This window comes from Magallana gigas, chromosome 4 (genome assembly GCF_963853765.1).
Source record: "Magallana gigas chromosome 4, xbMagGiga1.1, whole genome shotgun sequence".
Taxonomy (NCBI): Eukaryota; Metazoa; Mollusca; class Bivalvia; order Ostreida; family Ostreidae; genus Magallana; species Magallana gigas.
In genome coordinates, this window is record NC_088856.1 from 38,971,031 (window position 1) to 39,115,209 (window position 144,179).

Sequence of the window (144,179 nt, forward strand, 5' to 3'; positions counted from 1 at the left end):
TCCCAATATTATCGTTAAATACAATCTAAAATATCCAATGCAAACACATTCGACCACTTTGAGTAAAGCAATTCGACATTGTACTCACTTGAACAACCTTTGCAAAATCACATACTTCCTTAGAACAGTTACACATTTGTTGGCAACCATAACCAAACATAGGATATATATAGGTTATGTTACAATTTATTCCATAAAACCCCGGCTTACATCCTGAAATAGAAAACAATAAGAAAGTAGGTTAAAACTTTGTTTAATGCTCTTATACAATCATCTGCATGGCTTTATACCGTCCTGTTGTTTGTTTTTTTTATAGTACGAACGTGTCAAAGATATTTAAAAATTGTAAATGGAATATGTATGTTTTACTTAATAAAGAAACTGCACCCTGTGTTTTAAAAAATAAGCTTACTTGTACAGTGTCCTTGAATTTTGTCCCATTCATAGTTTGCACAACAGTTATTGAATCTGAAAAATGTTTTTACTTATTTACAAAGATACACTACATGTACCAAAGTTAAAATGTACATTGAAATATCTCTGTTGATCTGATTAATGTATCTGAAAGATCTCAAAGTTCAAAACTGTATAGTCGTTGTTTATTCATCGTTTGTCAAAGGTAGATGATCGAAATTGACAATCAACTTCTCAGCTATTATAACAGATGTATATTTCAAAATGCAAAGCCTTAAAGTCAATATGAGACAATAATACGTATTACAGTAAGGATGACGATGATCATAGCACAAAACGAAAAATCTTATCCTTTTTCTTGGCACAGAGTGGCGTAGGTTTCAGCAACAAAAATCATGAAAATCAACATGACCATGTCAGGAGAAAGAAAATACCATATAAACTCTTCGTTACTTTTCCAAAATAAAAACAGTTTGTGTCGACATAACAATGAGAATTCAACACATTTCAAAGTGAAACTATTTCCCTAAACTTGTTTCATAGCGAAACACTGTACATTTATAATAATGGTTTTTATTTTATGATATATTAATTTCAAGTTCTCTGATTGGCTCATATTTAACGTTGTAGTAAAAACAGAACTTAATACTCGTCTGCACGTGACCTGGGAGGTCAATATAACATTTGATGATTCTCTACATTGGACTGAAAATAGATCGTCCGATTTTTCGGTTATGGTTTTAAAGTAAAATCTTCGCTTTATAACACCCAGTTTTATATGAAAATATCAATTCGTCGCAAAATCATATGATAATATAATAATTGCTTGTTTTTTTTCGATCAATACGATTATTAAGTTACCTTCGAAGTAAGATATTAACCTCGCCCCCGGCATGGTGAATATTGTACTTCTCAGGTATCTAAACCATCGTATTGACCTTAAAAATAAGCAATAATTGTATAATATTGCGATTATTCCAGGGAGTGAATAATATAAATTAACCTATGCATATTAACCCATCAAATATAATTAGTTACATATACTATCCCTGTATGCATTATTAATAGACACTGTATTGTAAGTTACACAAATAAACTTGTTAGGTTTTCTATACAAGTTTATACCTTAAAATACAACATGTGTTATATGTTCATATAAAGTATTACCGGAAAACATTTAATGTTTTGACGTTCACTCTCGGAACATTTGACATTATCTCGCGATTGTGAAATTAACCTTGAAATCAAAGACAAATACAGCTTTAGTATGTGTAGAATTGAACACTTAATTTACAATGTATTCGAACTTTACAATGGTTACTACAAATTCTAAGAAGTCTTGGTCATCTCGTGTAAGCCCAGGAATTTGTGCTCACTTTAACGCTAAAGTTTCAATCGATCAAGAAATAACATCAATCACATTTCAAGCATATTTCATTTAAAGAATAAAGGAATGCAATTATCATACACCGACATTGTGTTACTGGATTGCGTAGATTACATTCTAGTCAAGGCACGTGGCACCCTTTTTGAAAAGAAGAGATGTCCTAAGGTTTATTTTGTCAATTTCAAAACAATTGCGTGGGGGGGGGGGGGGGGACTCCTCATCAATTTAATTTTTTATATGTAAGTTTATAGTGTACTGAAAACTTTACCATGAGTTAGGCGACTTTCTATACTGGAATATCCAAAAGGGCAAACATGTCTATATTTAATTTCCGTCTTGTCGAAGATCTAATGTATTTTATTTCACTACTAAATTTAATAACATATTTTATTAAAATTAAACCAATTAGAATGCAATTGATCATAAGAGACATTTTCCATATGTTAAATAAAGCTGTAAATTATTCCATTAAAGGATTTAAATCAACAGGTTAAAGTCTGTAAATTTCATGTCTTATCATTTTACAGAAGTAATAATAGCAATAATTTTATGCTATAATAGAAAAGTCTCAATTACTAGGAGAAAAGATTAAATTATGTCACGATTCAAGAATTCCGGGTACGTCAACGAATTAGTTTTTTGTGCCTCCCTAAACAAAAGGAATGAATGTAATATATAAATTTTCAAATGCCCTGACCATTAAAATGTGTTAATTCAAGTTGATAGGCCAGAATTTACGCGTCCATTCAAAGTGTTTCAGTTTTCTTCAGATGAATGGCAACTATTTTTATTCATTTTAAAGAATTTAAATTGAAATATCTTCTTAATTGGGACTCTGAACCATTTGAATAAAATAATTGACATAATTCTTAAGTGAACTAAGGTTATTGGTAAAAGTAAAAAAAAACCAAAAAACAAAATACAAATTATTTAAGGTCTGTCCATAGATGTGAAAAAAACTACAAAAACACTAAATGCACATCAACTGAGAACTTTGAGTTGTTTTTATAATAAAAATGATAAAATTGATCAGGTATTCGATTTGTATTTCAAGGAAATGTCTTCTATGTATTAAAATACCTTTCCATCTTCGAAGTTGAAATAGTAAATGTTAATTTCTCCTCGAAATTTTGAAATATTCCTCAAAATTCTTGGATGCATACATATTGTCTTTATATAAATTATTTCTATACTTTATTGATCTGTATCGCTGAACATATATTCAATATTTGATAAATAACTAAAACTATATATTGAATATTGGAGATAATTCTATGTTTTAACATATGCACCTGATAAACTCTTCTTTAATATCATTTTTGCAACACTCATTTGTAAATGCAAATCGCACAGAACATTAGTTCCTCAAATATAAAACACTTTTCATTTACATGATGCACAAATCAGTGCTCAATTGTGACTGATTACCTTTATTTTTAACCCATTTTGTGGAAAAACATGTACTTGTTCCCATAAAACTATCCTCACAATTTATTTGTAGTGTTTTTGCTTTACTAGCCAACACAATTCTCTTGAATACACAAACCGACCTTGGAAAGTGACAAATGATATTTCTGTGCATATCAAGAGTTAAAAGTTATCATATGTACCTTTAAACAATCCGCCACTCACTTTACGCTGCCGATAATGGTGTTCAAAAGAACTCTGGGGACAAATTATTTGACGCCAATTGTAGTACATTAATTTTTCAAGGGAATGTTTTGCAAATTGTTTCTACGCATTGTATCTGTACATGTTTTATCCCGAATTTTTTCGCAAAGCTTTTAATCTGCAGATATATAAAAATGAACTTATTGACTTCGAACAATACAACGTCGTCAAATTAGTATCAAAGCTATCACATGAAAGAACACAAAAATATACACTTGCAGTGTATCTTTCCCTAATTCTGACTGCTTTAATTTGCCGGAGTTTGAAGCCCAAAATTATGTTTTTATTATCAATATTGGTAATTTTTCATTTCTACTCAATTGAACTCTATCAAAGAAGTGTCAATAAGCAACGAATGATGTTTCGATCTGTAATAACTTGAAGAGTTTTTTTAACCTTACAATACTTCCCATGGTGATGGTGCAATTAGACACTAAACAAGAACATATTAGGGAAATTAATTAAATCAACAGAGAACATTTTAGAGTATATACCAGGTGTATAATCAATTGTACTTAATTAATTTTGTGAGAGCATGTTCCATGTTTTTAACACTCTTCTAGTTAATGTTTAACATTAATAGTCCAAAGTATTCAAAACCCCAATTTCGAAAACGTTTGGAAAGAGATTACAAAGTGATACATGTGTCATGACAAATATTCTTTATTTTTAGCGGTCGTAAAACTTTCAATATTGGCTCAATTCACAGCAAATTGATTACTGAAACACAATGACCAATGTAGAAATATTAAGTGTGAAAAAACATATGTGTAAGTCATCCAATACTTATTATCTAGCACACACCAGTAGCAATATATAGCGATTAAATAGGGCCCTCAGCAAAATTTTACATAACTTCTTATTCAAATGTCATTACATACAAACATTGCGACTCTAAATCGTACAAAAACAGATTCTGACATTGTAATGGAATAAGATCTCATCCTGGTTGTTAAAGAATTATATCTTTAAGGTTAAATATATGTTCCAATACACATATTGCATATGGGGCCTCCAATTTGATAAAGACAGGTGCAAGAAAGATTCAATTTATGAGCAAACACTTAAGTATGTAAATTACTGTCGTATGACATATCACATTTTCATTAAAAGTCAACCAGAAGAATTATGCATTTTTGTTATACTAAGTTGTATTTTTTACTATTATATAGTTGTTGACTGGGTTATATGGCAACTGCAGGCGACTGTTGGACCGGGTCGCCAACTGTTGCCCAAGGCCAAAGTCCGCGGGAAGAGTTTGTGAGCCGGTATGACAGATCAAATGTTGCCCTTGACCCCAGTCAAGAACTCTTTTGTTATATCGCTACTTATTTAGTGACTTTTTGAACAGTCGAATTTAACAGTTACAATCAAACAATCAATATATTGGACTTTTTGTATATGGAAGGATATACCAAGGGTATAGGAAAGGTATAACAAATTCATTTATTGAGAAACATTTATTCAAATTTTTACCTGGCCAGCGTATATTAACCAGTCAATATATTTGTTTAGTATTGACCAGATAGGAATAGTATCCTATGGATGTCTCCACTATTTCAGTAATTTTATTCTTATATGTAGGTCCGTTGACTGTAACAAAGAAAACCGTCGCGAATCGAAAAAATTGACGTTTTTTAGGGAAACAGTAAAGCTGGTAAGAAAGGAAAAAAGTTAATTTTGTTTAACATGTGTATCAAGGGAAAGGAATTCTGTAATTACATAAAACTTCACAGGGTACTGTGCTTTCATCAGTATTCGCTGATTACCAATTTTCGTGGACCTAGTTGTTAAGTTTATCCATGAAATTAAATGTTCATTGAAGTGCAGTATTAATTTGTTCTGATGGGGTCATTGGCCACGAATTTACGTATCCTTGAAACTGTGATTTTCACTTTATCCACGAAAATTGATACCCTTGAATATTAATGATACCACAGTATTAAATCCAATTTGAAAACAGGTATTGAATGTTTTATTTATAGTTGATTATAATGTTTAGTTTATACAAGTTGTTCAGTTATTGTATAATAACTGAACAACTTGTATAAATTGAAATAGTGGATAAATAATTAAAAAAAAAAAGCTTTGTTGTTTTTTGGAGGCACATGCTCAGCATTACAGTGCTGCTTCTCCATTTTATGACTGTCCTACTAAAAGGCAGGTTTATTTAAAGTAATTAAAAAATAATGGAATATTTTACAAAACGATAATAAAACATATCACATCATTTTCAGAGATTTCATTAAAGTTGCCATCAACATTTTCATTCTGAAACGTTGAACTGATCAGTAAATCAAGCTAATTATTTAACATTATTGCAAATACTATATTGAATTACATTTATTTTCTTCTTTAGCTGTTCTATAAGCTGAAAAGGTAACAAGCAGGTTTAAACATTTATTTGTTTTAGCTATGTACATAAAATACTTACTTACATTCCATATGTTTCAACATGGTCACATTCAAAAAGCAAGTGTATTACATTTTCCTTTTGTTCAATGTACATCCTGACATCCTTTTTTCAATTTTTCTGACACACATACATTTTTACATAACGCATTATTTAAAAGCTTGTAACTGCTACTTGTTTATATTCGATATTTCAAATCATGCATTCATAAACATGGTTTTTTTTCTAATGTTTCCCACCGTAAATTCCAAATCATTTACAGTCATGATTTAAAACAGAGTGAAAGGACAACATTTATATATCATTTAAAGCATTTAAAACTAACTAATATGTTTAATTGATGCAAAATGGGTTTTTTTAATTTCTGTGTTACAGTTCTGCATTCACAATAACCAGGAATAACAGCTAAATAGTCATTACTGCTAACAACTTAACCCGAAAACCGTGTCATATAGATATTAGTTCATGTTTTCATTGATGCTTGTACTAAATCTCTAGTTAAATAATTTAAAAGCTATTATCACCAAGAAATTCTTTGCCATATTCCACTGGATATGCATTCAATTAGGTTTTATAAAACTCGCCAAAATACACACTTGCACCATGTTATGTAAATAATTTCTTTTGAAGCTTTCTGTTTAAGCTGATGGCTTTTAAATTTATTCAAACATGTTCGTTTTATTAGTCATTGTCAGATTGATTAACTGATTCATGACCTTCTACCGTAGATAAAACTGTTATATTCAAAATTTCTTCATAATGTACTGGTTCTTGCATGCTGTTATCTGAAAGATTTTCTTTAGTATGACAATTCAATATACGCCTTTGTGAACATTTCTTTTGTATCAGTTTATACGCGAAAACAAACATCAGTGTTATCAAAATCAAGCTAACTACAGAAACAACCATTATTGACATGTTATTTGTATTAAACAGTGTACCTAATGTGTCCTGGAACAAGGTTTCTTTAGATTGGCTTATCTCAACAGTCTTATTATCCATTTCAACAGTCTTATTATCCATCTCAGCAGTTTTATTATCCATTTCAACAGTCTTTTTATCCATCTCAACAGTCTTATTAACCATTTCACTAGTTTTGTTATCCATCTTAACAGTCTTATTATCCATTGCTGAAATGAGAACGGAAGTTATGACGTACATGGTCGTTGTCTTGTCTAAAAATGATTGAAGCTGTTTAAAGTATGTATACCGTATTACACAATGTTTTGCTTTTGTGGTGTTGTGCACTAGACTAAAAGGTTATCAGTATAATAGGCTATGTAAAAAAAACCTTAAAACAGACAAAAAGTAAACGGTTACCTTTTGTTTACTTGCATATGACGTATTATGAGTATTTTGTTTTTTGCTTTGTTTTTTTTTTTTTGGGGGGGGGGGGGGCGGGGGGGTTATCTGCATCACCTTACAGAAATCATTTTCTAATAATTATTTCTATACTATCTAAAAACAAAAGACCATATCTGCAGTATTTGTATATAGGTGATAATCTATAACTATCCAATAACTATCGAACTTAATTTGTATGGAATTTTATCTGATCTTGTAATAACAAGAGATTCGAAGTGTATACTCTTAATTTATGAATACAATATCTTTCCTTTTACGTTGACATCAGACACACCCACTTACTTGAACATCCAATTGAAAAATCACATTCTTCCTCAAGACAGATGCACATATGCTGACAACCAGCTCCAAAATAAGGATATTTACAAGGTTGACTGCAATTATTACCGTAAAACCCAGGCAAACAACCTAAAAAAAAAAACAAAAACAAGATAAAAACATATAATTTATGATATTTATACATGTTGGTAGAATGATACAGTTGTTCCATATCATAGAATCATTGGGTCAATTTTAAAATGACAATCGGTAATGTAAAACGTATTTTTATGAAGAGATATATTGGGGATTCCAACCGATTGCAGAATTTCTTTCATGTTATTCACAATTCGTTCCAATTAATTAACCGTTTCTTGTATAAAAACAACATAAAGTTTTGAAAGATATGTAAAGTTACTTTTAAATGATTTTAACAGTGATCATAATAAAAACGATACGAATATTCTATGTATTTGTATATCAAAATTTTATAGAAAACTTTCATCCAATGATTGTTTTTCAAGAACATATCTACAACAACGAGCAAATAGTCAATATATAGTTTTCCACATGTCATGATTTTGTGCTCAGTTAAACTTCTTAACTAAAAAATATTCAAATTTTGTCCAAGACAAGGTTAACATGTAAATCTTCGTTTAAGATAATATGTTTGGATTTCATACATCATGTGCCTGTTTTAGAAAATAGCATTATAATTTTATGTAATGGATTAATGCCATGTTAAATAAAAACTTTAAGGTAAAATAAACACAAATATACCCGTACCTATAGCTGTAACGGACTCATCAGTGCTTGTTCCATTCATTAACAATTATTGAAAAGTTAAGTATAGCAGGCAAGCAGTTATTGTTGTTGTTATAACATACAATAACACCTACAGACCCATTATTTTCCGTGATCTCAGCCCTGGGACCTAAACAGTCTCTTATTTAACTTGATTAAATAACAGCTTCGAAATTTAAAACTCAAAATTGAAATGAAATTGCGTTTAAATAATTATCATTTTCATTTTATCCGAGTAACCAATTACTATTTTTGTAACCGGCTACCAACGATCTGATCGAGTAACCGATTAGAAATTGCCATCTCTAACATATATACAATATTTTTTTATTAAGAAACTTACCTGCACAGTTTTTAGAGGTTTCGTTCCAAACGGATTCCTGATGACATTTATGTGGCGTTTTTCTGTGGATTAATGAAATGAAGTTTCAAGCAAAATGAGCTTCAATTTTTATGCTGAAACCTTTTTTAGAATTTTTACTAAAATGACAAAACATGTCATGGTTTTTTAATTTCCGATAGCATTTTGGGGGAAAAGGCGTTCAGAAGCCTTAATTGAAGCAAGATTGAATTAATGTCGTCCTGTACAAAAATTAAATTGATATATATTACTTAGAAGAGAAATCTTTCTTCTGACAAAAATTAATGAATTTTTTAAAGGGGCATGGTCACGATTTTGATCGAAAATTATTTTTTCGATTTTAATGTTTACAATGCTTCAGTAAGGCATTTTTAATAGGCAACCAAAATTTGATTGTCATTTGTTGCGTTATAAGCGAGTTACAGAGCTTACAATTCTTCGCTATGTAAACAAAGCTTTTGTTTACATTTTGAATGTTGAAGTGAAAATTCAAGTTTTAGACCCCAAATGAATGTGTTAATCGTTAGTAACTGTTTATTTATGCTAAAAATGAATAAAAAGATAGACAAATCAGCTTGAAAAAGATTTTTTACTGGTATATTGTACCTATGTAAACAAAAACAGGGCACGAGCCTTGTTTACATGACGAAGAATTGTGAGCCCTGTATCTTGCTTAAAACTCATTGACTGGCACCCAAATTTCATTTGATCATTACAAATGCATTCCTAAAGCATTGTAAATAATAAAAACAGAAAAATAAAATTTGACCAAAATCGTGACCATGCCCCTTTAAAACTTTTTAATTATAAAAGTTGCAGTTATATGCAAACTTAGCATATTAGCAGGTTTTTACAAAAGAGTTATATATAAGTACAAGTTGCTGTCCTTTAAAAAAGGACTACAATACGTGGATCATTTACATGTGTTTCCAACGAAAACGTGATTTCAAGCCTTAAGATTATCAGAGATTCCACCGACTCTAGCCCTCAGCTTTTAACCACTAAATTTGTACGTTGTATTACGTATACATGTATGTATAGCCCTGACTTTTTATCTCAGAATTTAAAAGATTCATACTTCTAAAATAATTATGATCTATCTATGAGTGAAGTTTGCATGTATAGTATCAGGCATTCGGTGAATTCTACTATTTGCGCACATGCACATAACGATTCGCACTACTTAGTTACAGCTTTGTGTAAATTAAAAATTTCATAATTTGTTGCATTTTTTTAGATTTAAACTTTTATAGTGACATAATTATTCAATCATACTTAAATGCTTTAAAAAATTTAATCGGGAAGTTCTCTAGCCTCGCCTACTATAAATGTAAAGTTAAGTTACATGTGTATTCGGAAAACAACAGAACATTGCAAATTGTGCTATTTGATGCATAAAATTGACTTATTTCAAAATACTGATAGTTCATATCACATTGCAATCATTTTTTTAAAAGGAATACTTTGTTTCTGTACTGTTTACCGACAACTTTACAATTACAGCGCCTTTGAACTTATGTGTGCATATGGCACGGAATCCCGATCCCGATTCAGATAAACGTGTGCTAGCCTGGTTCCCTGAGCTAACCATTACGCACAGGAACCAGGCTAGCACATGCGCAGGCTGAAATTTCCCCATAGCATCCGGTTTAACCTCGCTTATATATTTTCTGCGTGGACCTCAGGGTCCACGCAATAATATGATTTGAGCTTTCTGCAAACATTTCTCTAAAAAATCGAGGTAATAAAATTCATAAAAAACAACAGAAATCATAACTTTAAAGAGCGATTGTGAGACTGTCGGGTATGTATTTTGCGTAACACTGCCTTGAAAACGTTCGTTATAAGTTCCTGTGCTGTTAGTAGAATTGTCATAAAAAATACATCCTTCAATTTTATCATATTTCAAAAATCACGTTTGATATATTCTATTCAACAAACGAGGATAATAATGTTTGATGATGACAATGTATTTTCACAATTTTCTTAAATACCAGTATCTCAACCAATTTATAATTGATATTGCGTTTTTCTAAGTGAATTTTACATCCATATGTTGTTAAATTATAATCAGAAAAAGTTTACTAGATACCAAGACTTGTTTTTACGTTGAGGCTATGGTTTTTTTATGTACTCATGTAAATCCCTGTTAATGATAAGCACTAATATAGGTCATCACACTTTTCAAATACTAGTTAATGCAGTTAGATACTGATATACATTTTACGCTGATATTATTTTGTATATATATATATATATATATATATATATATATATATATATATATATATATATATATATATATATATATATATATATATATATATATATATATATATATATATCATTCTATCTATCTATCTATCTATCTATCTATCTATCTATCTATCTATCTATCTATCTATCTATCTATCTATCTATATCTTCTTTGTAATGATATACTAGTATCCATTGGTTTTTTTTCAAAAGTTCTTCTTTACATCTCCATATTTTATTTTAAATATATGAACTTAATATATATTATCCATAAAAAAAACCAAAATGTTGGTTTAATTCTTTTATATTGCCGTTATATGTTTTCATTAAGGTATAGGAGGATAACCAAAACATTTTGAGGAGACATCTTTTCAATAGTTCGCTATTAGCTCGAAACTCTCACCTTAACATATCAATTGCATTTTCTTTTAACAATGTTTAAAAAAAAAATAAAGGACAATAGTGCTTTTGAATGTGCTAAATAACAACCATTCCGTCTTAATAATTAATTGATAATAATTTTTGCAAATTCCTAACAGTGCATTTCTTTTCTTTATTCTTTGTCCTAGAAATCCACGTTTTTGCTCTTATGGATATACATTATTATAAAGACTATGGTTGAATTGACGATAAGCAAATTTCTCTTTTCAAAGTGTTTGTTGTGTAAACAAGGCATGGATTAGGGGAAAAATGTCATTTTCAGCAATTTGGATAGAAAAGAGAAGTGTGTGTAATGGAAATTTAAGCTAATTGTTATATATACAAAAATCTAACAGCTCGGGGGGGGGGGGGGGGGGAATGTCGAAGAAATTCAAGTGATACTCCACCAATGCTGATATTTTTTAAACAATTTGAATTTTGTTTTTTATCATTTTGATCAGGTTTCAATAAATATGCTATAGACATTTCGTATTTAAACACGATGGACGGTCAGCTAATTTTCATTTACTAGAAATGACCATTAAAGTCTTGAGTAAAATACCCTGTTTCAAATAACGGCTTCTGTTCTTAAATATCCCTCGTAGCTTGTGAAAATATGATTACATATATGTATCAGGCAATCAATCAACCAAGAAATTATTGAAACTTACTGCTATATGATATATGAATGAACTATCAACATGAAAAAACTTAAACAATTGTTCATGGTCATTTAACCATTTGAAGGTTGACAAATTATACATGAATGTCTACATATTTTTTTATATTGTTATATTATGATTTACATAACCTTTTAATTTAGAAACAATCAATAGCTGAACTGAATTAAATCTTACCCTATCTTGCTATCGCAGCTGGTTTCGGTCAATGCTAATGTCATAATAATAAATATTGAAACAATTATGGAAAACCAATAGTCCAAACGTACTCCCATGGTGTTACAGTCACCTTTTTCTTCAAGTCTACTGCACTAGCACTATATTTTATATTTTGTTAATTAGAAACGGGAGAAAGTTAAATACGCAATAGCATAAATACTTATCTATAAATCTACATGAATTTATTTCAGAATCGAGTCTCTTGAGGCCAAAAATACGCCCTACAAAAGTACAGGGAAATTATTTCAATCAGCAGGAAATAATTTACAATTATTGAAACTTTGCATAATATTAAAACATGTGTGTAGAGAGGAAAACACTGTTTTAATATTTTTTGACTTTCGAACATTTTGTTTGTTTGCTTTGATTTTCCTTCGGTAATTGTTGGTTGTTTTTGTTTTGTTTTGTTTTGGGTTTTTTGTGGGTTTTTTTGCAACGTCAACAAACCTTCATATAAAAACAAATTACCGTATATTATATAACAGTTGCAAATGTTCGGGCTGATATAATTATTAATAGTTTCAATAGTTTTTAAACGATCATTACTTACTCAATTCTCAAAAAATAAGTTTCTAATACACAATGATTCATGATTCACGATATCAAGTAATTTGGCATAAATGTCAATATTACTATAGTATCCAGTCCCAGTTTTAAAGTTATAAGTACATGTACCTTCAATAACAACAGTTTGACATTATATAAATATACTCTGCTTGCTCGTGCTTCCTTTTCATTCGCGTTGTAAAGAAAAGCAAAGAAATCAAAGACGTATTATAAATATAACATCAAATTGAACTCGTTATATTCCCGCGGATTAAACATTGAAATGTTCCTTCTGATAAATGCATTACACTTTAAGTTACGTGCACAAGCACCTCACCGTTAAGTATAGACCGTGATTACTACGCGATACATACTATTAGTTGTATGATTTATTTATGGTTCAGATAAGAGGATGATGAACATTTGCAATGTTAAGCTGTCATATCTATCCAATCAAACAGAGTTTCCGTTGTAATGAGGAACGGGATACAAAGTGGGGAAAATCAAATATCGGCAGGAATGAAGAATGTCCAAAAGAGACAATTTGATATGCATTGAACTATCGTTGAGTCTTATTGAAAATCGGAAGCAAATGTCCAAATGCAATTATTTCAGCTAACATAATACCAATAATGCAGCATGTTACCAGGACAGCACATTTATATATTCATATGCAATTGGGTTTTACGTTGATTATGTTTGTAAAAGGGAAGGAGGTGGTTGGAAACAAAAGTGTAACCCCTGGATTGGGTTAGAGATTAACCTTTTTAAAAAAGATATACTTCTTTTTTGGAATTTTGACAAGATTAGTTGACAATGAAAATAATCATTTATAGCTTATGCTGCGCTCAATTAAAATATCACATACATGTAGAAAAGCATTTCATTAATGAAAGTTTCCGTTTTCAACGTAATATCTAGTTGCTTTAGATTAGATTTCTCCATAACAGGAGGAAGTACGTATTGAGTGAGTATCATGTTGGTGTTTAGAATCAATAAGATCAGAAATCATAGTTGGTAAATAATTAATGAAAGTATTATAGATGTTGCAATTTTGTTTTGTTTATTTTTTTAATTCAGGATATCAGCTTAAGGTTTCTTTAATATTTCATTCAAGTTTTTTAAGATATGCATACATTTGAAAATCTATGCTTATACATACATAACGTTGGCCATCTATATAATACAGTTTTTTTAATTTAAAAAAAGTTGTTCATTTAAACAATGTAGTATGAAGTACAGTCGTTCTTTTGACGCTTTCATAAGATTGTCCTTGACTTTTTTTCTCATTGAGATTTTTTATTTAAGAGATTGCAATTGTGCTAGATAACACCTTACGTGATTTACAGCTGAGGGCACTGACGTTCATTTGTTCATATTTTAATTTATATTTATTACATTTTCGCCTTTGTGATTATGTACAGATCTTTTCTTGGTATTCTTTCAGAATCATAAGGTAAAATATCATGAAGAAATAAAAAAAAAAAGACCTAAAACCATTTGTAGGAATTGTTACGTTCGAATTCTGAAAGCCCAGTGTTTATGGAAAACGAAAAGTAATTACATGTGATCCGTGCAACATTTCGTACATAAACTAAAATTCCGCAAAATGAGATTTGAACCCCGAAAGGCTATTTGTATTGGACAACAGGTTCTATAAATGTCAGTCTTTTACGCACTTAATTAAACACCAGATGATTCAACAAAATCGAAATGTATAAATTACAGAAATACAACGACAATAGTATTATTATAATAATTCACATTAAGTGCTAATATTGAATGCGTATTCTATTATTTCTAATCTGATATATTTGTAAAATATTATTCAAACATTCAATAGATAATTTTTATGGGGACTGTGATCATGTACGTAAAACCATCACGATATGAACGATTCCTGATTCTACTAGTTTGTAATTACAAACCAAATGTTCGCTTTTTCAATAAACAGAACGTTTGATACATATTTGGAAATCTAAACTAATTTCCTGTTAATATCAATATGATCATTTTAAAGAGTGGAGCATTATTATTTCCGCAATTAATTTCAGTTGTAAACACTTTACTTTTAAAATTTTGGACAAAGTTTAACAAAACGACCATTGTTAACAAAGTTAAGATATACAAATAAATAAAATGTTGAAACAAACATCGATCTTTGTAACACAGTAAATGTGGAGCATTAAATTTATGATGCATTTACATTTCTAACATTAAAGAGGTGGTTTGCTTTATTAGAGTAAATTAAAACCACTTTTTTCTGCATTGGTACCAATGTGTTCGAATCTTCTCCTATTTCAATTTTAGATAAGTGAATTTGTTCTGTAAATTGCATTTGATTAATGATATTTTGGTTATTCTTTTTTTTCGTTTTTCTTGTGTTTGACACATGTTTGACACACTATACCTACACTGTATATCTGAGACATGGATGTAGCTTCTCGTGGGAAAGCAAATTATATATTTCCAAGTGTCTGTAAGGGACGGTGGAATAGGGAAGGAAATGTTTTTAAACACAGATAGACAAAGACTGGCGTGGCAGCTATTACTGAGCTGTTTGTCGAAGGTCACAGACGATAACATTATGTGGAAATATTTATAGAATCTGACCTATTTCTCGTTTGATTTATATATGTTGATATCAATTTCCGAAAACTTAGTGAAAATTACCGTGTCAAGAACACGGTTTTTTTTTTTGTGGGCAATAACTCTAGATCTTTTAAATAACGTCAGTTTGTTCTGCCCTCTTTCTTATCTGTTTCCCACAAGTAGGGTTCTTCCACATGTCAAATAACATATAGATATGGCAAGCTATTCCAAAGCATTCCATATATTTAATTCAAAACCCAATTTAATGTTGATGTCATAATGCACAACTCAATAACATACTAAGACAAAATCATTTTCGGAAATAAAGTTCATGCAATATTCACGCGGAAACTTTTAATCACAGTGACTGTTTGTATCAGATATAGTTAAACTTCAAGAGTTTTGTGCACTTTTGATGCTTCTTGGTTCCTCCTGGATCTTAAAATCTTAAAATAAAATCCACATACTTAGTCTAGTAATATTTTTCAGTTATAAGATGTGACAATTCGTTTTAGGAATCAATCTTTTGACTTCCTTTTTAGAGTTGAAAAGTTTTATAAGAATCAAATTCTGAACACGTTAAAAACTTTATTAATTCCATGTCTCAAACATGTTTTCGCTTAAATATATATAAAGATATATCATAGAATATTCAATTTTCAAGACTTCAAAGCCTTATTATGTTAAAAATAAAAACTTTTAACAAAGTGAAATGATAAAACGAAACACTCGGTTTGAATTTTGTGTCATTATTACTAGTAATTCATTTATGAGTCACAAAAAACATATTGTCAAATATGTTAAACATTTTATCTGTCATTTTCACTTTTGAATTAAAAGATAAAAAATAAAAATTATTTTTATTTTGTAAAAGTAAAACATATGTTGGTTACAGAGACTTACAGTCGATCTCTTCAAAATCTCATTCTCACTTTTCAAATAGTCTTTGAAAATCTATTCTGCACCTGTGTTCTTTCATTACGTCTTGTTTCATTACGTTGACTTCTAAAAGTTTTCTCCCTTTCCTACATAAAGGTTTGAGCAGATCTAGACGCTGCCATTTTCCACTGCTCCAGAAACAACAATCTAACGTCAATTCAAAATGCAACTACTCTAATTAAAAAAAAAATTAAAGAGAAACTGCTAGAATTATGTTAAGAACCTACGAAACGCGGTTTTTGTATTAAATATAAACATGAAATGTCGGGATGAGTGGGCGAAGTCTCCGCCATATTGCCGAATAGTATTCCTCACTAGATGGACAAAAAGATAAATCCGGCAGTCATATGTCATTTTTAAACCAATAAAAGTGTGACATTTCAGTTCAAAGGGAAAACAATGTATAATCTTGCATATTAACTATATAAACAATTATTCTTAATCGAACTGTCTGTCAAAGAAACTCATACTTTTGATATAGGCTTCCTTGCTAACAATAACAATATTCATACACTTACATGATGTCAAAGAATCATATTTATTATAACTGCGAGCTCTCAAAGACTGATTTTTATAAAATAACATCAGCTTTACAATAATTCTGTAAATCTCTTTTACTTCGGTGATTGTTTGTTTGTTTAGTTTTTTGTTTGTTTTTGGTTGTTTTTTGGGGGTTTTTTTTTTTTTGGTTTTTTTTTTTTAATATTCAAACAAATTATATTATTCTATTAAATTTCGCTTCCATTTCATTTCAAGAATTGAATTGACCGTAAGAAAAAATCCACCAATATTTTTAGACAAATTAAATCACCATCAAAATAAACTGCTGATTAACTGACTGCCAATTAAGCTTGAAGTAAAAAGAGAAACATGATATTGCTTCTCATAACACGGGGTATATTAACAAACAAAGGGGCGCACCGACAAAATAATAACGAAAGTTTGGCAGATAATTGAAAATGTGTTCATGTTTCTTTTTTCTTGAATGTTTCATAAGATATATCACAATAATGTATCACCTAACTAAAATATATATGTATGTATGCAGGGCTGTCGAAATGAACGAAACGCTCGCCAGTGTATTAAACTACTATAATTGAGATCACTTCATAATGAACTGGTTCTGATAGTCTGTCAGTTGGGCATTCATAAAAATTTTTCATTCGCCGTTCAGAATATATTTTGAGTATCACTTTTCGAGTAAACAGAATAGCAATCGTTATCAAAATTAAACCAACTACGGAAAATATCAATATAGAGATGTTCTTTGTTGAAAACCAGGTTCTAAAATGTTCCAGCAAAATAGAATCTTTATCTCCTTTCATATCATTTGTCAAATTACCCATAGTTTCCATGGTGAAGGACGTAGTACTAGAGTATTTCACATCATCTTGTAAATAGATAGCTTCGCTTGTTTCTTTTTCTATAAAAGCATAGCAAAAAAATTAAAAGTATTTAGGAATAGAGCTGAAAATATTTTCTATAAACACTTACTCATCTGAAATTCATGATTTTAAAGATCAGAAAATCCTAACAATTACTTTAACATGTTTATAATGTTTATCAACAGTCCAATTGATCGCTCGCTTTATGTATTACCGCGGAATACATTATTTGCTATGTCACGAGACTATTAAACTAGCTCACTTACCTGGACAACCTTTCGCAAAATCACATTTGTCATTAGGACAGTCGCATTTAGATTGACAACCAATTCCATAATAAGGCCATATACAAGTTTTATTACAATTAAAAGCAAAATAACCCGGCTTACAACCTGAAATAGGAAATATTATAAGAAAATAGGTTGGTTAGATGCGTGTTCTACATGCACATCTATGTTTGTTGACCGGTCTTGATGATTTTCTTAATTGTAATTAAGTGTCAAGTTAATTGGAGCAATTAAATACTTTTAAAAATGTACCCTTACACTTACTTATGCATTTGCCAAGAGATTCATCCCACTCTTCTTCATAACAACATTTATTTCTAAAAGGAAAAAGTAATCACAAAATACATTAAACACATTTAAATCTAATAAAGATTGTAAAAAAAGCCAAAATTAAAAACAAATTACTCTATCAGTAAATGTCTTTTTGGATACAATCTTTTCAGTTTCTGATTATAATGCAACCATAATACAATTATGTTGATGATAAATGTTATATTGTCAAGCATTTTCCCTAACGTTAATAAATGCAATATTATATATAAACACAATCGCACAATCTTAAAGTTGATATATGTATGTGCATATAAACCAAACATGACAATAATAACACTTAACGCAAATCAAAAAAAAATTCTTACCCTTCATTCTCACACTGAGCGGCACAGGTTTCAGCAAGGAAAAATATGAAAATCAAACTAACCATTTTAAACCAAAGACTCTCGGATACAATTCTGAAATAAAATAAAATGCCTGTTGATGTTGCAAGAAGAACATTAACACATGAGAATTATTTCCGTAAACTATTGTATAGGGAAACTTTTTACATTTGTTTTACACATAATATTTGTTCTATTAATTAACTGTTAGTACATGTATAATATATATTAAAACACTGTACTGAGTGTTTTTTATGTAACTTCATATTGTATGAAAATAAATTTGCTAATTTATGATACTATCCTATATTGTAAAATATTATACAGTAACTGTGCTATTTGCTTCATTGATTTATTCACAGAAAACATCATTTTTGGGAGTTGATTTTAATCAACTCTCCTATGCACTTACTCGGGCAAAGCGAAAGTGAAACAGTGTTTGGACCTAAGCACAAATCAATACCGCTGACAACACTTAGTTGAAAATAATCGATAAATTCGATGCTATGTATTCTGAAGCATAATGTTTTTTTGCGAAAACTTATATATTAATACCATGAAAATAATAAGATTTTAAATTGTACAAACAGTTTAGATATTTTTAAAAGTCGTGTATATTCCTACGCTAGAGTTCAATGTTGTCTCGTTCAACCAGACGCTTGGCTGTCTCCGTTAATATTCGACAAAACAGAGTCTCTCTTGCTTGTCGGAGATAAACGGAGAGAGCCGAGCGTTTGGTTGAACAAGACATGAGTTCAATGTTGCCTGGATCCATACAATTTCTCAGAAATATTTCGATTACTGATACTACTTGCCATGCAAATTCACATATCGTTGATTTTGAATAAATGATAATCGATTAAATCAACTCCCGTCAGTACTTCAGTACTTTGATTGGAATAGTAATTAGCTTTTTTTATGGCATTTGCGACACTAATTTTAAGTCAGCTGTAAATCTCGGCTATTTGACTTACCTAGGTTAATTAAAAAACAAGTAACATCATGAAATCATATAGATGTGCAGACGTATGAATATACCTAGTAAAGATGTACTATTACTTGTAATTGCCATGCGCAGATCCAGACAAATATGTTTAGGGGATACTTTTGTTTTCTAATGGGTTTCTTGACCCACTTATGGTACGTTGTAATTTTGGTGTTCCTGTTTGATTATTAGAATTTTCCAACGGGTGTCCGTACTCCCTACAGTCTACCTCCTTTAGATTCGTGCATCACTTTAGCAGTCCAATTCAGGTCATAAATAACAAACACATAATTACGGCAATCCACTGAGGTCGGTTGTTCTAGGATAAGGCTAACCCCGCACATACCAAAGACAATCAAGCGTATCCTACATTTACTGTAATTTACTATAATTGGATGTAGGATAGAGCACATCTATCATTGATAGAATAAAATGTTATATGTATTTGAGACCATGTCAAAGTGAGACAATCCTTACAATCTGTCATTTAAGTATTCATAACGTGTTTTTTTTTTGCCTTGACGATTTTCTAAAATATTTCATTTAACGTGTAAAATAAATACCAAGCTTTATATGTCAAGATAAAATAAACGATGCATTGCCAAGAAATCATTTTATATGTTTTTTTTGTATAAAACTAAATTATTTTCAAAAGAAAAATAAAATTTATTGATTTGTGTATATCAAAAATAAAATTACCCCTCACTGTCCATAGTTTTGGAGGACATAACTATAGCAGGAGAAGATCTGAAGTTCTACCATGTTCTTCATTTAAGTCCAGTCCCTTGATTCAAATCATAGTAGGTGAGCCATTATTCTATGCATTTTAGCAAAACATCTTCAGAACATAATCCGTTTCATTTGTTTGAACCCTGCTTTTTAAAAAGCCCAGTTTCAGAATATGTGCAGCTACTCATGCAAAAAAAGTAGATTGTTCTGAAAACTGCATTCAACAGATTGGTAGATGGTAATCTGATGCAATTCACAGATACATACGGTAACGTTGTCATAGTTTAATCCCTAGCTTCCTCTCAAAGTACGATGACCATTGCGGTGAAGTGAAATGTGGGTATTCTGAATGCTAGTCACAGGTCAGAAGTCAACTGCTGTGTTTTGTTTTGATCTCTATTGTTCATATGATAGTTTGCTTAATTTAACTAAATAATAATACGACAGTAAATATAATTTAAAGGCAGCTCTGGTGTTACCTAATCATTTAATTCCCAGAATTATTCCTGGTGCGAAATCAGTTAAGATTATTGCTTTCCCATCTTACATTTGAGATATATTGCAGATGTCAACTGCTGTGCTCTCATATATGCATGATGTACATTGGAGTTTAACATCAAAATCCAGGGGTGTTTTTCCTTTTATAGTTCCATTTAAAATTAAGGGTCACACAGGTCTGAAGTCCACTACAGTGCGATTCATTTGTAACTGTTGTTGTGCCATGCATGATACTTATCGTATAAACACAAGTTAGAAGTTAATGATTGTATTTATGTCAAATTGTGTGAAAATGAATTGTTTCTCTCTTTATTCACTGAACGTGTTTGTTCTTTAACTGTGCTTACTTGTTTCTAACCACTTTGCATGATGGTTGTAAAATGTATACAATGTATCTTTATACATGGGAATGCCTGGTTCCAGTAATTGTTTTATGTCTTTGTCGAACTGTGTTAATAATCAAAAGATATGTGATATAACTTATAGTCTCAATATTGTTTTGTATTTTTCAACAAGCACTTGTATTGCTAGTAGTACAGGTAGTCTTATATATATATATATATATATATATATATATATATATATATATATATATATATATATATATATATATATATATATATATATATATATTATGTTAGCATTAAATGTATGTAAGTTGTTTTATTTTTTTCCCATTCCTGTCAAAATCTTTATTTTGTTGACTGCCATGATCTGGCTACTCCACCTTATGTGGGACTTATGCAAACATGCTGTTTCATTTTGATGGCTGTATTTTTTTATCGATAAGGAGATCCCAATTCGAATTCGTACTGTATTTCATCTTGTATCCAATTTCGGATGATCGCATTATTGTTAGGACCTCCCGTTCAGTTTGTTTCCCTTATTATCAAAATAAATGATTTTATTCACTGTGTTATCTTCTTCATAGGCCCTAGCTAGATCTCCATTATTAAATGAAACAGCATTTTTGGTAAATAATAGCATTTATGTAATTTGTTATTTGTTTTTTCCAAACGGTTATTTGTGTATTTTGAATTTTTGAAATTTGTAACCATCAATATTGGTGTTTAGCACTACCCTTTGTTTATCATGTTTATCCGCCAGTAGGAACTTGCTAATACGTCAGGATATGTTTTTATAACGTCACTTCAAATATCTCTATAAACAGAGGATCGTCAATTTAAAAGCTGCCTACCCCTCCTTGCCTTTTATCACCTACAGTGTAGTTGGAATAGAAGCTGCTTAATTTTTGTTTTTTTTTCGATATATTCCTGTATATAAAGTATACACTTTAGTTTTGTGAAGAGAGGGTCCCATTTTATTCTTTATTTTATCTTGCATCCAATTTCTTATTATATCACGTTTGTTAAGATTTCCCCTTTAGTCTGTTTTTCCTTATTGTGAAAACAAATAACAATATTCACTCAAACGTGGTATATTCTTGATATGAACTAGCCAGATCACCAATATTACATAGATGTTGAGCATTAAATTAAGTGCTAGTATTAGTGCTTTGTTGACGCCATGGCGTAATAGTTTCAACTGTAGATATTCAGCGAAATTTGTTGAAAATAGGTCGTTCGATGCGTAAAATTGATATTATATTGTGGAATAAACATAAATGTCTCGAAGTATAAGCTATATTTGGGCTCGGGTCGAACACGTGAAGAGGGTTTAGCAGGCCTAGCCCTCTGTCGCGTTTTCTTAACCCGCCTAAATATAGCTTAATTCATATATTTCAAGACAGTAACCATGTATTTATATTAATGACCCTTAATATGTGATGTTATATATTTATTTATTATTCAAATATGTCTAAATGTTTTAATAATACTATAAAGATCACCATTTCCGTCTTTGTCAAATAAAAAATAGCCATTATCTGACAAACTGGGAAATTGGGCATACAAAATAATACTTTGATGAGACCCCTGGAACAAACCAGGAGGTAAAAAGGTTTTTTTTTTATTTTGGCCATTTGATGCCTTTTAACTTTAATATGTAGAACAGAAAAAGAAATCCCTAGGGCAGAAATTAAAAAAAAAAAAAATTAAAAATATGCAAATTGATACATTTCAAGCACAATTCCATAGGATCCTAGGTTAAAAATTAAGAAACTTTGAGATGACCCCTTAAACGAACGGTGTGGTAAATGTCTTATTTTTTTTATCTTAAAATAATAATTATATCAGTAGAAATTCATGTAAAACATTTCATTCAAAAATATAGGGCAAAACAAATTGGACCCGGCCTCGTTAAGGTTCAGCTTCATCGTTAAGTAGGGTTATTGTTCTCGATTTCTCGGAGGTTTCATCAACTTTTTTCTTTGTTTGTTTTTTGTAAGTTACTTTACGACAAATACAGGCCAATATCTGTTTAGGGTCACTGTGATATGAATTTGTACATATGAACATCCTCCAGGTGGACTGAGGACACTATAAAAGTACCGATGTATCATAGAACAAAGATAAAAAAAAAATTATTTGAATAGAAGAGATCCTTCAAGGAATGTGGAGAGACGTAATGCAACAAAACATGCATCTCAGAAGAGAAGTTTGCAATGATTTTGCAAATATCAATCATAGATTTAATTAGAAAATCACCCTTTTCCATTAACCTTGATGGTTATTAAATACACTCATCAACATTTCTAGGTGTAAGTGTTCATCACGATAAATAAAATAACTTGAAAATAAATGAATAATAATAAATGATAATTCAACGTTATATAATCGATATGTTTTTCATTCAATACATGTACCACAAATTAATAGAATCAAGTATTATTACGAGTGTAGGATAGTAAAATTTTACGTTCTAGGACGAGGCTTTGCCGGGTCTAGACCGTAAGTCTTGGCCTGGGTGTGTTCACTATCCAACACGAGTATATAATTAATGATTTTTTTTTTCATTTTTGTCCTTTAAAATGATTTCTAACAACTTTTTGTAATTACATTCAAAACATTACTTTCGGAATATCCCTCTGCGTGCTTAAAATACATGTTTACATAATTGGGTAAAAAGTTTCTATCAGTTTTATACATGGTTTTCAGCCTAGACATTTTCCTTCTACTATCAAGTGTTTCCCACCCTGTTTCGAAATAAAGAGAATCCCTAGAAGCACAAACAGGTAATCCTGTGACGATTCTTGTTGCAATCAATTGTATTTGTTCTAACCTTTCGGAATCAGTAAAATTGCACCCGCCCCATACATCAGATGCATATTCTAACTGAGGTCTTATAAATGAAGTATAACTATATAACAATGATAGTGACTTTCTATTAAGTTTGAATTTAAGTTTTTTCATTAGTCCCAATTTCTTTTGAGCATTTGCTATAAGAGAGTTGATATAAACTGTCCATGAAAGATCCTCAGAAAAAATAACACCTAAATGTTTGTGAGAAGACAGGAATTCCAAATCACGATCTTGAAATGTTAACAAGGGATTTACAGTATTTTTTTTAATATTAAGATGAACTGCTTTGGTTTTTGAAGGATTGAAGCTCATTTTTATAGTCCCAAATCTTAAAACCGAATGATAATTGTAAGATATGGCTTTTCTTTTGCTAATCAAGACTAAACCGTTAAAAAACTAATTTAGATAATATAATTCCCCGGTTTGCTCTTCTCTTTTTTACTCAAAATAGTTACGATATATTTACACTTAATGCTAGCAATATTTTTCATTTGACCCTACATGACTGTCATTACTTAGCTTGTATGTACCGTATCATACAACGTAAAAAAGTAACTCTCATATTCTTGCTAATAATCTACGTAGTTATGATGCATTGCTTCCAATCTGTATTTCAAACTTATGATTCGTACATGAAAACTAAGTATGAATACATGTAACTACTTCAATAGGTACCCCATAGATCTAAATCGGATACATTCATTATAACTCAGAGCATTTGACGTTTAAAAAAATGTGAAGCGGAAAACTTAGAGAAGTCTCCTTCATGACGTCATATAAACGCATGTGCACAAAACGGACATTCGATTTGTGTAAGTTGAGTAAATAAGTTGATGATGAAAACAAACCCGCGACATACTTTACAACAGAATGTGAAAAAAAATAGTTCTAACCTAACAGTAAACATGCAACATAAAAAGAAAACAATTTAGAAATCAGCAATGTTGATAAAGTAGCTAGTGAAGCCTACCATTCTATATTCGAATCTAACGGAGAATTGTTTGGTGATCTAAGGGAACCACCCCTACAATTGTCGTAATTAAGATAATCTCTGCCTTATTTTGCCCAATGATCTGATCGACTCGCAGTTTAAGGGTTATACATTTTCAGAAAATACACAATTCTATACAAACATATGGTTTCAACGATTTAACGTATTCTCTAGAAAGTCAATTGGTTCTAACTATTAATTACATGATTGTATAAGTATCTTGCATATATTTAGTTGTAGTTTCTTCCAAGTTGTAGATACTTCATTAATCTTTATATTTTAACTCATGTCATCCCAGTATTTGATATGCATAATTATATTGTACTGTTTAATAGCACTTAAAAGGTATACATGATCTTTATTTAATCATATAAGTTAACTGTTGAAATAAAACATTGATACTATGTTCTTTATTCTTTATCGATATTGAAATATCTTTATTTAAATAGCATACTGTATATAGAAATATATGTTCGCCTCGTTTTTTTTTAACCCATTCCGCACTTGCGGTCAGCGGGTTAATGTAAGAGTGGGCGAATAACAATGCCTCTAATTATCTCTGTTTAAAGATAGCTTGTCTAAACAAATTGAAGACTTTTTTCAATTGTAGAAAATTACAAGGGTCGAAAATAACCCCATATACGATAAATAATGTGTGACTACTTTGTCTACTGTGTACCAAAATGGCCAGTACATAAGATTGCATATCCAAATATGTAACTACTTTTCAATTTGATGACCAGGAATAAAAGCAAACAACCTGACGGGTTTTTTTTATGACGGGAGTTTTTAAAATAAATATAAGTACTTCTTACACAAGTTACCGGATGATATCAATGTTCATGTGTATCCGTTTATCCGTTTTGGATCAAGCTTTCAAGTGAAGTTAAAGCATAGTTGTTAAAATATACCTTAATTGAAGCGAAATTAAAAGGGATAATGTTTTTTTATTAAGAAAAAAAATAGGCGATAACAGGTATAAAAACAACTGTATCAAATACCATTTTCCCCTAAAATATAGATGTGGAAGGTTCTATAAAAATATTCAGATAAAATTGTATGTATAAATATTTATACAGAAATTACATTTTTTTCCACATTTTTGACTTATGTGATCCTGAATTGAATTGTTCGAACAAGTGCGAACAATATAACCTTTAGATTGGTATAAGTTACATGCTTATAATCGCCTGCAGTGCAGCAGCATGCCATAAATGAGTTCGAAAAATGGCCACCGCTTAATCAGGTTTTTTTTCTGAGGTACATTTTAAAAATAAAATAAAGCCTATTTTCTACGACAGCCAGAAGTAAAAAATTGTCCGATGATTCTTCAACTTTCTACTTTCACCGATGTTATTTTTTGAGTTTTTCCCCCTTTGGTAAACAGTTATCGTCTGTAAATCAACATGGCACCTAACTGGGAAAATATGTGAAGGCAGAAGAACAAGTCGTGATACAGATGTCAGATGTTGGATTTTAAATGTATAAAACTGGAAATATCATTGGAATAAACTAAAAAAAAGGTGAGGTTAAGTTTTGAAATACTGAAGACCGGAGTAATGCGAAAATCGTAGCGCAAAGTGGAAGTTTTTGAAAAAGGACACTGCGAGATGACTAAATACCCTTTTAGAGTCCCCAGACATAACAAATAAAACATGCTATGAAGAATCGAAAACCGTGATCTATTGCATTGTGCAATTGTGCTAAATTAACATTCATATTAAAAGTCGTCGTGTTATACCTTCAAGCTAACAATAGCAAATAGTCAGTTCTATATTTAATTCTGGTTGATGATAGGCTGGGATAATTTTTCCGCGGTTCGTGGCAGGTGGTTTTCTGGTGGGGCTATTTTTTTGTCGAGCCTAGGAAAAGTGGACATTATATATCTTAGATAAACAACTATATACGACTTCTAACATAACTTTACACTGTAATTTCTTTAACTTTTTAATTCACAGTTAAACTCTAATTAAATAGTATAATATTTTTGATTGACTATAGTTTTTACATAAACCCTATTCAGTTGGAATGCAAAGTGTGGAAGCAGATAATAAAACTATTATTTGTTGGTATTTATTAAAATTAGTGTTTTATACGCACATATTAATGTTTACATGTAAAAGGATCCTGACTTGATTAAGAGCATTTGTCATAATTAATATATGAAGTAGACCCTGATCCACAATCAGGTATAACAATATTTTGTTATCTGAATATATCTATACATTGTTGTTATTATAGAGATGCATATATATGCAATATCTCTAAATGTATAAATATATGATTTGGTAATGCTGCATATATATGTAGAAATTACATGAATGAAGTAATTGTTGATGTAAGAGCGATAATTTATATAATTATGAACATCGTGTAATTGTTGTGTATGAAATGTTAATATCATTATCATGTTATGCATATTATAAGGCATTAGTATTGTTATTATTGGTACAACGCCCAATTGTAACACTACTTCATTAGCGCCCACGTTGAGACCCATCTATCGGTTTGCACACATTTGTTCATGACTGTTTTTAAGGAGCCATTTACCATTGTTTGATATTGCATAAGAATGTAGCGGCGTACATATGACACTGAGTACTGCACACAAACTTGTTCTAATAATTTAAATGTTATCTACAGCAACTTGACATGCATGCTGTCTTAAATTGTAACTTTGCATAGATCAGTCGGTGAACTCTATAATCTGTCGCCCCTCGTCTTTAATCTCTTGATGGTTGAATTTTGATAAGAAACAGAGAACAAGGGACACTAAAATATGAATTAAAGGAGGGGCAATGTAAAGATGGGCACAATGGGTGGATAGAGTTTGTTACAAAAAGTGTTTAACACTATTTACTGGATAATCAGCAAATAATAAAGTTTCAGATTTTTACAGCGTAAAAAAACAAAAACAAAAGCACTAGGTCGTACCTTGAAAGCATATAATATTGTTTATTAACGATGACAACAACTTAAAATGTTTAGTATCATGTTTACCTCTAATGTACAAAGAAATAGATAATTTATAAGAGCAAATCGAGAGGTTTGATAACGATAACAGTAACTTTAAGCCTGATATATTCATTGTACAATTCTAGAGGTGTCTGACTTTGACAGTTTAAGTTTACTTGAATAATTCATTGTTTAGTTGTTCATAATTCATATGCATAAATTTACATGCATGTATATATATTGCAGAGGCGGATCCAGCAATATGAAAAAGGGAGGGGGGGGGGTTCCATTTGATGAAAACCAATATGTGCAAAATTCATCATTTGTCAATAAACAAGGACTTCTTGAACGTTTTCCGTGCGTATACAACTGTATTTAATAAACATGTATCTCATCGCTATCTTTTTCACATCTATTTCAACAGCAGAGTGCACTGCATTATTGAGCGATTTGCCGTGTTGGTTTAGGTAAGGACAATTTGCATAATATCTAACCTCTAGAAACTCAAGTCTCCAACAATGAGAAAGTGCGTCTATGCTTGATAGAAAAGAAACACTAAGAAACAAAAATAACTCAGACTAATTACGACAAACTATTATAAAAATGGATGTTTTGGTAATTTTTTTATGTCTTTGATGTTTTTAAATGAATTCTGAACTATTTATCAATTTTGATTTCTGAAATAAAGGTCTAAATGATAGGATATGACAAAAGAATGGGAATAATTTATTTGCTGAATACATGGTACGTGTGTAATAAGCAATAGTCGTCCCAGGGAACTTGATGTGACCTCTGTAATGGGTGTGCTACACCATCCGGCACTAGTACAAATGCGATCATATTTAGAAAAGTTTTGAAAAGTTGGGCATTTTCATAATGGTTTACATATAAACCCTTTACACGGTATTTTTGTAACAGAATTTCCAATTCTTGGAAACAAAACAAAAAAAATTCTTTTGTGTTTCATGTGGGTATAAAGGTAGCTAGCATTCCAGAAAAATAGCATAACCCGCATAAACGGGTCATGAAATTTTCTTTGTATTTTTCGTATGAAACGAAGTAAAACTCATCTATTATAATTACTTTAGTTAATTAACTAAACAATAAATTTGAAATCGGTTTTAAAGTAAAACGAATGCGTGTACTCGTACTTGAACGTCGTTTTACTCGATGGCCTGACAGTTCAAAACTGTATGAACTATAATCAATTTTTTAAAAAGAAATAGAGTAGAAAATACAGAGTATATGTTATTTTAAATCTGTGTTTTTAGCAATACTGCTTAATTCTATGTATTTTTTTCTTTAATTTTCCACATGTTTACTCAGTGTAGTAAACACCTGGGGCTCGTAACATAACGCATGCTAAGATTTTGACTTAAGCAGGTCATATGTAGGACTTAGGCGGAATCTTAGGACCTACATAAGTCCTACTTAAGTATGTCTTATACCGTAACATAAAGCAAACTTAGCAATGTCTTAGCTAAGTCATGCTTATGTTAAAAAGTAAAAACGAATTTTTCATTACCTTTGTCGAATTTGAATGCATTGGTAATAAAATCATTGTCTTAAGTTAATAGCTTGTTTATTCTTGATATCTTTGATATTAGATGAGGGTAGATGTAAATGTGCAGACACAATTCAAGTTGGCATGAATATACATACATATGTACCTTATTTTTGTTTTTTAAAATCTCAAAGCGATGGATCTTAGGCAATGTATTCAGTCTATTGTTGATACTTCTTTGTTTTGACGAATATTCACTAGTCGTTTTCGAAGACTGCCTTTGGCGTAATATGGCGATGCCGTTAGAACTTGATAGAATAATATACTCAGTAGTGAATTTCTTTACATCTTTTGTTATTCATCTTACCTCGCCAATACGGCAATTCACATACTCTGAGTATACTTTCATCGTGAAGTCGATATACATTGTAAAGAAATGAGGCAATCGTCGTTTATAATATCGCAAAGGGTTTGTCCTTTTTTTTTTAATTTCTCAAGTTTCGCGAGTTTACATAATTATATAGTTACTTTGGTTGTTTTAAAGCATACATTAAAAGCATCATTAAGACATATTTTGGCTCCATATTGAACTAACTCTGATTCCCACTTGGATATGGAAGTAGGAATTACATTACAAGAGTTTAATTGTCTATACACTACATTAATACATTTATTATGCAACAACAAAGATTTATAATATATTGGAATGTATGGAGTAATAAACCCTTGGTATGAATTTTTTGTAAGAAAAGATTTAAGATATCTTGATATGGCACTTACTACACTGTTATACTGCATAATGCAGACATTCATATTGAATCTATGTTGAAAAATATCATGTGGTAAAAGATTTCCATCCACATCAAGAAAATCACTGATTATTTTGACACCCTTTTCATACCAGCTTTTTATAAATAGTGTTTTCATTCCCACTTTAATGTTTGTGTTATACCAAACAGGAATACTAGGGAGGTTTTCTTTGACGAAACTCCCATTAAAAGATGTTATAACACAGAGAAAAGAATTGAAAACATCTTGCCAAAAAACATTATTTTTTGGAATTACACATTCTGATATGAATGCATCACCAAAATCAAGTAATTTGTTAACAATTTGTACACCATTAATAGCTTCAAAAATATCTTTATCAGCTACAATGGTTACAATTTAGATTACTTCATAGAATTCTACCTGTGAATCATTACTTAAAGAAAATTAAGGTGGTGTCCTCTGACTGTTGCTCATTTTGTAAACATGAAGTTGAGACAATTCAGCATGTCTTCATAACCTGTGAAAAAGTATCCACAATATGGAGCAACCTAAGCTTGCATATTTACCATGCAACTTCCTTAAGGCTTGGTTTTAATGTAGTTAATATTTTGTTTGGTGAACTTCCAATGTCTAAAAACAACAAAGTTATTAATTTAATTATTCTATGTTCGAAACAATATTTGTTTACTTGTTTAAAAAAAGGCAAACTGCCATGCCTTTCTGGACTTTTATCTTATTTATTCAACAAATACAAGGTTGAAAAATATAAAGCTTGTAAAAATTTTGAAATGCAAAAATTTGTCAATACCTGGCAACCCTGGTATTCTATCTTTGACACTATGATTCAATCTTGGTCATGTTATTTGGCTTAACTAACACTTTGTTTATTAATTACCAATTTATGTGCTTTCATCCGTTCTAATATTCTTACTCTTTTATATTTACCATATGATTTTTTTGTTTTTGTTTTTCTTTTGTTTTTGTTTTTTTGGTTTAATTCTTTTGTTATTTTTTCAATTTAAGCAGCCTCTACCAATTAGATTGAGTGTGAGAGAGTGAGCATGCGTGAAAGAATATTTAAAAAACTGTATTGAATTTATTTATTATGTTTCTTGAGAGTAAAATTAAAAAAAATATATATATATAGTTACCTCTTCTCAACTGACCATTACGTGTTGACAACCTGTTCAGCAGCCCAGCTGCATACCAGATGGAAAATGTTATAGCTCATTACGACCACTGTTAATAGTTATATCAATTAAATCAAAACATTTACATTGGTGAACATTAAGATATTGATTTTGTGTGAATATGTGATAAACACACTGTATTCAAATGCTGAATTGAAATAACAAACAATGAAACTTCTAAATGTATGAAAACAATACTTTAAAACATATTTAAGTCACCTCTACCGGCCGCCTAAGTTTAAGGTAAATTGTCCTAGCTAAGCACTCTTCTAGATACGGACTAAATCTAAGAATGTACACAAGTCCTACTTAAGCATTGTCTTAGACTTAAATACCCTTTATGTTACGAGCCCCAGATGCTGAAGGGGAGTACAATGTACTTTGTTTCGATAAAAAATTGGTTAGTTTTTTTCATGTAAGAACAAAATTACGGGACGCAGTACGAAATTCTTTAAATAAGCAATTTTAAAAGCATTTATTTGAGATAATAACAGTATTTCTATTATAAATGAGAAAAATTGCCCTTAAGTAGGCATTAAACGTTTTCAAAAGAATTCATATGTTCCAGAGAAAGGGGGGGGGGTTCCGACCCCCGGAACCCCCCCCCCCCTCTCTGGAATCGCCAATGTATTGACCTTGGTTATGTACTTCATCGATAGTTTAAGTACGATTTATACGTTCAGCCAAGTATATTGGCGTATAATTTTGCATAGTGCACCAGGTTTGATAACATTCAACTGTTACATGTACATTTTTATCTCATACGTGTGGTGTATATTACCCGTGTGATAAATCTTTGCTATATCAAACGGGTGATGCTTTATCAAATACTTCCGGTCCGAACTATTTTTGACACAGCCCCTCGCTTCAACGCTTCAGTGACCTATTTTCGAAGATTTACTAGTACTTTCAAAATAACTATATCTATTACATAATATGGTACAAAATTGACTTTGTCAAAGATTTAAATTACAAACATGAAGGAAAACACATAATTGGGTAGCATGGGCGTTGGAACCGGGAGGCTATTGGGGGAAGGTAGCCCCCCCCCCCCCTCCCCCACACCTCGTTTTTGCAAAGTTAATATATATATACATAACCGTATCCACAAGACTCGTTTTTCTGGTTTGTCAAGACCTTTCATAGGTATAGCCCCCTTCCAACATTCAGATTGCTTTGTGAAGTTTATAAAACTGCAAATTACGTTAACTATCAAGGAGTTCATCCTGACGACACGATGAAAACAGAGTGATCTGGTTGTGTTTAATTACAAGAACTTACCAAAATAATGTTTCATAAGACTTTTATTCCACCACCAGTGAGCATCCTTATTCACTTTTTTCAATTTCGAATCATAGGCAAGTGATTGTTTTATGAAACATCAACAGTTCCTCGTTGGAGTAAATTAAAACTAACGAGCATTCGCAACTTTGTGTATGTCCACAAACTTGATTATTCAAGTCTTCTGATCAGTATTTCCATTGAATTAAGTGAAAAAGCTCTAAGAAAAATTATTTAGAGGTAAAACAATATTTTAAGGTTTATTTCAGTGAAACTTTACATTAAATCAGTTAGATTTTTCTCAGAAATGACGTACTAAATTGTATTGCGCAAGATCACAATAACCGCATAACACAACGTTGCATCATCGTATTTAATCTTTGAAAAAAATCAACTCGGGTCATATAAGGGAGTGTCTCAAAAGCTTCATAATATAAATCAAATTGTATGAGATAAATAGAACATCTATACGAGGGTTGTTCGGAAATTATTGAGACAAATCGATTATTTTCTTTTCTAAGTGACGAATTTGGGTGAAAATTGGCATAGACACTGAAGAAACACCAACAAATAATAAAACAAAGTGATATCAAAAGAATATTTAATATTTTGTTTACGACAGTAGATAAACAAGTCGGTGGTCGGGGTACCCGGCGCAGCCATTAACTCGGAGATTAAACAACTTAAACATCTACTTTATAAGTGTCCGTAGAATTACAGTTAATGATAAAAGAAATCAAATTAAATATGTTCATTTTGCTATTCTTTGCGACTAACTGCCGATTAAGTTTCAGTGATGTTCGAGTTGAAATACGGATATGGTACACATATATTTACCAAACAATAAAAATCTGACAACGACTTTACATTGAATTTTGACGTCAAGGCGGCGCAACGAAAACCATTAAACTGGTGGAAATCTCAGAAGAAGACCTTTTAAAGCCAGGCAATTGCGTAAAAAAACTATACGATGACAAGACAAGGTATTGAACTTCAGTTCATCATATTTTTTTCACTGATTATTTAACTAGAATTAGGCCAAAGGGATTAATTAACAACTTTTGACACACAAACTGTTGTCAACAGTTCTAAAATATGTATAAAATGACTGCAGGAGACATTCACAGTAATTAGACTTTCGGGTAAAAATATCTCGATTTTTTCTCTAAAAAAAACAAGAATGAGAGAAAATGTAAATGATGACATCTTGAAATTAAAACAAAAGATGAGAAATAAAGAATAATTCTTATTTCAGTTCGTTTGTAAGGTGTTTAAAACACGGGAGCAATAAGAAGCTTTAAAATGACGTTGCGAAAAGTTTGCGGTTGCGCCGGGTTACAGGACGAAGGCACTTTGGTCAGCTTACTAGGAATGATCTATTCATGCCATGAACAAGAAACTGTTCACATTGATAAACTCTATCCTGATTTACGTTTTGGTGAAATTTCAAGAGTTTATCTTTTTTACTAAAAGAATAAGAGAAAATGTCTCAATAATTTCCGAACAACCCTCGTAATTGTGTGATTTTATATTTGCTTTTTCCAACTCGTTGAAATGGTTATATTCGCTCGGCAAGCCTTGCGAATATATACACCATTTCAACTCTTTGGATAAAGCAAATATAAAATCACACAATATAGATATCCTCTAAATATCCAGTGTTACACCATATTACATTACACTAATATGTAAACATATATGTTTGGGTTACATTATATTACATTGCACTAGCATGTGAAGGTATATATCTAGTGTTGCACCATTAACGTTGTAGTACATTACAGAAAGATAGCGGATCCGGGACTATTTATGTCACCCGTACTTTAGATAACAATCTGGTAAAGATTCACAGGATCGGGAACAGCAGATAAACGTATCACGTGCAGTAAATAGGAAGGGAAATCAAAACGCCCGATCAGCATAGAAGAAAAAGTAAGTGATTTGTGTTATATTATTTTAATTTATTAATTGTTGTGCTCATTTCATACTCTTATTTGTATCAAATTTAGCAAACATTCACACAACTTGTTGTTTATGCAAGGACATGTCGTTATATGTACAAAGGCAATATAGAATATACAAATAAGAGTCATTAAATGATACAAGGAAGCAGAGCTATTTTTTTCCACAAAGCCAATTCATGTGATATGACAGATCGACTTGTTTTGCAGTCCTTTATTTAAGAAATTTTAAGAATTGTCAACAGTTCACCTGATTATAAACTTCGATGATTTTTCTTTCTTATATATATATATATATATATATATATATATATATATATATATATATATATATATATATATATATATATATATATATATATATATATATATATATATATATATATAACTTAAAGCTGCTTGGTCCGATTTTCTTGTAATTACAGTCTCAATTTTTTTTTCATACAAATCATTTATCTTAAAAAGTTATGGACTTTCTCCTATTTACACCAGCAGAATCAGTCTCCTTTCAAAGTTAGAAATATTCAAAGTAAATAAAAATAATTTCTCTTTTGGCAAACGAAAAAACAAACCAAAATGCATCACGGGAATGTTTAGAAAGGAAACCCCTTGGTTTCGTCCCCCGAATGATTGGGGTTATTCAACCCGCATGCTATGCATCGATTGTAAAGAAAGCAGACTTTAGAAATGTTAGCGAACAAAATGTACACATGTTTATTTGTAATTTGTCTGATCATTTCGACCTTTATTTAAGGCGATTTCAAATTCGTAATACAACTATACCCGTCTCGTCGTCAGGGGTGAAATTCAACATGAGGCGAAATAACGAGGTACCTTTTAATGTCGTTTGTTTTGTTAGCAAATTTTGTACGTATTTTTCTTCATTGAAATTTGGCATAATTGACGGGTAAAACTACTGCAATGTCTATTATTATACATATACTAAGCATAGCCATCGTTTAAAAGCGTGCATAAAAATTGATATGAAATCGGACCAAGCAGCTTTAAAAAAATGAAAACACAAAGATCGAGTAAAACATAAGCGCTTTCATTTTCATCAGATGTTTTACAATACTGTATTGTAAAACATCTGAAGAAAATGAAAGCGCTTATGTTTTACTCGATCTTTGTGTTTTCATTTGTTTAAGTTTTATATATATATATATATATATATATATATATATATATATATATATATATATATATATATATATATATATATATATATGGGTTCTAGAGGTCGTGAGTTCAAGCCTCGGTCGGGGCGGAAGGTGAAGCTCCAACAAAAGTGAATTTCTCTGTGCTTTACATATATCATTCACTATGGGCAGGTATATGTCAATTTGAGAGTTATTGCAATGTTTGTGCTTAAATATATGTGTGTATCTATGCAATGTGTATCGTTCTGATCCTCTTAAATTGTCGTTTAACTGTATTCCACCTGTATCCCAAGCGACTGTGTAGTGCGCAGCAAGCGCGCTAGGTTCCGTTCGTTATCGAAAGCAAGATTTTTTGTCTTGCCTAGATAGCCGAGTGGGGAGCGCGGTGGCCGCTCACTGCTAGGAGAATGGGTTCCTGAGGTCGTGAGTTCAAGCCTCGGTCGAGGCGGAAGGTGAGAGCTCCAACAAAAGTGAATTTCTCTGTGCTTTATATATATATATATATATATATATATATATATATATATATATATATATATATATATATATTTATAGCACTTAGCCTTGGGTAATGTCTCTCTAAACTGGGGGAATCCAATAACTAAGCAGTGGAAGGCAATCGTGCGTTACTCGTCAAAATCAGTAGGCGATGTTATATAATATCGTTTTTTTTTTGTTTTTGTTTTTTTTAGAAAAACCACATTTTGCCCTTGAAGGAAAAGAAAAAAAACACAATGGCGGAAAGGTATGTTTGATTCATTTTGTATACCACTTGATTAATTGTTGAATAATTGGTATCTAAATATTTTATTCTAATTCAATTTCTTTTTTTCAATTCAATTGACTTTTAAAAACAATTAAAATAAATCAACATACATGTAAAGTATATTATTTAATGTCATATTGTTTTCTTTGATATTTCAATATTTATTCATTAGCTTAGGCCAACTTATTGGTATATGTTAGCTAACGATTTTTAATTAAATAACAAATTAGATAAGATATGTTATGATATTTAATCAGTAATAAAGATAACGTATGTATATTGAAAATATTCACAAATAAATGAAGATGAGAAAATGTATGAAATATTGTACATTATGAGTCAAAAATGTAGATAACTGCATGCAGACACAAGATTGAATGTTATTAAAGTCAAATTAAACGTGCATATTGTCTGCGCATGAGAAAAACTGTTGCCAATCATTAAACTGAAAAAAGATTGAACAAAGTGACTTCATGAATCTAATTTTGTTTATTTTAATGATTACCACTTTTGGAAAAAAATGTAAAAGAGTCGTTCAAATATTTCATTGACACATTTAATTATATTTACAATAACAATCACATTTTCAGGAAAGTATTAGTATATTTTAATACAAAGTTAAATAATATGTACAAAAATCAGCAATACATATTCGTACATCGGAGTGATTATTTTGTATACATTGTTTCTAGAGACCGCATGGTCCAGTCTGTTATGGTTATTAAAAGTTTTGTTTATAACGTTGAAGCCTGAGAGTGATGAGCTTAATTCACCGTTTTGCCAGTGGGTATAATCGCACGCTCTGCCTGAAAATCGCTCGTGTCACATGTAGACAAGATTTCGAACTTTTTGATGCTTGCTCCCTTTCCATCATCATTTCTTTCGTTACTATCGGTGATAATCCAAGTCGAAAAGAACGTATTTAACTAGAACTTTTTTGTCTTCAACAAATACATGTAGTAAGGGCTTTTCGACAGCCCCAGTTTCCCTTTTGTACTTAAAATTTCAAAACAAAAATTATTTCTAATCTATATCCAAATTTTCTGAACACCTTGGTATAACCAGTTGCTTGGATAGGAATTTATAAGAAGTTCAATATCAACAGAAAGATAACTCCAGAACTTTACAAGAAGCTACACTTCTAATTTCCAGAGGAATATTTTCAAAAAATCATGTTGAAGTAAGTATTCATTCCTCGGACACAAAACTTGGTATGCCTATAGTATTTATGTTCTTCATTCTTACAGCAGAGCGAGATAATTCTCATTTAATTAAATTTTTAAATTTAAAAAGGTTATTATATTTGAGCCTTCCAAACCCCAATAAGGAGTAAAAAAGTGGCCCCTTGGACCATAATTTTAAGATTGAACTCTTTATTGCAAACAATAAACTGAAAAGATTTTTAATATCGAATGAATGGTAAAAGAGTTACAGCTAAAAGGCTGTTTTGAACGTTGGCCCCTGCAGATCCCTTATTTTTTCGAATTATTTACCCAAAACCTTTTCCGGTCTACGGATTGTGTGTGACATTGTACAAATGAAATATTGTAACATTGACTTGAAAATGTTTTGAGAAAACGAATGACGCGTGATTTTAGTTTAACACTGAAATTCCCATAGACGATATTCACCGACCTATAAAACCGGAAGTAGTCAACATATTTTTACAAAACTCAGAATGTATGTTATTAACTTTCATCAAAATAATATTCAGGCCTCATTTAAACTTTTAATCGTCATTTGAATTTTTTTGTTTCTTCATCCCCCCTGTTCTAAAGTTTAGGGCTTTATATCTCAAAAACGGTAAGATATAGATATATTGCCTACCCTTACAATTTTGTACAACTAGTTATGATAAATGTAGTTCTAAAGTTTGAATGTTCTACCTTCAAAAATAAACATAGTATGGCATTTCAATCAAATTTTGCAATTTTCCTTGTAAAAACCTGAAGTACCGGAACCAGAAATCGAAAACCTTACATTTCATAGATTGATATATTTGCGATAGGACCATTGCAAAATTGTATCAATATATCTTCAAGTTTTAAAAAAAAATCGCTGACAGAAATACGTCGAGAAAAATAATAATAACTAGAACTTGTTTGTCTTCAACAACAAGTAATGGCTATTCGACAGCCCCAGTATCCCCTTTTTATTTAAAATGTCAAAAAAAATTATATCTAATCTATTTCCAAATTTTCTGAACACCTTGGTATAACCAGTTGCTTAGATAAGAATTCATGAGAATTGCAGTGTGAAAAGAAAGATAACTCCAGAACTTAACAAGTAGCTACACTTCTATTTCCAGAAGAATATTTTCAAAAAATCATTTTAAAGTAAGTATTTATTCATGGGACGCAAAAACTTGGTATGCCAGGAGTATTTATACTCTACATTGTTTTTAGCAAAACGAAATAACTCTTCCAAAAAATATTTGTTGGAATTTAAACATGTTCTGATCTTTAGGCCCTTCAAACCAATAGAAGGAGTCAAAGAGTGGCCCCTCGGACCATACTTTTTAGGTTGTACTCTTTATTCTGAACTACAAGCCGAAAAGATCTAAATCTAAAATTTGAACGTTTTAGCTTAAAAAAATGCGTTTTCTTTAAATTTTATAATTGTCCCTGCAGGTTCCGGAAGTACTGGAACCAGAAGTCCAAAACCTAACATTCCATAGATTGATAGGTTGGCTATAAAGTTGTTGCATAATTGAATGAATATATCTTGCAGCTTTCAAAAAATCGCTGACAAAAAACTGTCGAGTATAATAATAATATAAAAAGACGAAAACAATAGGTCTTTTCGACCAAAAGTCGAAAAGCCCTAATAATGATAAAAAAAAACGAAAACAATAACCGAAAACGGGAGTACCGGAACCAGAAGTCCAAAACCTTACATTCCATAGATTGATAGGTTGGCTATAAAGTTGTTGCATAATTGAATGAATATATCTTGCAGCTTTCAAACAATCGCTGACAAAAGTTTTGGTCTGATAGTGATTGAACTCAAAATGGTGGGTCAAAAATCTTGGATGATTAACTGAGTACTTCTCTTTTTGTTTAAATTTTCCTATTGATTTCAAAGTCTAGTCTTAGAAAGGAAAGTTTTAATCAAGTCTATTTGGTTCCCATCTTAATTTTAAAATTGTTACACTCTCATCAATGTCAAGTACTTCTTCCTCATCTATTTGGTGACACAATTGCATGTCGTCAAAATCATACGATTTTATTCAGCTGTGAAAAGTGTGATTCAATGCAGTCGTTAAAGCTAATTTTAGCTTCCAAATTATTTACAACTGCAGTCATAGATTTTCCGAATTGGTGTTGTATTTGATTCATTTTTAACTGGGTGGTGAGGAATTAAAAGTACTTGCTCTATTTTCTCATTGAATCCATCTTTTCCTGAACCTTATTGATGTTGTCTTAGTTTTTCAGCATAAATGGATCTAAAAAAAAAAAGTAGAAATTTACATTCTATTTTCGTTGCAGTGCAATTATTTCATTCAAAGGTAATTACATTAAATTTGCGTTCCAGTGCAATTGTTTCATTTAAAGAAAAATTGCAGACTTCTTTCTTCCATTGTAACTTTGCTTTGTATCCATCATTTTCCAAGGTAACATATACTCCTCATCCTTATTCGGCATATACGTTGTGTTTTCCAAGTTTCCGATGTCCTTTTTTTTCAAAAACTTCATTGGAATCAATTCCTCTAGACAATGATAAAGTAGTATTTTGTAAGAAGCAAAGTTATTGTGTTTCATACCTGAGCATGTTTGCCCTGGGAGTAGATAATCAATTTTAGAACTTATATCAACTAGTCCAGTTGAATAGGTTATGTTTTTCTCACAGAAGCTTCCATTCTTCTTGCGTTATGACTGCTGTTTATCTGCTTAAGAATTCTATATTAAAAAAAGTCTGAATTTACCGTCTCCTTCATTGATTCTTTCGTTAACTAAATTGAATTTAAATTGTGAACAATGAATCTAAAGCAAAATCAAAATTGATTGTGCAGTCAGGGTACCAATACATCAAACAAGAAACAATCTTATAGAATAAAAAACCAAGTTAAATGTTATATATCCAGCTCAGTTGGATATTCATGTTATTTTATTTTACGTGTTATGAGATATATATTTATACTTTATTCCTGTACTTTATATCGTACTAAATTAGTCATATTCATGATTAAAATAATTCATTTATATATTTCTAATACGATGGTTGTCCCAAAATAGTGTAGATAAAATACATACTGAAAATATGTTCTCTAAAATGTTATTAGGGTTCTATGTTTAGTTTAATGACCCCTTGGCAACAATACTAAAACAATTCAAATCTCTACTTTTAAATTATTTATTTATTGAGAAAATGAATAACAAGTAACAAGAAGTTTTGCCAGGCGGCGCAATGTGCGTCACCAACAATTCTCTATCTTTTGCGTTGTTGCTAAACAAATACATGTATGTTTTGGAGAAAAAAAATGGAACGTGTTCTCTGAGTGCAATTTTTTATATAATTTCTAGTCTTGTTTTGTTTTATATTTGTCTATGTAAAACGATATGTCCACTCCAAGTTTGCCCTGTATCACTTGCTGTCTTACGTCCGTCTTACCAAAATGTGTCGTTCAGCATCTCGTATGATAGATTATCATGATCCTTCTCCAATATTAGTGAGTACCTCACACCAATTGCAATATAAGACTGATTCAAAATTAATGCACGGGTGTTTTTTTTTAAATCTTATTTACCGTGTTGATGTAAAAAGAATAGCATTCGCTTTTAAGAAATTAATTATAAAGTCATAGTTTATATTGTAGTTTTGAAACTTTCATTCTGAAATCCTTTTATAGCTATCAGACGACCATTGTACGCGTGACAATTCGCGTAATAGAAGGAGTGTTTTGAAAAGACACTAATCTCTGAAATGACGATCTCATTTACATTTACCAGTTAATGTCCTTATCATTCTGATGCCTACTTTATAAAGACAAATATAGGAGATAATCAGAAAATGTAATGTTTCCCCCAAAGTAGACCCTTTTCTTGTTTGATCGATTTGAGAAGAAGAATTCGAAGCATGATTTTTTTAAAAAAAGAAATGGTTGTATCGTAGAGAATTTTTGTAGATGATGCCCATTTTTTCTCAAACGTTGTAAGTCACGAACGGATACATTTTTATCAATTTACATAAATCACTGCCGGTAACTCAAGGCAGATAAGCCAGTTCAGGAATTAATGAAAACGGCGACCTTAACGGACCTTGTTATTAAAGTACTTGGTATAATCTTAAACTAAATCGAATTATCTCTAACGTCAGGTGTGTGTGTGTGTGTGTGTGTGTGTGTGTGTGTGTGTGTGTGTGTGTGTGTGTGTGTGTGTGTGTGTGTGTGTGTGTGTGTGTGTGTGTGTGTGTGTGTGTGTGTGTGTGTGTGTGTGTGTGTTTTATTTTTATCTAAATGTTTATTGTGTTCGGTAATTCAGCAGTTGGACCATTTTCGGAGTTCTATTAAACCTTGTATAACGGATACTCCCTTGTGGATTTTTCCATTGGATCACAATATTAAATAAATCTAAAAATCTTTATTATCTACCTAAGTAGATTGAATTGTTATGATTTTCCCGCTAAGTAGTAGCACCATCCCATTTTGGGTCTTATCTTATGTAAACTTCCGTTGTGTTAATTTTCTAGAATTATGAGGGACTGTCTGGGCCGCGATTTACAGACAAAATTTTAGACAAAATATCAGACCAAAAGCCAAATTTTAACATGGGTTGAAACACCCAATTTAAATTTATAATTTTTTAAGCATATTAAAAAACGTGGACAATGATAAATAACTTATGTGAACCTAGGTACTGTGCACTGAATGGTGGTAATGATAACTAACAGAATGAACTCTGTGAATCTTGCAGCACTGCGTAGTATTCCCAAACGATGTTATAAAACCAGGTGAATAATACGGGCATAATAATATCCAAATTGAGAGTTTAAAAACAAGTTTCATATTTGGCGATTCTGTCTGCAACGATAGCTTTGGTACTCTATATTGAGTCATGTTTTGTATATTCTATATATTAACCTTTGTAACCTTTTATGCCATGTATGAATGAACGTATTATGAGTAAGTGATGCCTTTTACCTATAGGTGGGGGATTCCGAGACTCGGGACTCGGAGAATCAAATCCTGAATCTGTACTCTTTGATACAAGGCTGTTTGAAATAATGATTTTTTCTGTTAAACATTGTCTGATAATTTTAAACTGGTGGGAAGATATTTAAGACAGACATAATCCGAAATAGACTTCAAATTGTCGATCGCTATATCGGATGGGGTCGCCATAATGTGAACCCTGGCAACAGTATCTAAAATTGGTAGGTCGTAGTAAGACTTCGGAGCTATTTATAAAGAAACAGCGGAGCTCAGGTCCTTTTTGTGAGAAGAATAAGAGTATGAAAAAGGTTGCCCGTCTATGAATTGAAACAAAATATCTGTAAAATATTTTGTATGTGCAAAATTAATGTAGAACACGAACTAGACATTTTGCTACATTCTGAGATGACTTCAAACAATTCGTGAAATGAATATTTTTTTATTAGTCTTTAGATGCTTAAAGGAAATGGTTACTGAATTCAACTTCTTCTCCCGTTTTAATACAAATGCACTATCAGACCTCTGAATGTAGATATATTTTAGAACTAATGTATGCAGAAAATGTTATAAAGTGTGGTCTTTCACTAATGTATTTAAAAGTTTTACAAAAATATAATTTTTAATTGTTAGAAAAATATATTTATCTTTTCTAAGAGCTATTTTGTGACAAACACCTAACATTTTTGACAATAAAAGACTCCTTTGTAAATGCTATACTCAATAACGTATGAATATATACATTGGCACGTGTATGAGATGAGATAAAGCTAGGTGAATGTTTGTTGTCAAACAAGAAAGCTATGAAATTGCTCAAAACTGTTGAAGAAATTAGCAAGTTACAGAACCTGGTAAACAATGTTGAAACATCTTCCATGTTGATTGCACATTCATGTATTCAGTGGTAAAGACGCAGTTAAAATCATCTGAGCTGTTGATGCGTATGGGTTTTGACTCTAGGGCAGGGCTAAAATGGATGTTTAGGTGTTAATGCATATAATGTTAAAAAATTATCTTCTTTACTCCCACACACCTTAAAGGAAAACTGAATTCATGATTTTGTAAACCAGATCTCTAAGTTTTTCGCCAAAAAGTATAGATTACATAGTTCTTTTGGAAAACTTTCAGGTAGGGAGGTGGTCGTCATTACAAATTAATAATTTTTTCTACTCCAGAATGAAACCTAATAACATGTAATTGAATGCATATACGAGACTCCTCGACAAGTATGTGTATGGGTGATACATGTATATTATTCAGGTGACCGTTAAGACCAATTGGCCTCTTGTGTTAAACCAGATCTCTAAGTTTTTCGCCAAAAAGTATAGGTTACATAGTTCTTTTGGAAAACTTTCAGGTAGGGAGGTGGTCGTCATTACAAATTAATAATTTTTTCTACTCCAGAATGAAACCTAATAACATGTAATTGAATGCATATACGAGACTCCTCGACAAGTATGTGTATGGGTGATACATGTATATTATTCAGGTGACCGTTAAGACCAATTGGCCTCTTGTTTTAAGTTGCTAAGATCTGCCATTCTTCTAACCCTAGTTAGAGGTTGTTTTTGTTGTGGTTTTTTTTTCAAGTATACCTTTTATTAAATGAAACATTTCTGATAGGTATCTTACAGACGAGGAGAAAGAAAGGGCAAAACGAAGCATAATTGATATGTACAAACAGCTAGGTACGTTTCTCAAAAGTACGAAGTACAAGAGAGATTTAAAAATGGAGCTTGAACTATCACAACCAGACTTCGTAGGAAGCATCAACAAAAGGATAGAAGATATGGAAAAAACTGACCACGGGATAGTAATCGCAGGTATAGATACATATAATATAGATTTAACAAATTATTTATCTGCTGAAGTTGATAAGGCACACCTGATAGTGTGAATGTGGATGAAAATTTAATATAATCTTAATAGAACAGTGGTTTAGAATTTTCAAATTTTGCAATGTTTGACCAAAAATAAAAGAAAATCTTTCTGGAACACAGCAGGATCCACTACACTGCGCTGTCGAGTAAAAAATGTAGGAAAGAAAAAAAATATTCTTTTTGTATTTTTTACTTCGATAGAAAGTACGTCTTAGTATGGAGGTGCACATGTTTTATACCACCTTTAACAATACCCCCAAAATATTAATATTTGAGAAACACTAGGTTTGACCCGTGCGTGCGAGGGTTGACATTGCATATAATATCGGACATTAACGAAACTGATACATCGGTACACCGTATTGTTGACATTTGCATAACGAAGCTTTAAGTGAAATAATAGTTATTTTATGCTATTATATCACTACATTCTTGGGACAAGCTTTCATCACAGTTAATCTGCATCTCATATGCCCGTAATTTTGCAAAAATTGCAGAATCGCTCAGAAACTATTTTGAAGAAAATTGATGAAGATGCATTGAAAATGACAGTCAAATTTTTTATAACAAACCATTTTGAGGCTGTAAATACTTTTTATGTAAAAGTTTAATTCACATAAATGAAGAATTCAACACGTTTTCACCAATGTTTTAACTTGCTTCAAATTTACACATGTTGACATTGAAACTCTCGCGATTTTTCAATTTCGATGCGTTTTCTTTGCATTAAATTCTGGTAAAAACAATTCATGACATAAGTTTTACATCAGCTGGGCTGCAGGTACCCTTTAAATGCACTGAGTTAGAGTAATTTCCCGTATTTTCTTTGATGAACAGATCTAGAATAAATAGCAAATTTCCAACGAAAATTTACCGTATTTGTATTATTGTTTCTGAGTTTATCCATGCAAATGTGATATTGTGGAAACATAAACTAAAGAGTCTACCTTGAAAAAGCGTGAATGTAATGTGCATGGTTGTAAAATCCCCAAAATTCACATGATTTCCGAATTGTTAAAAGGAATTTTCGTTCATTATTAATTAGCGAAGCTTGATTGAGAAAAAATAAAAATAAATTGGTAATCTTAAAGTACCAATGATGTTTAAAATATATAAAAGAAAAGACAGTACTCTTCCAATTTATCGGTATTAAAGCCCAAAACTTCGAGACTCTAGGACTATAATATCTCTACAATATACAGTTTATACTATTGACTGTGTTACATATATCAAACACTGTAAAGAATCATACTGAGCTCTGCTTAGTCATATTTTGCATGTTTCCACTAATTTCAGGGGAAACAAGTGCTGGAAAGTCGACATTGATCAACAAAATACTGGGAAAGATTATTTTTATAGGCACTACTTCTGAATCCACTTCAACAATATGTAAGATACGCAATTTGGAAAGAGTAAGGATCATTACAGAGAATTTGAAGGGGGAAATTGACGAAACTGATTTAACAGCAACATGTGATATACAAAGCCAATCTGGAGAGGAATTATTAAGAACAACTTTAACAGACCTGACAGATATGACTTCATCAGGAAATTTCAAAGAAGTTAAATATGTTGATGTCGGATTTCCTATACCTTTTCTTCAGGTGATCACTAAATTAACATTTTTTAAAAAAATTATTAAAAGAACGTTACATAAATAGTATAATTAGTATATTACATAGTTTATTGGATAACACATTTTTACGACTACAGAAAATATATATTAATTACATTGATATCACAAAGATAAATTGCTTACTGTTTGCACTTTCAGCCAAGTTGGCTTCAGACAGTTTTTCCAGTAATTAGTATGATCCCAATATATGGATATTTATATTTAGTCTTGCATAAAATCGATAGTTATAAATTAAGACTTTTTTTGCAAGTTAACTACACATTACTTACACCAAAGTAGCTGTTAACACCTATGGTATTTCAACGCGTGTAATATGATGTCCGTAAGCTATAACTGAATTTTGCTTGATAAGCAATTTTTGTGAAATTATCTTGTTCTGAAACTATCTTGTTCTCAGCAAAACTGAGAGTAAAGGACACGCTTTTGCGGATCAATGTCAGTTGGAATCAGCTTAAAAATATTTACTTGCAATGAAATAATATTGAATGGTTACATAAAGAGTCAATATATTTATTAGAGACTTTATTAGAGTTTACATTGAAGAAAAGTTTTGACAAATGTTAAATAATAAAATAAGGCGATTCGTTTCTTGAATGCGCAATTTCAGTTTGATGGATATACGCTTGCAAAGCACGAGCTCTGATGAGAGAATTGCATTGAACTTTCCAGATAGGGGTAACCAAGAACGCGGGTTAACAAATTAACGTCATTGCAAAAAGTGTAGGACGAGTTAAATGCATCGCGGGCGGATAGTAATGTACCTTGGATTGGTAACAAATGATTATTTTAAAAGTAAATAAAATGGATTAAATCGATGTCACCTTATTTTTGATGGAAATAACTTTCTAGAAGGGAATGCACTGGAACGCGGATAGACTATAAAAAGTCATAGCGGAAAGTGCAGAGGGAGTAAACCATTTGGCAGATTTTATATCTAACAACTTTAGTTTAAATAGTGCGAAAAATATGCATACACGAGCGATTTTTTTCTATACATGCACATACCAAGACTGATTGGTAGTAAACATGCATGAATTTGTATATAATTCCATACCACGGCAGATTGGAAGTACACCTTATTCAAACATTTGCAAATAATTAATAGATTCGGTCTACAAATGTACAGTGTACTTTCTAGATAAAATATGGAACGGGAACGTTGAGTATTGGAGGGGGGGGGGGGGGCTCGCCGCTGCAGTTAGGACATTCGATCCCCCAACAATTGCCCAACAGCGAGGCGGAGGCTAAGCGATATCATTAAATCTGTTTAAGACACCAGACCGTAAGATCCAAGACAATCAAACCAAATTGTTAACAATGTTCGAGTACAACCCCCTACAGTCGCAAAACAACAAGGTACATGTGTACATCTGTTTTGGAGGAAAATGCTCCTAATCTTTTAGTTAGTGTAGGGAATGATTTAAGGGTAAAAAATATTCTGTAAACGTATCACATTTAGCCGTGTATTCTATTTAGCGTTGTTTACGGAAAATTGGGTCTGCTAAATAAAGTATATCGCCAAATGTAAAATATATAAGTAGATAAATAGGTATATTCAGAAAGGTATTAAATCAAATCCACGCTAAGTTTCCGTAAATTCATATTCCGCTAAACATCATACACGCTTAAAATAATACGTTTACTGCATACTATTAACTACTAAAGAAAAATGTCGAATCACTATAATATCAATTTGGCAAAACTGCTTCATGCAGATACAGGGATTATTCGCCCCCGTTTCATTTTCAGTCATTTAACCCTCGTTGTCAGCGGCCAGATTTAAGACTTGTTGATTTTCACTATCTTATATTTAGCAACTTAAGTAACAACTGTGACTTGGTGAATTCACGACAGACCGAAACTGTTTGCAAGTGTAGAAAGGCGGAAGTTACGCGAGACAAAAATAACCCTGTATATAGTATCTTGATTAAAATATAGATATAAAAGCAGTCATTTGAGAACACCCTACCTATCTGAAGAAAGTTTTATAAAAAAAAAAAAGGTTTCTAAAAGTGTAATGCAAAAGGCATCTAAAAAGTCCCCTACCCCCCTCTGGATAAGACATTTTGCACCTTAGCGGTTTTAACAAGTGCATTTGAGTTTTACTTTTTTCCCTATCTGCTTTGAGTGATTGGGGTGGGGGTGTATACAATTGTTTATATAATAAGTATGACAAATGCAAGCTAGTTAAATGATTAAATAATGCACACTGTTGTAAAACTGCTAAAACAACGCTTTTGTATTGCATGTCGACAACTTCGGAAGAAAAACATCCCTTGATATACATACATCTTAAATATGATGAAACAAAACTATCATCACTTCGAGTAAATAAAGATCAATGCAGTTAAATGATACAAATAAACAGCACATATGCCTCTGCACGAAGATAATCGACAGTACATGTAAACCATACCTATTTAAAAAGAATTACAATCGATGTTAAATATAAAGGCAATTGACAACCGATGTTGATCAAACGATGAATGTTCCATTATCAAAACAAAAACCCACAGGAGGCATTTACATCTTTTAGTTGTGTGGGTTTTTTTGACTATGCATAGATACCGTTCACAAGATAATTGTTGTTATAAGGTCAAAGAACTTCAAGAAAATACTTTTTAAAAGTACAAGCCAAGAGAAAAATTACACTTAAGCAAAGAATTGCCAGCTGGAAGGGCTTTTCTATGTCGTTCATACAGTGTCACGTCTGGTGCAACTAAGCCCCATCATCTAATTAGGTTGTCTGTGGAATTTACTATGACCTGCAGATGTGGCTTGCTTTAAAGAATATAACAGTACTTGTAAAACAACATTTCCGTCATTGTTCTGGCAATCAGCTCAGTGTTTACAATTTTTTTTCTGATAGTTCAGCATCTACTGGTTGTGGCAAACAATTTAGATAGCGTGGTTATTTTACGAATAGCCTGAAAGTCTATGTTAATACATTGTTGGTTGTCCCGGTTTTTTTAGACCTTGTGCTTTGAGCAGACAAATGTCCTTTTCAAATTCCTACAAATTTTTACCAACTTTTTTCAACTATGCATGTCGAATGTTTTACCTAATTTAACAAAAAGGTTGTATGAAAGTCACTTAGTTGGTGCTCTTTTTTCCCGTGGCTTTTTTGGTTTGTTCAGAATTGGCAAGATAACACTGACTTTCCAAACTCTGTTGAGAAAGTACTGGATTTTTTTTTCAGATACACACATTGATTTATACAGGATACAATTCTTTTAATACTACATTTCTCGGTTTAGTAATGGAACAACTATCACCATCACAAAATCACTGTTTTACAAGTTAGTACAAAAACATTCAAATCCAATTTATTTAGAATAGGTGCTGCAACTCATTTGTAACTGGCAAGCATACCTGAGAGTCAAATACAGAATGGAAGAAGATGGTAATATAATAAATACAAATATTATCTTCGACGAGCATTCAAAGAGTGTGTGTGTGTGTGTGTGGGGGGGGGGGTGGTGGAAAGAAATAGACCACTGATTGTCAGGTATTCAAAAGTTTATGAAACGCATCTTATGGGATATTTTTGAATCCCTCTCCACTACACGCAGTACAGTTAAGGCGGCCAATAAAAATATCGACAATTTTTTTGTGATGAAAACACGTATACTTTAGTTCATCTGCCATGTCCTTTTTAAAAACATTTATTTATAAAAAGGATGGATGGGGTGGCGACAAAGAATCAAAGGAATCTAGGATTATCTATACCTAGGTCCAGAGGGGGGGGGGGAGGGAATTGTAAATGTTGGTAAAGAGACGTGCACGCCTCTTTACCAAAATTTACAATTTTTTCTGGACCTAGCTAGGTATAGATAATCCCAGATTCCTCTTTTAAACCATCAAATTATGCCCTTGCAATATTGAATTTTGTAAATGACCTCAAAACTACAAATACATCTGCTTGTACCATGCGACTGGTAGCAGTTTTCAATTTGGGGATAAGAGTCAGGAGTCTAAGTCAAATCCAATTGGTTATTTACATAGTTGATTAGTTGGCAATTTTTCATCATTTTAAGGGTATGCCAAGTTAGCATGTATCCGATTTTTGAAAGCCGATTTGGGTTTTTACGGGGCAGTTTTGCTGGTTTCTGATTTAAGGACAATTTTAAATTTTGCCGATTTGGCAGGTCTCCGATTTTGAGCCAATGATAGGCTGATTTTGGTAGGTTTACAGTTTGGAGGCAATTTGGAATTATTTACTGATTTGATGGGCAATTTTGAGTTTTAGCTGATTTGACAGGTCTCCGATATGAGGGCAATTTTGAAATCTGTATTGATTTGGAATCAAGTTGGCACCAAGCGTATTTTTGTAGAATTTTTTGTTTGTTCGTTTCTTTGAGGTGTTTCTGGTTGAATGCATCCTCACAGTTGGAGATAGGATTTCACGTTTGACAGTAAACATTTGCCGACTGGTACATGTAACTGTTATTTCCAGGTCCCAGTGCATTTATATAAATGTGTTGTGCTATTGTACCATAAACACTTATGTACTTAATCAGATCATTGTTACATGTATCTAATAAAATTCTTAACAGTTCTATCATACATGTGTTAAGGGCTCAATTTTTTAAAAAAAAATGGCTAATGTAGTGCAAATAGATGCTTAACCTTTTTCCTTTAAAATGTCCATCTTCAATATTCAAAATTAATACCATTTCTCATTAAGGACGTTGTTTACTCTGGGTTTGAGTTCTCAAATCTGGATTGTTAAAAAGTTCAATTTCATGAGTGAAATTAGTTTTAAATACAAAAAGTATTTATAAAATGAATTATTATTGACATAACAATCGATATTTTTACTAAATTATGGAATTAGGCTCTGACAAAGTTTGACTTTTAGCAAAACAGAGGAAATTTGGACTAAATTTTTCAGATTTTGTTTTTCACTAAAATATTTTTGCTAGCACAATAGTATATAAAGTGAAGATTTTATTTGTTAGTCAACATAATTTTGCATAGTTCCTGTTGGTTTTATCTTGCTTTTTCGCTTAGATAATCGTATGGCACACACTACAAAAATATTGAAAAATGCTTAAAAATGATAAGAAATACCATATCTCAAAATTTTGATCATTGACCTCATATGAATTTAATGCCAACAGAGAAAGGTCAATATATTTAGTTTGATACTGTAAATGTTTTAGCATTATCATCATTCAGTTTTTTGTTATATTGAATCAAAAGTGGGTAATAATTTGAAACCTGATAGAGGAAATTCGGACTAGAATATCTATAGAAATTCTAAATGAAAATTTAATGCTTTGCATCTTTTTAATGTCACTACCATTCATAAACTGTATTTTATTTGTTAAAGAGTTAAGCTATTTGTATTTTTTTCACAATTAAGAAAATCTCAATCATACTGTAAAATTTTTATGGAATTTTCTTAAATTTTCAAAAAATCTTCAATGGCCATTAACTCAAAAAGTAGGTCATTGACCTACTTTTTTGAAAGTGAGGAGTAACACTACCATGTAAGGTTTGTAACACACAATAGTTGGTTTTTCATTATCATCAGTGGAATTTTTTTTTCATTCTGAGTAAACGTCATCCTTAATCCTATGTTTGAAATCGCTGTGTAAGACTGCGAACAGATTAGAATTGTACAGCTTACCCCAATTTCAACTGTTTCAGTCAAAACATTTTATATAAAAGGGGACAAATTTGCCCGCACGTCTGAGAAATATAGGACTTGTACTTTCACATCAGCGTTTAAAACTTAATATACAAGTTAAAGCGATTGAAAAACATTTTATTTAGCAGTAGTATCTGCAAAGCGAGTAAAAATATTATATTTCGTCAATGAGATTAAGCAATAGTGTTTTGGTTGTACTCAAGTTTATTCCTACAAAAAAAAAACAACGTTATGTACAACGACTTTTGAATTTTTCATGATTAAAATCCAAAATAGTTGTCCCTTCATTCTACATTTTTTTACCTTATTCATCAAAAACTTTTGTAATATGCACGCGTTTACCGATGTATTCATTGCATCAGAAATCAAACCCTCTTCCCTACCCAAGATTTTGAATTTTTACTATTTTTAACTAATGACTGCTTCAAATGCTCTTATGTCCGTGTTCTTTTTTATGCAAAAAAAAAAGCCATGATGATCGTCATGACTCAATTTGGAAGAAGCTTGGTTATAAAAAATTGATGTGTAGAACAGTAAAACATTAGCGGTTGGATACTGTTATTTCCAGGATTCAGTGTATTTTATAAACCTTTTGTGCTATTTTACCATACACACTTATTGCGTGGACCCTGGGGTCCACACAGAAAATACATATGCGAGGTTAAACCGGATGCTATGGGGAAAATTCAGTCTGCGCATGAGCAAGCCTGGTTCCTGTGCGTAATGGGTAGCTCAGGAAACCAGGCTAGCACAGGTTTATCTGAATCAGGATTGGGAATCCATCCCATATGCACACTAAGTTCAAAGGCACTGTAATTGTAAAGTTGTCGGTATAAATTACAGAAACAAATTATTCCTTTTAAAGAAATGATCGGCATGTGATATAAACTGTCAGTATTATGAAATAAGGTATTGTCATGCCGAAACTACAAAATGCATCAAATAACATAATTTGCAATATTTTGTTGTTTTCCCGAATACACATGTAGCTTAACCTTACTTTTATAGTAGGCGAGTCTAGAGTACTTCCCGATTAAAATTATTTAAGTATGATTGAATAATATTAATTATGCGACTGTATAAAATAGATGATTGAATAATTATATTACCGTATAAAAGTTAAAATTTCAAGAAAAATGCATCAAAATATGAAATTGATTTATACAAAGCTGTCACTGCATAGTTAATAAAGTTGTGCGAAGCATAATGTGTGCGCAAATAGTAGAATTCACCGAATGCCTGATACTATACATGCAATCTTCATTAATATCGATCATAATTAATTTAGAAGTATAAACCCCTTAACTTGTGAGATTTAAAGTCATATACCTAATACAATTTACACATTTAGTGGTTAAAAGCAGGGGGCTAGAGTCGGTGGAATCTGTGATAATTTTAAGGCTTTCACGTTTTCGTTGGTAACACATGCAAATGGTCCACGTATTGCAGTCCCCTTTTAAAGGGCAGCAACTTCTTCACTTACTTTAATTACTGTTATCAAATAAAGGTCAAACGACATTTCTGCCATCCATGTGTTTAAAGCTCTATTTTTTGCTCACCTGAGCTGAAAGCTTAAATGAGCTATTCCGATCACATGTTGTCCGTCGTCCGTCTGTAAACTCTTTTCATTTTGAATTTCTTCTCTTAAACCGCTTGGCCAATTTTAACCAAATTTGGCAAAAAGCATCCTAATGGGAAGGCAAATATAAATTGCAGAAATGAAAGACCGATCTTTATTCAAAGCGGAGAAAACCTCGAAACTGTAAAAAAAAAAAAGGGGGGGGGTGCGTTTTTAAAAATCTTCTCAAGAACTACTGAGTAAAATTTAATGTTATTTAGCATTACTCATCCTTCTGAGAAAGAAAATATAACTTGCAAAAGTTAAGGGCTAATTCTTTTCAAATTTGAGTAATTTACGAAAATGATAATAAAACAGAGAGAATGGGGGTCAATCAATTTAACTCCGGGCTTGATATTTCATATATCGAAAGCCAGTTAAATTTAGAGGACCAGTCTATGTTAGAAGCAACCATCTTGAAGTTGAACGGAGATGAATTTGGTTGTTGAACAACAGTTTACGTGCGAAGGGAAAATTTGAAACATCAAAAATATGTTTGTGTCGTTTATGTGAAGTAAATTGAGATTAAATATTTCAATGCGTTGACATTTTCATTTGTGACGGTGGTTTTAGCTTGTTTTGATTTTCGTGTAGCATGTTTAGTTTCTTTTTATTTTAACTTGAGAGGAACCGTCGTCTTTATTTTTGAATTTAATTTTTTTACCAGTAGACCGGTTAATCAGACAGCTGATTGTTTACATGTACCTGCACAAAATCTGATCCACTAACAAAATATTATAGATTACTATTCATTATGTTGGTACATGTAATTCGGTACAATCTCTACGTAATGGTTGATTATTGCACCATGTTTCATAAAGATGCTCAACAATTTCAATCTAAACGGAGATTATTATCGCTGCTACATGTAGAAATATATAAATTATATCTTTGATGAAAAAGAGAGAGTGTTTTTTTTCTTTGTTTTAGTGCATCTTTCTCTTGTTTTAATTGTTGACAAATTTCTAGTTACTATTATGAGAGCCAAGCTTTGAGTTATAAACAAGATACAGGGCTTTGCTCACAGTTCTACTCTATGTTTCTACACAAAGCTGAGGTCATGTTTTAGTTCGTTTATATTTTAAATGCAGCTATGCTGAATAGTAAATACCAAGTTTAAAAATCTTAAGTTGAGTGTCATAAAGTGAACAAAGTCATGACTCAAACCAAGCTATGTATCTTTCTTATAATTCTTCGATTGACGCTGAAGTTCTGGTTGATCAGTAGGAATGTCTTGTTAAAAGGATGATATGTTGTCACTACTTTCTAGTGCTCCTTCTTCAACGATGAATTGCATAAAATCTACACTAATGTTTGATAGTTTTTCGAACACAAGTAAATAATCAATGTACTGAGAGTACTGAAAGACGGAGTCTTAAAAGTTTGAATTTGTAATTGTCCTGGATTTCCTCGAATATGAATTATTTGATATAATCTATGTTAATTCTGCTTTTTTGCAATTGTCTGATACTTTGTCTAAATTTTACTCAATCCCAGCCTTCATAATTGTAGAACATCGAAACAACGGTATATTTTGTAAAATAAGACCCCAAGAAAATTTTTAAAAATTACTACTAACCGGGAAAATCAAACAACTATATCAAAGTAGATAATTTTAATCATTAGATTTATTCAATTTTGTGATCCAATGGAAAATCCACAAGTCGGATGGTATCTGAAATAAAAGTTTTATGAAAACCCCGAAAACTCTAAAACTGCCGAATTAACAAACAAAGTGAACATTTGTATACTGATAACAAACACAGGCACCTGACGTTAGACATATTTTTTGACAATAAGATTCCAAGAACTTTGACAATAAAAAGATTTGCCACGGTCGTCATTTTGATTTTTAAGACCGACTTATCTGACACGATTTTCTTCATTTGCGAGTCATGCAAAATTAATAGGTAAAAAAAAATCCGTTCGCCACTTGTTTGTGTAAACTCGTGCATCACCTACACGAATTACGATACAACCGTTCCTTTCATTAGAAATCATACTCCGAAAATCAGAGACATAAATAATAGAGATTGTCAACTACAAGTGCAACAGCAATCTTGTATAAGTAATTAAATTTGAACCTGATAGTAAACATGAACATGAACCTGTAAATAATCTAAGCATTTTTTATTTATGAAATATTTACAAAAACTCTTTATTTAGTTTTTGAATTACTTTTTTAAAACTTATTGACTTTTCACAAAGTAATGGTAATGCATTACTTTACTCATGTAATGGTAATGCAATGCATTATATCAAGAAAATTAAGTAATGGTAATGGTAATTTAATGCCCTAATTCATGAAGTAATGGTAATGTTATGCATTATTTTACAATGTAATTCACCCCAAGCCGGATTCCAACTAAGACGGAAAACATGAAAAAAAAACCATTTAACTTGGTTCTTCAATCGATAAGATTGTATATATTATATGATGTATAAGTCTTCCAAAATGTATAATCTATTATACATTTTGCTTACAATGCAGTGTTTAAAATTTAAATTCAGTTTAATCAACTAAAGAGCCAACGAACGCGAAGGCAAATTCAGACTTGTTTTTATTTTCTTTGTACAAAATTCCTTTAGAGACGAACAGCAGTCATGCCGCAAGTAGACTGGAAGCCAATAAAACACCTATTCAATTTGTAAAACATCTTTGTATAACCCGTCCCGATTTTAGCTTGCGCATGAAGTTTGGTAGTATTAAGGTGAGAAATTGTCAAGATAAAATTCATAACTTTTCAAAAATGGCACATTGCGTTTGGGAACTTTAATTTCGATTCCACCATCAACCTCTTCTATTGATTAATGAGCTCGTACACCAACTGAATCGTCAACGGCGCTGTGCATTCAGTTACGTAACTCATTCCATTTTGATCAATAAAACTAATTGTTTATTTTCTAAATAGAATTTTGTTTATACACAGAGGACTTAAAAAGATTTAATGCGTGTTTTTATAATACATATTTAATGATATGCATGAAAACTGTCTGCACTATTTTCTTACGCGTAGACTCAATTCATGTGTTCTACACGTGCCTTCCGGTTTGAGACTTCGGCTGACAGTAAACCAATAGATGGGGTCATGTGACCCCATCTAAAAACGACGTATTTTAAACAGTTTCCATAGTCCTGACACATTATTACTATGAGGATAAAATCATTATCGGCGTTTCTAAAAAATAATTGCAACGGAAAATCATCTTTGTTTGTAGACATTTGTTGTTTTTTAATAAAGATGAAAATAATGGGTGGGCCTTGGTACAATAGAGCGACATGCATGCCAATACATCTATTTGAATTATAGCTCTTTAACATATGTAACAACATTTTTCAGTTAAGTTTATTCGTCAGTCAAGTGAGTAAGGATATGAAACGCCATACGAAATGAATTCATGCCTGGTAAACGACAATTGTTGATAATGGAGAAGGCCTATTAAATTGTTCAATGTTTTTGATTTGAGGAAATGAGCGCATTCATTCTGTTGCATTGAGGTACACTTCTCTTCATTAATTTATTCATATCAAAAGGGCCCGAGGCTTCCTTCAAGTCGTTATTGCCACTAGACATTTCTAGTGTTTCTCTTCAGTTATCTTTGATGGATTTTCTGTCCCCCGCCGCAACGCGGAGCGGGGGCATAGAAATGCCGGGCGTCCGTCTGTGGGTCCGTGTGTCCGTGTTTCCGTCTGTCACACTTTTTTGTAAGCGCTCTCATACCTACAAATTTTGACGGATTTTCATTAAATTTATACCAAATGTTTATACCACTATTACCTTGGTCAAGTTCGAAATCAGCATTGGCCGATACTTTTTGTTGGAGTTATGGGACTTTGACCACAATAATGACTCCGTTTTATCCAAAAATTGACCTTGTAAGCGCTCTCATGCCTACAAATTTTGACGGATTTTCATGAAATTTATACCAAATGTTTATACCACTAATACCTTGGTCAAGTTCCTAAATCAGCCTTGGTCGATACTTGTATACTGCTTGACCGGCGGGGGACCCAGGAATTCTATTCTTGTTAATCTTGCCATACCAAATAGCTGATGTCTCATAAATGCAATATTGGCTGGTTAAAAGTTTCTTAACTTTGTTAAAATACATCTTTTGATACTGGCATTGTAGAGTTATCTAGAGCAAAGCTTGTCGCAAAGCAATAACTGGGTTTTCCGTTAATGTTGAAAACTAGAAGTTTCTGTAAAAAGCAGAGTTCTTAACCCAATACAAGACCTAAAAAATAGAAACGTATAGTTCTTGGCACGATTTAACAAAACCCGAATGATTTTAAGTACGGTTTAACAAAAAAACTTTACGATTTCAAGAACGACTTAACAAAAAAAAATTCCAATGTGTTAAAGTACAAGTTAACAATTATTGAATGATTTTTGGTACGAGGTATCTTCACCTTGAGGTGGCAGGGGTTAATTTCGAACAAAAGACTCGGTCAAAATTTAAAATTAAAGGGATAACCTGAGGTTTGGCTAGTTATTTGAGGTTTATCAATTGCTAGAATAGCAATTACATTTTTTTGGTGGATAGAAAAGTTCATGTCAATTGATATATGACACTTTAATACTGGTGATAGTTTTCATCAGATATAGAATGAAAATGCAAAACTGTGGCCCAAATTTTCACTTTCGGTTTAATGCTTGAAAAGTAGGGTGGGTTTAAGAACACGAAAAGTTACTCGGAAAGAATTTGATTAACCCCCCCCCCCTCCCAATCAATTGGTGATAAGTTGCATGGGTCTACACAAAGCTACCAATCCTTTGGTAGCTTATGGCAGTTGCTCGGGACTTGAGCGTGGTGCTGGACCAGTGAAACTAGGACACTTTATCAGAAAAATGTTGAGAACATTTCTGGCTATCCTTTATAGTGCTATAAGTAAGTTGTACTTGTTTTATTCTGAAATGTTTAAAATTTCTCAAGAATAGGGACCATGTGTCCCCTGAATGCAAAACTAATTTTAGCAAATTTAATAATCCACTGAAAAATTAAATCACATAGATTGTATACATGACCACTATCTGCTTCACATTTCCTCGACCAAAAAACCACCTAAACTTTACGCTATTTTTTAAACCTAGAATGCGGGATCAAAATTTCCGGAAAAATTAATTTTTGAATGCTAATATCTCTGTAATGCATCGTCCGATTTTGAAACGAATTTAGGTGTCGTATTCAGCATAATAAACCATAATGAATTTTTGAAATTTAAATAAAAAGTTCAAAATTCAAAATTCCGAAAGTTTCAAACACTTTCTGTTAAGATCGGAAGCGACGGAATGTAAATTTTAGCCTTTTTTCTAAATAAAAATGATAAATGTGTAATCACTGAAAATATGAAATCCTTATCTCGAAGCATTTTTGAAAAACGCCCCGGACAAAATCATTTTGAAAGTCAAAATATTGACGTAACTTAAAAACGGATATAATGTTGTGATAAAAACTTGAAGGGACAATAAAGGCACAACAATTCTGAAAGTTTTATTGAAATTTGTCGAAAACTTATTTTAAATATGAAGCTTTAAAAAGTCAGAAAATTAAAAAAATAATGAAATAACAAGAGGGTCTTCCGTTTGAAAAAATAGACCTTTCGAGAACGGTTGTTTACAAGTGTATTCTCTTTTTTTGTGATCGGCTTCGGCCGATCACAGTTGTGTCCACATGAGGCATCCGACAAGTTATACGCCTTGCACTTCTTTATTTACTATGCAATAAGAGCTTCACACAAATCACAAATTACATGTAGATGACTAAAACGTTATTCTAATGCACTTGTCTTGAGAGTAACATTAATACTGTTATATACATAATGATTTGAATTAAGTGCAGATAATTGTCTGATAAATGGTTTCTAAACAACAAAGAAATTACAATTTGATAATTAGGTATATTTTTTTTCATGCAAATGCTAAGTAATATGTACTATTTAGTTGTTTTTGTTGAAAATATTTGAGTGTGTGAAGCAAAGGTCGGATATCAAATTGTGCCACCTTGTAATAGTCACATAGTACTTTTGCTTGATTACATTTACTTCTCAGCTATTAGAAATAATAGATTTTTAATACAGGACAAAGGTTTTATTAAAGTTTTATTAACAAAAATTAATGGTATACCTGAAAAAAATATTTGTCCCGGCAAAAAAACGGGCTATAAGGTACTACGCGGTGTAGCTTATATTGTTTTTCAGTTATGCTCTAATTATAACTAATGAAAATAGGTGTTTTTTTAATATCAAGTAAATATTGACAAGTTTGGTATCAGTACAAATGTCATTTTAAATGCAGCTTACTGGTGAAAACTTTTTAAAAATTGCTTGAGTGGTTAAAAAGTTATGCCACGTTAAAGACGACTACCGTCAAACTGATCCCAAAAATGAATGATTGGATATTCACTAAGGAAACTCATAACTTGTGTATAAATCATATATGAGTCAATTCAAGAACAAAACAAATCTATTGAACATTATTTTATTCTTTCAAAACAGTCATTTTTAAGTTTCTATTTTTCCAGTCCTCCAGCAATTGGTAGGTGTAGACAGGAACATCCCCATCATGCACAATGTTGTACCATGAAGGGTAGCCTGGAACTTGTGGAGAAACAAATATAGTTTAGAAAATTAAGTTAAATCAAATTAATAAGTATAAAATTAAGTTTATAAATTGTTGATATAGTTATGACATATGTGGCCTTTATATGTATCATGGAATAGGAAACTGATGGTATAAGAATGCCACACTCAGGAAACATAAATGCACAAAATGTTATTAGGGTCTTCCGTCTTCAGCGGAAGACCCTTCTATTATTCTATTGTTTCTTTTTCACTTTTCTTATTCTTATTAAGGTCTTCCGTTTCCAACGGAAGACCTTATTGTTATTGCTTTGTTTCTTTTTCCCTATTATTATTATTATTTTTCTGCCGTTTTTTGTGCACGCGATTTCTCAGAAACGGCTCGGCCAATTTCAATCAAATTTTAGGACGTGATAGATAGTGGTCTGAACTTGATAGGAAATTTTTTGTATTGATGACGTCACATCCGTTTTTGAGATATTGAGATTTTTCTAATTTTTATATAGGTATTTTGTCTTCTGTTGTTCTCCTAAACTATAAGAGATATTAAGCTCAAATTTTTACGGTAGGTAAAGGAAAGATTGAAGTTTTGCATGATTGTTGTTTTGTATGTTTAGCACTACTGGCGCCAAAGCTCGCTATGGCTCGAAAATTGACATTAAAAAAGCGTCGTGAATTTTTGTGCTTTTCTCTTTTTATCTCTTTTCTGGAAAATATTTTGTTAAAACATGTAATGTAAAAAAAGTTTATTTTTACAAGACCTTTCTGCTAATATCAAGAAAAAGGGGCTGGCCCCTCAAATTAGGGACCTAAAAGGCTCTAAAGTCTTTTACCCATAACTCTTTAACGAGAGATATTTTGTAATAAATTATAGAAGCAAATATGTTTATCTTATAATTATGAAGCCAAGCAGTATAACGATTTTCTCATATGTTACGTAATTAGGGGTTTTTAGGGGTCAAAAGTCCAAAACTTGGATCACCTATATCTCAAAAAGGAAAAATATTTTGAAATGCAGTATTAAAGAAAAGATGCTCAAAATGATGTACTTAACAACATGCAACCTAAAAAATTTGGTTCAGCGGCCCCAAAAAGGAGATAAGGGACCGGCCCCTAAAACATTCTGTCTCAGATATCTCAAGAATGGTAACGAATTTCTGAACACTTGTTGAACAAAATGTCTTTATAATCAAATGGCCTTTCATTTGATACCAAGAAAAAGGGGCTGGCCCCTAATATAAGGGACCTAAAGGGCTCTAAAGTCTTTTACCCATAACTCTTTACCGAGGGATATTTTGTTATAGATTATAGAAGCAAATATGTTAATCTCACAGTTATGTATTCAAGCAATGTAATGATTTTATGATGTGTTACGTAATTAAGGGTTTTTAGGGGCCAAAAGTCCAAAATTTTGATCACCCATATCTCAGAAAGGAAAAATATTTTGTAATGCAGTACAGAAGAAAAGTTGTTCAAAATGATGTTCTCAACAAAATGCAACGGTCAGAATTTCGTTAAACGACCCCTAAAAGGAGATAAGGGACTGGCCCCTAAAACCTTCTTTCTCATATATCTCTAGAACGGTAACAAATTTCTAAGCACTTGTTGAACAAAATTTGTGTAGAATAAAATGACCTTTTATTTGATATCAGAAAAAAGGGGCTGGCCCCTTAAATTAGGGGACCAAAGGGCTCTAAAGTTTTTATTCTGTAGCTCTTTACTGAGAGATATTTTGTGAAATGTTATAGAAGCAAATGTGTTTATCTCACAGTTATGTATTCAAGCAATGTAATGATTTTATGATGTGTTACGTAATTAAGGGTTTTTAGGGGCCAAAACTCCAAAATTTCGAACACCCATATCTCAGAAAAGAAAAATATTTTGTAATGCAGTATTAAAGAAAAGTTGTTCAAAATGATGTTCTTAACAAAATGCAACGGTCAGAATTTCGTTAAACGACCCCTAAAAGGAGATAAGGGACTGGCCCCTAAAACCTTCTTTCTCATATATCTCTAGAACGGTAACAAATTTCTAAGCACTTGTTAAACAAAATTTAAAATGTCTTTATAATCAAATGACCTTTCATTTGATACCAAGAAAAAGGGGCTGGCCCCTAATATAAGGGACCTAAAGGGCTCTAAAGTCTTTTACCCATAACTCTTTACCGAGGGATATTTTGTTATAGATTATAGAAGCAAATATGTTAATCTCACAGTTATGTATTCAAGCAATGTAATGATTTTATGATGTGTTACGTAATTAAGGGTTTTTAGGGGCCAAAAGTCCAAAATTTTGATCACCAATATCTCAGAAAGGAAAAATATTTTGTAATGCAGTACAGAAGAAAAGTTGTTCAAAATGATGTTCTCAACAAAATGCAACCGTCAGAATTTCGTTAAACGGCCCCTAAAAGGAGATAAGGGACCGGCCCCTAAAACCTTCTTTCTCATATATCTCTAGAACGGTAACAAATTTCTAAGCACTTGTTGAACAAAATTTGTGTAGAATAAAATGACCTTTTATTTGATATCAGGAAAAAGGGGCTGGCCCCTTAAACTAGGGGACCAAAGGGCTCTAAAGTCTTTATTCTGTAGCTCTTTACTGAGAGATATTTTGTGAAATGTTATAGAAGCAAATGTGTTTATCTCACAGTTATGTACTCAAGCAATGTAATGATTTTATGATGTGTTACGTAATTAAGGGTTTTTAGGGGCCAAAAGTCCAAAATTTCGATCACCCATATCTCAGAAAAGAAAAATATTTTGTAATGCAGTATTAAAGAAAAGTTGTTCAAAATGATGTTCTTAACAAAATGCAACGGTCAGAATTTCGTTAAACGACCCCTAAAAGGAGATAAGGGACTGGCCCCTTAAACCTTCTTTCTCATATATCTCTAGAACGGTAACAAATTTCTAAGCACTTGTTGAACAAAATTTGTGTAGAATAAAATGACCTTTTATTTGATATCAGGAAAAAGGGGCTGGCCCCTTAAATTAGGGGACCAAAGGGCTCTAAAGTCTTTATTCTGTAGCTCTTTACTGAGAGATATTTTGTGAAATGTTATAGAAGCAAATGTGTTTATCTTATAGTAATGTATTCAAGCAATGTAATGATTTTATGATGTGTTACGTAATTAAGGGTTTTTAGGGGCCAAAACTCCAAAATTATGATCACCCATATCTCAGAAAGGAAATATATTTTGTAATGCAATACAGAAGAAAAGTTGTTCAAAATGATGTTCTCAACAAAATGCAACCTTCAAAATTTCGTTAAACGGCCCCTATAAAGAGTTATGGGATCGGCCCCTAAAACCTTCTTTCTCATATATCTCCAGAACGGTATCGATTTTCTAAACACTTGTTGAACAAAATTTGTTTAGAATTAAATAACCTTTCATTTGATATCAAGAAAAAGGGACTGGCCCCTAAAATTAGGGGACCGAAGGGCTCTAAAGTATTTTATCTATAGCCCTTTATTGAGGGATATTTTGTGAAATGTTATAGAAGCAAATGTGTTTATCCTACAGCTATGTATCAAAGCAATGTATTGGTTTTGTCATGTGTTTTGTAATTTGGGGTTTTTGGAGGCCAAAAGTCCCAAGTTTTGATCACCCATATCTCAGAAAGGTAAAATATTTTGAAATGCAGTACAGAAGAAAAGTTGTTCAAAATGATGCAAAAGGGCTCTAAAGTCGTTTATCTATTACCCTTTATTGAGGGATATTTTGTGAAATGTTATAGAAGCAAATGTGTTTATCTTATAGTTATGTATCAAAGCAATGTAATGATTTTATCATGTGTTACGTAATTAAAGGTTTTAGGGGCCAAAAGTCCTAAATTTTGATCACCCATATCTCAGAAAGGAAAAATATTTTGTAATGCAGTACGAAGAAAAGTTGTTCAAAATGATGTTCTCAACAAAATGCAACCTTCAAAATTTCGTTAAACGGCCCCTAAAAGGAGATAAGGGATCGGCCCCTAAAACCTTCTTTCTCATATATCTCCAAAACGGTAACGAATTTCTAAACACTTGTTGACAAAATGTGTTCAGAATTAAATGTCCTTCATTTGAATTCAACAAAAAGGGATTGCCCCTTAAACTAGGGGATCAAAGAGCTCTAAAATCTTTTATCTATAGCCCTTTATTGAGGGATATTTTGTGAAAGGTTATTAAAGCTAGATTAGGTATAATACGTTTATATATCCCAACAATATAATGATTTTCTCTTGCGTTACCCAATTAGGGTTTTTGAGGGACCAGAGGTTAATAAGTTTGATCTTTTCTATCTTAATTGAAAGAAATGCAAGTATTTAAAAAAGCAAGAGAACTTATAAAAAGCAATACAATAAAGCATTAGTACTTCACTCCTTTTTTTCATAACATGTTTTGTTGTCGAAAATCAAAGTCGATGATGTCATATTTCATTCTAAAAATCGAACGGAAGACCTCCTCGTTGCTCGCAACGAGATCGTGTCTAGTTATTAGGGTCTTCCGTCTTCAGCGGAAGACCCTTCTATTATTCTTCGGTTTCTTTTTCACTTTTCTTATTCTTATTAAGGTCTTCCGTTTCCAACGGAAGACCTTATTGTTATTGCTTTGTTTCTTTTTCCCTATTCTTCTATATTATTATTATTTTTTTTTCTTACAAATTTTGTGCACGCGAGATCTCGAAAACTACTCAATTGATTTTCATGAATTTTTGGGATCTAATAGAAGATGATATAAACCGTATTGCAAATTTTTTTTATTGATGACGTCACTTCCGGTTTTGAGATATAGTCGTTTTATCGATTTTCAGAGGGGTATTTTGTCGGCAGTACTCCTCTTAAACTATAGCAGATATAAACTTGAAATTTTCAGCGATGGTAGACGGAAGACTGAAATTGTGCATGAAGGTTTAAAATCATTTCGATCGCTAAAGGTGTCGAAGCTCGCCTGGACCCGAAAATTGGGATAAAAAAAACGTCGTAATTTTTTGTGGTTCTCTTTAATTATCTCTTTTCTGAAAAATATTTTGTTAAGACATGTAATGTAAAAATAGTTTCTATTTACAAGACCTTTCTTTTAAAATAAAGAAAAAGGGGCTGGCCACTCAAATTAGGGGACCAAAGGGCTCTAAAGTCTTTAATCTGTAGCCCATTACTGAACGATATTTTTTAAAATGTTATAGAAGCAAATATGTTTATGTCACAGTTATGTATCCAAGGAATGTAATGATTTTTCCATGTGTTACGTAATTAAGGGTTTTTAGGGGCCAAAAGTCCAAAATTTTGATCACCCATATCTCAGAAAGGAAAAATATTTTGAAATGCAGAACAGAGGAAAAGTTGTTCAAACTGATGTTTTTAACAATATGCAACCCTCAAAATTTCGTTAAACGGCCCCTATAAGGAGATAAAGGATCGGCCCCTAAAACTTTTTTTCTTATATATCTCCAGAACGGTAACAAATTTCTAAACACTTGTTGAACAAAATGTGGTTAGAATTAAGTGACCTTTTATTTGATATCAAGAAAAAGGGGCTGGCCCCTCAAATTAGGGAACCAAAGGGCTCTAAAGTCTTTTATCTATAGCCCTTTACTGAGGGATATTTTGTAAAATGTTATAGAAGCAAATATGTTTATCTCACAGTTATGTATCCAAGCAATGTAATAATTTTATCATGTGTTACGTAATTAGGGGTTTGTGAGGGCCAAAAGTCCAAAATTTTGATCACCCATATCTCAGAAAGGAAAATATTTTGAAATGCAGTACAGAGGAAAAGTTATTCAAATTGATGTTCTTAACAATATGCAACCCTCAAAATTTCGTTAAACGGCCCCTATAAGGAGATAAGGGATCGGCCCCTAAAACCTTTTTTCTTATATATCTCCAGAACGGTAACAAATTTCTAAACACTTGTTGAACAAAATGTGGTTAGAATTAAGTGACCTTTTATTTGATATCAAGAAAAAGGGGCTGGCCCCTTAAATTAGGGAACCAAAGGGCTCTAAAGTCTTTTATCTATAGCCCTTTACTGAGGGATATTTTATAAAATGTTATAGAAGCAAATATGTTTATCTCACAGTTATGTTTCTAAGCAATGTAATAATTTTATCATGATTTATGTAATTAGGGATATTTAGGGGTCAAAAGTCCAAAAATTGATCACCCATATCTCAGAAAGGAAAAATATTTTGAAATGCAGCACAGAAGAAAAGTTGTTCAAAATGATGTTTTTAACAATATGCAACCTTCAAAATTTCGTTAAAGAGCCCCTATAAGGAGATAAGGGATCGGCCCCTAATACCTTCTTTCCCATATATCTTAAGAACGGTAACGAATTTCTAAACATTTGTTGACAAAATGTGTTCAGAATGAAATGACCTTCCATTTGATTTCAAGAACAAGGGGCTGGCTCCTTAAATAAGGGGATCAAAGGCTCTAAATTCTTTAATCTATAGCCCTTTACTAAGAGCTATTTTGTGAAAGGTTATTTAAGCTGATTTAGGTATAATACGTTTATATATCCTAACAATATATTGATTTTCTCTTGCATTACGTATTAAGGGTTCTTTAGGAGCCAGAGGTAAACAAGTTTAATCTTTTCTATCTTAATTTGAAGAAATGCAAGCATTTAAAAAAGCAATAAAAGAGAAGTTATAAAATGTGATACAATAAAGCATTTGTTCTCCACTCTTTTTTCCATATCATGTTTTTTTCTCGGAAATCAAAGTCGATGATGTAAAATTTCCTTCTAAAAATCGGACGGAAGACCTCCTCGTTGCTCGCAACGAGATCGTGTCTAGTTATTAGGGTCTTCCGTCTTCAGCGGAAGACCCTTCTATTATTCTATTGTTTCTTTTTCACTTTTCTTATTCTTATTATTAGGGTCTTCCGTCTTCAGCGGAAGACCCTTCTATTATTCTTCGGTTTCTTTTTCAATTCTATTATTATTATTATTATTATTATTCTTTTTTTCCTTACACATTTTGTGCAGAAGATTTCTCGGCGATTACTCGTTCGATTTCTTTTAAATTTTCAGAAAAGATGCCCCGTCGTCTGAAGTTTGTACCGCCGGAATATCTTTTAGAAATTCACTTCCGTTCGGAAGTTATCGTCATTTTACGATTTTTAAAAGTCAATTTTGTCTGACAGGTTTTTCAAAAATGAGTAAAGATATAAAGCTGAAATTTTCAGAGATGATAGACCTACTGTTTTTCTGGCGCAACACACTCAAGAAAAATTCCGCCGTCACTTCTTTTTGTCATAGGAAAAAAATTTAAAAAATTCAATTTTTCGACTTTTTTATTTTTTAATATTTCTTTTTTATATTTTAACAGTTGATAGTGACCCTCTTACTGATTCAGAATATGTAATTTGTTTTAAAATCGATCAAGGCGTTCTCGAGAAATTAAGCGTTAAAGTCCTGAAGCGAGAGCCCGAGTAGCTCAGTTGATAGAGTCGTGGACATGGCCCAGGCGACCCGGGTTCAAGCCCCGACTGCCGAAAAAAAAATTTCCTATTTTTTTGGATAGATTAACAATTTCGTGTTAAAAGTCGTCTTCTCTACTCAAAAATCTCACGGAAGACCCACTCGTTGCTCGCAACGAGATCGAATCTAGTTATTATTATTATTCTTTTTTTTTCTAACCGATTTTGTGCAGACGATTTCTCAGAGATGGCTCAACCGATTTCATTCAAATTTTTCAGATTAACGCGACTTTATCTGAAGTTTATTGTTTTTTATCCATTTTTGAAAATACACTTCCGATCGGAAGTTATCGTCCGTTTACGATTTTAAAAAGTCAATTTTGTCTGTCGGGTTTCTCAAAAACGAGCAAAGACATAGAGCTGAAATTTTCAGAGATGATAGATCTACCGTTTTTCTAATGTACCTCGGTCAAGAGAATGTCCGCCGTCACTTCCGGTCGTCACCGGAAGGAAATTTCAAAAATTGAATTTTTCGACTTTTTTATTTTTTAATATTTTTCTTTGAAATTTTTACACCTTATAGAGACCCTTTTACTGATTAAGAATATGTAATTAGTTTTAAAATCGATCAAGGCATTCTCGAGAAATTAAGCGTCAAAGTTCTGAAGCGGAGTCCGAGTAGCTCAGTCGTTATGGTCGTGGACATGGCCCAGGCGACCCGGGTTCAAGCCTCGAGTGCCGCAAAATTTTTTTCTCTTTTTTTCGCTTAGATCTACGATTTTATCTTTGAATTGATAAGTTTAATCTTATCTATTCAAAAATTGGACGGAAGACCCACTCGTTGCTCGCAACGAGATCGAATCTAGTTAGGGTCTTCCGTCTTCAGCGGAAGACCCTTCTATTATTGTAATGTTTCTTTTTCACTTTTCTTATTATTATTATTATTCTTTTTTTGTCTTACAAATTTTGTGCAGGCGATTTCTCGGAGATGACTCAATCGATTTCCATCAAATTTTTAGGGCTGATGCCTAGTCATATGAATTTTATACCTCCGGAAAATTTTTTAAAAATTCACTTCCGGTCGGAAGTTATCGTCGTATTACGATTTTCAAAAGTCAATTTTGTCGGCGATGTTTCTCAAAAACGAGTAAAGATAGAGAACTGAAATTTTCAGAGAAGATAGATCTAGCAATATCCTCGTGAACCTCGGTCAGGAGAATGTTGGCCGTCACTTCCGGTCGTCACCGGAAGCAAATTTAAAAAATGAAAATTTTCAACTTTTTATTTTTATATATTTTTCCCAATAAGATGATAGTGACCCTTTCACTGATTCAGAATATGTAGTTTGTTTCTAAATCGATCAAGGCGTTCTCGAGAAATTAAGCGTCAAAGTCCTGAAGCGAGAGTCCGAATAGCTCAGTCGATAGAGTCGTGGACATGGCCCAGGCGACCCGGGTTCAAGCCTCGAGTGCCGCAAAATTTTTTTCTCTTTTTTTCGCTTAAATCTATGATTTTATCTTTGAATTGATAAGTTTGATCTAATCTATTCAAAAATCGAACGGAAGACCCACTCGTTGCTCGCAACGAGATCGAATCTAGTTATTATTATTATTCTTTTTTTTTCTTACCGATTTTGTGCAGACGATTTCTCAGAGATGGCTCAACCGATTTCATTCAAATTTTCAAGATTAACGCGACTTTATCTGAAGTTTATTGTTTTTTATCCATTTTTGAAAATACACTTCCGGTCGGAAGTTATCGTCCGTTTACGATTTTAAAAGGTCAATTTTGTAAATCGGGTTTCTCAAAAACGAGCAAAGATATTGAGCTGAAATTTTCAGAGATTATAGATCTACCGTTTTTCTAATGTACCTCGGTCAAGAGAAGGTCCGCCGTCACTTCCGGTCGTCACCGGAAGGATATTTCAAAAATTGAATTTTTCGACTTTTTTATATTTTAATATTTTTCTTTGAAATTTTTACACCTTATAGTGACCCTTTCACTGATTAAGAATATGTAATTAGTTTTAAAATCGATCAAGGCATTCTCGAGAAATTAAGCGTCAAAGTTTTGAAGCGGAGTCCGAGTAGCTCAGTCGTTATAGTCGTGGACATGGCCCAGGCGACCCGGGTTCAAGCCTCGAGTGCCGCAAAAATTTTTTCTCTTTTTTTCGCTTAGATCTATGATTTTATCTTTGAATTGATAAGTTTAATCTTATCTATTCAAAAATTGGACGGAAGACCCACTCGTTGCTCGCAACGAGATCGAATCTAGTTAGGGTCTTCCGTCTTCAGCGGAAGACCCTTCTATTATTCTATTGTTTCTTTTTCACTTTTCTTATTAGGGTCTTCCGTTTTCAACGGAAGACCCTCTTGTTATTCTATTGTTTCTTTTTCATTATTATTATTTTTCTTTTTCTTTATTTTTCTGACTTTTTCAAAGCTTAATATCTCAAAAATTTTTCGACAGATTTACATGAAACTTTCAGGGATTATGAAGCATTATTGTGCCTCAAAGTTTTAAAATTTTCAACTACAACGTCACTTCCGTTTTTACTTTACGTCAATTTTTAAATTTTAAAAAAGTAATTTTGTCCAGGGCGTTTTTCAAAAACGGTTCAAGATAAAGACTTGGAATTTTCTGTGTTGAAGCAATGATCGTTTTTATTTGGACATAAGACTGGAAATTAGTTTCCGTCACTTCCGGTCTAAACCGGAAGTGTTTTAAAATTTTCGAATTTTCGAATTTTTCGTTTTAATTTAAAATGTTTACGAGGTTTGTAGAGTTTGTTATGCTGAACACGAATCTGAAATCCGTTTGAAAATCGGACGATGCATTACAGAGATATCGGGGGTTAAAAATTGATTTTTCCGGAAATTTCGATTCCGCGTCCTTGGTTTAAAAAATAGCGTAATGTTCAAAGTAAAATTAACTCGTACCAAAAATAATCGCTAAGTCGTACTTGAACACATTCGGATTTTTTTGTTAAGTCGTTCTTGAAATCAGAAAGGTTTTTGTTAAGTCGTACGTAAAATCATTCCTATTTTGTTAAGTCGTACCAGGAATAATTCGATTTTTTTAGTTACTCTTGTTATTGGTTTAAGGGCTCTGCTTCATACAGGAACTTCCAGCTTTACTTCCGATATTAACGGAAGACCCACTCGTTGCTTTGCAACGAGCTTTGCTCTAGTTGTTATTATTATTATTATTCTTTTTTTTTCTTACCGATTTTGTGCAGAGGATTTCTCGGAGATGGCTGGGTCGATTTCGCTCAAATTTTCAATATAAACGTGTTTTTATCTAAAGCTGATACATTTTTTTTCATTTTTGAAAAAACACTTCCGGTCAGAAGTTATCGTCCGTTTACGATTTTAAAAAGTCAATTTTGTTGGTCGTGTTTCTCAAAAACGAGTAAAGATATAGGGCTGAAATTTTCAGAGATGATAGATCTATCGTTTTTCTGGTGCACCTCGGTCAAGAGAATGTCCGCCGTTACTTCCGGTCGTCACCGGAAGGAAATTTGAAAATTTTAATTTTTCGACTTTTTTATTTTTTAATATTTTTCTTTGAAATTCTAACACCTTATAGTGACCCTTTTACTGATTAAGAATATGTAATTAGTTTTAAAATCGATCAAGGCATTCTCGAGAAATTAAGCGTCAAAGTTCTGAAGCGGAGTCCGAGTAGCTCAGTCGTTATAGTCGTGGACATGGCCCAGGCGACCCGGGTTCAAGCCTCGAGTGCCGCATAATTTTTTTTCTCTTTTTTCGCTTAGATCTACGATTTTATCTTTGAATTGATAAGTTTAATCTTATCTATTCAAAAATTGGACGGAAGACCCACTCGTTGCTCGCAACGAGATCGAATCTAGTTATTATTATTATTCTTTTTTTTTCTTACCGATTTTTGTGCAGACGATTTCTCGGAGATGGCTGGGTCGATTTCGCTCAAATTTTCAATAGAAACGTGTTTTTATCTAAAGCTGATACATTTTTTTTCATTTTTGAAAAAACACTTCCGGTCAGAAGTTATCGTCCGTTTACGATTTTAAAAAGTCAATTTTGTTGGTCGGGTTTCTCAAAAACGAGTAAAGATAGAGAACTGAAATTTTCAGAGATGATAGATCTAGCAATATCCTCGTGCACCTCGGTCAAGAGAATGTCCGCCGTCACTTCCGGTCGTCACAGGAAGGAAATTTGAAAAATTGAATTTTTCGACTTTTTTATTTTTTTAATATTTTTGTTTGAAATTTTTACACCTTAAAGTGACCCTTTTACTGATTAAGAATATGTAATTAGTTTTAAAATCGATCAAGGCATTCTCGAGAAATTAAGCGTCAAAGTTCTGAAGCGGAGTCCGAGTAGCTCAGTCGTTATAGTCGTGGACTTGGCCCAGGCGACCCGGGTTCAAGCCTCGAGTGCCGCAAATTTTTTTTTTTTCGCTTAGATCTACGATTTTATCTTTGAATTGATAAGTTTAATCTTATCTATTCAAAAATTGGACGGAAGACCCACTCGTTGCTCGCAACGAGATCGAATCTAGTTATTATTAGGGTCTTCCGTTTCCAACGGAAGACCCTCTTGTTATTCTATTGTTTCTTTTTATTATTATTAGGGTCTTCCGTTTTCAGCGGAAGACCCTCTTGTTATTCTTCGGTTTCTTTTTATTATTATACTTTTTATTTTTTTTTCTGACTCCTTCTCGGCTTTATAACTCAAAAAGTTTACAACCGATTTTGACGAAACTTTCAGAGATTATGTGCATTTACTATATCTCAAAGTTTGTGAAGTTTCTTTGAAAACGTCACTTCCGTTTTTACGTTACGTCATTTTTAAAATTTTCAAAAAGTCATTTTGTCCGCAGCGTTTCTCAAAAACGCTTTAAGATAGAGGCTTGAAATTTTCAATGCTTATAATTTAATCGATTTACATCTGTAATAAGGCTGGAAATGAAAATATGTCACTTCCGGTCAAAACCGGAAGTGAAACAAATTTTTCGAAAAAATGAATTTTCTGATCAAATCAAAAATGAATATGTGTTTTGTAGAGCTTATTAAGCTGAATCTAACACTGAAAACCGTTTTAAAATCGGACGATGCATTACAGAGATATCGGGGTTTGAAAATTGATTTTTCCGGAAATTTTGATTCCGCGTCCTTGGTTTAAAAAATAGCGTAATGTTCAAAGTAAAATTAACTCGTACATAAAATAATTGTTAAGTCGTACTGTATCACATTCGGATTTTTTTGATAAGTCGTTCTTGAAATCAGAAAGGTTTTTGTTAAGTCGTACTTAAAATCATTCGGATTTTGTTAAGTCGTACCAGGAATAATTCGATTTTTTAAAATCTTTTTATTTTAGTTACTCTTGTTATTAGTTTAAGAGCTCTACTTCTTACAGGAACTTCCAGCTTTACTTCCAACATTAACGGAAGACCCACTCGTTGCTTTGCAACGAGCTTTGCTCTAGTTATTATTCTTTTTCTTTTCTTCTGACTCCTTTTTTGCCTCATAACTCAAAAGGTTTTAAACCGATTTTGATGAAATTTTCAGAGATTTTTGCAAGTTGGCGTCCCTCAAAAATGTAAAAGTTTTAAAGAGAACGTCACCTACGTTTTGACGTGACGTCATTTTTAAAAATTTCAAAAAGTCATTTTGTCCCGGACTTTTCTCAAAAACGCTTTAAGATAGAGGCTTGAAATTTTGAATGGTTATGATTTGATCGATTTACCTCTGTAATAAGGCTGGAAATGAAAATCTATCACTTCCGGTCGAAACCGGAAGTAAAACAAATTTTTCGAAAAAATGAATTTTCTGATTTAATCAAAAATGTATATGTGTTTTGTAGAGCTTATTAAGCTGAATCTAACACTGAAAGCCGTTTTAAAATCGGACGATGCATTACAGAGATATCGGGGTTTAAAAATTGATTTTTCCGGAAATTTTTATTCCGCGTCTTTGGTTTAAAAAATAGCGTAATGTTCAAAGTAATATTAACTCGTACCAAAAATAATTGTTAAGTCGTACTTGGACACATTCGGATTTTTTTTGTTAAGTCGTTCTTGAAATCAGAAAGGTTTTTGTTAAGTCGTACTTAAAATCATTCGGATTTTGTTAAGTCGTACCAGGAATAATTCGATTTTTTTCATCTTTTTATTTTAGTTACTCTTGTTATTGGTTTAAGAGATGTGCATCTTACAGGAACTTCCAGCTTTACTTCCGACATTAACGGAAGACCCACTCGTTGCTTTGCAACGAGCTTTGCTCTAGTTATTATTCTTTTTTTTTCTTACCGATTTTGTGCAGACGATTTCTCAGAGATGGCTCAACCGATTTCATTCAAATTTTCAAGATTAACGCGACTTTATTTGAAGTTTATTGTTTTTTATCCATTTTTCAAAATACTCTTCCGGTCGGAAGTTATCGTCCGTTTACGATTTTAAAAAGTCAATTTTGTCTGTCGGGTTTCTCAAAAACGAGCACAGATATAGAGCTGAAATTTTCAGAGATGATAGATCTACCGTTTTTCTAATGTACCTCGGTCAAGAGAAGGTCCGCCGTCACTTCCGGTCGTCACCGGAAGGATATTTCAAAAATTGAATTTTTCGACTTTTTTATATTTTAATATTTTTCTTTGAAATTTTTACACCTTATAGTGACCCTTTCACTGATTAAGAATATGTAATTAGTTTTAAAATCGATCAAGGCATTCTCGAGAAATTAAGCGTCAAAGTTTTGAAGCGGAGTCCGAGTAGCTCAGTCGTTATAGTCGTGGACATGGCCCAGGCGACCCGGGTTCAAGCCTCGAGTGCCGCAAAATTTTTTTCTCTTTTTTTCGCTTAGATCTATGATTTTATCTTTGAATTGATAAGTTTAATCTTATTTATTCAAAAATTGGACGGAAGACCCACTCGTTGCTCGCAACGAGATCGAATCTAGTTACTCTTCTATTTCTATGCTGTTAATAAAGATATCATGCATGTATATGGACACATTTTATGGCTTCAAGTAGCATCAACAATACCCCCTTTAATTGATCTCCAATACTGACTCACTTGAGAAACAACTTTACCCGTCCACCACTTTTCACAAGCATCCGAATCAGCAAACTTGTGTTGGACATGTTTTCCAACCAGAATTGGATTGTGCTCTTGATCTGATTCTGTAACTTGTATGGTATAAGCATGACTAACCATTTTTTTTAAATTTGCTGCTAATTCTATGCTACATTGTTTAATTTTTCCATTCTCCTTGAATGAAAAATTAAAAACATTTTCAAACCCTTCTTTTGGTGGTTTTTGCAACAAAACATAACGTCTAAAGTTAAGTTGGGCCTTTAATGCTTTTTTCTTTTCAGTCACTGATTGTATACTAGCAAGTGCTCTATCTACATCCTCTCTAGTCTGCCATAATCCAAAAAATATTATTTTATCTGTCATTTTTTCCAGTCTTTCTATTCTCTTTGCCTCCTTCTCTTCTTCTCTCTTCATTTTCTCATTAAGTGCGTCTCTTTGTTTTCTCCTAATTTCTTCTCTTTTCTCTTTAAATGCTTCTCTGATATTTGGAACAACTTTCATTGCATCTTCCACCAGGTATTTCTTTTCCTCTTCTGATTAGGCATCTAACCATTGTTTTGTCTTAATAGATGTAAACATGATGTAAGCCTCTGACGCAAGAATAGACATATTGGGATTTTTTCTCATCAGTTGGTCTAAGTATCCAAAGACAGATTCCGCAAATTTGTTATGCTTACTTGTCCCTCTTGACTTTTCTTTCATATCTTCTGTTACATTTTAATTTCCCAACATCCACCAGGAAGATGGTCTTTGAACAACCTCTTCGCCACCTCCTCGTCCTCATCGGAAAGCTCATTCCAATTTGTCATCAACTCTGGTAGCACTTCTGCCCTAAATTTCTCTAGCAATTCATTAAATATTAGCTCTGTGCTTGCTCTGTCGATCATTGTTGTTGTAACTTTTAGCAAAATCTTCTTTAATGCAAGATCAGTCTTTTCAGATCTATCATCTATATCTTGGAGTATATCCTGAAACACTGCGAGTGTATCTCTTCCAGATTTTGTCAATAGTTGGCGCAAACCTAACACATACATTCGGCCCTCACTGTCAGAGAAATGATTTCCACCACTTTGTTCCATATTTAGTGATCTCATCTGTGTATATGGTCAAGTTTCCTCTATTAGAAAGACTTTCGCTTAACTGTTTTTGTGCAAGCACAAGTCGTTCAATGTTCATATTTTGAACAGTGGAAGTTGATGGTAGTTTGTTGGCTTTAATGTTTACAAGTGATAGTACGGACTCAATTACTTGAGAACAAACCTGTGAGCTCATATGTAACTGAAGTAAAGAACTCCACACTGTATTTTTTTTCTTGTTCATCAAAGAATGACACAGTGTCCTTCACTCTACCTGTGATCTCTGCTAACCAATCTCTTTCTTCGCAAACATTATTCATTTCAGTACTATAAGTTTCAAGGTCTTGAGATAATGTACATATCTCGGTGTCCTTTCTTGAAAGTCGTTCTCTTAGGTTTTGATTGGTTTCTTCTAGTAACCGTTTTTCATCCGTAAGTTTTGTTATTTTTTCCATCTGTCTTTTGTTTCGTAGTCGAATGGAACGAAGAATTGTATTTTTTGTTGTATTCTCTTGTTCAGAACTTTATTGAGTTTCTTCAGATTTTTTATTTCTTTCCTAAACTGGAGAACTTTGGATAAAGGGGTTCTGCTTAGTCTTCAACTTTTCCTTTTCTTTTTGCAGGGTGTCAATGTACTAGTATTCTTTTAGTTTAACATTTTCTGATGTAAGGCTTTCTATCACTTCTCTACAACTTTCATGTTCCAGTGGTGACAACTGTTTTGGTTTTTGTAAATGTAAAGTTTTTGTTGGAAATATTACCTTGGTGTCCAAAAATTCTGTTAATTATTTTCTCCTAGGGCCCTGTGTTTACTTTTTTTAAGAAGTTAAATTTGTCTTGTACGTTTTTTACCAAATCTTCATAAGCTCTAAAAGTTGCTTTAGAATCGCATGCATGTTGATTGTAGAGCCAATCTGCACATTGTTTAATATCTGTTTCTGATATTTTTATTAGCAGATCATTATTGGTTATCTCCATTTCTGTTTAGACTCAGTAAAGTCTGACTAAATGATTCCATTAAATTTTCTCCACTGCTAAATGTGTCGGGCAGTAAATTTTCAGTGAAAAGTAAGGGGATGGAAAGTACTGTAGCATCTGTTTGGACTGCAGTGCAAATTAACAATTCACCAGATTCAATTGTCTGTGCATGCGTTTCAACAAAAATTGGGTCTACATCATCCTTTTGAGTATGCTCAGTTATTAAAGAATGTCCCCCACAAAGAATTTCATGACCAGTTATGTATTGACTGAAGAGTCTTTTCCCCTGGTTGTTAATGCAATTCAGTTCTGTTTGTGTCGTTTCATCGACCTGACATGAATTGATGAATGACATATAAAAGATGAGGAATAAGCATAAGCATAAAGCATTCGTTAATGTTTTAAAGAGTAAATAGGAGAGAGTCTCTACTTACTGTTGAATTTACATTTCCTTTATTCAAGTCCAAAATATACAATAGACATGTATTAGAAAGTAATTATATATATATATATATATATATATATATATATATATATATATATATATATATATATATATATATATATATATATATAAAATTTGTAAGCAAGTTCACTTTTCAGTAGAAAGTCATCTCATGTCTATATTAGAGCTCTAATATTTGTTATATACATAAGTTTATAGATGTATATATATAGAAGCTAGCGTGCATATAAATTGATATTATTCACTGCATGTTTATGTATTAAGCACACTATATTAGCACAAAATAAATAATAAGCAGGCTTCTAATTATACCAGTACTACAGATAAATACATACTTTGTCTAAACGTCTTCTCTTTACGGTAGAGTCGCCACACATATGACTAAGCTAGAAAAAAAATCATAATTCATTAATTGATATGTAAAACTTTGCATTAACGATTGTTTCAAATATTTCATAGTATGGACATTTTTTTTCTATTTCTTTAAAATTAGAATAAAAACAAAACGAACAAGACAACAATGCCGTCATTGGCTCTAATTCATAATTTGATTCAGATGGTGGCTGCGTTGCATCACTATCTGTGTCACTAAATAGTGACTGGGACCCAAATGGTGAGGTGGGCTCAGAGTCAGAGTGAGCCAAGACATCAAACCAGTCCAGTGGCTCTGCTGATGATACTGCCTCACAATCAGGTTCACTGCCACTGGCACTGGTGGTTGTGTCAGTTTCACTTTCAGTTTTATTCCTGTATAGTCCTAAAATTATCGAGCAAATATATTAAATTGTATGAATTTCAGGAATATACAGGAATATGCATACATCAACTCTTAATAATCAAGCGCTCATTCCTCGCTTCATAAATTTTTAGCCATTGCTTCAACCAGCTGGAATTTCCTCTACTATACTAGAAAGTGATTGCGGGAGATAACTCTTCCCAAAAAAAAATGACTTTTGTCACAAGCGATCTCCTGCGCAAGCATGGTTCGACATCAAACGAAAAGAATTTGATGCTAAATGATTACACTATCGAGATATAGTATATGCCATTTTATTCGAATTGTTTAAATGATATAAAATTTTAGCATCTTACTTGTAAAAACAAATAAAATCGATGCTTACATTGGAAAGTATTGAGTTTCCTCGTGCTCCGGATGTTTTTTTTTCAAGAACATTCTACCCTTCAATTTGATTAAATTGTACGTGAAATGTTTCTTCCCTTTAGGGAAAAAACCGAAAAATCCGTGTCCCTCTTGTCACCTCATTTGTAATGGCGATCTCCATATTTTTCTATTTCCGGTGCGAGTTGATAAACTGTGATCCTGTATTATCGACTCATATTACGAGTAAATATACATTTTGAGGTTTAAATATACAAAATTAAAGTTTTATTATATGAACTTTAAGCGATTTATCTTCTGTCAGAATCATCTATTACAATAGAATTGTCCTAATAAAAAGAGGGTTAACACAGTGGCACATAGGCGGCGCGTGTATCGGATATTGACTGTTGTTGTTATTATGAGACACGTCCATTTATGGTTCAAATTTGAAACGTCATCGGCCGATCAAACTGACATAAAGGTCAAATGTCAACGTCATTAAATATATATATATATAGAGAGAGAGAGAGAGAGAGAGAGAGAGAGAGAGAGAGAGAGAGAGAGAGTTCAAGCCCCGGCCGGGGCGGAGGTGGAGCTCCAATAAAGTGAATTTCTCTGTGCTTTATGTATATCTTTATCATTCACTATGGGCAGGTATATGTCAATTTGAGAGTTATTGCAATGTTTGTGCTTATTATATGTATATATCTATGCAATGTGTATCGTCTCGATCCTCTCAAATTGTCTTTTAAGTGCATTCCACCTGTATCTCAAACGACCGTGTAGTGAGCGACCAGCGCGCTAGTTTCCCTTCGTCATCAAAAGCAAGATTTTTTTCCTGACTAGATGGCCCAGTGGTTAGCGCGGTGACCGCTCACTGCTAGGAGAATGAGTTCCAGAGGTCGTGAGTTCAAGCCCCGGCCGGGGCGGAGGTGGAGCTCCAATAAGGTGAATTTCTCTGTTCTCTGTACAGGTAATATGTCAATTTGAGAGTTATTACAATGTTTGTGCTTATTATATATATATATATATTGAATTACTATAATTTGCGAAATTGATACATATAATGAAATACATCCACGACCTATATAAAAATAATTTTATCATAAATGTGATATGTAAAATGATATTTATTCCCAACATTGCACAGTTATTTTTATAATGAAATACATCTATAACCACCATTACAATAATATATTTCAATAAAGATAATTATATTGATATATGTTATTAAATATTTTAAATGGTGTTTGTATTTCAATAATGGTTTCAATTATTTCTCATAAAAAACTCCATAACCAACCACTATTAAAGTGGGTTTGTTTAATGGTGGTCGTAATAAAATCCATCACCAACCACTATTAAAATAATATGTTTCAATAGTGGTCGTAATGAAGTACATCCCCAACAACTATTGAAATAATTTATCTTAATAGTGATGTCTATGATTACATGTATCTATAAAATTAATGATTTTTTAATATACAGGGGGTTTGAATGAAAGTTCTGGCAATTTCCAATGTGTTTATTCTTGTACAAATAATTTACAGTTTTCATAGAGCAAGATATATCTATAGAAAGGAAAAGGCAAAGAAAAGAATATGCGAGTTAATCTGCAAGAATAGGTTATTTCTGCACAACAGTGAAAATCCTGAGATAAGTACGTTATATCCATAGTCTCGGTTATTATTAAATTGTTCGTTAGATAAAAACAATTTTATATGCATGTTAATCTGCGAGAATTGGTTATTCATTTCTGCACACCCGTGAAAATCGTAACAGTATACCATAATAATTTTAGTATCGGCTATAAATACGGTAAAATATGCAAGTCTATCATACCTACAATGTTTATTTGAAATTGTTCGTTCGATAAAGTGTTTCTTGCATTTCAAAATAGCTTGCAAAAATGATGTACAACTTCTATCTTTCCAAAGTGTTACAATAGTGATTACAAAGTAATATATATAAACAGTTCATTTTCGTCTACGATTAAAAAAAAATAAGCATTAGTTTTCAAAAGTGTTTGTAAAGTGATTCTTATAATTAAATGCATCCCCAGCTACTGTTGAAAAAAATACTTCAATTGTAGCTGTATTTCAATAGTGGTTGCAAAGTGATTCTTGTAATGAAATACACCCCAACTACTATATTATTGAAATGAATTATTCCAATATAGGTTTTATTTAAAGAGTGGTTGCAAAGTGATTAATTGTTGGTGTCAAGCATCTCTATGGTAAGAAGAATCTAAATTGTAAAATTTATAGCTCTACCACCCCTGGGGTGCCACGGGCGGGGCCAAATATGCAAAAAAGCCAAATTTTCTTAAATCTTCTTCTCTACTCCCACGCATGTGAGGAAAAAACTGGTTGCCTGGGTCAGGGGTTCTGGCTCTAGGGTGGGGCCAATATGGCAATATAGTAAAAATGTATTAAATCTTAGAAAATATTCTTCTCTACTAACATATATATTTTTAAAAACTAAATGCATGATTATGATGTCCATGAAGCCCTCTACCTAAATTGTGAAATTCATGACCCCTGGGTCAGGGGTTCAGGCTCTAGGGTGGGGCCAATATGGCCAAATAGTAAAAAATGTATTAAATCTTAGAAAATATTCTTCTCTACTATCATATATATTTGTTATAATCTAAATGCATGATAATGATGTCCGTGAAGCCCTCAACCTAAATTGTGAAATTCATGACCCCTTGATCAGGTGTCCAGGCTCTAGGATGGGGCCAATATGACCAAATAGTAAAAATGTATTAAATCTTAGAAAATATTCTTCTCTACTATCATATATATTTGTTAAAAACTAAATGCATGAGTATGATGTCCATGAGGCCCTCTATCAAAATTGTAAAATTCATGACCCCTTGGTCAGGGGTTCAGGCTCTAGGGTGGGGCCAATATGGCCATATAGTAAAACTGTATTAAATCTTAAAAAATCTTCTTCTCTACTCCCACACATGTGGGCAAAAAACTGAATACATGATTATGATATCCACAATCTTCTTTACCTAAATTATGAAATTCATGGTCCCTGGGTCAGGGATTCAGGACATGAGGCGGGGGGGGGGGGGGGGTATGGCAATATAGTGTTAATGCATATAATGTTTAAAAATCTTCTTCTCTATTCTCACACATCTGTATAAAAAAAATGACTAATAATTATGTTTACCAGGAAGTCCTCTACTGAAATTTTAATTTTCATGGTTTTTGACTCTGGGGCAGGAGCAAAATGGATGTATAGATGTTAATGCATATAACGTTTAAAAATTACCTTCTTTACTCTCACACACCTGAAAGGAAAACTGAATTCATAATTTTGAAGACCAGATCTTTTAGTTTTTCACCAAAATTATAGGTTTCACAGTTCTTTTTGAATTAAATGTGGTCGTCATTACAAATTTATAATTTTTCTACTCCAGTATGAAACCTAATTAATTAGATGCATATATGAGACTCCATGACAAGTTTGTGTATGGGATATATGCTACTCAGGTGACCGTTAAGGCCAGTTGGCCTCTTGTTGTAAAAGCGTTCACAACTCATACTGCTCGGACAACGACTGTGAAATTTTTATTCAGTTACTATACATTATGGGAATTCGAACCAATGAGTTTATTGTAAATGGCCTAACATTAAAAAATTAACGGATATTGATAAGACAGAGACCAATACTGGCCTTATAAATCAATTCTTAAATTGTTATATGCAAGTGTTTCTTTGAGTGTGACACGAGTTTAAAAAAACGAGGGAAACGCCGCCGTTTTGATTTTATTGACCATGGCCACGGAATCCATATTAAGATTAGGCACATGCAAAATAGTATTTTCATTATTCGCAATTTTATATGAAAAAAATGCACAGATAGATACAGCGTTGCATGCATTGTATTCATATAATGCAGTCTATTCTTGGGCAACGTATTAGTTATTTTTTGTATAGAATGAATATTAAAGGAAGTGAACATGAAAAAAAATAATTGTTGCTTAATATATTATAAAAGCATTTTGAAACTTAAAAATGAAGTTTGTTACCTTTTTGTTTATTTCTATCAAGAGATTTTATCAATTTAACACTCTCGGTGAAAGGTTTATGGAGGTAACCCATTATTCCCCAGCATGCAGCTGTTCTCTGACGTAGATAAGCCACATTGCTGCTGGTGACTGGGTCAATGTTGTTTATGTACAGAGTTGATAGAAGTTACGAAGAAAAAAAATGCCTTGATATGAAGAATAATTTTGTGTACTGTCATGAGAAGACAAGGATTTAGTACAATTCTTTAAATGAAGCTCAGATAACTATTTATGATTTGTACAAAAAATGAATAGATAAATTAATTTGTGAAATATAAGACCATCACATTCCAGATGTTTGTACGGAGATGTGGCAGTCAGTGTTTACATAAATAAAATGCTGTTTTTAGATTTCAATTTAAATTAATATAAAATTGTAATTTCATTTTCTTTGTGGGGTTTCTTACCGTTACTTTTTATATAAATGCCCTGGACATTTTTCTGATTTGTTTTTTTATACATAAGATCTTGATGATATGTACGCCGGTTCTGTTTATGCTGTCAGAAATATAACAGGACTAAGACACTTTTTTAAAGTCAGGATGCTGTGCAATGCACCTTGTGTGCTCATTTATGTAGCACACATACTGTTCAAACTCATAAACAAGAAATTCCCGAGTGCAAGAAAAAATAGGTCACAATAACACTGATCCACGGGCATTCCATTCTAGTTACATGTCACATTAACTACTGGTGGGAATGCATCATTCTGAGATCCAAAATCTTCCTCCATAAACACTGTTTAAAATGACAACTCTTTACATTCCTTTCAAGTTTCCATTCACATTTTGATGATGGCATTTTATCTCTGTTACTAAACGTGTATAGAAATGCAATGTGTCTCACTTACGGCAGCATCAGTGCTGCCCTCTCGTAGATGCTTAGAGATAACCCAGCAGGGAGGTAATGATTTTAACAATATGGCAGCGCTCATGGATTGCAAGAATTAGCTATTCTAAGTGGTATATCTTCTTACTGAGGAAAGCTCTGTCTAAACGGTTTTCAGATATCATTATACACATCAAACAGACAAATTTAAGCCCTTGATAATTTTTTCATGTTCACCTCCTTTAAATAGCAAAGCATATTTTATAATTTCAACTCATGTGAAAAACTTACAAAATTCTCTCATTACAACAGGAAAACACAATTTTAGTGGACACACCTGGTATTGGTGGAGCAGTGGAATTTACTCAAAAACTCATGGAATATCTTCCCAATGCTCTTTCGTTTATCTTCGTGATAAGTGTAGAGAGGGCTGGTGGTATGCAAGACGATAGGGTAAATATCAGTCAATCATCATGTCTTTCAAGAGCTAATTATTTTGTCATGATTTTTAAGAGAAACTTTACGTATGTTTTTCTTTTCTCGAATACTGTTTTTCCTTATGTTCGAACACCGACAAGTGTTCACTTCTTCCTACAAAAAATGGGATAACATTGACAATGCGACACCTCCTCATTCTTAAATCGGCAAAGAACTGTCAATGTTAACGCCCGTTTCCCGCCTACATTCTACATCCAAATATTTCGATAGGACTATGTGCGGTTTTATGCATTTTTTGCCCCTAAAATCAAAGTTTTTGAAAGAGCTGTAAAAATGAGGTGAAAAATAGTTAATAATGATATTGAAAATAAAGGTGTAAAAGGTTATCACCACAGTGACGTCATAATGTAGAAATGACGTCATGAAAATTGCATTATTTTGATAAATGGATGTTTTGTAGCAAAATATGGGTGTTTTCCGATGGTTTTTCGACTGGGAAACATCGAGCGCAGGCTTGCTCAAGTACAATTTTTAAGTATAATGTGAATAACTATTTGAAGAAAAACATATGTTAATATCGCACTTGAGCAGACCAGCGCTCTATACTTCCGAATGCAAAATATAGAGCAAAAATGGGAATATTTTCATTTGTTTGCAAATTTGCGGGAATTTAGGTGACGTCATAGATAAACAGCGAATGAGCAATGATGACTAAAATCAAGATAAAAGTTATAGGCATCCCCTATACAATGATTTGAGAAGATTGGATTTTTAAACGATATTACAGTTGTATTTAAAAATTAGTTGAAATCGGGGGCAGATATTTGACCATACCGCACATAGTCCTTTCATTCTGATATTCAAAAACAAATTTATCTACTAAAATGTATGATCAAATCCTAACTGATTTATATCAAATTAAAATTTTTAGTCAAAATATTAATTTTTTAAACAAATGTTTTCCTTAAGGGGGGAGGGGGGGGTCTAAAAAGATTTCATTGAAACCGGTCTCTATGGGTGAGGAAAATATTAATTAGCTGCCGATATGTGCATAAAAACTTAATCACCAAATGTAAACGTTAGATATTAAAGTCAGATTTTATATAAGGTAATCGATGTATAACGACCACATTATGTACCTAAGAAATGTATGGTCCGATTTTCCTAATCATGGTATCATTTTGAAGGTGTTATCAAATGAAAATACTCCACCAAAGGAATTTTGAAAATATTAATTATGGTTCAACTAATTACACCTTGAATTTTGTATTAAAGTCTATGGGCAACGTATGTTTTAATGCGATATTGTAAAAAGAAACTTAAAATTTGTAAAACACTCTTGGTTAATACATGCATAAACTTTCTCTTTATCAAATTATGAATTAAAATGAATCATTTACTGCAGATATTCTGACGAAATTAAAATTTTCTTTTTTTCAACTAGGGGAGATAACTCTTTAAAAAAAATTAAAGGTGCAAAATGACCGGCTTCTTATATGTTGTCAGTCATGTGAATTTGGTTCATTACACTTTCATTGTTTTTTAGCAGTACTTATTTAACTGGTTTTAAACGATTCAAAATTGTTCAATATCCCTTGATTATACATTGAATACCTTAAACTCATATGTTAATTATTTATTCGAAAATTTACAAAGAAAAATTCTAAATTTGGAATGTATTTTGGTCTGTAGACATATGCTCCTCCCCGCCCCCCCCCCCCCCCCTCCGGTAATTCAGAAAATCCTTTAGTATAAAAATGCTAAATGACATATATTAAACCTGTCAATAGAAATTTTGTTTCAAGGGGGAAAGATGTTTTAAAAAACATTTCCGTTTTCCGTTATTTTCTATTATGAAACAAGCTTTTTTTTACCCCAAATACAAAGTAATCTCTTTTTGTTTGACCAAATCATTCAAATTTAATGAAAATATACATAAATGTTTACATTATTATAAAACAAATAACTTTAATTCGACAATATTCCAAAAATCACTTTTAGTTAGGCGGCTAGACAATGCTATCGTACGCAGTCCTTTAAAACAGTCCTTGCGATATTCAAGGCACGTGAAAATAAGCCACTTTTTTTTTTTTAGTGTGTATTGTGATTGAAAGAAAAATTCATTCTCCATGACAGAAGAAAAAATTGAATATATCAAATATGATTACCAAAATATTTTTGAGACGTAGGCCTGTGTACATCGCCAGGGGCGGTATCACCCTCCCCTTCTGCAATGTTAACGCCGATTGAATTCTGAGATTATGTGTGTGTGCGTGTGTGTGTCTTTATTTCTCTATATGTTTGTATGTTTCAGCTCCCTTCGTTATTGGAATCTATTAAAAAACTGAGAAATAAAAACGAGATGCCCTGCTTTGATCCAGAGGATGTTATTTTCATAACAAATAAGTGGGATTGTATTCGAAGTCAGTTGGATGTCGAGAAAGAAAAAGAGAAAGTCTGGGAAAAAACAAAAAGAGATATAAAACGCAAATGGGAATTTGTAAAAGAGGAACACATTTTCAGAATGAACTGTCTCGATGTAAGTATTGAAACAAAAACTGCATTTCAAATTAAAAATAATTTATTTGATTTTCGTCATACAAATTACTTTTACAATGGATGCTCTTTGATACTATACATTTCTTATTAAACATTTAGAATCATTATCAGTGTGAAAATGCGTGCTCATCTCGCGAATTTAAAAATCTTGCTTTTTAGCTTACCGAGACGAAGTCGGGGGTAGCTTATGCTATACCCCCGGCGTCGGCATCCGGACCAGGTTAAGGTTTTTGTTGAAGGTCCTGTATCTACATAAACGTTATCACTAACTTCAACAAACTTGCACGGATTGTGCGTCTCATGATACTAATGCATTGGCAGGCTTGAACGCTGAATTTGAGCCATAGATTTCGGATGCTGAATGAGGTTAAGGTTTTTTGAGGTGGTTAAAGTTTCTGGACCAGGTGACCTCTGGTGTTTATATTTTAGTTATGACTTGTCCTTATTTCGCCAAACATGCATGGTTGGTGCGTCAAATGATGCTTATGCACTCGACAGGCTTGAATGCTTAATTAAGGCCATATATTTTAGATGCTGAATGAGGTTAAGTTTTTTTGAAGCTGGTAAAAGTTTCTGGAGCAGGTGCCCTTTGATGATCATATTCAAGTTATGACTGTTCCTTACTTTACCAAGCTTGCATGGATGGTATCTTTGATACTTATGTCTGTCCGCCGGTCCGTTTGTCCTTAAACCTTTTCACATTTTTAATATCTTCTTAAGAACTACTGGGCCAATTTCAACTAAACTTGGCACAAATTATTCTAAGGCAAAGGGGATTCAAAGTTGTAAAAATTAAGGGTCACACCCATTTTCAAGGGGAGATAAATAGAAATTTGGAAAAATTTTGAGAACTTTTCAAAAATCTTTAATATAATATTATATTATATCAAACATTATAATATCATAAGTTTATATTATAATGTTGTATGTGATAATGATCATATGATACTATAATGTATCTTATAAGGTGATATTGTACTATCAGAACAAATACAATTAAGAAATATTGTATCTTTTTTGGATGTATATTGGGAGATCAATAAGGGTTGGTCACGTGATCAAATCTCATATATAAAGCCCGAACGACTTTATGGTTTCGGGCTTTATGGAAGATCTGATAACGTACCAAACCATATTTATATCCCGATACACATCCGAAAATGATACATTATTTCTTATATTTACATTTGTTGGCAATTATGACGATAACAATGTTCCATATATTCTTTTATGTGATAACCTTGAAAACCACTTTGATTAACATGACGTAACAAAAAATAGTTTAACATTATATTGCACCTATTAATTATCATAAATGAATATGACACTGCATTTAACAAGACAACACTTTTTAATGATAATAAAGTTAAAAAAGTATAAAGAAAATTCGCTTGTACAATTGAAAAAAAAACTGAAGCTTTGCGGATTAGTGCCACTTTCGTTAAAGTCCCAAAACGGTTGAATATTTGAAAACGAAAGCAATTGAAAGCTGGGTTAGAGTCTACATATTACGCATTTTCAGAAAAAAAAAATTCCATCGTATAAACGGATCCAAGAGCATAATGATTTTCATCAGACATTATAAAGACAAGCTATTCAAGTTTCTTTTACAGAACAAAACGGACAGAGAAGCATCTTGAGTTAAATATAACCGTGAATGGACTAAACACGAACGGTCTGTGATATTGCATTTGCCATTTTGATCGAGACTGGTTATAAAAGTCAGACATAAACTATAACTAATTTTAACTACTTTGACAAATTGCGATTGTAAATTTCAAGAACGATTCGTTCGATTTCGATCCCTAAACATTATTGTATGCGTGAATCGTAAGCCATGATCATTTATCCATGCAATGACTGTTATTTACCGAAAAAATGAATTAAAAAAACTTCGTTTGATAAAATACAGATAATGATTTTTTTTGGCCAAAATTATGTTCTCATTACGGTATTAGTTGTATGGCTTAGCGTACATTGTAAGTCGGTTAATTTGAGAATATAGAAAAAGTATTGACCTAGATTATTCATGTGCTACTTTCACCCCTTGACCTAGGCCGATGTTATGCAGAAATATATGAGGATTGCGCAAACAGTGTTATAAACAGTGTTATTATATATATATTTATATATATATATATATATATATATATATATATATATATATATATATATATATATATATATATATAACATTTTCAAATGTAAATATTAATGTATAACATGATACAATGTCGTATCATTGTATATGATTTAGTATCATATTTTGAAACGATATCAGATCACATGATAAAATATCATGTTGTATTATGATATATTACAGTATTATATTGTATTTTGTGATATTTCATATAACACAATAATATGTAATATCATAGGATTCAATATCGTTTTTAAAAGTAGTGTACCGCTATACATTGTACCATAAAATACATAGAAATCAACATATGTTTATTGAACACTTTCATATGATGTGATATACACAACAGTAACCAATATTCAAGCACATTAACTATGATTTGCATATGATTTTATAAAGGTGGTTTTATGAAGGTGATGTCTTTAAAAAGTGACGTCTCGTTCAGTAAGCTTTGTAATATGTTATTATCAATAGTTACATATTGAAAATGATAACCCCCTTTCTATACATAATCTTATTATTAAAAATGTTGGGGATGATTCGAACATAAGACAAAAATGTGAGTAAGAGATAAACTATACAGTCAATTTACAGTATATTCTGCACAAAGTTTACCTTTACGTGTCACTTGGAAATTTATGTGAAACAGTCTCCTCCATGACTGCTTGTGTAAAGAAATAAGACACACAAGCATTTTTAACCGCATATAAAGTAATTTTTTTTTCTTGAAAGGTTTTTCTTAATGCTGAAAACGAAAACGTATCCACAAAAGAGTTCATCAAGTTCCGAAAAGTGCTCTTGGCTAACGTAGAAAAAGCTAAAAATATCAGGTTCGAGCGACACTTCAGGTAACAATACAATTCTGCACCTTTAACTACTGTATACATGGTTATTTTCGCCCCGTGCAATCTTCGCCCATCTACTCTTGCAAAAAGCTTTAATTGGGATGGTTTTGTAATTCTATTTCATTTAAATTTGTTTCAGACATTCCATTTTGAAATTTTCTTATACATATATTGCTTTATTCAAATCTCGATGCTCTGATAAAAGGTACATACAGTGCTGCTATCGTGAAAGTTGACAAAGTTGGCCAGGTCAATGATACAGATATAGCTGTTTACTTCCATAACTTTAGCAATCGTCATAACTTCGCATTTTTTTCTGCAGTTAATTGTGGACACGGTTAAGTAACATATTCACAAAAATTCCAAGTACTCATGTTGATGTAGTGTATTACTTACCATAACTAGGCCGACTTCATTTGTTGCTTTATTTCTTTTTTTCTTTCTTCATTTATTCAACCGTCGGCATCCATATATATAATTCTTTTCTTCTCTTTCACACACAATATCAAATATTTCGGTCATTATTCAAACAGATGAATCATTATATTTCGTGGTAATTCAAAATTCCGTTGTTGTTAATCCGTATGTCCTATCATTCGTACTGTAAACTGTTCTGTGCATGTCCCCATTCACCCAGCCTTCCATTGGTTGATGGTATTATGTTTCAGAGGAAGGCACAGCAGGAAGTCTTTATGCAACCGTTATTTGTTGACTGTGCCGTCCATTCAAATTCAAAGTAAATAAAATACTATATCCAGCTACTTTTAACTGTATTTATTTGTTGAATAATGCTAAAAATAACGGCAATATTTTTTAATTATGCGATCAATTGGTTCCTGTTTTACAAGTTTTTCCGACCCACTTTTATGAACCACGCTAGTCCATAATACATCATTCTATTCATAATGATAAACTACATGTAACCTTAAAGGGAAACTTGTTAATCTTAATCTAGGATTAAGTCGTTACAAACAATTAATTGTCCAAAATTTTCTAAACACTCTTCTCCTAAAATAAACAGAAATTTGATTAGTTCAATACTCTCTCTCTCTCTCTCTCTCTCTCTCTCTCTCTCTCTCTCTCTCTCTCTCTCTCTCTGTGTGTGTGCAAATTATCTATGCACTTTATTTTTCTTTTCTTTATCTCTCTCGCCGATCTTGCTGACTTTGACATGTGTCTATGTGGGAATTATTCTCTCTCTCTCTCTCTCTCTCTCTCTCTCTCTCTCTCTCTCTCTCTCTCTCTCTCTCTCTCTCTCTCTCTCTGGGGAGGGTTAACTATTACCATGACCTTACATACAGACTCAGGGAAGCCGCCCCTCTCTACTGTTGGCCGCCCCGATTACGACACCGAGTGCTGGTTTTGAAGAGGAGAATTTCATCGGATAAAGTTCGGTTTCTCCGCTTCACAGGCGGGCCCGATTTTTTAAAATAGTTTTCGTTTCGTTAAAATACATTTCGTTACCGTTCAAATGAAAACTTGTCAGAGTTGAAAGAGTTGAATGCATCAAAGAGAAAAAAAAACTGAGGATGGGGGTGTATAAATTTTACTTATTGTTTGATGATGAAGAGTTTGGGGGACAAAGTCATCATATCGTACATAAATTGCTTTAAAAGCTTATCATGAATTAAGTGTCTGGTAACTGGAGTGGGTTCTTTCATATCAATCGGATTGTTCATCTATTTTGAGTACAAAGTATCATAACAAAGAGACATGTTTTGAAGGGCACTGTTTAAATCAATATTTTTTGTATTTATTTTAATTAATCAGTTAGCAATGTTTAAGCGTTCTTTCGCTTTTTGTTGAGACACTCATATCACATTGCTGAAAAATGCCACTAAGAAAACATATGCATGTATATAACAAAAATATATACTAAGTATTCTTAGCACTTTCTTCAAATATCATTAGAAAAAAACTCCAAGGTGGATTTAGGTCATATAATATTTTTCAAATTGTAAACACACAAGATAAGGTCGCTAGGATATAGAGGATATTTTGAATTGAGATAAGGAGACACAAAACGCGGTTCCTTTTGTCCTGCACAAGGTCAGCAATGTTTATCCTCCCGCTGGTGTGAAGACCCAGCGAATTCAACAGAATGTAGCCTCCCGCTGTGCCGACCAAGAAAGTGATCTTACAGGTGTTTGTAATTATTTAATCAAAGACCTCACTCTTTGCTGAGCTTCTAGCACGGAATTATTCTGAAATTGTCAGATATTGCTGAATTTTACGTAATTTACATTACGTTGCGATGTTCTAATGAAACATGCTCCTGGAAAGTGACTTATAACTCAATGAATATAAATATTTATCTTTTCAGTTGAATAATTGTCAAAACTTAGAAGCAATTATTAAAAAGTCTTTACGTAAAAAAGTATGTACCTTACAAAAATACGATTGAGTTGAACTGACTGAGCACCCACAGGAATGTTTATGAAGCTATATCTTATAAATAATAAACTTTCGAGAGGCGGGTATGACGCATCTTACATGGAGGTCCATGTGCTGCTGAATATCTGTCTATTCTTAGGACAACTTCTGATACTTTATGTACATGAATGATGTACTTATTTCTTTTTTATGTATTCGCCGTCGCATCAAATCCAACAGTTTGAGTAAAATATCAAATTTGAAAATAAATTATTGGATTAATTTTTATTCATTTAATGAAAATGATGTTTATTTAAGATATACATTAAACGGATGCATAATCTTTTCCCCACGCAAAAAAACAGAATTGTTTCTGATGATTTTAATAAAAATTCGCACATACGAACGCGTTCTGTTCGCCGCCACTGTATTTTTCAGAGTTACAAGTATACGTATGTCCGCCGGTGGACATAACGTGACGATTTTTTTTTAGGAAAAAAGGCAACGGCGAACATAATGTGACGGCGGACAAAACGTGACTGACCTACCTCATATGTAATAAGAAATATGCAAGTACGTGATAAGTTTATAATACAGAATACACTGCATTAAAAAATGCAGTCTGCCTCCAAAAGACAATGCAGTTTCATAGAATGATTTAGAGGGTTGTTATAGTGGTATGTCCACTCCCTCTCCCAATTCATCCGAGCTTGCAGAGATATAAGGAGTACATACATGAACTGTATGTAGTATTGAATTAGAACCCCCCCCCCCCCCCCCACCATCCTCGGGAATATAGGAACATACCAGTATAGTATACAACGCTTTCTCCTACCGTTGCCACCACAAATGTTTAGTTCTATATACATGCAAATTTTTCACATACATGTACATGTGTATTTCCCTTTTTAAAACCAAAAATCATGCATTCGCGCCTGAATATTGAGAGAGAGAGAGAGAGAGAGAGAGAGAGAGAGAGAGAGAGAGAGAGAGAGTTCACATTATTATGTTACTTTCGCTGCTAGTTAACTACTGTATGACGTGCTGATCATTTATCTATACTTATTAATTTAGACATTTTGCCAATAGCAAAAAAAAAAACACCAGTGGCAATGTTCATGAAAGTATATGTCCTAGATGTAGGATGTCTTAAGACATATCTTATGACCACTCTAAGACGAATCATAAGAAGTAAACCGAAGCAGTCTTATGTATACTAAATCAATTATTCTTAGATTGACCAAATCTCGTATTAAGCAATGAAATATCAATAAGATATAATGTGAAAAAGTATTTGAGCATTGTGAATGTTTATCATAAGCATACTTGAATATTAACCAATTTCACTTTCAAAGATTTCTAATGTGTTATTTTATTCACCAATGACGATTAGAACCATTTTAACAACAGCTTGGACTTTGGGTAGCTGTGTCAAACGATGATGTGACGAAGGCCTGTTTATTTCAATGTAGGGCTCTTTGAAATTGACAAGATTTGCCTGGCTTTTCATCTAAGACTACGCGATCGGTGTGTATTTCGCGTGAAACCAGTGTCATTTTTTAACTTGTTTTGACGCAAGAAATAAATAGTTTCGTCCTATACTGAAAGTCCAAGGCCTTAATAAAATGGTTCTGTTTACTTTTTTGGCTTGGTTTTTGATCACCCATTACATTTACAACGTTTATACGTTTAGTAAAATACGTGCATCATCGCTAATTCTAAAATATCAGCGAGCCATGGTCACCTTACTTAGAATCAAATTCTCCGACAGATAGTTTCAAACATCATAGAAGGTAATGGTACAAAATCGAACTCATGTAACTCCATCGTGGGGATGGGAGGGGATATATAGGGGTTTTCAAGGCAGAAAAATAGGAATGGCCTCTGCATAGTGTATAAACTTTCAATTCTTCACGTAAATCTGAAACCCAGGTAAATGTAGACAATGGTGTGTAAATGCATATACATGTATATATGAATACATGTCATAATACTTATCGTGTTTATATCAAATTTAAATTGCGTGTATTGTGTTCTCGCATCATAAGATTATTTGGACCTATAAATGTTATTTTCGATCAGATATAATTTGCCGCATATTAGTTTTGTTTAATAAAATGGAAATTGCAAAAGGCTTACTTAGATCTACATGTAAATATTAGACGGGGAATCTTCTTAAAATATAGAAAACAGATTTTGTACTAAATGTATGTAACACAAGTCATGCGTGTATCGGGAAGAATGAATTTAATTTGAATACAATCACATAGTAAAGTTACTGAAACTAGCGCTCGGAACCTCCACCCACCTTTTGCAGACATGCAAATCTAGATATGATCAAAAAATTGTCCTTGTTACAAACCCTGAAACGTTCTCCTTTCCCATTATTTCGGGTGTTCACCGTGCGCTCATAGTGCGTTCACTTGCGCTCTCCGCTCCGCTCCGTTCGCGCTCACCGTTCACAAAGCTCTCATAGTGCGTTCACTGTGCGTTCACAAAGCGTTCACCGTTCGTTCAGCGTTCACTTATCGTTCAGTCAGTTTTCATTCGGAACTCCAAAATGAAAGAAACGGTCTTTGCATGCGATACACAGCAAAATGCAGAGGTTGTTGAAAATAAATTCTAAAAAGTTTGTCTTCTGCCACAAATGACATTTTATTCAGCTAAAATTGTCTTTATACGATAGAGAGCTCCACAATTATAAAAAGGCTAGGGCGAAAGTGCCAAGGCGAGAGTGCGAAGTTGCGAAGGCGAAGAGCGATAGTAGTATCGCTCCTTCGCCTTCGCAACTTCGCATTTTCGCCTTTGCATCTTCGCGCTTCGCCATCGCATCTTCGCACTTTCGCTCCTTCGCCATCGCACCTTCGCACTTTCGCCTACGCAACTTTGCACTCTCGCATCTTCGCCATATAGGCGAAAGTGCGAAGGTCGATGTGGCCCCATCGGAACAACATAATTTTGTCCTTATTACCGACGAAATACAATGTAAAGAAAATCTCCGAGGCGCTCCAAATATATCGTTTCTCTTGCGTTCACAAAGCGTTCACATATCGTTCATCCCGCGTTCACCGCTCACTTTCCGCTCCGTTTGCGCTCTGCGTTAGCTCATCGTTCATTGACGTTCAACAAATTCCGTTCAGTGTGCGCTTACCGTTCGCTCAGAGTGCGCTCACCGTTCAAGTGGGAAAGAAGAAAGTTTCAGGGACTGTACCCCCCCCCCCCCGCTATGAAAATATGTACCACGCGACGGATTTGTTGTCCACCTTATGCATAATTTGTAAACAATAAACAAATGGTGTAGATACGTCTTTATGCATATGGATAAATTATTTATGCACAAAACGGGGAAGATGAAGGGGAGGGGGTTACCCCATATCCTAATTTTTTTTTCAAAACAGTATTTTATCTGAAAATCTTATTTGAGTGAATGATAAAAATTAAAGGGACCTAAATCACAACATTTTGAGATACAATGCACAAAATATATACCTACTTACTGGTTTGATCTAAAAAAAAAATATTTTTTTCAGTCAGTTGCATAAAAAGAATTATGGCCACGTACAATATACATAAATCATGAGTTTAGAATTTTCAACCCTATCCTCTCCTATAACTTTTCATTTTGCAATTGCGTTAATTTTATTTTAATTTTAAGGAATATGCTAAGAAAGTTATTTAAAAAAATTGGACACGATATGTACAAAATTAACTAAATATTCAAGAAATTAAAATATTAAGCATTTCATCATATCAAAGTGTAAGTGATACATGTAATATTCGAGCTTGTGCGGGATAACATCTAGTTTTAATGCAGGGACTTAATATCGGGGGGGGGGGGGGAGGGGAGGGGGGGGGCGTTTTTGTCGCATCAATGATTTTTCTTAAATTTACATATAAAAATGGAATTTTGGGACCAAGTAAAAAATAATATTGATAATAATTAATCATAAATTGTTCTTCTCTTTTGTAAATTGCCGTGAATCATATCCTCGGTACTCTTTGCTGCTGTGGAAACATTCACTTTTTTAATAGGTTCTGTTTGTGGATACTGTTTACAAAAAAAAAGGTCATTGGGAATCAATTCCAGTGCAAGATTTTCATTATCAGGATCAGGATTATTTCTCGAAACTTCTTTACAATTGCTTTTAAATCTGTCATACATGTCAAAAGGATTTCAGGAAGTCGCTGGAAATCTCAGTGTCATTTGATTTCATTTTTACATAAAGCACAGGATCCATTATTTCTGCCAAAATATCCCTGTTTTCCATAAAAAAGAAAAGTTGCGTGCGCTGTAATGCCGTCAATTACATTTGCATCTACACTTAGCGACCTAGAGCACACCGGCGCTGAAAACTACCATGCACTGTAATTGTGGTTGGAACTGCATGCTAGTCTAGGTCCTGATACATGTACATGTAAGTTGAAGTTAAGGGAAATCGCTAGACCGGAATGGGCGTGAATTGTATACCCGGTACACATATCTGCACCAATAATCCGTTCGGAATTTCTTTAACATTTGCTAGTAATGCCCAGTGTAGAAAGGATTTATTTGGAAATTACAAATTTAAAATTACATGCAGCACCACCAATTAGGACCACTGTACAACTCGATCGATCCGGCTGTACTAAAACCCGATTGACACTCGATCGAATGGTGGTCCTCCAAATGTAAATTCACCAAGTAAAATCCAATTAGCGCTTCATCATTTATCATAGATCTGAGATAAATTTTGATTCAGATCGGTGATATCCGGACGACTGACCGATTCCGGCTGATGTTAAGAGTTTCAACAATTTTTCAAACAAACAACTACATGTATATGTACATGTAACATGTGAAAAATGACAAATGGATAATAAATGTAGTACAGACTATGGAAGCTAAGTAAATCCCACTGTAAAATGTAAATATACATGTACAGGCACATGTAGCAAATTAACCCCCTTGGAACAACAAGCAATATAAAGATGACAAGTGATAAAACCCAATTTTTGTTCACCAGCTTAGTATATTTCCCGTTCGTTAAAATAGTTTCCTGTGCATCGTTGAACTTCCTCATATAGAAACGAAGTTGAGCTATTCTCTCTCTCTCTCTCTCTCTCTCTCTCTCTCTCTCTCTCTCTCTCTCTCTCTCTCTCTCTCTCTCTCTCTCTCTGAAATATAATTAAACATGATAATGTTCGGTAAGTAATAAAATAAAATATCCACACAAAAAAATCCTTGGATATATATTTCATCTGACTTCATGGCCTCATGTAAATGGGTAAATTGCAAACCCTGGTTGCATTTATTCACACCAAAGCCAGATACCCCATCCCTTACACGCGGCAGGTGCTACGTGTGGATACATGTATATGTGTTTTACTATGATAAAAATATTGGTTGTTGTCAACCCGTGTACAATAAATTGTAATTGATTGAATAGAATTTAGCGAACGCGAATAACTTAATGTAATTTTTTTTAACCTGACCTTGAAAAAAAGTTATTCAGATTTAGCAATTCAATTTAACCCTCACCCTAATCCTGACTCTGTGGAAGTTTGCTTCAGTCTGGACGGACCGGGAACACAAAGACAGTGCTGTTTTGGGCCCGGCTCCGGGTGCGGTAGCCCGCCTCCGAAGCGAACACAGAACGTTCCCGTTGACGCCCGACTCCGCATAGGCTCTGTGGTGATGCTCGTCTTGTCCGACCCGGCGCTACGGATACGGCGGCAGACGGGGAAGAATGGCCTGTCCGCAGAGGCTTTGCGGCTATGGTTCGGCAAGTCTGCTCCGGTTCTCGAAGCGAAGACTTACTCGCAGCACGGATCCACAGACCTTTCGGACGAAATGACAATACCCGGCGCTCGGTGGGTAGATACATAAACATGTATAAAGCAGGGGCCTTCCCCGTGAAATGGAGAAATCGCACTTTCCCTGATGAAATTCTCCACTACAAAATTGGCACTCATCAAAATCGAAGGGGGGGGGGGGACCAAGCAGAAGACAGAAGCGATTTCCCTGTGAGAGAGAGAGAGAGAGATAGAGAGAGAGAGAGAGAGAGAGAGAGAGAGAGAGAGAGAGAGAGAGAGAGAGAGAATTCAAATGAGACATCTACATGTCGTAAGATAATTATATAGACATATCAGAATCTGTAAGTTTTGGGTGAGATAAAAAAAAAGAAAAAACAAAGAGGTAGATATTTGTCTAGTAAGTAAAGCGTTATAATCCAGATAGAGTGGCCAAAAAGGGACGTCTTCAAATTCAAGTATATTGACATCCTTTCGATACGGCAATTGTTTTTGTTTTGAATCATTCATCAAATTTAGGAGATTGCAATAATTATTGCTGTTCAATTAAGAAATACAATTGTTAATGTAGAAAATGGTTTGCGCTCACGCGATAACCATTGAGACGTAAAAAAAAAAGATTTCTAAGCCTACGTTTTGCTCTTTTGTAGCTTGATTTAAGGGAAATCAGATACATTTACAAATATTTATACTTACATATAATTAATGATTTTACATTGTTCATATGTTCACAATTGTGTGTATGTAAAATAAATGAGATGGAGATAAGTAAATATTTCCGGAATCAATAAAAATGTTTTCTTCTATAAAATCACGGACTGTGTTGACTCTATGAACAAATGAAAGACTTCCAACCGTAAACCATGTTTAATTCGTAAAACCTCTGCCTATTCCCTGGTCATCGTCGGCACCATCTGACATAGGTATGCCGACAGACCTTCCATATATAGAAGAATCGTTGTTCCTCTAAATCACCGCCAGGATCAACAATACTGCACGTACTTTTGCTTATTTATTGTTTTTAGAGAGAGAGAGAGAGAGAGAGAGAGAGAGAGAGAGAGAGAGAGAGAGAGAGAGAGAGAGAGAGAGAGAGAGATTACATCCTTACAATTATTAGGCTTATAATTCAGATCAATTATATACGTATAAGTCATCAATTATTATTGTATAACGTCTGTCCATCGCTGGAGGTTTTTTTTCCACATTATGTCATCTTACTCGTATGACAACTTTCTTTGTTGTTGACTATTTGATCACAAATTTCATTTCTAAGCAATTATGTAAATTTTATATACTTTTATATTGCCTTAAGATCTGATAAAAGATCATTACAAAAGTTGATATTTTTTCGTCGCCTCAAACGCTGACGTCGCCATTTTACTACGAAATGAAACAATTTTTTATGGGTGAAAAAAATGAACATGAACAAGTTTTATCCTCTTTTTAATTTCTTTATTATTAAATTTGAAAAGTACTTTTCGTCACGATATTCATTTCTTTATGCTGATTTTAACTTTTCATTTTTTTTTTTTCATTATTGAGTGAATAACGCTACTTATCTACGCAATTTTGGGACAATCCTCGTATAACATTGTGAGTTAGTTTTTGATATTAATAAGAAATATTATGTGAACAACCCTGTTAGCGTTGCAAAGTTTTACAAACCCGAGAGTCAAATGTCATGACTTATCTTATGGCTGTATGCTTACAAATAACAAACAGTGTCTATTTGTCCGTTTGTTTGCCTACATGTAAATGTACCTGTCCGTCTCTCTCTCTCTCTCTCTCTCTCTCTCTCTCTCTGTGATATAAAAGTGTGTGACATAAAGTAACATCTCTTCCGTTTACCAAAACACATGAATAAAATGAGAGAGAGAGAGAGAGAGAGAGAGAGAGAGAGACTTTGATAGATCGTAAAGCCTGTTACATATCGAAAGAAGACACGTCTGTTGTTCATTGGGAAATAAATCTAGACTGAGTGGTCTAAGGTGCGGCCTAATTAGTGTAGAACGGTTGCCGTGGAGCCATGCTGTGTCGTTTTTGTATTAGAATAAACAGGTCGGTCTGCGCTATAGAATTGTGTCAGATGTTTACAAGCTTTGCATTTCGAGGATGCAAACAACGTATTTGATTACTGCATGTAAACCATGGATGAAGAGGAGAAAAATCATAAGTCAAAGGTACGTTTTTTAATTTTTGAAGTTAAAATATAAAGAGAAAAATAAAAAAAATATAGACTACTTTGAGTACAAATTTTACGTCACGCATAATTTCCTTTTTTTCGAACCAATAAGAACATAATCTAAAGAATTCCATTTATACTAACGATGTGGACGCTGAAAATATGGGTCAAGGAACAGACGATTGTGAAGATTACTTTTGACGTTTTTCTTTTGGAAAGCGGGTCATGCCGAGAACAATCCGATTGTGTCAGAACATCGGAAGGCTTCGAAAACCTATCATGCCTGTTGGCAAATAACTCTATAGTTAAATTTGGAATTTCAATTTCATGCAGTGCATTTTTAGGAAAAATATCTCAATAACATTGGTGGTAATCTCGGCATTTCTCTCGGCGATTTGTCAAATACGTCTCCATTGACCATGTTATGAGATGGATCAACATCACTGCCAAATTATTATAATGTTCCTTTTTTCCGTTTAGAAGACTCTTACAAAGCCTCCTCTGTTATGTGCCGTGATTTTCTCGAACACCACGTAAAAGGCTACACGCTCAGACTCGGAAGTTGCTGAGATCATAATCCTACGTTTGAATCAGATGTCACAATCTTAATCAAGCGCCTGTTAATGAATCTACTGGCTGAAAGGATCCATTCAAAAGCATTACCGGAGGGTAGGTTGTCATACACTAAACGTTTATAAAATATATCCTTTTATATAGTAATGATTATGTTTATAGTCTTCCTTTAAAAAAATCACAATATTTCATCAATATTGGGACATGAAGCTACCGAACTTCGAGCTAGATAAATTCGTCGTAGTCTTCAAAGGTCTGTCAAAGAAACACAAGTACATGTAGAACGGTTTGATTTTCATAAACTAAAAAACCGTTTAGTACAGGCTACATGAAAATTCAGAACATTTTCGCAAATTCGAAAAGAGCACACATTTAGTTTAATGTGATGCATACCGGTATTTATAATGATATATTTGCCTCTAAGATTACAACACATGTTTTGATGTTGGTGTCTTTTACGGTAGATTGCTTTGTCTATATTTATGAAAGAAATGAATTGCAAATATTATTTGCAAAATTTGTTTTTCATATTTTGATTCATAAAACATGGATCTCGAATCAAACTTTAAAATGCCCTCCCCCCCGTCCCCCACAAATTAAGTGTCTTGTTTATATAAACATGTACAACATGAAGTTTGGATAAAGGCAAAACCGTTGTATGGATTGAGTGAACATAGCTTTTTCTATTTACGTATGACCTCTGTTCTCTATCATTTAAATAGTATTGCCATACAGAAAAATGTTATTTATGTAAAGTTTATATACAAAAAACTGCATTTATGTATAAAACTCAACGTCACTGAGGATCCCATATTCTACAATAATGTATGACAGATAATGATCACATGTTAAGTAATTCAAGGTCACTTGAAGTATTAATGAAATTTAGAATTGAACAACATGAATTTACAATCTCCCAGAGCTCTGATGCAAAACAGAGTACTGATTTTGTATGCATCATACAGATCAAGTTTTGTGAGCAGCGATATTCTTTTTTTTGTCTGTAAAAATACCAAATATACAGGGCAAATCCCTGTTGAAAATCAAATAAATGAAAAAACATATGTCCAATTATATGAAAGTTGCAATAAAAGAAATATTTTAGAACTTGTAGTTTACAATGTCCTTATAGTAAGTAAGTAAAAAATCCCTAAAATAACTACTGGTCTATTAACTAAATTAATAATCTGTCGAAATGAGAAGTTAATTTTTGTCATCCAAACAAATATCGGACTTTTATCTTATTCTTATTCATGTTATTTTAAGTGCCTTGCCCAGATCAGCCGAGATACACACTGCGCATTATCTCATTATTTCATCTAAATTCAAGTTGAACATTGATTTAGATACTTCTTAATATTAACTTAAGTCACAAACTTAAATTGAAATAATTAAGATTAGCTGGACTAGAAAAGAAATAATATTATTTATGCAGACGCCAACTTGAACTTCATAACGATTGTTAATTGTTGAAATTTGTGCTGGGGGATAATCATGACAATAATGTATATCTGGTCATTTTTGCGATAATCAAATAGTCGCTTTTTCGCAACAATTATATTCAAATTTGAATGCTACTGCCTAGTTTTTTTAAATCGTAGAAAATGGCTGACGATAATACAAGAAGTTACAAAGTTTTCACGTTTTTTGCAAATTTTGTGACATACGAAGACGGTTGGGATATAAGGTATAAATATAGCTTCGAAAAAATCTCCAATTTAACAGCATGGCTAAAGTTATTCATATGATCGTTTAGGTCGTGTGGCCTCATGTAAATAAAAACGTTGTTTCCCCAGCTTAGTTTTTTTTATAACAGCAAATAAATATGACGTGTACACAAAACAATGAAATTTCATTTCAAATTGCTTTTTATGAATCAAACTTTGCGACATTTTGATGTATAAAGTTAAACGCTAAATTTTAATTAATGCATCAGCTGTTTGTAAAAGTTTTTACATTATAAAATTGTGTCCTATTCAAGATTTGATTTTCATCGAAAAATTGATAACAACTGATAAAGAATCTGTTTGAACTATATTAATTAGGTTTCTGCTGATTTGCGTTAGTTTAGGAAAAAAATATTCTGGACAGTCTCTATGTATTCTGATTATTAAAGTCATCTGTATCCAAATTGACCGCAGCTGAATTGAAATTCAGATTTTATTGATTTACCCAAAATATCTTACTTATTCAATTAACAACAACTTCTTTTATAAATAGTAAAATGAATTCACAGGCAGTTAACATGTAAATTATGGGATGGAAGTAGTAAAATAAAATCCTGTTTAACAAATGATACGTATTTGATATACTAGATGTGTTGTGTGTTCATCAAGATTTTTTTGTACGTTATACTGTGTCCGAATCTTTCCTTATTTCTTTTCCTTGACTTATGGTTTAAAAATGAAATGAAGTACATTGTAGCAACTAGTGTGATATTCTGAGGAGTTGACAATGCTTAAAAACTTAAACTGAAATTGATCATATATAATTGTATTCAGTTGATGTACATGTATGTTGCTTAGATTTTTTTTGTTGCATCTGACGGGAAAAAATACAAACTTTTCCGGCTTTCCACTGTTCAATATGCAGTTTAATGATGCAGCTGGAAATATTACCGTTTTTGCGATATCTATTGTATTGAATATGAACCCATAATCGCATAAATACAGCTGTACATGCATTAGGACATTGATTACAGAAGGGAAAGGGGATGATTAGTGGGACGTATCTCTTCTAGATTTTGTTCTTTAGATTAAATGTCAGTATTGAGTTTTATCACCATCCCAAATTGAATGTATCAGATAAAAGACTGTTTTCGAGAAGAAGAAAAAATCCCCCACACTCCTGGTGCCCGTTTCACAAAGATTTCCAAAGATGATTCATTAGATAGAACTTAGGTATGCCTAATTTATAACTTAGGAATTTACTGAGGTTTATAATAGCTGTTTCACAAAACTTTCTTAGCGTAGCACAAGTGAATTATCTTAATTAAGATAAATTGTAAATCACTTTCATATCAAATTGTTAATTCTAAATAAGTACCGATCATTTATAAATTCTTTTCAATATGACACGATTGTAAACTTTATAAGTGAATATAAAAATGCATTCCCTTATTCACCTAGAAAAAAAATGCGTACATTGAGTGTAAATAGTGTAATGTCTAAAAACATATACATGTACTGATATTTTGTATCAAATTTTCAATTTGCATGGAAAAAAATCTATATGAAAACTATATGAAATCTAAACCAGAGAAATTAATAGACGATATATATAATGTATATTTTTACTTCTAAAGTTTTAGTTTAGAAGTACTAGTAAAGTGAAAAAGGTTTTGATGATGCGTGTAACTTGTTATTTTTGTTCCACTTTAATGTGCTTTGATTTGCGTATAATTCATTTCAGAAGAACATAAACAGTCGTCATGTTAAGTTTGATAAGACATCGATTTACTTGTCTTAAAGTGAAGATATAGCTTAGGAATTTCCTAAGACAAGACTTGAATAGTGAAACGGATAAGTAACAGACTTAAGAATTTTTTTTCACAAAATATACATGTAACTTAGTTAAAATCATGCTTTTGTGAAACGGGCCCCTAGGGATAGATTTTGAACCTAAGTTGTCCGATCCAATGTATATGCCCGAAACTTGATGAACCCGCCCTACACTATCTTCTATGATTTTTTGTTAGTTAATCCACGTAAAAAGTTCTCGCTAAATAATTCAATATTATTTTATTTCAAGTATATATTTTTTATGGTACATGTAACTACTACTGACATGGATACGCCAAAGCATAACCACTAACTCACTTCCATTTATACTATTGCAAAAATGATAGTAGGTTTTCTTTAATTAATTTTACAATAATTACATGTATTGATCAAGCAAAAATGAAATTATAGCTGAAGGACATTTTCTAACACGACTTAAAATACCGAAGGTGTAAGCAGTTACTTCATTATTTTATTGGCCAAATGTATTCATTAGTAAGGATAGAAATGCATTATCACTTTTGATATATGAAACATAGATTTGTTGCCTTTATCGAAGATCTAATTAAAAAGATTGAAAAAAAAATTATGTATTTTCAGGTCCATATTTTCTTATGCACATGAGGATGTCAATGCATGATCCAGCAACGAGGCTAAAAAACTGAGGAGTAAATGATGCCGAAACGTTCGATGATCCCATTGAGCTACTTCTTAACGTCAACATGATTATTAATTTAATTATGACATTAACACCCTGATGCAAAAAAGTATGTGTGAATTAAGAAAATTTCCTCGTCCACTTCACTACAGAATTACAAACAACGATTAGATAAGGAAAACGTTCTACATAAGGATGGATGACTCTCCTACATGTAACAAGAAACCCAAAGGAGGTAAACAAACATGGTTTAAGTGCCGCAAAATTCGTAGCATAAGAGGAATACCAAAACTTTTCCCATTACCTTTAACGGCATTTTTGAAGAAAGAAGTTTAATCCACTTGACTGATTTGATATGGTCAATAAGTTGTCATATTGATTACTACAAATCATCTGTGAAAAAACTAAGCTATATAAGAACAGTAAGAAACAATGCTGTGAATAGATAGAGACATTTTTTTCGCACAGGAAGGAAATATGTCAAATGTTTTCTAAATAGTCAACTCTTCATGAAAAAGAGAAAATACGTGCAGACACAATACAAAACGTGATCATGGATGATGAAAAAGTTACAAGTAAACCCTTTGTTTAAAGCAAGTAATAAAATGTTTCACTTCTGTAATTCAAAAATACTTCATGATATTTCAATATTCTTTGAAATTTCTTTCTACACGTCTTTCTCTTTTTTTGATGGCAAAAGGCAATTATGAGTTATGATGATATGTTGATCTTTCTGGTGGATTCACCAACTTTCTGATCTTTTATGTAAACTGAACATAGCATTCATATTGGTGGGCCCACCAATTATGTATTCAATAGCAGCAATAAACTAACTGTTACCGGCAGGGGGTTTCTTTGGTGAATCCACCAACTTTGTAATCTGTTTTTTAATAATTCGTATAACTTGATATGTGGTGGATCCACCAAGTAGGGGTATTTTGAATTTTGTCAATCTTTTTGGTGGCTTCACCAACTTTCTTGTTTTGTATATAAACTGACATGTGTTGCGGTGTTTTTGTTTATTGAGTGCCATCGATGAATGTTTAGAAACTTTTGGTGAATGCACCAATTTTGTACTCTATATTTGTTTGTTTAATTCATTTTGGTGGATCCACCAAATATTTGGATAATGAAAGTTTGTATTTAGGTGGAATCACCAATTAAGGTTTCTTTAAAACTGAAATGTTTGATAACATGTGTTGCTCTCATTGCTTTGTTGGTGGGTTCACCAAATCTTTGAGTGATATACAAAACTGTATGCGGACAAATTCACAATTGAATTTTGGTGGAACCACCAGGGCACTGTGTGAATGAGATATTTGATGCTGTTTAAAAAAATAGAACCGCCAATATTTCATCATTGGTGGACCCACCAAGTTTGTTTGTAAGTGAGATATTCGATGAAATAAGTTGGTGGAGTCACCAATATTTTGACTGTTATTGTGGAATATGAAGGTTAAAGGTACTGTAAAATGTGCTTTTGAGTGAAAAAGATGGTGGGTTCACCAATTTATGTTGTGTTCAACAACAAAAATGAATAAAATTTATGTTCATTTCTGTTATTGCATTGCGTTCATTTTTCATTTTGCGCTGAAAAAAAGAGGACACGAATAGAAAATCCTCTTTCTTAATAGAAACAGTTCTATCCTATCCTATCCTATATCCTGTATCCTACATCCTTTCCTGCAAATAAGCTATATCCTATCCTATCCTATCCCATACCTTCAAAATATAGGAATGCAAGTTAAATGAAACGAAATTTAAGAATTAAATGATTTTATCAAATAATGTAGTACTCAAAATGAATAATTAAATCTTAAAACCGAATATTCTTTGAGCGGGATAACTTACTTACCTGTGCTACGGTAAAATTAAATCGTACGCGGGATGGACGCAATAACGTAAACAAACAGGTAAGTGATTCGATTTTTTATTTTATTGTATTTATGCATAAAAAACAGATAAATAACTTCGATGTACTTATTGAGGAACTGTTTAGTCACATATTTTTATCAAATTATTTTGTTATCACATATAACTGAGCATAATTATCATTATTCGAGCGATTCGTTCGGCGATAAATGTAAACACGATCTGGAAATAAATAATTCCTTTAGGAAGTTTATATCGTTTATAGTTAAACCACTCGGAGTTATTTTTAAAGTATAAATTCTTAAGCATTTATAGCTAGCTAACATTTATTAATTTGATGTGTTCAGGTTAATATCGGACAGAAATAGGCGTCCCTGTTATTGGGCATCGAAGAAATTATATGAAACGTGAAGCAATGTCTGTTTCTTGTTTATCTTTTAAAATGCCAAATTGGTCGTTTATAAATTCAAGCTTTTATTGCTTTGCAGACTTTAAATGAAGTAAATACAGAAATCTATTTCTGACGTTGTCAAATGTTGCATTGAATTCTCGCAGTAACTCCGTACTTGCGTACGAATTGACAAAGATGTAGCGTCGACATTTTAGGACGCATCAATTTTATGCCCCGCGTAATTATTATATTATACTAATTATTCTTAAATGGTTTAATTTGTAAAACGTATTAAATTGACATTGAAAATACATTGTTAAGCCATATTTCGTTTTGCAAAATAACTCTGAAATTTATACTCGAATCTGATTGGCTACAGGATGCAGGATAGGATAGGATAGGATAGGATAGAACTTAACTTTTATATTTCTATCCTGTATCGTGCATCCTGCATCCTATCCTATCCTATCCTTGTCAACTTTCAGGATAGCAGCACTGTATTTACTAGGCATATGTGCTTGTGTCTTCATTTAGGTTCTTCAGCTGTTCTTTCTTTAATTATACGTCGGGGTTAATGGCGGAGTTTTTAAAAATAACGAGTTTGTTTTCGCAGAAATCAATTGATTTCTATATTATATTTTATTATTTTCATTTTTAATGGCAGCTATTTAAAATAAACATTGAAATTAAAACATCACCCATTCGTCTAGAAGACGTATACGTGTATTTCAAATTAAGAAAAATGATGATTCCGTTGTTATTTCTGTTCGGTAGATACTTGCTTGACTTGTTAGAAAACGTATCTAAAGGGCTACACGCTAGACTACATTTGAAACAAATGAGCGCAGACACTCAGAACAGGTTGACGGAATTGCATCTTCGAAGCATACAGGATTTAAAACTTAAATGTGAAAAGGTATCGTCTATTCTTAACTCTCCTATGATTCTTATTATATTGAAAATGATGTCGATTGAACTAAAATTCAATTATTTTTTTTTATATTTCCAAGAATTGTGAAAAATATGCTTCATCAATAAAAAAAAAAATAACGTGCATATAGGAATATCTACGCATTTGAAACAAGACTTTCAGACAGATGCATCCAAGTCAAATTCATCATGTAATTTGTGGTAATTCTGAATGTCATAAGTTGATGTAAAATTAAAGGTATTTTCCTAAACAAAAGTTATAAAAACAAATCACCGTGACTTATGGATGTGAAATCTTTAACTGTAGATCAGAAAATCGGTATTGGAAAAGACTGCACTAATAATAGAAGATATAGCAACAGACTGCTACGAAAAAATGTCAAAGGATTCGGAAAAAAAAATCATTTTGAACCCGAGTGATGTTACTCCCATGATAGAAGTGAAATGGCATCCAACACGGTTTGCTAATGAAATTAACATTCGAATCACTGAGTATGTTAACAACCGCTTGCAATCTGAGCAAGTTTTACAAAAATTTGAAGACGTGAAGAATGAAATCATCAGTTTTTACAGAGAGGTTTCAACAGATCTTTCAGCCATGGAAAATCAGTGGACCAATGTGGTTAAAACTGAGAGCTTTGGTGAGTACAGAAGAGAGGGGCCCTCAGATCAAGATGATCTCCCATTGCAGATTAAAATACCAGTGGTAGCTCTTTCTGTACTTGTGATGGTCGCACTCGTGGCCCTTGGTATTATGGTAAGTCCAGTATTAATTCCAACGTTGCTAATTATGAGTAGAGATGACAGGAAAAGGAGAATCATTGATGAGGTGTATGATAAGCACAAGGACAAGATTCGTGGAGAGATCCGGAAACATCTGAAAAAAAACTGTGGCGATCCCCTTAATGATCTAGTAGAGAACGTTACAAAGGATTTGCTTCCTTCTCGGATAAAGTTTTTGGAAAATATGATAAAAACTCTCTTGCAAACCCGTGAGAAAATTTTGATGGACATGGAAACGCTCGAGGAACTAAAAAAAAAAGTTGATGCTATGAAAATTTCCGCATCAAAAATACAAGCCGCGCTGAATGAATTCCAAATGTAGGCATTCCATTGTAAAAAAACGCCTGTTAGCTTTATTTTCCATGATCAATTTAGTAACGAAATTATTTAGTCACAACCATTGATTCGTTTTTTCGAAGTTGCCCAACCTTCTTTGAGGTGTATATATTATCACGCGCGGATCTAGGGAGGAGGGCAGGGAATCCCGACACCCCCGCCCCCTCCCTGGGAAAAAAATTATGAATCCACATCTGAAATAGAAAAAATGATTTTATGTTATTATATACGGTTGATTTTAAGCCGGTTTTGGAGTTAAATGTGCTGTAGTTGTGTGATTCACTTTACTTTACAGTATACACCAAAAGTATGTGCTAAAAATATAACTCGATATGACTTTTCACTGAGATAATATCGGTGTAGAACTAAAACCCTTTACTGTGTTTAATGAGAACTATGACTGTTAAAATATCACACTACCATTTTACGACAGGTTCTATCTACGTAACTATATTTGAGTCATATATTTCCATGGTTTTGAATTACAACGCACTTAAATATATATGTAGTTGAATTTGAATTTATGATGTCTCAGACGAGTGTTTTGATTTTTGGGTTTAAAAAGCATATTAATTGTGATAAACCTTATCAAAGTTCTTCAACAATAAATATTTACATTCAGTGAACAATGTATATGCCCCCTTATGTTTGCACTGGAAAGGACTTTATATGATAAGGGCCTAAAATGGCCCCCTAAAATGAACATCATCATTTTACTATCATTCTTTGTTTTCTTAGTACATATATGTATGTGATGTGTTTACATAATATTCATTTTGGTTCAAGTGCCCACAATTTAGATATATGACATTGTAAAGACAACCTTTTCCCGCCATTTTTGCATTTTTAGCGTAAAACAGCTTGTTTTCAAGAAGTTTTTCCTTCCGAAAACATAGAGCGCATTCTTGAACAAATAAAATATTTTAATCCGAGATTTATCTAGCCAAGACTAATAAGTGACAAAAAAAAATTTCTTGTTCAAGCATGCGCTCTATATTTCCCATTCGTAAATAGATAAGAAAAATGTCAATTTTTGGCTGATTTTGATTGAATTATAGAAATGGCGTCACTTCTGACGTCATATACTGCCAGTGAGTGCAAATAAATCAAATAAATAGATGAAAAATATATTTTATATCAACTCTTTTAAAAAATTAGTTAACATTTTATTGTACCCGAAACACTTTAAAAAATGGCGAATTATGGGGGCCAAATTTAACTCTTATCATATATAGTTCTTTGCGACGTTTAATTTCTTTTAAATGCACCTAGCCAATTCATGCGCCGTAAGCACAAATATAAATGTCATCACGCGGTTTACATAACCAATATGATATGTAATTATTAAAATTACTATTAAATCATATCTAGTCGTTACATGTATTAAAGAAGATTTTTTTCTCTCTCAAGTTTCTGGTACAGTAACTAATATTTAAAGTTGCGGAAGCGAACTTACTAACATGTGAATATGGCTTTTCCATGTATGTTTCATATCCCTGATTAAGAGCGTATATATATTTGATACAAATAGACATCACTTAAATAAAAATATAAGAATTTTCGGAATGCTTTTTGCCTTTTTTTGGTGTCGTCGGTCCTATAACACGGTGTGGAATAGGACCGACGACAGTCCAAAAAATAGCTTTAAATGCTTAACTGTCTGCCAAGAAAAAAAACCATCTTGAGAATTTTATACAATGTAAATTGCAACAAATCACTTGTAGAGAATATCCCTTCACTCCACTATTTTATCCAAATACATTTTTCATTTGGTCTTTGTCCCTCGCCCTCCGTCGTACTTCGTTCGTCGTCCGTCGTGTGTTTACAATTTTACAGTGTTTGTTCTTATATTTTTAGTGAGTTATTTCCTGGTATATATATATATATATATAGAGAGAGAGAGAGAGAGAGAGAGAGAGAGAGAGAGAGAGAGAGAGAGAGAGAGAGAGAGAGAGAGAGAGAGAGAGAGATTATTTAGGAAGTAAATATTCTTGGCATCTTGAACTACGCCCTTTCCTAGGCATATGCCAAATGGTGTAATATATGGAATTCCCATTTTATGAATCGTTTACATGTTGCAATGTAATATTCTCACCTGCTGATGAAATGAATATCAAATAATTTAGCCTTTGGTCTTTTATAGATATTTAAAAGTACTTTTTTTATATAAATTTAAGAAAACCAATCAAATATGTTTGATGATTTTCATATGATAAGTTTGGCCATAAATTATTCAATGTAATGAAGATTAATAGGGTCTTTTTAAGCAGTTTTAAAGCAAATTTCCCAAATAAATGGAAGACTGCATAATGCTAATGTATCATAAGTACATGTGTTTCATGATATACAATATTATTGTATTGTTTCATATTCATTATGTTGTAACGGCAACAGTGATTTGTTATTTATACCCGCACTTTCTAAAGAAAGTTCGGGTATATTGTTGTTACCCTGTTCCGTCCGTCCGTCCGTCTGTCACCTTTTACTTTCTCAAACTGCTCTTACATCTTATAAACCAGCAAACTGAACTCTTGGAGTTTGATTTGGGGTATCATGTTATTTGTAAAAAGGTTTCAAAAATTCACTGGTAGTCCTGGGGGTCAAATATTTGGTAAAAAATGACTTCTTTTTTCACAGAAAACCTTCTTCCTCGAACTCCTCCTACATTTTCAACAGTAGACAAATCATCTTTTGGAATATGTTTTAGGGTATCCTATAGATGCGCAATAAGGTTTCGGAATTTTCAATTTTGTCCTGGGGTCATTTAATGGCTGAAAAATGACGTTTTTGTTTTTTTTTTCAACAAAACTGGTTTCAAAAACGTCACTTTTTTGGCAGTAGCCAAATGATCTTCTAGAATATGATTGGGGGTGCCATATTGAAGTGTGATAAGGTTCCAGAATTTTTTTTTTTATTAAGGAGATCAGTGGGCAACAAAATATGACTTTTTTTTAAAGTATGGTTCCCAGAACTCCTCTTACAATTTTTGGAGTAGCTACATCATCTCTTGGGATATAATTGGGGCTGTCCTATAGATGTGCAAGAAGGTTTTAAAAATTTAAATTTCATCCAGGGAGTTAAATAGTAGCAGAAAATTGACGTTTATCACTAAGAAAAAACATTGATCCTAGAACACCTCTTATGATTTAATGGATAGACACATCATATCTTGGGATATGGACTGTTCTATAGATGTGCAGTAATGTTTAAAAAAAAATTAAATTTCATCCCAGGAGTCAAAAAGTATCAGAAAGTTGACGTTTATCACTTAAAAAAAACAGATCCTAGAACTCCTTTTATGATTTAATGGATATACACATATTTTGGGATATGATAGGAACTGTTCAATAGATGTGCATTACGGTTTTGAAAAATTAAATTCAACCCCGAGGCCCATTACCTACATACCTTTTGATGCCATTTAAGGATCAATAATATATATAGTTAAGGCAGGGATGTCTCTAAGATCCGGGATTCGGGGAATTCCCCCACCTATAATGCCTGATTTACCCATTTATTATTGGATTTCAACACAATGTAGCTATAAGCAAGATCCCCAGATCCCCCTTCTACATTTTTATTTCTCCCTTCTACTTCAAATTTTAGAGACAACCCTGATAAGGGGTGGGGATCTCAACCGTTTTCGATAAATTCGAGCATTTCCTGTTCGAGGAGGGGGGCGATTCACGACCACCCCCGGGCCCATGACCCACACACCGTTTGATGCCCATTGACACATGGAACAAGAATATATATGGTTTAAGAGTGGGGATCTCAACTGTTTTGAAGATATTAAGGGACTTGCTGTTTGAGGGTGTCAGGACCACCCACACGGCCCATGACCTACATAATATTTGATGCCCCTTGACATCAGAAGCATAAATATATATGGTTTAGGGGCCATGATTATAACAGTTTCTGAGATATATGGTAATTTCAAATTACTGTGGGTGGGGATGACCCAAGAGGTCAGATCTAATAAACCATATATATTGCCAGTAACAGTCAATATATGATTATGAAAACCCTATTTCATTATCTTTGTCCGTTCAAGTTATCATTTGCAATAGTCTATGATTCCTCCTACAAGGTTCAATGTTAGACCAAACCCACACCCTTTTGCCCCCCCCCCCCCCCCCCCCCCCGAAAACTGGTTGTCTAACCCAAAATGAGAAAAGTCAAACCAGGGTGCACAACTAGATATGCAGGCCTATCATACCCTAGAGTTTTGTACAATTCTGTTCATTCTTCTCTGAGAAACAAGTTCTGAACAGGAAAGAAGACGAAGAATAATAATACATGCATTAAGAACCGTACAAAAACAATAAGTCTCCGCATTTCATTCGGTAGACTTGATAATAAAGATTAAATAGAGAAAGGATTATCAAACATCAATAATTTAAAGATAATTGACAATTTCTGATTCTAAGGGGGTCAGGATGACCCCTTAGGGTCATGACTTACATGCCATAATGATCTGATGCGCCATGACCTAAGGAGGAATAATATCTTTTGATGAAGGTGGGGATTTCAATGGTTTTTATAATATTTGATAATTTCAGGACGAGCACTTGGGATCATGACCTACATACTATCTGGAACAAAGACTCAATAATATAATACAGTACCGATCAGACCAAACATAACAGAAAGTAAACCCCAACTAAACCCTGGGTTTACTTTCTGGGTTTATTAGAGTGGACCCAGAGTAAACCCAGAGTGGACAAAGAGAGTAATCCCTAATCAGAAGTATACCCTGAAAGAAGACGCTACACGTGTATTCGGAATATACAAGGGACAGGAGTCACAGGCAGTAGGATGATAAATAAAATACAGGTCTCCTTCACACTTCAGTTCGTATAGTTGACTCCAAAAGCAGTTCTTGAGTAATAGACCCAAAGTAAACCCCGAGTAAACCCAAAGTAAACCCCGAGTGGACCCAAATTTTCAAAAAGTACACCCAAAGTAAACCCAGAAAGTAAACCCGAGGTTTCGTTGGGGTCTACTCTGGTGTTAGGTTGGGTCTGATCGGTACTGTATGTAGATGATATATGATTCAATTTAAGAACCCGGATATATATACATGTATTAATTGTGTTTTGTTCTATACTATTCATGTTCATGACTGTAGTATGGCTTAGTCTTATTTTAAATTACATTAAAAAATTGTCAAATATATGACTTGGAACACCCCCCCCCCCAAACAAACTGAAATATAAACTGCCCCCCCCCCCTCCTTAATTGTCTAATGATCTATTAAAATCAAAATTTAATTTGGGTGTCTAAAAACTTTTATAAACTGGTAAAAAATGTTACTCTTACAAAAAATTACATTACACCTTGCATTATTGACAAATGGTGTATTGAGATATGATCAGAGGTCATATTTCTACCTTGGGATCAATAACTAGTATTCATCGACAAGTTAAAATTGATAACAATAAATGATTCAAATTATAAATGTTTATACTCCACATTCAACCCCCCCCCCCCCAAATCTAACCTAGTTCTAAAGATTCAGTCTTCTTAATACATTCTTACATGTGTACAGTAGCAAATTTTAAATCATTTCTTGATTGCTTTTTCTCTCCTAATGCACATTAATATTATTTTGGAAATTGCTTGATTCAATTTTTAAGATTTATAAACAAAATGTTATATGCATGTGCATTCGCCTATTTGGGGCAATTGTTAAGTCTCCTAAACAAAGCAGTGTCATCATTAGGCTAGGAAATACCCACATGAATCAAACACTACATATGAATAAGATAAAATACTTTATTAATTCTAGTTCTAGAATGTCAGAGTGTCTTCAAGGGGGCATAACCTATATACAATTTGACGCGCAATGACACAAAGAGCAAGAATAAATTATATATGGTTTAGGGATGAGGATCTCAGATCTCAAAAGTTAACAAAATATACAGTGTATCACCATATCCTATTTCATAAAGGCCGGGGTGGGGGGGGGGGGGGGGGTTAAAGACAACACCTTGGGTCATTAATGTACTTTACACCATTTGATGCATCATAATGACATTAGAAGATATTTTGTATTTTCCTGTTTCGTGGGGTCAGAACAGTCCCATAAGGTCATGACCTACATTGTATTTGATGCATTATAATACATTAAATAAGAAATATTCCTTACTACCTATTATAACTCATATAAAAATGATAAGTGTCTACACTTACATACATGTAGTACACAAATTTAATACGAAATTGTTTATACAGGGTCAATATGGGGTCACTCAATAATGTAAGTTTGACTAATGAAAACACTAATTTTTGCAATTAAAATGACAGAAACTTTACGAATGCAATAGGATAGGTAAAAATGATAATCTTATTTAAATATTAAAAGATGATGATACAGTATGCTGTCAAAGGGAGATCACATTTAGAAAGTGAAAGTAAAACTAATGTATGCTGGCATCTCATTATATTGTGCTACTGCTACTACATGTATTATGCTTGCCTATATTGGTCAGCATCATAATGATAATCCAATTCAACACAATAATGAATTCCTTTAGCTGATCTTAACTAATCCTTTTCTGCATATGGAATACACATACATGTATGTATACACGTGAAACCATCTAATCGAAGAGCTGTTTAAAACTAGTACCCGCTAATGAGACCTGCAGACCTGTGTTGTGTACGTAACTTCAGACAAAGATCAGTTATTTGTAACATGCATGTATTTTATGACTTATTCTTCAAATCCACTTGTACTATTTTATTAGGTAAATAAAAGCTTTAAGGTGGTGCAGGACACCTGCATATTGTGATGTATGGGCCCCTCATTCCCACCCCTCTCTAAATCTGTGCACACGATGATGTACATGTAGGCACACAGAAGAAAATCTAAAACCGGCAAACACCACGGGGAGGGGTCATAATTTAATCTTTAATTTTGTTTGTAATAATTATAAAGACCATTTTACTATTATACCATGAAATGTTAAGTTTATTGATTAACTGAAAATTCACTGCAAACAGTTCAACCTCAAATTGCACATAAAGTGCTGCTTATGTGTATTATCATATGGGAAGGGATCTCATCCTTCGGTTATGAAATTATGATTTTTTTTTATTGCCGGAGCTTGCATGTTGCCTTCATTTTTAATTGAATTGGTACAAAACTTTGTTATTTAGGGGCAAACACTTGGTGCGGGTATCACTGTCTAATGACAGCATCTAGTTTTTTTTATTGGTAGCAGAGTCTGAATATGTTAATCTACCATGTATGCTTATTGTATAATACAATTTTTCAATACTTTTGGTATTTTTAATAAATGTTATTTTTCAACACAATCTGTCTCACGTTTTGAATTTACAAATAAACATCAGAGAAGACTCGTGGAGAATTTGGGAGAAATGAAGTGGATGGTATAATTAGCCTTATGCGGCTTAAAGTTTATGGTTTCGTTGATTGGAATGAGCAGTGTTGGTGGACCATCTTAGAAAAATCAAAACTTATTTCAAATAGATTGCCTCAGAAACCCCCTCCACCACCCCCTCGAAAAACAAAATCTTCATTTGGCCCGCCCGAAACCAACACAGTTGGGTTCATATGAAGCACCCAGCAAATCGTACAGTAACTATTTGCGCACGCGTTGCGCCTTGCACTATTTTATTTACTATGCAACGGAACCTCATTTAAATCTTTAATTAAACATAGATTATTAAAAATGTAACTCTTATCCGTTTGCTTTGAAAATATTAATGTATCGGATGTATGATTCGCCTACTAAAAGTAAAGCTTATTCATGCCTTGCTATTTCTGAAACCAACAAAACGCTGCTACATGTACATACACTCTATCGCATGTAGCGTAATGCTTAGCATTACAAAACCAGGGCTGACCAATGATATTACATGCCGATCATTCCTTTAATTAATAATTGGTTTACTATGTAGTGACAACTTCGTGTAAGTAAGACGGCTATTTGAGTTTGCTTGGGGGAGGGGTCTGAAGCATATTTTTGGTAATTTTATAATGTAAATTGAAAAAAAAAAATTTTGCAGGGGACCCACCTGACCCCACCCCCCTCCGATCCGCACATAAGCGATTAAAAATAAAGTTAGTTGATTCAACCTGTCAGAGTGCCATTGCTTGAACATACTCAACAATGTCTTATTCTACGATTATTCAATCAATATTTTCCATTTCCAAGGTAGGACCGTTGCAGGCATCACTGTTCAATCGCATGACACGAAAAAATTCCAGGTAGTGATTTTGGTTTCAATGGGGGGGGGGGGATCCGAGGTCTGCATTTTGATTCTATAAGTTTTCTTTACGATCGGAATTTGAAAACAAAATGCATTTTCTTGTGGGGTGCATCTCTCTATACCCGCATATACACTTTTAATCAGTTGATAGCACAGGTAATGTTCTGAACATCTTTGATTCTCAAACATCCGACAGTGGAGTTTAGACCATTTAGAGGGAACTTATTATATTTTTGTTTTGAAATATGCATTAATGTGGAATAATCATATGACAAACCGTTAGTATAGTTGTTACTTTGTATGTTTCCTGTATCATTTAATTCCTCCAGTTCAAAGAACTGCTTGCAAATACATTGTTCGGTTCGATAAATACTCCATATACATGTGTATAGATTCAAACACTACATTTAAAAAAGTACATCTCTATTTCGTATCTTGTTGCATTTTTGACATTGGCAATGCATGCATGGATGATTTCGTGATTGATCGAAAAGTTAACAATATGTTTAAAGAGAGCACGGGCTTGCACTGATTGATGTACCTCAGACATCCACGTAGTTATAGTTACCACGAAGGTTACATTAGTATTGAAGAATTGGCTATTCCTCTAATTGTGTAACTTGCTGAGCGACAATAACAAGACTTTACTACTTTAACTCACATTTTATGGACAATTAAAGAATGAAGCGATATTGATTGAAATATAAACGGTTAATCGGAATATTTTATATGAGGCTTATGAAGGCTGCGATCATTGACCAATATTCTTCGATCCAGCTTTCCTCAATAGAACGCAAATTCAGAGAACTGAATTTCTTGTAGTTACGGATAGAAACAGTATCGATACTATGCATATATAGCATATATAATTAATTAAATTATACTTTGTATGTTTCTAATAAACAAGGACTTCCTTTTCGTAAACTGTTTTTATTTTAGAATTTGTAAATATTTAAAGCGTCATTTAATCTATTTGATACATAAGTACATGTACAATATAACTCTGTGCATGTCAGTTTCTACAATAAGAGTTAACAGAATTTTAACTTCTCTTCAGCATTTTGGTTAACACATGCACCAATGTCACGATTCTAATATATCTATATTTTCCAAAGTCTTTGCCTGTGATAACACTACGTATCGATTTTGTACGTCTATATAACCCATAACTTCAAACGACGCCAAATTGAGGCGCCAGTGGGGTGTGCTTATTTATATTTAAATATTAAATGTATGATGGCTTAAAATTATATAAATATAAGTAATATGGAATCATTCTTTGAATATTATGAGGTGATAATTCCGGTCGGGGCGTAGTCAAATCTATCATAAAGCCCTTCGGGTTTATTGGATTTGATCACGCCCCGACCGAAATTATCACTTCATAATATTAAAAGAATGATTCCTTATTCCTTAAAAAAAAAATATTTTTAAAAAATCATGAAATCACGTAAAGTTTACTAAAAATATCGTATTAATATATTGACAAATATCAACTAGATAAGTATTCAATAGAATAGGCTTAAACAAAACAACATGTAAAATCCTCATATGTGTTGCTTTTTATCTTTTGGTCAGCTTTAAGCATAAAGAAGCCAGTTCAACTTATGTGTACATACTTGGGTCTCAAATGTACAAGATGACCGTACACCCCCTAAACAGAGCTGAGCAGCACAATGAGATATCGGCTGCTGATTTAGCATCATCTTGGTTACATAAAACACAACTTTCAGTCATCCTGGGTTGAGCTGAAGATCCGGGTAGCATGATGTTTTCTTTGGGAAACCTAAATAAGTGACCGCCACATAGTGATGTGTTCTTCTTTATAATCAACGAATGCATACGGCGTCAAGGACGATGACTTTTACCCAGTGATGGAACTTACCATGGTGACGCATAAACATAATCATGATTGACCAAATTTTTACACGAATTCCACATATTTTAAGTATTTTAAATCCAAGATGTCTAAAACGAATACCAGCACAGGATAGGAGATCTTACAATTCCCGGCCTCGGATTTGGGTTGTAGGGGTACCACCAGGTGGTTCGAACCAAGGAATTATACAGCTAATTCCTATAAATCCGAAGTAACTGCAAAAGATATTTAAATTGACACATTAACGGGATTCTGTGTAACCTGTACATGCATATGATTTGCTATTATCTACACATAGTATTCGACAGGTATACTGCTTCAAATATACAAATAATATGTTATGAACCTACTTTGCCTTAATTTGATACATACATGTAGTAGACCACATAAATTACACATGCATTGGCTTCTTTCTGAGTATAGTGTTTTGAATGCTTAGACAATTTAAACTAATTACGTTCCGTGCAAATTGTTTATATTTTAGATAGGAAGGGTTATAAAATGATGTTTAAAGTGGGCTGATTAATTAAGTTTTAAATAGAATTGCTTTCAAATTGGCACTTAACATATTGCTGATAAATGTAAAACATAAGCGTTTTATTGATAAACGTTCACCCAGGTAGCTTAAGCTGATCAGATGTTGATTTTAATTGCATCCATCGTAAACATGCTGCGAGGTTTGTATTTGGAAGAAACAAATACACAACTTAAAGTCAAACACATTTATTGTGTGACTTATATTTTCTCAGAAATTAGGTATCCAGAAAATATTTTATAATGTCCATTAATTTCTCGCCCATGTCCTTAACGCCGTATTCATACTTTGTCCCCTTTCTTCATTGCCAGTACCACCGTTATAGCCCCAGACTCCCATGCAGTAGGATTTGAATATGCAAGCATCATGTTTTGATCGTTTTTAACCATCGCAACTGATACATCGTGGCCATTTTTAGCCATGACTGTGCAGGAAAACATATAGAGTCCTTTTAGGGGAGCTGTGAAGTGTCCGGAACACTTGCCGTATCCATTTCCATATTTAGTCAGCACTCTGTCATATTTTATGGCTTGATGATCGCCTAGATAGATACCATTCGAAAGGACCGCACTAAAACCTATCGGAGGAGTTGATAATTTTTTCAAAAAAGTTTAAAATTCAAGTCCATTCAGTCAACACAATTTAAACATTTGGTAGATGATGACAATGAGGATATAAATATTGATGAATAAATAGTAAAGATATGGAATGAAAATTAATGAAGGATTAGGTACATGTTATATCTTAAAAATAATAAATAAAAATTCAGTTTTACATCGCAATGCTGCTGTAATAAGCTGCAAAAAATGAAGCACATTGTGCATTAGGTATAATGGAATAATTGTTATCAATAAACTTATTCCAGACCCGTGATATTAAACTGTATTCCAAAAAGGTGGATTAATCAGCCATGCGTTTTGTCATATAGAATACCATTGGTGGGCTCACTGTAACAAATAACGTCAATTCCCGGTTTGAGATAAATTACCGTTTTAAAACTACTTGAGCATATTCTCAACTAAGACATTCTCAAGATTGTATCCAAATTATATTCTTGTGAGTATTTTTATGGAGGTTTTTTTTATTATTCAAGGGGTATATCTGTAATACAAAGGTAGAAAAAATTCTTTAATGATAATTTAAAATACAATATTAGGACAAGGCTCAATCATGTCGTCTTAAAATTAAGGATATCATTTTGACGGGTCTTAGATTTAGGAGAGCTTCAATTTCTCAAACATATATTCATTAATACTGTTATTAAGCAAACGATAATGAAACTCGGCAGTCTTGTAGCACAAGCGTTAATTTTAGATTGATAAATGTTTATTTAATGCGGAACGTCAATATCTAGGGAGAGGTTGTATTATTATGAACTTAATACAGATTATTTTCCCACGAAAACGTTTACATTGAAAATACAACGGTCAATTCGCAAAATTAAGTTACTTTGTATTTTGCTTTTCGAGGTTCACGCAGGTTATAACAAGTAAACTGCTATCTGATTAAAGTAAGGCAATAATTAATTATCTCAAGACTGTTTTGGTTTGATACCGAAAAGCTGCGATATCATCAAATGCGAAAAAATAATTGATAAAAGGTAAAACATTTACATGTAAAAAGATCTGTCGTTGAACATATGCATTATAAAACTGTAGCTTTCTGTTCTGTCATTCAAGTTTTCGGGTATTCCAATGTTCTGCAGTTATACATGAAGTTATGAGCATGTATTCTTGAATTTAGATTGGTTGACAGGATTAAATTTTGCCATTTAGTCAACTGAATTGCAACTTGAAGGTTTGAAAAGATGAGTATATGGCAGAGCTTCATCCTATTGTTGGTTTTGTTAAATATTCTTCATACATTCCATAAGTTTTAAAAATGATAGTTAACATGTAAATAAAAGATTTCCAAATTACAAAGTATTGCTAAAAAAATTGTTAATGGAATATTCATATAAAATACAAATCACATACATGTATACGAAATTCAAATATAAACACATAATGATAGGTCTTTTCTATATAACAGCGACGTTTTCTAGACGAATTTTTGTTGGTTCAGTTTTCCTGAAAAAATACAAAAAGAAGAAAAATGTTAATGCTATATCATAATAACTGTAATTAAGTTAATTTAAAATTAAATGAGGGCTGGATGGTCGGGGCCATTTTTATAGAAAGAAGCTTCCTGTATTAGGATACTGGAAACTTTGGACTCTTATTGGAAAAATATATCAGTTTTTTCTTTCCTCAATTATAGTCTTAAAAATATCGTGTGTTTTTTAACTTAAGGTATATCTGATGGGTCATTTGTTGACCTATCATCCTCTCTGACTCTCTAATATTCAGGGGCTTCAGATACCTGCAAATGTCTTCAAATCGTAAGGTACTCTATTGTTTCTACATTATTAGATAAAATTATACCTCCTTTCCCGATATATGTTTATATGCAATACCTTGATGCAGGACAGTTCCCATAAGAATTAACAATGCAATGATTTCAGATCTCTGCGACATTGTGGTATATATAGCCGTCACTAAGCTAAACAAAAATCCAAAAATTGTTGGGTTACATGTAGTTAAAAATGAAATATAAATTCATTGACAAAAATCAACTATAGAGTAGCATTCACAAAGGACCATTATGTTCATGTGCTAAACGTATTACCTTTGTATTTCAAGTAAACAGATAACAAATAAATTTAGATAATAGAAAAATTATTTCACAAAATGGACATAACCATGCAAAAAATCATACCTTCTAAGCTAGAAATCTAGAACCAAGATTATCCATATGAAATGGTGTTACATAGAGATTTATATATGAATGCACTTGTCCTGGATTTGTAAATGTACAATACACTCGATATCCAAATGCAAGCAAAAAAGAGATCAATTTGAAATATAAAACTCATACATTAAAACAAGTGATACATTTTATTGCACGAAAGGTGTAAAATACATGTAACAGATGCACATATATTAATACAGGAATCAGAATTTTCAGTGTTTTTTTGTTTTGGGGCAAAATGATTTAGTATTACAAAATGAATTATTCTATGGGCATATAGTGACTTTTTCTTTATCAATAACCATCATTATTTTGTGTAATTGCTATGAAAGCGATGAACGTGTTTTATCGCAGTCATTCAAATTTAAATCTTAACAAAATGCAGCATTGAAGATAAAACATTTTTAGTAATCTATTCTATATTCTTCCAAAAATAAGGTATTTAGAAAACAAGTTCTAAACCCATGTATTACTAAATGTTGCCCACGGTAGAAACATCGATTTCATATTTAGTCGCCTTTCTTTGAGGCCAGTACCATCGATATAGCCCATGTATCCCAAGGCATGTACATGAAGAAGGCCATGAATATGCATATATCATAATTGGCCATTTTCATCACAGCAATGGCGGTGCAGGAAAATGAATAGAGTCCTTTCAGGGGAGCTGTGAAGTATCCAGGATAACTAACTTGTCGTATCCGTAACCATTATTAGTCAGCACTCTGTCATTTTTTTTTATGGTTTGACAGTCTCCTAGAGAGACATCCTTCAAAAAGACCACATTTAACCATATCACAGGAATAGATAGCCCCTTAAAAAGGTTTTAATTGTTTTTTTGTTTTTTTATTAATAAAAGATGTTTAAAGTTCAAGTTTATTCCGCCAACATTTTAACATTTGGTATACTGATACAGTCTAGTTTACATTCTTTACAATGTACATATAAATTAGGTGATAATAATCGGAGAATGAAGACAGTTAAGGAAGTGGGTGAACATGAAAGGAGAACGGAGTATCTATTATGTACGTACAAATATCCAATTTTTTCTGCATTTTTATTTTATTTGTTGTAATAAGAATCACTAATGTAATGACTGTATATAAACAGAGCCATACGATGGTGATTTAAATGTTTTTGGGAGTTCATTTTTATCAACTCTCCTATTCAGTTATTCTGGCACACAAGAAGTGATACAGTGTTTTGACCTCAGCACAAATCACCATCGCTGACAAGACTTAGTACTAAAAAAGATATATACTAGATTCGATGCAATATATTCAGAAGCAATATTTTTCGAGGAAACTTATTTATAAATACCTCGAAAAAAATCAGATTTTAAATGATAAGAACAATTTAGATAATGTAATTTCGTATGTATTCCTAAGCCAGAGATCAATATTGCTTGGATACAATTAATTAGAAATATTTCGATTACAGATACAAATGCATATCGTAGAGTTAGATTGTGTTCATTCTGTCCTTAAATATTACACAACGTGATGCATATGGGTTTTTTTTTAAATTCCATCTATACATGTAGTTTGGAATTCTTCTTGGAAAAGCCTAAAATTCGTAGTAGAAAAAATGTTCGAAATATTATTCATAATTCATACAGCTAAGGGACTGTTTGCCAAGCAAAATAACGTAACGTTGTGTTTAGCATTAAGAATTAAAAAAAAAAGATAACTCCCGTCAGTACTGCAGTACTTTGATTTAGAGTTGTTTATATATATATATCGATTTGTTTGAATATGATCATAACTTAGTGGTGAAAGTATCGGGCTTGAACATGAACTGCAGGGGTCTGGAATTCAAATCCACCTGAGAGTTTTGTTAAAAATAAAAAAAAAATTAATGATTAAAATCAAACTTAAGGAAAATAATATTTTCCAATCAATATAATTGCATATTTTTGCCTTTTTGATTTCTATACTTCTTATTCATCATGCTTCTTATCTTAATCAGTCGTATAACGACCATTTTTAAGAAAATTATCCACTGAGTAATTCTCAAGAGTTATATATTTTTTAACTTTATTAGAATCATATTTTGCCGATGTTTGCAAAGTTTTGTCAAAGGTTCAATGATCAGATTGAGCTCTCCTCTGCAACTAATGGAGGGCAATTCTATAGTTACATGTAGATTAGATATCGGCAAATGCTCTTTCTGTTGGCAAACTGCAAACATACATGTATTCACGAAGCTATCTTGAATGATTAAGTCGGTATCTCATATATAACTGAAATTCAAAACCTGTCAAGACTTGATCCTAACTAAAGGACAGAATGCATTTCTGTTGTCGTAATATCATCCAATTTATTTTTTTTTTTTTTTCTTTTTGCGTCATTTTTCATTTTTTTATGTACGTATATACTTCAATATAGACAAATGCAGAAATATAATTTTCCCAAAAAAAGTTTGATCACCCTCAAACATCGTCATCAATTCAGAGTGGTAGCACTACGGATACTTACAATCATTAGCTGATAGTATATCTCAATTCACGACCTTTCTAAGAATGATAAAAAATAAACGACGTCGAAATGCAATTTTGTTTGAATACAAACCAAGGCTAAATTTTAGGGACATGTTCTAATTAAAGTCAAATTTCATGCATAGAATTTAAATATATAAAGGCAGTGATAACTAAGTTAAAACATTACTGAGATATTGCGAATGCGAGTTGTCGTGCCTAATGTATTTCATTTTTCTTTTTCATATAAAAAAAATGAAACACGATTATTGAAGAAAGAAAACATTAGACACAAGCATGTAAAATTTCAACCCATGAAAAACTGAGCTGGGAACCATAAACAAGATAGTTTGTGGCAAATGGTGTTATAAATACATTCAACTAAACTTCTAAGTGTTCCACAGCGAAGTGTATTTAATATATGAAGTTAGTTTTTTTATTTGGTCTTGTCTACAGGATGTCTGATTTCCACTTAACTTTCCAATAGCCAAGAATGGTGCATTGACCTCGACCTTAGATTGCGACCCGGGACTTTGACTTTTGCTAAATATCAGAAACACTTGCAGTTTAAAAAAAATTGTTAAATTTTGCTCAAAGCTGTTGGGTTGTTTTGACTTGTAAAATGCATTTGTGAAAGAGAAAATGTATCAGAATATCGTTTTCATGGAATTTCTTGATACATGTATTTAAAACGAAGTCAAGGACAGAATAACCAAATTCAAAGTGAGCACAATGTGTCGTTGAAACAATGCAGACACCAATATTCAAACGGCTCTGGCTGGGATTTTTTTTCAATCATAATTTCGGCCACATTAAATGGGTTTTTTATCTCTTTGAACCATCACCAAAGACTCATATCACTTACAAAAAACTGTCAATTATGTTAAGCATGCCAATTTAATGTTTTGATGTTTCGTCAAGGGTAATCGATTCCAATCGTTGTTGTTTTATTTTATATGTGCTGTCTATGGGAAATAACATCGATTTCAAATAGTAGAACATTCCACATCATTTTATTTATCAGAATCAAAACTTAGAATTTTGTTGAGTGTAGATTTATGAGTGTGTGCACTTGTCCAGGATTTATTTATATTTACAAAAACAATTGATATATAAATGCGAATAGCCAATCAAGTTATCAATTTGAAATATAAAGTTAACCATATGGGTGGATTTTTTTGTGTGGTTAAAATGTCCGACAACTTCATGATATACCATGTCTTAAGATCCTTAAAGTTACATTTGTCCTTTATTTGTCCTTTATGGTACCCTATTGTCCCATGTGTTACACTGATGTCACTTCTGCTACCTAACATCGGAAAAGGTTGGACTAATAAAAGAAAATGAGAGCGCAAAATATACTGTAGAAGCAGAAACATTCGTTGAGGATTTAATTTTGTTATTTGCTTTGGCAGTATTTATCAACAAAATTAAATCCACAACAAATTTCTAACCAATTTTTTTTTAAATATAAAGTTGATACTGGATGCTTTTTTAAAGATTAAGATATGGCAAAATTTAATCCTAGCATTTTCTTTTGGTTACACCTTTCAAAACTCTACAATGACTTTCAGCTTCTAGCATCAGTACTTGTCAGTACTTCTCTTAGATTTTCTGTACCGTCAGTAAAAAGTGTCAGTAATTCTCTAACTTTATCAGCACTGTCTAAGTTTGACAGTACTTTTCTTAGTTTCTCAGTACCGTCAGTAAAAACGTCAGTACTTTTCTAAGTTGATCAGTAATGTCAGTACATGTCTAAGTTTATGAGTAAAAAATGGAAATGTCAGTACTTTTATGACTTGTGAAGTTTGTTTAGTAAAGTCGTATTCGCAAGAACATATCAATGAAAATTTCAGAATTAGAGGTCATAATACATCAACTTCATCCCTATTTGATGCGCGCCAAAACTTTAAAGTCATCATTTTTGTCATGATCCTACCGGCTCTGACACTAGTGATGTTTAATGAATCCCAAATTACACCCTGGTATTGTAGATGTAGAACTGGGTCAAGAGTTATAGCCATGTGTGTTCACATTGCGTCTGTACTTTAGGCTTTGCATTTGAGCGGCATTTTGTTACTTGACTATTATATTAAAGATTGGAACACCGAACGCACAAAATTTTCCCACAACCAGAGGAAATTGACAAAATACACTCAATCTAGCGATTCTTGTGAAGATTGGTGTGTTTTAGAATAATACTTAACTGGATTTTGTAAACTTCCTGCATAAAAACTAATAAAGAATATCCTAAATTGACACATCATTGAATTATTGTGTGAGTTTATTTGGTTATAAGTTGATCAGTTAATCATTAATTTTGTGCTTCATTGTCATGAGGTAAGTTCAGTTAGGTCAAAGAAAAGGCTTAGGGGTTAGTTGGAGATTTAACCATCCCTATGAATTTGTTCCAATATTAAATTTCAGCAGAATTGTGTGATATATCAACAAAAATTCAGATGTTTAGTATATAAGACAGAACTAAAATATTAGCAGAAATTATGTTTCTAGAAATTTTCCAGCGATTTTTAATGAATTAAATAAAAATAAAAATTATAGTCTTTTTCCAATTTCTAAACATTGTTTTCAATTTTTGATTTGGGGCCACGTTAACTCTTTAAAATTAAATATATGATATAAAACGTCTTAAAGTAAGTAAACAATGAAACAGCTATAATAACATATCTTTCTATAACATCCTATGTTAGAGAGAGAGAGAGAGAGATTTTAAAATAAGCCAATGACAACACAAGAATTTTTTTAATTAACGATTTTTTTTTATTTTTGTCTAGAAATAAGGTATCCAGAAAACAAGTTATATTGTCCATGTATAAGTCGATCGCCATGGCTTCGCCGTATCCATACTTTGTCCCCTTTTTTCAAAGCAAGTACCAGCAATATAGTCCCAGATTCCCAATTAGAATAATTTGAATGTGCATACGCCATTACCTGGCCGTTTTTTATCATCATAACTGCTATATAGCGATCCTTAAAAGCCATCACTGTGCATGAAAACATATAAAGTCCTTTAAGGGGAGCAGTGAAGTGTCCGGACCACTTGTCGTATCCGTTTCCGATATTAGTCAGCACTCTGTCATACTGTATGGCTTGATTGTCGCCCAAATAGGTATCCCTTGAAACTATCGCACTAAAACCTATGGCAGGAGTAGACTGACCTTTAAAAAGAAATATGTTTTGAGTTCAATTGTATTCCCTTAACATCATTTCAACATATGGTACATGAGGAAAACAATAACAAATAATATTAAAGGGGCATGGTCACGATTTTGGTCAAAAATCATTTTTAATGATTCTAATGTTTACAATGCTTCAGTAAGGCATTTTTAATAGGCAACCAAATTTGAGTGTCATTTGTTGAGTTATAAGCGAGTTACAGAGCTTACGATTCATTGCTATGTAAAGAAATCTTTTGTTTACAGTTTGAATGTTAAGTGAAAATTTCCGTTTTAGACCTATAATGATGTGTTAATCGTTCGGACCTGTTTATTTATGCTTAAAATGTATACGAAGATAGACAAATCAGCTTGAAAAAGATTTTTTACTGGTATATTGAATCTATGTAACCAAAAACAGGGCACGAGCCTTGTTTACATGACGAAGAATTGTGAGCCCTGTATGTTGCTTAAAACTCATCGACTTGCATCCAAATTTTATTTGATCATTAGAAATGCTTTTCTAAAGCTATTTAGATAATAAAAACAGAAAAATAAAATTTGACCAAAATCGTGACTATGCCTCTTTAAGGGATAATAAAGAGAGATTGAACACAGTACAGTCAGAGAATAAAAATTCATTGAGAAATAAAAATACACTGTTTCTCATTGATATTTTTAATCAGATGCAGAAATTTAAGCACTTTTGTGTCATTCACTGAATTTTATTTAATCAAACAAAAAAAAGTACACTGTTTAACATTTTTTTATATCAATTATCGTAGTATCAAACTCCAAGTCTTGAGATTAACTCAGCTAATATTTCAGAAATGCGACTCTCTGCTCTTGTCAATCAAGTTTGTCAGTGACCTTCTGTTCTATTGTTGAAGTTGTTAACATGTATACTAACTATAAATTCACTAGTATTTCATTTTGCAAAACTATTATAAAAGATAGGTAAGATGTAAATAAATCGTGTCCATACTAAAAATTAGTGCTTAGGAAATTTGCAATGAGATTCTCCTATTATTATTTATAATCATATGTTTGAAATCCAAATGCATACTGACAATGATAAGTTTTTGCTTAACAGCAAATCATTTTTACTAATTCTCTTTTCTCCAGTTTTCCTCCTGTAGATATGTGTATTCTAAATGTTATATACGGAAAGAAAAAAAATGATGCTACATGTATATTGCAATTATAGCAATTGCGTTATACGTTTAAGTTCTATCAATCAACGGGTCTCGATACTTTCAATAATTCTTTAAAATTTGTATATTCAAAGCGTTATTTGATTTATTTTAAACAAAAAATACAATACCTTGATGCAGAACAGTTGTTGCCAAAAAAATTAAAGTTGCGATCATTTCAGTTCTCTTTGGCATTGTTGTGTACACAAAAACCACGATTCTAAAATCCAAAAACGTTGGGTTACACGAATTTAATTTTAAAAGAGATTTCAATCTTACAATTTGAAATATATTGACAAACACATAGTATTCACCATGTACCAACGAGTTTGCTTGCCAAATGTATTTCATCTTTTTTTCAAATGAATAAAATATATCCCAATTATTGAGAAAAAAGAAAAACATTGGACACAAACATGTAAAAATCAAACCTTGGAAGTTTGAGCTGAAAATCCTAAACCACGATGGTTCGTATAAAATAGTGTTATATATAAATTTATAAAGTTGTGCACCTGTCACGGATTTATAAATTTACAAAACAATCGATATCTAAATGCAAGCGAATAGAGAATCAAGTTTTCAATTGGAAATTTAAACTTCGTAGGTTAAAACTTATTGCACGAAAGATGTAGAAAGCATGCAACAGTTGTACAAATATTTGTGTATATATTATATAATCATGAGAGGTATTTTTTATTTGCTTTACGCTGAAATGGCTTACAATTTCAAAATAAATTACCCTTTAGTATAGGCATGTTGTTTCATTATTATTTTGTTTGTGTATATGATTTCTTCACTTTTTTTAAGATTGATGGAGAAAACGAGATGTGGATAGAACAGATGGAAGAACTCATTTACTGCTTATCTTTAAGATTCCCCTATGTTTAAAGTAAAAAATATGGTAATGAGATTATCCATAAGAATTGATTTTAAATAAGTACTAATAGAAAATGGTTAAACTGTTTCAAATAAAACATTACTGTACATTGCACAAACAATTGATCGATTTCAAAAAATGTCTGCAATAAGAATACTAAAAATATCAAAATATTAATGCATTAATTTTGATATGATGTAAACATTGTAAAGACATATTTTTAAAACTGCTTACACAACAAAAATGCAAAAGACAATGGGCTTCATTCTGTAGAATACATGTATACACATTTGTTAGACGATTGTACATCGTGTAACCAAAAAGTCTGCCCCCTAATTTTACTATATTAAAATTTTACTATATTAAAATCACTTTGAAATAGGATATATTTATCTGAAATGGTTAATGGTTGCAAGCTGTATGTCAGACTTATTCTTTTTAAAGCAGGCTTGTAATAATTATGTAAAATCTTACTTCATAGTATACTGCATTTGAGATTACTTATTAGCAATGAATTTCCACAGTGTTGCATATCAATATAATGACATAATAGTTTCTTTCCACACCCCCCCCCCAAAAAAAAAAAAAAAATTCGATATCATTAGAGACCAATGTAGTGAAGAAACAAAAAACACACACCCAACGCTGTTATGTAACGGGAGGGATATCAATGTAACAAAAAGCACAATACGGTTATAAGACAATTTTGATTTTAAAGGATTTTGAGAATCCTTAGACATTATAGAGACATTAAAAGGTTAAACTATTGATTAAAATTGAAAACGCAAAATAATGTATTTGTACTTTTATTGCATGAGTGGATTTTTACTGGGCATGCGTTCACAGGTCGGCGGATTCCATTGTACTGTCCCCATAAAACTGTCGGACGGTATGTTCAATTACAGACCGTCAGCAGTTCATCTAACGTCCTGACTCCGAAAACATCTTCTATACTCTGTCATAAGATTCACATGTTGCCTAATTACTCGATATTTATAAATTCCTCAGGGTTCAAACTATGTTCATTCAAAGGTATGAAAAATTTCTAAGATTTCTCATTGGAAACGCCCCCGTAAGCTTATCAGGTTTCAATGCACGTATATAAAATGTGATGTCTACGGGGATTTTGTATTACATCAAGCCCAAATGATAACGTTGAAAAGTTGCATGAGGTATCCGAGTTACTTCCGAATGGAGAAAAAATGTAAATAGTCCCCAATATAATTCTCCGTAAGAAATCGGTTTTCGTTCCTGTGAATTTGTCCCTTTGAGTTGCATCTAGAGCACATTCGCCTATGATATCACAGAATGGAAGCAATACCTACATGACGCAAAGAATTTGCCACAACATGAGAAACATAACGAACGTGACCCTAGCCAGTCTAGTGATGACGGGTGTGTTTAAGAATAATATCAAAAAGGATTTTTTTTAATTGATGCTACTCACATGAAAAAGAATAAAATAATCATCCTAAATGAACACATGAGTTACTAAAAGTATGATATTAAATCGTTATAAGCTGTTAAGTTTGCCATTAATTTGTGTTTTATTAATACGAGTTTGTGTCAGTGCAATAAGGTTAATGGGTAGGCCTAGGGGGTACACTGGAAGATTAACCACTCCTTTGATTTTTTGTCTAATATTGAATTTCAGCTGAATTGTGTGATACGAGTAACTATCCAGATGTTTAGTATATCAGACAGAACTAAATTATCAACAGAATTTCTGTTTAACAGAAATCGTCAAACGATTTTTAATGGATTATGAAAACAATCAAAAATTTCAGACAGTCTTAAAAGAAAAAAACTGAGGAAGAAAAGGTGTGTTTGTGTATTTCACAAGGTAGGTGTGAATAGATTCATAATCATATTTTATTCCAATTGTTGATATGAGTCCAAAATAAGTTGTCATATTATCTAACTTTTTAAAATCAACGATTTGATATAAGCGTGGCTTACAATTAAGGATTGAATTATAATTTTTTTTAAAGATGTGGTCTCATAACTGCAACGGTGTATGTATACAAATTGATTAAAGCGCGCTAGCGCGTTATTAAAATTAGTTTGTACTCGCCCTTGCAGTTATGAGACCACTTCTTTCAAAAAATAATATTTACATTTTTTTAAACTTATTTCCTTTCGGCAATTAGGATTTTTTTTTAAAAACATGTGCCTTATTCAACGAGTAATGCGCAAAATAACGGAAGAGCCATTGGAACAGTCGAAATATGGGAACAAAGATAGTGCAAAGCGCTTACATTCTAATAATACACGATTGTTTATCATTCTGTAATTTGATAAATATACTTTTGATCAATGGAATATCAATCAGCGTAAGTATAACATCAGGTCATGGTCTGGTTTGAAGTCGCGAGGAGAGTCAGTCATGTCCTTCGAGAAATACTGAAGGAAGAGTGAATGTATTCACACGCACCAGATTTGTTGATTAGGTCTTCTGTGTTATGCGTAAATATCACTCAAATCAATCAATGCAATTAAATATGGGGAAAGAAAGTGAGTATAAATATTATCTCTTAAGATAAGTCAACACTAAAAATGTTTTGTGAAACAGCTATGGCGAATTTTATTAATATATTAATTTATAACAGGCATATTTTAAGGCTTATGTTATAAAACCTTATGGGGAAATCTAATAAAACGGATTTCAGGACACAAATAGAGAGAGAGTGCATCTCACAGGAGCAATTGACAAGACAGAAAATTGTATGTATTATGATTTATTTATATCTGTGTAGAAATAAGGTATCCAGAAAAAAAGTTATAATTTCCAGTTATAAGTCGAGAACCATGCTTTCGTCGTATACATACTTTGTCCCCTTTCTTCATAGCCAGTACCACCGATACAGCACCAGACTCCCATGCAGCATAACTTGAATGTGAATATGCTATTACGTGACCATTCTTAACCAGCATAACTGCTATATGGTGTTCAGATACAGCCATAACTGTGCATGAGAACACATACAGTCCTTTCAGGGGAGCCGTGAAGTGTCCGGACCACTTTTCGTATCCATTTCCGACATTAGTCAGCACTCTGTCATATAGTATGGCTTGATTGTCGCCTAGATATGTATCCTGTGAAACCTTTGCACTAAATCCTATTTAGGAGTGGTCTGACCTTTAAAAAAAATTCAAGTTAGTTCTCTAAACACCATTTCAACATTTTGTATATGAGAACAATAACAAATTGATAAAATGTACAGTCACGTAGGGTATTCAAAATCACTTTTTTACAACTTTGTCTCAAAATTAATAAAACGCATGTTTATAATTATAAACAGAAAGAAGATTATGTCGGAAAACATTTCAAAATCGCAAAACATTTTTATCTTTATAAATTCGACTTTGGTAGGGGTTCTAATAACACCAACACTTAAGTGTATGGCGGATCACTTCCGGCTTTTATGAATCAGTAGATAAACTAGCAGAAAAAATGGCTGAAAAATATTATTATTGATTAATTTATTCATTTTATTACCTTACAATCAAATAGGGTAAAGAAATCATTATTTATGTTCTTGCGTTTGACTATCTTAAATTGAGTAATACCCCTATGCATCGTTGTAAACGCCATCTGTAGAAACATAGTGGAAACTTGCAGAAACCAGTATTACTTAATCCAACAAGTGCCTCACCACATACATACATACATACATACATACATACATACACACACACACACACACACACACACACACACACACACACACATACACACATACACACATACACACACACACACACACATACGTGTAAGCGGTGCCAATCCAACACCTGCATTCCCCACCCTCCAAATGGACACTATCATTTGTACTCACTCAAATTAAAAACGAAAAACACCATTGAACTCATTTTTGTTTCAGGATTGTTATTATCGGTTGCTATTTCTTCTATTTTTACTTTTCTTTACCTTGACTTGGCGCCTGCTAAATAAACACTAGATTTACACATCCAATTGAACACCTCTTAAACACACGTTCAAGTGAACATCTTTTATACACACTTTCAATACAACTCCACAAATCCATACACACCCATTCAATTGAACACCCCATTAAAACTCGTCCAAAATCTCTATATCACATATATTCCAGAGTATTGCATTAAAATGAACTTTATTTATTTTACAACAATTGATAAACAATTTATATCATTATCTGTTGGCACGGATGTAAGCATGAGTGGATAATTGACGTGGGAGGAAGCCGGAGTGCCCAGAGAAAACCCACATGTCCAAGCGGGCGACCGCCATACCCTTTCACGTCCAAACACTGTCGATCATGGGGATCGAACTCAGGTCGCAGCGGTGATAAGCAAGTGCATTGTCAACTGCGCTTCTTGGAAAGTCAAATATTGCATTAACAACATTAAGAGCTGACTATATGTATGTGTACTCGTTCATGCTCCCTGCATACATGTAGTCTTAGAAAATGTATTTGTTTTTCATTAGCAACATCTGTATATAAACATTTGTCTCTTTTCACAAAGAATTTGATACATGATAGAATTCACTTTCATTTACTATATTATGTAACTTTTTAAAAACATTTGCAAATTAATATCTCAATTTAAATATCAATGATAACATTAAACAAATGTATCAACCTAATATGGAAAAATAAAGAAAATGAATAGAACATTGATGGCCATTCCGTATACCTGTAAAGCCCCTAAAAAATTAAACCTTCAAAATTAAAGCCCCTTTCACAGTTGGCGCACGAGCTGAAGCGACAAAATATTCAAGCGACCCAAAAAATAGATATAGTTAGCCAAACTAATCGCATATGAAAAAGTACTCTATGAAATACGAACGATTCGGAGCGACCGTTGAGCGATATAAATGCATCGAATCTTGCGATATATCTTGCGTCTATATGCAAGTGTTGTACAATGAAAGGGAGTGTTGTAAGAATTAGTAAATTAGACACATCGTAAAAATTCTTCATTTCAAGTCAAATCCGGTTAACCCAAGCCCCCCCCCCCCCCCCCCCCCCCAGGTCTTCGACTAAATAATTCGCCGCCCCAATACGAAGTACCTTACAACGCTCTCTCTCTCTCTCTCTCTCTCTCTCTCTCTCTCTCTCTCTCTCTCTCTCTCTCTCTCTCTCTCTCTCTCTCTCTCTCTTGTACAAATACTTTATATATGTTAAGTACTTCTAAATGTAGCATGCGGTAATATTGCCAGTGTTTAAAATCGTGTATTTCAATTTTTATTGATCATTGATTGTCTTGTCTCTGATACGAAGTCCATGATATAAAGTACTGTGTATGATATACGATGTATTGTCTCCTTTGTGTATAAGTACAGAACACATTCTTTTGTTTTTCTGGGATCAAGAAAAACCTCGGAAATAACAGACAAGGCTTAGACAATACACGCGACAGAGTGACCGCGGCGAGGTGTGAATATTGGCCACCTGTGTATATGTCTTGTAGTATCAAAATAAACAGCTGCAAACGGCGGGGAATTACGGTTCACCGGAATTACACCGTAAAACAAAGGAGTTTGAGATTTTATGTAAATATAAAAAGTGATTTCGCCCGGGTCTACATGGAAATCAAATCATAGTAAAGGATATGAATTTTGAACAAGGACTACATTTATAAAGTGATCGCTCAAAATCGGGATTTAGGAAATATGTATTGTAATAGCGATCAAAATCAGTTCATTCCATATTTTATTCGGGTTTGTAAATGAAGTTCTATTTCGTTTTCCCTACCTACGAGAGAGAGAGAGAGAGAGAGAGAGAGAGAGAGAGAGAGAGAGAGAGAGAGAGAGAGAGAGAGAGAGTTATTTTTAACACCTCACACCATTTTACTGTCTAAGCATTAAAATAGTTTACCGATCTATTTTTCCCCCATACTGTACAAGAATATGTTAAATATGATATATATCAAAATACATCTACGCTGTCTTGTTTCAAATTAGAAATACCGGTAATTGAACCTATGAATGCTCTTTAGTCAATTATGTTCTGTTAGGGCGACTAAAATAGTTAATAAAATGAATAAAAATGGACACGATTTTTTATTTTAAAAACATTACATTTTACGGCCGACTACTATTTCATTTCCGAAGAATACTTTAAATGTAAGCGGCTTTTTTAAATTTTTAAAGGATAAATTTACTAGCATTTAATTAAAACATGAGGTCCCTTGCTTTTGGCATGTTAACCAGTATACAATGTACATAGAATTAGTACAGAATACATACTTATCCTTTCTGTTTACAATTAATTAAAGATGCTTTTTAAATGAGAAAGTCTGATCATATGCAATTGCATCATTTAAAAAAAAAATTATACCAAACGAATGCAATGTTACTAATGTTTATATTTATTTTTAACTATGATTGCGCCAATTGTTGAATAATGAAGGATTTTTTAAATTTTCGTATTAAGTGCCGACCTCAGGGTTTCTCAGGGTTTTCTCAGTACCCTCAGTGCCGACCTCAGGGTCTCTCAGCTCTTCCTCAGTACCCTCAGTGCCTACCTCAGGGTCTCTCAGGGTTACAGCAGTATTCTCAGTGCCGACCTCAGGGTCTCTCAGGGTTTTCTCAGTGCCACTCAGGGTTTCCTCAGGTTTTTTTTTATAGTCTCAGGGTTTTTTCATTACAGTAATGATATATTGATGTAATGCAAATACAAAATATTCCTATGTTGACTTTGACTTGAGTGAATTGTGAACAAAGTTACACTTTCAAATGGGCATCACTTTTACACACGTTCAACTGAACACTATTCATTTGCAGTGTAATTAAAATGCTTCTGACTATTATGATTATAAGGATAATCCATTCAGATTTTCAAATTAGACTAGGAATCGTGTACCGACTTAACCATACTCATTGCATGTGAATATAATGCAAAATTCCCAATTAACTTTGGGAAAATGACAAAATAAATTTACACTTCCAAATGAGCACCTCTTTTACACACGTTCAACTGATCACCTCACACACAGTCCTCAGGTACACGCTCACAACTGAACACTTCAACATCAAACCTATTCATCATCAATGAAATCATTGAAATTGCATGACATATATTATATAGCTAAATAATCCACTGCTTTAAGCTCCACACAAACTCATAAGATGCCCGAAAATATTCGTTTTATATGCAAACACATGTAACCATGTGAACAGATTAATATCGCTGCCTCATTACATATGGGAATGAGTTATTCCTCAAAAAGATTATTGACATATGTTTGTTTTTGTCATGTATGGTTTTTTTTTCATTTGATAGATGTATCATCCAATATTGAATATCTTTAAAACAAAATATTAAGAACATTTCGCTACTTTTATCAAATGAAGTTTGTTGCCTTGAAAAAGATAAAGCAAATCCTGATTAGTTGATTCAGATAGAATTTAAAGATACTGGGGAGAGATACTAAACTCGCTACTTTAATTGAACGAATTAACGTAACAAAACATTTCCCTACCATTATAATATTTCATTTTAAATATCGATGATATTACTAAACAATTGTATCAATCAAATATAAAACTAAAGATGTATAAAACCAATCATCGATGGCCGTGTCGTAGACATGTGCAGTCCCTAAAACATTTTACTTGCCCATTTGAGCTGTGAGCAGCAGTGAACAAACTTTAAACTTACGATGAGCACACAATTCTTAAACGATGAACGGAATTTGATGAGCGGTTGGTAAACGGTGACCGAAGGCAGACTGTGAACTAAGCGCAAATGTACATGTAAGCGCAAAGTGAACCTCTAACGCACAGTGAATAAAACAAGATGAGTGATTTGTTCATAATAATTCGGGAATTATTTCCAGATTACAATTATTTATCAAGAAAACAGATAAAACTTAAGTTTCGTTTTGTTTTATTTACGGAATTAAACGAGAAAATGTGTTTTTGAGTTAATAAATGAAATTCGGCTAACCCAAATTTATCCATTCGAATGTTCATATAGACTGCGTCGTTCGCAGATTGATTTTCTTAAGTTGGAAAAGGATATTCGAGGCATATTGATGTAATGCAAAATTTAATACAAACTGTGTCTATTTTGACTCAGACTTGAGTGAATTGTGAACAAAGTTACACTTTCAAATGGGCATCACTTTTATGCACGTTCAACTGAACACCATTCATTTGCAGTGTAATAAAAATACTTCTGACTTCAATAATAATCAGGATTAATTGTTCAAATTAGACTGGGTATCGTGTACCGACTTAACCATACTCATTGCATGTGAATATAATGCAAAGTTCCCAATTAACTTTGGGAAAATGACAAAATAAATTTACACTTCCAAATGAGCACCTCTTTTACACACGTTCAACTGATCACCTCACACACAGTCCTCAGGTACACGCTCACAACTGAACACTTCAACATCAAACCTATTCATCATCAATGAAATCATTGAAATTGCATGACAGAAATTATATAGCTAAATAATCCACTGCTTTAAGCTCCACACAAACTCATAAGATGCCTGAAAATATTCGTTTTATATGCAAACACATGTAACCATGTGAACAGATTAATATCGCTGCCTCATTACATATATTACATATGAGAATGCGTCAGTATTCTCTCCAATAAATCATTGACAATTTTTGTTTGCCACACTTGCTTTTCATTTGATAGATGTATCATCCAATATTGAATATCTTTAAAACAAAATAATAAGAACATTTCGCTACTTGCTACTTTTATCAAATGATGTTTGTTGCTTTAAGAAAAAATGAAGCAATTATTGATTACTAATAGATGATAGATACATGGGATTTGAAGATATTGGGGAGCAAAACTAAACTCGCTACTTTCATTGAACGAATTAACGTTCCAAAATATTTCCCTACCATTATAATATTTCATTTTAAATATCGATGATATTTTATTAAACAAATGTATCAATCAAATATGAAACGATAGATGCTCAGTTTTGAACCAAATATCGAAGGCCGTTCCGTAAATAAACATTTAATGAGCTTGTACTTGCCCATTTGAGCTGTAAGCAGTATTGAACAAACTTTAAACTTACAGTGAGCACACAATGTTTAAACGCTTAACTGAATTTAATGAGCGGTTGGTAAACGATAACGAAGGCAGACCGTGAACTAAGCGCAAACGCACGGCAAAGTAATCCTTTATTGCACAGAGAATGCAAGATAAGCGAAATTGTTCAAAATAATTCGGGTATTATTCTAAGACTGCAATAAAACAAGAAAAGAGATAAAACATTGTGTTGTGTTTTGTTTTATTTACGGAATTAAACAAGAATATGGGTTTTGGATTTTAATGGAAAAAAATCGGCCATATCCAGGTTTATCCAATCGATTGCTCATTTTAGACTGTGAGTCGTTTTCAGATTTTCTCACGTTATAAAAAACATATCTAAGACATATGAATATAATGCAAATACAAAATGTTTCTATTTTGACTTTGACTTGGGTAAATTATGAAAAAAGCACCACGTTTACACACGTTCAGCCAAACATCGTTTAAATGCATGCAATCTTATTAAAAAGCCTTTGATTTAAGTAATAATCTGGATTATCTATTTCATTGTCTATACCAGACTGTGAATTGTTTACCGGTACATGCAAAATCTAAATGTTCCAAGTTGTTTTGGGTAAATTATGAGACAAATTACCACTTCCAAATGAGCACCTCTTTTACACACTTTCAACTGAACACTAATAACCCACAATTCCAGTACAAGACATATTTTGAAATATCTCACGCTAAAAAACAATATCGATGATTAACCTAAACAATTGTTTGAATCCACTTTGTGTTACGAACCAAAGAGCAATGCATCTACCACGGTGGCGTCGTAAGCAAATTGAAAGGAGGATAGACCTATACAAAAATCTTGACAAGCAAACAAAATGGTCTTTGGTTCTGGTTAGGTATAACTTTGCAAAAATATGGTTGGGGGGAGCCCTCTCCCCAGCCCCTCCGTCGGTGTCCTGACGCCTATGTACCGTATACATCCCGTGAAATGTTCCACTTTCCCACTTGCACTTTGAGCAAACGGTGAGTATCGATGAGCGAATGCAGAGCGATCGGTGACCGATGACTGAACAGAATATGAAAAGCGTTGATAATGAATGGCGATTGAATGCAGACTCTGAACTGAGCGCATGCGCGGATCCAGAAATTTTTTCCAGGTAGGGGGGGTCCGAATTGAAACTTGGGAGCTACACTACTCATCAAGCCAAAAAAAAAAAAACTAAAAAGAAACTTATTCCCAAAATCATGAAATTCCTAATCTGTAGGAGGGGTGGAGGCGTAGTATACCTAGACACCCCCCCCCGGCCCCCTCTAGATCCGCGCATGGAGCGCAATCGCAAGTGCAAAGTGAACCGTGAACGCATATTGAATTGAAGATGACAGGTTTGTACCGACTATTTCGGAATCGGAAGTTATCCCCATCTTGTATATTGACAATAATACATGTTAAAGCTTTTGGGGTTGTCTTCATTCATTTGCATATTTTAGCAAAAATATGAGCTTTAGATTTAATGAATAAAATTTCGGTCATACTATTGTCAGGTACATGAACATCCATCTGACTGCGCAAATTTCGAAAATAAAGTTACACTTTCAAATGAGCCTTCTTTTACACACGTTCAATTAAACACCATTAACACAATCATCAATTCAATTTCTCAAACCCACACACAACTTAAAACTTCAATAACAAATCGTTTAACGATCTCTGATTTATGAACAACTCAAAGATTTGATAATTTTCCATACCGTTAAAGACCTCTTGAAACATTGTTGGAATACGGTGAAGGGCGAACTGAGCGCAAGCGCAAACTTAAATGCGAATATTTGAAAGAATTATCAGTTCGTTGGTATTCTTGTTTTACAGTATCTTATTCACTGTAGGTAATGTGTTCGCCTTATTTCCATACCTTCTTAAGATATCAAACCTTTTTATATTGATTAAGAAACGTGCTATCATTATTAGAATAAATACCATAGCGTCGGGGAAATTAGCCGCAAATATAGGCATAAAAATTAAAACAGAGTTAATAAAATTACACGCTTTCCTGGTCTAAATAATTTTCCTTATTGTAATTCTTAATTATGCAAAATACATGTATTGACTGACTTGACTTATTGACTTATTCCTGTTCGCTCCTTGGGGAGCATAGGGCCGCAGATGTAATACATGTATTGGTCGGGGTCAATTTCCGCCAGTGCATGCAATTATCGCTTTTTATGTCCAATGTAAGTTTCATAGGTTAGAATAAACAATGAAGTATATGTAAATATATTAGAAACAATTTAATGTAACATGTAACAACGAAAAAAATTCCCAATTTTTTTGGTAAAAATACAATAGTCCAGTTCTGTGTACCTGTGTTCACAGGCGTGGTTGACAGTCGGTACCTTTACAAAAGCATGAGGAAATGACTTGTACGGGCTACCAGCTTTTTTATTCAATCCACGACGATGTTATTTTTGTAGTACATTAACGACATTTTACTTATTAAAATATACATGTATTTCAACACCAGGTGTATGTGAGCGCAATTAAAGCAAAGAGCACAAAAAGCGGAAGTTGAACGCGCTTGAGCGCACGGCAAATAATTCGCACGATGAGCGAATTGTGAGCTAAATCAAACATATGAGAGTAATTGCGTTTTAAGGATTGTAATTCAAACGGAGTTGATTATTTACATTGATACATTTATTATTTGATTTCTTCGATATTTTCCGTATGTATTAAGCACGAGTGTTATAAGGATTAAGCAGAATTTTTAAAGCATTGAACAACAACGTTTATAAGAAATAACACAAATAAATTAGATTTGCTTCAATTTTCCAGTGGCGTCGGAAACAAATTGAAAGGGGGACTTTACTTTTCATCAGAAGCAAAAATATTTTAACACGTTAAATTTAAAAGTATCCCCAAATCATTAAATTTCTAATCCGTGTATGTGGGGATGGGGGAGGGGGGGCGGGGGGGGGGGGGAGGTAGTTCAACTATCACAGCCATTTTCAATATCACTCTTAATTTCCTTATTTTCACCTCTATTCCTTACATGCTACCAAAACTGTGGGGGAGGCGAGCAGATTTGTGATACTTTAGCACCTCCCTGATGCTACGTGCCTGATAGTTATGTCAAACTTGGCAAAAAAAGTGTGTGTGTGGGGGGGGGGGGGGGGCTCCCCTCGGTTCCGACGCTTTTGCTTTCCTATGAGCTAGACAGTTAGATATGTTACAAAGGATATTATTGTTATAGTAAACATTTTCTCCTTTTAAATGAAAAGAAAGTTACGGGAAACTTAACACACAGTGTAATAAGAACTTGATACATGTATATCATGTATATCATGATCATCGATATCTTGTTTCAAAATATCATGAAGTATCGTTATTTTATTTCAAATTAAATGTGATACTCAGCCTTTAAAAAAACATCGTAAGAGTAAAACCCGTTAAATCATGTTGTTATTGTTTTCAATTTGACTTCAACGGCTACATAAACACCCCAAATATGCTAGTCTTTTACACACGTTCAACTGATCATCTATACATTCTCTCAACCACACACTAATTTGCATAAGCAAAATAAAAAGCTGATGCGATCCCCACTCGTAAAATAACTGTTGAACGCTAGATTAACACGTCGAAAGAAAATCGCAAAGATGCATACGCATTCCAAATTTGGTCAGATAAGTTATACAGAGGAATTAAATCCGTCTTTTGATGAAATCATACCAGTGTTAATGCGGTTGTGTTTGATGTCTCGTCTGGTCATTTGACAGAGTACACCACCAGGATACATTGTATATACATGTACATGTATGTATGTATGTATGTATGTATGATATACCTTGAAAACCTAGAAAACTAAAAAAAAAATTGCATGTAATCTTTACTTTTATAAAAAGATCATGTGGAAGATAATTGATACCTCTTGGAACCGATAAACATGTACATGTAAGGGCCCATTAATATTGCTTATTAAAATTCCTAGTTCAATTTAATTTTTAAAATAGTCCGTCCTCATTATGAAATTCCATCAACATACAAGAGCTGAAACATATACACCTACTTAATATTTAACAGGACATATTCAGACAGGATAATGCTCCAAACAATATGCAACCTTGATACATGTACTGCCGATTTGTTTCAGAGGTTGTGATATTTACCGCTACATGTGCCCCCTTCACTGGATATGTACATGTACGTTTGAGACCTACACATAAGGAACGCAATGCTAGTGGCATATACATTGCATATGAATCCAACAGTAATACCGCTTGAAATATTGAACCATCAAATCAAATATTGAATTTTGAGATTTAAAAAAAATGTCCGTTTTACATGTAGGATTCAATTGTCTTTTGAAAAAATTATGTTTGCGATATATCGAGAACCTTCTATTTTTTATATCCTATAAGAGAGGAGATACAAACTATTTTTCAATGCGAAATGTTGAATCCCCTTTGATTTTTAATTCTTAACGAAAAGAGTCTACGATATTAAGTATTTTCACCCCCTCTATTCCGTTCTGGGTTTTTTTGCGATAAAAGGAAGCTTGAATTTTTTATAAATTTGCTTCGTGTCATCTCTCAGTCTCTCACATCAAATCTGTCCTATACTATAGTCCATGTAAACTCAGAGAGTTTATCGTTAATCCACTAGTATCTTTTTGCAAAACATTAGTAAACTATTTGATTAGTGCCTCCTTTTTTTCAAATGCTTCCATGTACACCTCTCAACCTTTGCTTTGTATCCAGGACCACAGAGCAAACTACCTCCTATATATACACATGTATAGCAATAACAAAGATAGCAAGTATCATTTACATTTATTGAATCAATTGGTACATGTATATGAATTAATATTCGATCATGAACAAAAATAATTACAGAGGGGTGGTAGTCTGTAGGGTAAGTGTAAAATGCAAACTTATTAACGTAGAATAGTTATGTGCATAGGCACTGAACAACCCCCCCCCCTTCCGCTCAAGAAAATGAAATGGGATATACCGTATACATCTTTCTAGTACATAATTATGTAACGATACCCCACCTGTCAAAATATGCTGCAGTTTACAAAATGAATTAATACAACAGATTTTATGGTGCTTGAAATTATCAGCAAATGCACAAACATATACAAAATGCAATTGTATTTGTACATGTACATGGATGAGTACAAGTAAATCAGTGCACACAGAAACCCATCTACGGTATATATAATTCAAACAATATTGTTACTAGGTGTTTGTATTATGGCCCCAGGAGACTACAATATATATATATATATATATATATATATATATATATATATATATATATATATATATATATATATATATATATATATATATATATATATATATATATATAAGTAAAAGGAGTCAAAGAAAAAAAATCTGTTCATATGCCCTTTATGACAATAACTGTAAACAAAGAATGAAA

At 32.6% G+C, this 144,179-nt stretch overlaps 1 protein-coding gene and 3 long non-coding RNA genes across 5 annotated transcripts in view; 2 read left to right on the top strand and 2 right to left on the bottom strand.

Moving 5' to 3' along the window:
• Positions 1–17,976: 17,976 nt before the first annotated feature.
• On the bottom strand, positions 17,977–18,762 carry LOC117682830 (uncharacterized). The gene is made up of 3 exons (XR_010712558.1): positions 18,636–18,762; positions 18,262–18,314; positions 17,977–18,102 (listed from the first exon to the last, which is right to left on the bottom strand). It is a non-coding gene; the product is annotated as an uncharacterized lncRNA (long non-coding RNA).
• Positions 18,763–34,614: 15,852 nt separating this feature from the next.
• On the top strand, positions 34,615–112,672 carry LOC105333143 (transmembrane GTPase fzo-like). Its single transcript, XM_034449442.2, has 9 exons — positions 34,615–34,689; positions 36,571–36,623; positions 44,416–44,615; positions 45,969–46,276; positions 83,498–83,638; positions 85,938–86,162; positions 89,055–89,170; positions 107,281–107,422; positions 107,744–112,672. Exons 2-9 carry the CDS (start codon positions 36,613–36,615, stop codon positions 108,539–108,541), a joined length of 1,941 nt encoding a protein of 646 aa, XP_034305333.2. The 5' UTR covers positions 34,615–34,689; positions 36,571–36,612; the 3' UTR covers positions 108,542–112,672.
• LOC117682931 (uncharacterized) lies at positions 98,877–105,762 on the top strand. The gene is made up of 3 exons (XR_004597146.2): positions 98,877–99,510; positions 99,993–100,181; positions 104,186–105,762. It is a non-coding gene; the product is annotated as an uncharacterized lncRNA (long non-coding RNA).
• Positions 112,673–143,547: 30,875 nt separating the features above from the next.
• LOC136274774 (uncharacterized) overlaps positions 143,548–144,179 on the bottom strand; it is a 13,925-nt gene continuing 13,293 nt past the window's right edge. For both annotated transcript variants that reach the window (XR_010713195.1, XR_010713194.1), the window contains exon 3: positions 143,548–144,179. This exon is cut by the window's right edge and continues 536 nt beyond it. This is a non-coding gene — a long non-coding RNA (uncharacterized lncRNA).

Bases quoted from the DNA above. Each gene is read 5' to 3' on its own strand.
- LOC105333143 (XM_034449442.2), top strand. The intron at 86,163-89,054 runs GTAAGTATTGAA...TTTTCTTGAAAG, and splicing joins TCAGAATGAACTGTCTCGAT to GTTTTTCTTAATGCTGAAAA. The intron at 89,171-107,280 runs GTAACAATACAA...TCTGTTCGGTAG, and splicing joins AGGTTCGAGCGACACTTCAG to ATACTTGCTTGACTTGTTAG.